Consider the following 121,896-nt stretch of genomic DNA (forward strand, 5'->3'; position numbering starts at 1 on the left):
TCTGTTATAGACGTGTCATTGCTCTGTAAAACTTGTGCAGTCTCCTCCATAAACAGATCGGTATTGTAACCACTATCCTCATTTAAAACAGTTTGTATGTCCGCAGCTAACGAAGGACCTCTCACAACAACATTGAAAATGCTACCAGTATGTGCAGCCTCAAGTGTCTCGTCAGTAACCCCAGTTAGCCTTTCACTGACCCTGGCGGGAACTTGTTCCAGATTATTCACAGCTATGTCTCTGAGGTTGACAAGCTGGCGTAATTCGAATGAATTAAAATTGGGGAACTCCCTAATCTGCACCTGACTCCTACCAGACCCACGTTGAACAGAACTTTGGATAGCTTTGGGCTAAGAAAGTGGCTCAATTTGCATATGATCATCAGACAAACAAACAGCACCATTTGCAAGACCCAAAGCACGACCACGCTGTAAATGTGACACAGACTCTGAAGAATCATCAGTTGGAACAGCAGCAGCAGCAAAGTCATGAGGTACAGAGGAAGTAGAGGAAGCAGCAGTATTAGCCATACCATCTGAGACAACACCACCAGCAGCACTCACTGATGCACAGTCTGATCCCTGCATACCCATGCAATTAGTTGCAACATCATTTTTATGCTTACGCTTACATTTAGGCATTGCCTCCAGTCTGGCAATCAACTCATCAAATTTTCTGCCTATTGCTTCGTTTTGATGCATAATTGAATCAAAGTCTATGGAAAGTAAAAAAGGACCAGCATTTGTGTGTCTATTATTCTCAACCGTTCGATCAGAGTCGTCATTGTATTTAGAAATTTTGCTTGGTGGTTCCATGTTATCGTTATGAGATTTACTATCTACTCGTCATCTGACATGACCACCCCTTTTTCTTGAGCTTTGTTGATTGCAAAGTAAATACGGTTAAAATTTCAAAGAAAACCTATTAAGGAAGAATCAATTCGATCGAATTCGGTTTGGAAAAGGGTTTTAATTTCACTAATTAATTTAGCATTAGCTTCGGCTGCTTTGTCAGATTGGATGAGTGCGTCATTAATTTGATCTAGTTTTTCACCAATTAATTTTGCATTATCTTCAGCTTTTTTCATAGAATGGCTGAGTACAGAATTAATTTTATCTTCTACTGTTTTCTCCAGCTGGATAAGTTTGGAATTGGATTGGTCTAGTCTGTCACCTATCCAGTTGAATTTATCAGTTACCAATTCAAGCAGCGTGTTTTGTTGGCAGACCTGTGTCTGTGAGGGGTTTCTGATCTGATTAGAGACAGCTATAGAGGGTTGGTCAGAATTAGAGACTAGCAAACCAGATAAATCAATGTCAGCAAACATTTGGGACTCCACCAGATCTAATAAATAATTGTTTTCCAACACACGTCTAGGACCACTGGCCTCACTGGTCAAGTCTAACACAGGCTCACAGGCAGTGGGAAAGATATTCTCTAAAGCATCTGATTCCTGCACAACATCTGGAACAACATCTGGCACAGCCGCTTCGACAGGGAAATATTCATCCAGCAACACACTATCATAAAAAGGTTTTATTGTACCATGAATGTTGAGTTGGGCCTCGTCAGCTCTCAGTATGCTTTCATTCTCGGGCGCCGCTAATAACTCCTCCAGAAAGTGTGTGGAGGCTTCTGTCTCGTCCTCCGGAAAACTTAAAGCAGGTTCTAGGTAGGGCTCATGTAAAGGTGTAGGGGCTTCTGGACTGGCCTCCTGAAAATGCAAAGGGGCTTCACCCTCGTCCTCCTGTAAAGATGTAGGGGGCTCAACCTCGTCCTCGTCCTCCTCTGCCTCTGCTTGTATAGCACGAACACCGTCACTCACAGCTCTGCACACATAAAACACACTTTTAATACGCATGTTCAAATACTTCGAATTGGATGTATTAGATCAATTGTTTTTATATTCTCTTTTAAACTTACCCTGTGTTCAGTGGGTCTCTCCGGTGTGAATTCCCTCGTTGGCTATCACCGATTGATCACGCAACCCCTCCGGACCTAAACAGAAACAGACATTATTTCAAAGGTTGCAATAAAACAAACAGTAAAACAAAAATGCAAAAAGTTAAAAAAAAAAAAAAAAAAAAAAAGATATACACACCTTCCAAACTGGTGTTTTGCAAACTTTTATCTACAGCATTGATCTCACGGGCCACTGCTGTACAGAACTCCCAGTAACAGCTCTACAAAAATTGATACAAAAAAAATGCTTTAACACGCATGCATAAAAATTTCATTTACTTTGTTTCCTCTCTACAAATTGATACATACCCTATGGCTTCAGCTGTTTGGGTTTCTCGACCGTTCCCTACAGCTTGTTTTCTTTTGGTCTCGACCACCCAGCGATGATACAGATCCTCCAAGGCTAGTATTTAAAACACTTAAATTGTATTTTCTCTCTTTTTTTTTCAGATTTCTAAATAATGTCTGTACCCTAACCTTTCTTTCTGACTTTCTATTTTTTAGGGGCTCTTGCTGGTGTAGAGACGTACTTGCAAAATAGAGGAGTTTTGCATCAGCTGAACAAAGCATCAAGTAGTGAGTAATTTAAAAAAATAGGTTGTTGCTTTATATATTTAACACTGAAATACTGATTATGCTGTTATAATTTCAGAACCAAAGAGTAGGGATCTGCTTTCACCAAAAGTGTCCAGGTAAGAGATACCAAAAATAACAAAAAATAAAAACAACAACAAAAAAAATTGTGACAAACAAGGATATATGTTAAAAAATTGCAATGTATTGGAAATGTATTTGACCGTTATATGTATGTCTTTTACACCTGTAGGCCTGTGAACAGTAGTCCAGGCCCTGTGAGAGAGAATGAGACGTCAACACAGCAACTCCTGGAGGAGCTGAACAGAATCATAGACGTGGAGACTGCAAGAGACACATCCTCACGGCCCTATTTTAAAGATCAAGGTGAAATTTCATCTTTTGTTAATGATGTGCTGGGTGAAGATGAATGTGCAAACACACAAGCATTTGAGACTGTTGTCAGGGGCTGTGATGGTTTAGCTGCTAACACTATAGATAACGGGCATGGTTTTGTACAGTCACAAACGAGTGTTCCAGTGGTAGACCTGGTTTCTGCTGATGTTGGTCAGGAAGTTGCTTGTTTCCCAACGTGTTCAGGGCAAGAGGGTAAAAGTTTTCATGGATCGAGCTACAGCCAGTTTGACAGAAATGACAATCTTCTCAAATTTGTTGATTTGCCGGTTTCTCGATGATGTGAAAAATCAACACAAACTGAAAATAGCGGGCAAGAGTCACAACACATGCTGGTGACAGATACACTATCGGCCTCTAAATCTGACCAGTTCGGGGATAGGATTACTCAACTGGAGACAGTCTGTGAAAATTTGGTTAAACTATTTGAAGAAACTAAATCACTATTAAAAAACAGTAATGCCCGTGAAGTAGATATATTGAGTCTTTATAACACTTCTTTACAACTAAGTTGTGCATTGCTCTCCCAAAATACAGAGGAAGGATCAAAGGCTGTAATAGCAGACGGTGCGCTCAGTTTTGGTCATGGAACCAGCAAATAAAGTTTTTAAACATGGTGAAGTCTCTGATCAAACATTTGTTAATAATAACAGTTCCGTAGAAGCTGGTCCTTTTGACCTCGAAAACACTCCGAAGACTCAAAGAAATGACCGAAAAATGAATTGCTTTTAACAATGATGTATTGGTTAGTCGTAAGCGTAAACTAGATAATACATCTAATGTTACTGGAGTTGGTAACCATGACTGTTTAATGGCTTCTGATGGGGCCTCTGTCACCCCAGTTGGTGTTGTTTCTGAGACTAGGGCAAACACAGCTGCTGCTGCCGCCGCCGATGCTGCTGATACAGGCACAATGGGACACGTAACTGGGGATTTTGTTGAGGGTACTGATGGGGAGTCTTACAGTGAAATGCATACTGAGTCACAGGCAGAGCCAATGAACAACCACAGTATTACACAGGGTTCTGGTGGAGGGCAGGTGCATGTTAAACACGTTCCCAATTTTAATGGCATAATATTACTTCAGCATGTTGATTTTAGAGGCATATCTGTAGATAATCCTGAGCAGGTGCCTGCTAGGGTTAGAGAGATGCTGACTGGTGTTATTGATGAAGCACTTGAGATGTCACATCCTGGCAGTGTTTTAAATGCTGTTTTGACAGGACCATCCCTTGCCAGTGATGTTCAAACTGTTTTGAGTATGAACAACAATTACGACCCAGATCTGTTTGTTGATGAAGTTGCACAGGTTTTGCAGAGTAATCACACATCTTTCACAGATGATGAATTGGAGTTTGTTGTTATGGTTACACAGAATCAAAGTGAAGGTGTGTGCCTGAGGTTGGGTAAAATACTGTATGATCAGATACTGTCAAAGAAGGCACGTCATCTGTACAATCCTAAAAACAGCTCAGAAGACAACTTGTGCTTCAGTTTATGCCTCAAAAACTCAACTACACAGTGCTGTAGGGCTTGACCACACACAGGGTATCATTCACTGATGTTACCAAATTTGAAAAGTATCTAAATGTTAAAATTGTTATCTTCCACCATGGAGCTGGTTGTAAACGATTTCAGTGCTTCAAGACACATGACGCCTTGCATGAAAAGACAGTCTGGATGTATTTACACAGTGATCATTACTACTGGATAATAAATCCCTCTGACTTCTTTGGGGTTAGTAATGTCTGCCCTTACTGTTACAGTACTTATGAAACAGCACTATTGCACAATTGTAAATTTCTTTGCAATGTCTGCTTCACACAGTGTGATCAGAAACCAGGCAAAAAAGTGGTATGTAATGATTGTAAACGTCTTTGCAAATCCCTACATTGTTACGAACAACACACGACAGTAGAGAAGTATCACAACAAGATACCCTGTGACACAGTGCACTTCTGTGAGAAATGTAAAAAATTCTATTCAAGTGTAACAAAAAAGGCACAAGTGCTGTGCACTTGTTTGCAATCGCTGTAACGAGGAAAAATTGGCTGGTGATCTTCCTCATCAATGTTTTATCCAACCTGTTAAAAAACAACAGGTAAACAACAAGTACATACTCTATGATTTTGAGACCAGATACCACAATGGAAAGCATGAAGCTACTTTTGTGTGTGCTGTGGATATGAATGGAGAGAAGTTTTGTTTCAACACTTCAAGATGTGTGCAAACATTTATTGAACACTACAGAACTTCAAATTATTCAGGATACTGCTTCCTGGCACATAATGCATCAGGTTTTGATGCTTACTTGGTCCTTGAATTTCTGGTCAAACAAGGAGTGGCACCTGTTGTGACTATGAGGGGTAGCAGAGTCATTCGAATGTATAACCCTAAATTCAAACAGCGTTGGATAGATTCATTCAGCTTTATCCCCATGCGCTTATCAAAAACCAGCAGCCCTAGGCTTTGATGACCTTGAAAAGGAGTATTTTCCCCACAGGTTCAACACAGTTGCTAATGAAAATTATGTAGGTGTGTATCCTGACCCCTCTTTCTATGGTTACGACAGCATGAGTGAAAGTAAGAAAGCAAGATTCATGGCATGTATGACACAGTCCGTGAGGACACCTTTGATTTCCAGGCAGAAATGCGATGGTACTGTGTTAATGATGTAGAGGTTTTGCGCAAAGCATGCACAATCTACCGTGACATATTTTTGCAGTGCACCCAACTGGATCCGTTTGCATCTACCACTCTGGCATCCAGCTGCATGGCAGTATTCAAGACACTCTTCCTGCCCAAAGACACGCTGGCCCTCACCTATGACGGTGCTTACCTGGGTCAGAACAAGACCTTTTCAAACGTTTTAATGCAGTGGCTTGAATATGTGGCACACACAGAAAACATCCTGATAAAACATGCGCTCAATGGTGGTGAGCAGCAAGTGGATTCATACTTTGTGGATGGATACCATGCAGACACACGCACATGCTATGAATTTGCTGGTTGTTTCCACCACGGATGTGTCAAATGTTATGCTGAGAGTGATTTGAACCCTGTCTCCAAGGTTCTATTTGGCAAGCTCTACCATCTCTTTGGAGAGAAGGTGAATGCCTTGAAGTCACGTCATGGTATGAGGGTTGTTGTGATGTGGGAGTGTGAATGGCTGTCGTTAACAAAGTCAGACCCTGCTGTCAGATCCTTTCTGTCCACATTCAAAATGCCAGAGCGCTTGGACCCTAGAAAAGCACCCCTTTGGTGGGTGCACAGACGCCATGAAATTGTACCACGTGGCAGAAGTTGAGCAGGGTGAGAAGATTCACTATTTTGATTTCACCAGTCTTTACCCAATGGTGCAGTCTAAAAAGCACTATCCAATTGGACACCCCCAAATAATTTACAAAGATTTCAACCAAATTGACAAGTACTATGGATTTGTGATGTGCACCGTGCTTCTACCGAGGGGTCTCTATCTTCCTGTCCTACCCTACAGATGTCATGGTAAGATCATGTTCCCACTCTGCCACACATGTGCTGTGGAGCAGAATCAGTTCAGCGAGTGTGCTCACTGTGATGCCGACAGACAACTGTCAGGAACGTGGGTAACATTTGAGCTCGAAAAGGCCCTTGAAAAGGGATACCAGCTCTTACGAATCGATGAGGTCTGGCACTTCCCAAACAAGACTGACATATTGTTCAAGGGGTATGTCAAAACATTTCGGAAATGTAAACAAGAGGCATCTGGGTACCCCTCACACGTTAAAAACCAGAGGATCAGCAAAATTACATTGATGACTATTATGAAAAGGAGGGCATCAGGCTTGAGCCATCAAAGATCTGTGTGAACAAGGCGGTCAGGAGTTGCAACGAACTGCTTCTGAACTCGCTGTGGGGTAGGTTCAGCATGAGGACAAACATGCAGTCTTGCAAGTTAATTACAGAACCAAGCGAGTTCACTGAGCTAATGTTTAGTGATCACTATGATGTCAGACAGTTCTGCTTCATCTCAGACGACGTGGCCATGGTTCAGTGGTGTCATGCTGACGGCAGGGGGTCCACAGTGAAGGATGTTAATGTGTTCATTGGTGCCATGACAACTGCTTATGCCAGACTCATGTTGTATGATCTGTTAGACCAACTGCAGCTGCGTGTTCTCTACTGTGACACCGGCTCTGTAATCTTCACCTCACGTCCTGGTGAGTGGGTCCCTCCTTTGGGTCCCTATCTAGGGGATCTAACCGATGAACTAAATAATGGTAGTGGATCCGGGGAGGACTACATTACAGAGTTTGTTTCAGGGGGGCTAAAGTGTTATGCATATCGCACACATCAGGGTAAAACCCAGGTTAAATGTAAAGGTGTGACACTCAATGCTGCAAACGCTCAAGTGGTCACCCATGAATCGTTGAAAGGTTTGGTTCATGCCTTTTGTAGCCAGTCAGAACACAGATGGACACCTGATAGCTGTGTCTGACACCATCAAATGTGATAAAAAGAAGTTTCATCTGAAGAATGAAACAGTTGTCAAGAAACTAAAGGTAGTGTACAATAAACGCCGTGTTTTGTCAGATTTCAAAACTTTACCATATGGGTACTAAACATGATCATGGATTTGATGTCAGACTACAGCACCCTTTTAGCCTTGTGGTCAGTGGTCCCTCTAATTGTGGGAAGACTTATTTTGTCAAGAGTGTTTTTAGAAAATGCATAGAGGGTTATTTCACACAGTTTTGACAACATTGTCCTCATTTACTCCTGGTGGCAGCCTTTGTATGATCAACTTCTTCAGATAAGAGATATCAACTTTGTTAATGGTTTGCCTGCATCTCTGTGTGACGATGTGCTATTACCCCCAGACAAGAACAATCTACTTATTATAGACGATTTAATGAATGATGCTAGCAATAATATCGAGGTACAAAATGTATTCACCAAATATGTTCACCATCGAAATTTAAGTTGTATGTATTTAGTTCAAAATTTGTTTATCCAGGGTAAATCCAGTCGAACCATTAGTTTAAACACAAGCTACCTAGTTTTGTTCAATAACCCCAGAGATAAGTATCAAATTTCACTTTTAGGCAGACAGATGTTTCCAGGTAACTCCTAATATTTTTTATAAGCATTCAATGATGCAACTGGTAATCCCTATGGGTATCTTCTGATAGATTATAAAGCCAAGACACCTGAACATTTAAGACTCAGATCTAATTTGCTGTCAGAACAGCTGGTTGTATATATTCCCAAAAAGCTGAAGGGGTGAGGATGTCATCACGTATACAGAGAAATCTGCCACTGTTGAAGTTGTTATATAAATCAGCGCCAAGTGTGCAAAGGGTTATTATTACGAACGCATCTGTCGACTTTATCAATGCTCTGTGTGAAATAGCATTCAATGTGTTGAAAGGTAACATCCCACTGTCCAACAGGTTATACGAAAAGCTAAAAATAAAAAATCTGTAATTAGACTGGTAGCTGACAAAAAAGTCAACGTTTTGAAAAAAGAAAGACCATCAATCAATCTGGTGGATTTTTGTTACCATTATTGGGAGCAGCCGTTCCTTTTATTGCCAGTCCTTTTAATCGTGGGTGATATGGAGCACACTCAAAAAATGTTTTTGATCCCCAACATCCGCAGCAGAATCATCAGAGTACAGGGTCCATCAGGCATGCAGTTCAGAATGAACTGGACAAGGAAATGGTTGAGGTGCTACAAATGCCGGATTTGAACTCCTATGAAAAGGCAAAAAAATATGCTTGTATCCTCCAGTGATACCTCTCTTTGGAGAGACAGGGTGAGCATGAAAAAAGTGTTTTGACACTGTCTCTGCCCGACACCAATGATGCAAACATCATGGGTCAGGATGTTGTGCATTCTGCCCACGACTCAAATGATCCGATTGTGGAGAATGTTTTAAGACATATACCAAAAAGAAGCAGGCAAATTGCAGAACACCTTATGGACACACTGCTTCGTGCATCAGATGTAATATCATGGACTTAACCAGGGAGAAATTATTATTAACAAAAAGCCAATCAGAGGTTCCCATGTATATGACTTGGTAAAAAGTGTCACAACATCACATAATATTTCAGATACTTCAAGGCCTATTGGCTGGACTAAGTTTTTAAAAACTCTTGCTGGTTTAAATTTACCATTATCAGCTATCCCTAATACACAGGTGTGCAAGACTATTGCACTGTATAAGGGGAGCGATGACTCGAGCCTTAAAACAAGTTTGATGATTGATTCTCCATTGCCTAACACAACAATATCAAAGCGATCCAAGTCAAACAGGGCTAACACTCGCTTGTGGTTGCATTATTAAATGTATTTGTGTTTTAAAACATGTCATTTGATGACATTTTTTGTGTATATTTCAACCCATGTGTAGACTGTGTTATAAGTATCTTGTTATTTGACACGATGATTGTATTTTCTCTATGAAAAAACTACACCAATGATATGATGAATGTATTGTAATCGTTGTGTTTTTTTTAAATAAAATATTACTGATGCACCGTATCATGTTCTCATCAGGTTTTATTCCAAATCATCATTGTTACATTATATTATTTTGAACATTGTACACATGAAAAATTATAATCACGGCATACAGCAACAGGTTGTATTTTGTTAACAAAACGACAGACCATGGCATCATTACACACAAGATTGGGTCCATACATGTTTATCACTCTTGTATAAGGTATCTCTCTTTGTATATGACACAGAAAAAATACAGTGTTGGCCGCACATTGTAGATCACTTTAATCACTTTGAACCCGTCTCCCAGAATAACATATGTTGGTACAGTTTTCTCAAGGAATGTTTTAATCTCTGATGGAAATTTGCCGCAGTTAGGAGGATTACCTAAACTATCAAAAAAAAAATCCTTGTTTGTACTTTGTAATATTAATACCTAGCCAGTGCTCACCAGGCATAGAAGAGGGATGTGTGTTTACATTCTTTTCTTCGGATTTTTAGTATAGATCAGACCATTCCCTCCCTGTTTACTTCCTGTATTTCTCACCATGTTTGATACCACATCTCCCACTATATTTGTGGCTGCTGTTTTCAGATGGGGCTTGGCTATGCTGAATCCTCTTTTTAACAATGGTACAGCCATCCTAAATAGACTGCGGAATATGCCTCCTAGCCCGTTACCATACTGTGTACTTGCACCAATAAACCCTGGTAGTTCATCCCAGCCTGGTTCATATAATATGATATATACCTGGCTTCATCGCGATGGTATGGCGAGTGCTTCATTTTGCTTAGAAATAATGCCGTACAGATCTGAAGTGTAGTTTCACAACCACTTTACCACACAAAAATGTAATGTAATGATTTTGATCGTTCTTTAACGAAATCTCGATGTTGTCAATGCCAGATTTGAAGAGCGATGAGTAGTATGGCTTGTCATAAGCCAGAGTGGGCATATTACGCGACTCAGACACATTTATACAACGCAGGAGTGGCACATAACTATCACCCACTAGTTGATAATCCACAATATCGCTATAAATGAAGATATTATATCTACCACAGTGAATGTCGGCTGGGTGGGGTGCAGCAAATTGTTTCGTAAAAACTGTTGTTGATGGGATTTCAAATGATTCCCCGGGATTAAAACCCAGTATTTCAGCTAATTGTCCTTTACATTTTAAAGAACTTCCTTCTGCCCCAGTAACATAAACACGGTTGGTAATATTGTTGTAATGCATATTAATGCGTGAGGTTGCTTGTTGAAGGATACATTTTGAATTAAATTCTTTAATTATTCTTGGCACAGAATCGTAATAACCAACAGAGAATTCAACATTCACATTCTGCTTGGTTTTAGAGTTATGAACATCCACAACAGCATCAGATACAAGAAAACTTGTCCAGATTCTGGGATACTGGACCTCAATAACTCCTACCTCATAAGGTTCATCCAGATCAATAGGCTTTGCTAGTTTTGTCCTATAGTGCCATATATTATTATTTGGATAAACATGTGATGAGGCATTACTAGGTAATGTAACATAAAACCCATTTTTCTTGTCCATCTTCATCAAGATTTAGTTCTGAAGTGACTTTACACAGATCATGTGTTTACCTTTATTTAGCATCAACGATATCTTTTGCGGGGACCCAGGAGTTAAACTTTTCTGGCCAGCCCAGCCATTTCACAAGAACTAAATTTTTACGTCCTGATTTTTTTCTATCCAATATTTTTTCTATTTTAAAAATTCTGTTTTTGTCAATGATTACCTGTTGTAGTTCTGCCTCATAAAATGTGCCTTTCACAGTTTCACCTGCAAAATTGGCAAGTCTGTACACAGGAGGGTCTCTACTAATGCACTCCACCACTTTAAAAATCTCATCTGTGAACGTTTGTTCACAACCCTTTCTAAATACACTCCGCAATTTTGATATTCTCACTGTATCGCCCACATTGAAATTGAATGTCACAGTCTTCCAGGGTTTTGCTTTGTACAAGATGGTTCTCTCATTGTCTTTATTCACATCCTTAGGAGCCATTTTTATAAAGCTATGCCGAGACTTGTTGCTGCTTATAACAAGGTCCTGAACCACATCAACATATCTACGTGAATTAACTGATGTTAGATACCTCCACATTCAAGTTATGAGAGTCCTGTTGAAACGCTCCACAACACATGCTTTAGTTTCATTTCATGTGGAGAAATGCTTGATATTAACTGTTGACAATGTTTCTTGTAAAACTCTGTGCCTTCATCAGTTTGTAGTTTTACTGGTATGTGTCCCTCTCTCAGAATATCCTCAAAAGCATTTGTAACAGTAATGCCTGACTTGGATTTCAGACATCTGACCCATGCGTATTAAGAAAATATGTCAATACACGTTAGCAAGTATCGCACGTCATCGTTGTCGGCAGAATATTCACCCATATCAACCAAATCAGCTTGGAATTATTTGTCAATACCACTTACATATACTCTGTTCCTGGGGAAATGTTTAGCAGCTTTGGCATGAAGCGTATAAGCATCCTGCCTCAGTAAAAATCGCTTGACAGCCGGCAGCTTAGGCGTCACCCCTGTAGACTCCTTGACTGCAGTGCACAACTTATTTACGCTGCTGAGACCCCCTCGGTGAGAAGGATCATAATAGATTTTACGCAACGTCTTATCCATGACTGAGAAGAAACACAAATGAGAAAGTGCTGTTTGTAGAACACCGTTTTATTCACTACCACACATGCAAATAAACAGCAATGTTTTAGACAATGAATGAACAAAAGAAATGGTCAACAGATTTTTTTCAGGCAGCCCTCCAGGACTCTGTCAACTTCATTTGGGCATTCTTAACAACATCACCGACCAGAGTGGCATACACTTTGTTTATACTGTCATCAAAATTTTCAGGGTTTCTTAGCTCATGCAAAATAGTCTCTGCAATTCCAATAACTCTGTTTTCCACACCAAATACACCTTTGAGCTCAAAAAGTGTGAGATGGTGGGGATGAAATGAACAGTCCAAAGTCTCTTCATCAAGCTGTCGAAGTGTGTTTCATAAAATACCAAGGCATCTCTGTCAGACACTCGTGGTGTTTTTGACTAGGGTGATTAATCTGACAATCGTGGCACAACTCCTCCCAGTATTCGCGCAAAACATCATTGAGCAGATGGATGACAGCCAACTCAACCCCATCCACCAGCTTTCTAGACAGCACTCCAACCGGGTGATCCAGTTCTTCAGAGTCAACAGTAATAGGTGATAGAGGAGGTGTCTCCATTGACAGTGTAGATGATGGCCGAGGTGCAGAAGGCGTGACCATCCAAAAGGGCGATGAAGAAGGTTCCAGCAGGGATGGAGATGATGGCGGTGTTGGTGATATGCAAAAACCGCTACTTTCCTCTGAAGACAAAAGACAATCAAAAGTTATGCACAGTTTTACTTAATCATGAAAACACACACATAATATGCATGATAATATCACATACCACTCTCTATCAGTAGTCCTCATGCCTGACGATTTTCGGCCTACACAAGAGACCACTTTGCACACCATTTGATACAATATCAAAAACAAGGCGTTTCCTAACATTCTTAAAAGCGCTGCTGAAAGACTGTCTCCAGTCTTTACTCACAGTAACTCACTAGCACCCCCTAGGGTTGGATATGGGGTAAAAATCCAGGACAGAGGCCAAAGATGGAGAAATGGCCCTCTGGGACCCCAAGACTCAACCCGGCATTTGGCGAGGATCGCCAAGGCCATTGTGGTAGGGGTCTGGGTTCTAACTGGAAACCCTCGCTCTGCTCCCCATCCCCAGCCATTTTTCATCCCTCCCAGCAGGATCAAAACAGGGGCAACCCTGGTCCCTCCTTGAGTCAACCCTGCTCCTTTATTTATGTTGGTGAAGCGCTCCACTGACGAGGCGGTCAGCTTGTGTTTATAACTGATCTCCCCAAAACCCACCGCCTGTGGGTGCTAACAGAGCCAAAAGGTTGCAGATCTTGTAGGCCTGTATTAGTTTAAAGTATTTCTTTTCAAGTTTGTCAGTATTTGTGGATTGTGCCAAATCCAGTTTTAGTCAAGGTTGCAAAATTTTCCAACAAAGATTATCCAAGTTTGATTTGAATTGTGAATGTCAATCATGTCTGAAATACAAGTTCAAACCATGTTCAAAAAAATTCACCAGTCTTTAAAAAGACTTTTGATTTGTCATGTGTTGAATAATTCCCCCACTAAAATCACCAAAACAAATCCCCAGGCCCTCCAAGTTGAGGCTGAGATAACAGAAAAATAATCAAAGAGCTGCCACACAGCACACTTGAGTACATGCAATCAAATCACACTTCAAGAGTGTCTTTTCTTCATACACTCACACTATGAAACAGTGATTTCAGTCTTTTTAAGAGGCAGTTTTGTCTGGATGTAGACCTGGAGTCAAAGCCTGTATTTTTGCTGAAAGACAGCTGAGAATGCAGAGGGGAGTTTGTAAGACAAATGTGTTTTTTGTGTGTTTTTTTTTTTTTTTAAACCGAAGGATTAAAAAGTTTTCACCTTATAGGACTTGATGTCCTGCTGGTGAAAAAAAGTGCAGTGGAGTTTTCTTTTTTGTCAAGGGTTAGAATCTCATTTAAAGCACAGAAAATGCTCCTGAGGTTTCACCATCATTGTGGCATCTTCAGAGGAGTCAAGAAGAATAAATGGCAAACAGACATTTTTATAGTTCCTAGCTAATGGGCACCAGGTGTGGCCTCTTCACACACCTGGCTCTGATCCCCAATTGGCTGATGAAGCCAGGTGTGGCCTCTTCCACACACCTGGCTCTGATCAGGAATTAAGTCAACATGGTTTTAAAAGCTCCCTGCTTGTCTGCCTCAGATGATCATTGAAGTTAGAAGATAGGGTATATTCCAGAACTGGCTGGTTAGGTGAGGGGAAATGGTGTTTTTGTGGTTTTTAAAACCTTCCACATGTGCATGGGCTCGCAAGACCATTTGTCCTTCAAACTTTACAGTCCCAGTGATCTGCTCAGAACTGGTTCAGGATACCATAGTAAACACCTGGTCATCCACAAGCATTTAGCCTCCAGCACAGGGCTTGGCAGTAAACCTTTGTAAACTGAGGTTTAAAATAAGACATGTCAACTGCTGAAAATTATGTGCTATAAGAAGAAGTGCTCTAAACAAAGTGAAGCACAAGCATACAAACGAGTGTGGCCGTCCCTATCCAATATTTTCAACAGGAGTTTTCAGTCATTGATGAAAAAGCAAAACTAAAACGTAGATATGTTTTACAGCAAACACATCGATGCCTTGATGTTTTGGAAGACCTGATAAAACGCTACGATCACAGCTACCACTAAAGTATAAAAATCACTCACCTCTGCTTACAGTAGCTTGCAGTAGCTTACATCTTGGGTTTGAAACCGGGAGAATGGTTTAAATGTGTTTTAAAAAACAGGCATACAATCTGGCTGACATAAAAGCCAGATTCCACCATCTGTACTGCTACAGCAATATGGTACATCCACAATTATTTGGAGGTAGCCTCTTAAGAATCGTAAATACACAAGGCACTTTTTGAGACTTTATCACAGTTTTTCAGCCCCACCTATAACCTGTCTGTGTCCAAGCAACATTGAAACTATTCAGATTGAATTAAAAGATGATCAAAATGTTCCTGTGAATTGCAGTTTTAAATAAGCCCATGTTGACGCTTCATTTCAGACCAGTGAAAGGGACGACAGCTTAAGATTCAGTGAAAATCGAATATATATAATCTGTTGTTGCCCGTGCACAGCCTCGTTTAGTATCAGTCTTTGACTGTGTGTGGACTTTGTCTATGAAAAGACAGTTAAAGAGGAAAAAAGGGAGAAAAAAACAACAAAAAAAGTAAGATTGTACACTGTGGGAGCCAAGTGAGCAAAGCTCTGCCAGGTTTTATGGCGCCCGATCATGTACAGCTGAGGAATCAGCTCTATATTTTCAAGCCTGTTTAGATTCATTTCCCCTCTGGTGGAAAAAAGGATTGGCCATAGTCTTGGGACAGATGGTTATTTGCTTTACCGACTGTTATGTAGAAACGAGAAGATTCACAGATGTCACGGACTGGTTATACAGTCATGGATGAAAGTATTGGCACCCCTGAAATTTTTCCAGAAAACCATTTCTCCCTGAACCTGTTTGCAATTACAAATGTTTTTGGTATACACGTTTATTTCCTTCATGTACATTGGAACAACACAAAAAGCAGTAGAAAAAAAGCCAAAATTGACATTATTTTACTCAAAACTCAAAATGGGCTGGACAAAATTATTGGCGCCCTTTTAAAACTGTGGGGAAATTGTTTTATTTCAAGCATGTGATGCTCATTTAAACTCACCTATGGTAGTAACAGGTGCTGGAAATCTAGAAATCACACCTGAAGCCAGTTAGAATGTCTAAAAGTTGACTCAACCTTTGTGTTGTTTGCCTATGTGTCACACCAAGCATGGAGAAGAGAAAGAGGAGCCCAGAATATTCTGAGGACTTAAGAAGCAAATTGTGGAAAAATATGAACAATCTCAAGGTTACAAGACCATCTCCAGAGATCTTGAAATTCCTTTGTCCACTGTGTGTAATATAATCAAGAAGTTTGTAGCCCATGGAACTGTGGCTGATATCCCCGGTCATGGACGGAATAGAAAAATGGACAAAAGAATGCAACACAGGATAGTTTAAATGGTGGATAAACATCCTCAGTCAACTTCCACACAAATTCAGACTGTCCTGCAGACTCAGGGTGCAAAAGTGTCAGCTCGGACCATACATTGTCATCAGAATGAGATGGAGCGCTATGGCAGGAGACCAAGGAGAACCCCGCTGCTGACAAAGACATAAAAAAGCCAGACTGGAGTTTGCAAAAATGTACCTGAGTGAGCAGTTCCACCGCAGTGATGGCGGCGTCCACAAATCAGCTGTAGGATTGGTCTATGCACGATCAGAAGGCAAAACTTTGTCTGAACTGCCGTGAATAAAGGCCCCGTGCACAAGGAGCACTTGAAAGAGATACAAATGAAAAACACTGGTCAGGTGATGGACAAAACACCAAGTCTTAATACGTGGACATACGAGGGGGAAAATTCCATTCCAGCTTCCGCGCACGGAAGCTAAGGAAAATAGAGTTAAACTATCAGACCAACTTATATCAGTCAGGAATGAAAGTTACCCGCTTAATTCAGTTAACAGTAACTTATATCACATCTCTTGATACGTAAACATGGGTGAAATAACTTAAATTTTGTTAATTCTCTTGCAGAAACTCTTAACATAAACGTCACTCCTGTACACGAACATATGAGTGGAAACAATACAGGGAGAACACGTCTTTAAATAAATATCTTCAAGACGGAAACAAATACCACACAACGCATGCGAATGTAAAAGTGGAAAATCAACCCAACTGGGGTACTCACCCAAACACCGACAGGCTATGGGGAAATGTCAACAGGTGTGTGTGTGATTACCGTACCGTCTCAGATGAAGCGAGAAAGTCAGACGAAGGGGCGCCTGCCCCGGATACACTATATGCTCTCGGCCAGCCTCCTAAGGTCAGTCATGTGACTTTGTTGATATTATGGCCTCGAAGATAGGTAAAAGGATGGCTTCATTCATGGTTAGACTGTGGTGACGGTCTGAGTGAGGTCGAAGTAGATCTCATACTAACAGATCCCCCATTTTATTTATGAATTTCTTGTACTTTTGTTTTTCTTTACTCCTATTTTATAGGTGTAACCCATCACCTCTGCATGTGTCGTGCCTTCTATGTTTCTCAAATAATTGGGCCTATTCCTGTATTTCTGCCAATTCCCTCCCCCTTTTATTCCTATGATCTATGCAAAAGTCCTGAGGCGACATGCTTTACAAAAGACCAAAAACCTCATGACTATGGTTTTTAGTTAAAAATAGTTGAGTGAGGGGAAAAGATCCCTTACGTACCACTCTCACTTGGACAAAAAGATAAGTAAACCTTCAAAAATTACTTTTAGTTGTAATTCATATCTATCCGACTAGAAGGGAAAAACCTACCCTTCTGTCCATCAGTGCAACTAAACTAAAGGAAACAAAAATAGGTGAATAAGAAAAAACACTAACAATAAATCAAACACTTCACATCTCTCAATAATCAAAACACTTCAAACTTTCCATTTTCTTTTAAACTATCAGTTATAAGTATAAAGATGAAATGAATCAAATCAATATAATCAACTTAGCTATCATTAATACATCAATTTAGCCACTGCAGAGCCTGAATAAATCAATCCCTGAAAATCACAAATTCAAGGTACTCCAGGCCAAAATAACAAACAAAGCTCTCATGATGACTAGAAAGAGAGTACATCCTACCATGTATAAAGAAAATGCAATGCTACACTCCCTAATTCCAACAAAACAGGAGAATGCAATTAAAAAGTTAGCAGAGTGTCCTCTACACTTCCATAGGATTGATGCATTTCTTCCAGCCCTCCCACTGATGATGTCCAGATACCTCAGAGATCCATCTCAGAACCGTTCAGTCCTTTGTTTGACTCCTTAGTCCACATTGTTGATATAATCTGTAGATGAACCAGAAGAGAAAAAAAAAAGAAGTTGTGTCCGAGCGTTCTGAAGCTGGTACTCTCTCTGAAGGCCTGGCACTGGCGGGACATAGGAGGCCACGTGCCTGACAGGATTGTGAACCATAGTTAAATTAGTCACCAAATTTATTGATTACAAAATCAATTCACAGAAAATAGGAAAAAAATATATATTCTAAGGTTTTGAAACTACATAACCTCCCATACCTTTAATATCTCGACTGACCTGTACAATTCCTTTTTGGATGCAACGAGTATTGTTAATAGCATTAGTCAGATTGCCTAGCCCTTCAGATTCTGCTGGTAAATCATCATCAATCAAAACATCTTCCAATCACTAGTTTTAGACTTTGCGTTGTGTGTGTGTGTTGATGAAGAAACTGCTTAAATTGTCATATTATCTGACTTCTGGTGACTCCAGACCCCACTGTGAATAACCCCATCTTATCCTGATCAAAGGACCTTCCGTGACCATAAACCCCCACTGCTATACGACACCCAGGTGTCCCCTTCCTTCCTTCCTTGGATGAGCCCTTTATATTGATCCTTTTTTTGATCTTACCAATCTGGATGTAACACCTCCTACTGATAATGTAATTACTCATCCTGTCCTTTGTTCTTTACCAACCATAATGACCACCCTTACTGTACCTTTGTTTATCCTACTCTGTTGTTTGATGTTTTGATGTACCTCCTATATAAACCATGCCTTTTGCCTGACTCCTGGTCAGCCTCACAGACTGGGACCTGCTCTCTGTCTGTCAAGCTCACCAGATCGTTGACTTTCTTCAATAAAGATCACCACCACCACCACAGCAAACCCTTCCTGAAATACTAATTTTCTTCAAGTGTTTTTTTTTTTTTAAGTCTCTTTCACTTGGTTTTACTCTGCCTTGTGTTCCTTTTCCCTTTCTATGACAGAAAAAATCTCAGATTTTCTAGTTTTTTGTTGGGATTTGCTGGGTTTTTTTTTGGTTTTTTTTTACATTGCAACATTTTTTTAATATTATTGGTACCACTACGATTGAACATGTACTATGCTTACTAGGACTGGTTTAACCTTTCTTTGATCTTCCACTGAAATACCTTTCAATTTTCCTTTCTTTAAGATCTCTCCAAACACTTTCCTTCACTTGCTCCGATCAACCGGTCACTTGCTTCCTTCCTCTCCATTTGTTTAGCGCTCATGATTGCGATTGGTCAGCTGCCTCTGAGCCCTCCCTTTATACGTGCGTGTTCACGGCTCTTGATAAGACAAACCTGGGTTGAGTTACCGTGTGGATAACCCGCGTCATGCTATCGATTATCCTGATTGCCATTGTTGCGGTTAGTCAACCCTGGATAGATGTGAGTTACCCACGGTAAGTTGACCACGCTTCGTGCTATAGGCCCCAGGTCCCAGTCTGTGAGATCAAAAGGATCAACAATCAAAAGGCTCATCCAAGGAAGGAAGGGGAAACCTGGGTGTCGTAAAGCAGTGGGGGTTTATGATCAGGAAAGGTCCTTTGATCAGGATAAGATGGGGGTTATTCACAGTGGGGTTTGGAGTCACCAGAAGTCAGATAACATAACGATTTAAGCAGTTTCTTCATCAATTTCACAATTTCTTCATCATACTTCAGGTTGAGGTGTCAGTGTAGCTTCCAGAGGCGGGGTCACAGCAATCTGAGGCAATGAGGTCTGAGGAGTAACGGGGTTAGGGACAAGTGGCAGTGAGAGGCGTCTGGTTTGTAGCGGGTGGAGGTATAATCGGAGATATTTGTATAGGAGAGCGATTGAGTGATGCCCTTGGAGGCAGAGTGATCAGAGAAATTGTTACAACGGGTTCTATGGGATGAATCATATTAGAAAATAAATTTAAATTCTTGACAAAATCTTGATGTACAACACTATCTTGCCAAAAGTATTCGCTCACCTGCCTTGACTCACATATGAACTTAAGTGACATGCCATTCTAAATTCATAGGGTTTAATATGACGTCTAGGAAGGCTTTCCACAAGGTTTAGGAGTGTGTTTATGGGAATTTTTGACCATTCTTCCAGAAGCGCATTTGTGAGGTCACACACTGATGTTGGATGAGAAGGCCTGGCTCTCAGTCTCTGCTCTGATTCATCCCAAAGGTGTTCTATCAGGTTTAGGTCAGGACTCTGTGCAGGCCAGTCAAGTTCATCCACACCAAACTCTCTCATCCATGTCTTTATGGACCTTGCTTTGTGCACTGGTGCAAAATGATGTTGGGAAGGGGCCTTCCCCAAGCTGTTCCCACAAAGTTGGGAGCATGGAATTGTCCAAAATCTCTTGGTATGCTGAAGCATTCAGAGTTCCTTTCACTGGAACTAAGGGGCCAAGCCCAGCTCCTGAAAAACAAGCCCACCAAACTTTACACTTGGCACAGTGCAGTCAGACATGTGCTGTTCAACTGGTAACCGTCAAACCCAGACTGGTCCATCAGATTGCACACTTTGAGCTTCAGCATCTGCTGACCCCGCTCCATCATTTTACATGGCCTACCACTTCATGGCTGAGTTGCTGTCATTCCTCAACTATTTGGATGGGTGAGTCAATACTTTTGGCAATATAGTGTATTTGCATTCAAACCTTTTATTGTCTAATAAAATGATAATAGTTTTTACATCCAACGTATCATTGTTTTCATAGTATATACATCCACACTAAGTTGACCAAACGATTCGGTTTATGGTCATGAATAAAATTTTAAAAAGACAAAAACATAGATGGGGGTTAGTTTTTAGAACTCTGCTCCAATGAAAGCGTCCATGTTGACCTGGCTGCTGACGTTTTTCCTTATCTGGCCGGAACCCATTGATGGTGACATCCCTCTTCTCGAGAGATTGATTCTGCGCTAGAGTCAGCGCCATCACCACCCCTGGTATCCTGTGCCACTGACCGGTACCTGTGGAGAGAGGTTCCATCGATAAAATGTTTGGATTTTTGAGGCAGAGAGACATGAAAAGACTCATGGCCTACCCACTTGTGTGCCTGAGGGTGGAATGCCCCCAGCAGGCTCAGATGACAGGAATCCCCCTCGCATATGCAGCCCTTTGAGTCAATGTCAGCAGGATTTGTCCTCAAATCTCTGACATCATGTAGAGATGCACTAGTTATACTAATATCTAAAGGTCAGATGCGTGATGACCTCGTCTGCCCCTCTTTATCAAACTTTTGTGTTGGGTAGACTATATTTGGCTGACATCATGGCACCCTTTTATGATAAAGCCTGCTTCATTGATGTATTGTTGTTGATATCCCAACGGCTTTCAAAAACACGGTGTGTTCTGAGAGAAGGTAAGCTAATTAGAAAAGGTTGTCACAGTGTTTTGTTGATCCATGATCATACATGTTTTTGCTGTAGATTATTAAATAAAGGTGCTCCTAACGCCACACACTAGCATAATTAGTGTGGGAAACACTGTTTCCTCTAAGGGGTTTTACTGTGCAATTGTGCACTACTCTCCACCTCTCTGTGCAGAGGAGAAAAATTTTGCATGCTCAAATACCCCCAGCAAATTTTCACATTTTTTTCTCATGTGCGCTGTGATCAAAGGCACAAATGCACAGGTTAGCTGGAACTGATTTACACATAAAGGGAGATTTTTTTTCCCAAAGTAACTGCCATGTGGCCACGCCTATTGGTGCGTCTGTCGTGTGTCTTTGCACAGACACTTCTGGCTTCAAGCGAGTCACACAGTGATGCAACCACGAACGCCACTCACAGACAGAAAAACGGTCTAACCTGAGGCTTCTTTCTGCAGAGGAGAAAAGGATTCAACACAGAGCTGAACATTTCTCCTGCTTTTAAGCTCCTCTCTGACCATGGCACGTACGTGCGTTAATGCCGTCTATGAATAACCCCCCATAATGGCTTGTGAATGAATGAATGGTGAAATTCATGACTTGAACAGTGATTAATCATTTGAGTTGGAGAGGTGATGAAGCGTATGTTTCAGATGTTGCCCACAGTTAATGAAGTAGGTGCTCAGGGGAGTTGAATGTCTGCTCAGTAGTTTTAAAAATTAGAGGGAACATTGGTGGGAAAGTAAGCATTTATCAAAATCAGACTAAACTATAGGCAAAGTAGTGTGGGAAAGCCCAGCCAGGCCTCCTACAACCAAAATCAAAGTTGTGAAGGAATATACTTATATACAAAAACATCATTTTTAAAGTAAAACCAATATATATTAAAACTAATATAATGTGTGTAAAATGACCATCCTTCCTCTAGGATTAGGTCAACAAACAATAGCCTGATGAATTGATGCAACGCAAGGTGAATCCTACTACTCTCTGCTCATGATGAAAAAAGTCTGAGGTCATCAGGAAACAACCCAGACAAACTCAGTGGATACTGAATAAAAACACACTCTAAACTAAAATCTTTCCCCACATCTAATCAGCCAGTGCTGGAATGTACCCTATCCTTTAACCACAGTGGTCATCTGAGGCAGACAAGCAGGGAGCTTTTTAAACCATGTTGGCTTAATTACTGATCAGGACAAGGTGTGTCGAGGAGGCCACACCTCCACACCTGGGCACCAGGGTAAGTTAACTTATGGGTAAGTTAACCAAGTATGTTATTGGGTAAACCAAAGATTCTTTGAGTTTTTAAAAAGTTGGTATCATATCCATAATTATCCTTGATTCAAGAGTTGTTTAGAGAACTGAGTTTGAGTGTCATTAATAGGGCGGTAGTCATAAATAGGTGGAACAAATAGCTGTGATATTTCTTTAACAGATTTAAAAAATGAACTGTTTAATTCAGAAGCCAGGATGGTAGGTGTGATTGATGGATTGAACTTTATTTATGTCATGCACAAAAAGTGTCCAACCCCCATGGGTTTATAAGACACCAGAAACACAATTGGTTTTGGGCCATTGAACTGCTTACTGGACTGGCATTTCTCATTTTCTTATCCAGTGCGCGGTCCAAAATGAAAAAAAGTGCCAGAATTTCCTCTCTGGAGATCAATAAAGTCTCATCATATCGTATCTTTTATTTGTAGGCACAAAAATTGATTTTCTTCACTACATTCAAGATTGACTCGATCTTAACTTGCAATATTTGGAAAGTTGGTGTTTCATTTTATAACATTCATACAAAAACTGAATAATTTATGTACATCAATAAGACCTTCAAATGTTACATCTGCTGTTTTTTTGGAAATGGGAAAGATAAAGAGCATGGAAGACAAAGTTCTTAGGAGTAAAAAAAAAAAAAAATCATTGACAAAGCAAAAAAGAAAAAGGCAACAGTTAGTGCAAACTTGGCAACGACCACTCACAAGAACAAAAATCTTAAAGGAGTCTTTAATGTTGTACCTCAGGGCTGGACAGGGCCGTGGCGCCCAACCATGGTCTGCACCATCTGAGCCAGAATGTCCAGGAAAGCCTGGTCAAAGGCAGCAGCCTGCTCCCCTCGCTGTCTTTCGTTGTCCTCATCCCACCATCTTGATTCGTGCATGTCATCAAGGACTTGCTGGATTTGCTGATTACTGTTTTCCAGCACCCTTGTGAGCATGCCATGGTCTGCTTCTTGCATCTGCGAGATGGCTGCGGGGATGTAAGGCTGCCTCTTCCTTTTGCCTGAAATCAACAACAGACAGGAGCAGATAATATCAGGTCAAGTGTTTTTGTAGACTCAAGCCAAAGTACTTGCATTCAGCTTAAACTACTTTTAAAATGTCTACTTAACCCTGCCCAAGGACAATGTGTAATGTAAAGCAAGAATCAGTTTTTATTTCAATACATTGTTTACTTTTTTCCCCACATACATATTTGTGCAGTCAGCAGGTAGTATTTACAGTCAGCTTGATCTTGTACAGTCTAGTGCACACTTCAATCCTCTTTTAATCCTCTTTTTTGTTGGTGTTGCAATAAAAAAGCTACTATGAGCATCATCAGTAGTAAAACGCCACATAAAGGCAGCATATTATAATAATAATTATATACTACTCTTACTGATTGAAAACCACTGGGGGTGGATTTACTGTCACAACAAGGAGGCACTGTTATCTGTACAAACTGCTGGGCCTGACTAAAACCCCACGGCAGACTACTGTCAGTAATTCAACTTACTCTACTTCTTTTAGGGCCTTTCAGCAGTGATTTTACAAAGTACTCCCATCTGTCCACATGCCAGTGTTGTGGACAAATATTGAGGCCTTTCTATCTAAATCTGAGCTTGACTGAATGAGGAATCCTGTGAGTGAGTTGACCTTTACATCAGGGGTTCTCAACTTTTTTGGGGCTAGGGACCCCTTACAGCGCAGAAAATGTTTCAAGGACCCCCACATAACATATGTTTTAAAAGGGTAAGGGTTAAATGCTAAGGTAGATTGTATTCTGGTTTTTACTGATCATGGACTTACTGATGAATTTTCTCTGTTGCTATCAGGACGTTGTTATGTTCGACCTGTTTGTAAAACCAACCACCGTTTAAAATCATTAATTCCCTCTGCAATCACATGATAAAATGCTCCTTAAGGCTCAGTGCCTTTCTATCTCTTACAGTCTTTACCCTCAAAGACTCTTTTAGTCGACTATTCCTCATTGTTTTTAGTGAGTTTGCTCATTTGTCAGCCTAATTTATACCAACATTAATTTGTAGGTCTATGTGTATTTTAGCTTAAACATATTGTTGCTGTCTGTGTCACTGTGTTTTATCAATGTTTATATGTACAAGCTGCTTCAAACCAATCCCACCTTAAGGGACTAAAAAGTTGTTGAATTGAAACTAAAGTGAGTGCTTAGATTTGATCCAAAGTTAGCGATTCTCCCCTCAAACCTGGTCACCATTCCCCCTGCTCATCAGAAAACTAGGTGCACCTGTGCTGGCTGCTCCCAGGTGAGGGCTGTTACTAATCTGCTGGTCTCAGAGGCTTTATAGGGAGCAGGTTCAGTGGGGTTGTGTGTGTCAGAGGGTCAACACCTTCAGATGGCACGCTTTGAGATGAGAAAGAAAATGTTTGTTTTTTTGTGTGTGAAAGAGGGAATCAAATTTGCTGTTGTTCTACCTAGCCATTAATTTAGGACTCTCACCTGGCCTTATTTTGGTTCAGATTTTGAGTTCATCAATCATTTTGACAGAATTAGTTGGTGGCAGTGTGGAAATGTAATGCTCTGCCACTTTTTTTAGAAATCAAAGACCCACGACAAAAATACGATAAGTAACAATGATTTTTTTTTTTTTTTAAACGATCAAAACAAAAAATTAAGAATTTGGAAAGCCCCCAAGTAGTTATGTTATGACCTGCGAGTAGGCTACAAATTTCTACCTTTATCTGTTATATTTCCTTACCTTATATCCACATAATACACTGGCAAACTACGGTGTTTGCAGTAAGGTTTTGGTGTGAGAGAGAGGGATGGGTTTGGCAGGGGTGAGCGAGCAAGAGAGAATAAAGCAACAGGTACTGATCTGAATCATCAATCACCCATGTGTCTGTTAGATTTCCATGGTGACATCCACTTAAAAAATAAGCAAACTTTGGTGTTTAAAGTGAGGTTTAGCACGAGAGAGGAGGGTGAGCAAGCGAGGAGGAAGAAGTGGATACTGTTTTGAATCATCAATCACCCATTTAAATGACTTGGACTGATGCGAAATTTTACATAAATCAAGCCTGCCCCCCCCCCCCAAAAAAGACGGACAAACATGATTATAACAACATGAGCTCACTTTTCTTTTTTAATGTGCGAAAAATTCATACGAAATACAGACTTGTGCAAAGGCCTTTACATTTGTTGCATGACGCTCACATTTGGGAAACATTAAAAAACTGTAGTCTGTTTAAAATTAGAAGCAAAAAAATCACAATTGAGTTTAATTTTGGCTCACAAGTAACCACTTGCCGACTTTAATCTTTCTGCCTGTTTCTCACTGCCTCAGTGAACTTATTTAGAGTTTCAGAGTTTCTATTATCTTTTATATCTGTTAGTTATCGACATACAGCAAATCTTATGGACATAAACATGCCAAAGGTTGAAATAGCATTAAAATAAAAGCATATCTGCAAAAGGTTTTTATTTACATCACCCTCAACACAAACAGTATAAAGGGTTAGGGTTAATTTAACTATAATTAGACACACTGAACACTCTGGATCACACGACAGAGACTCACAGCTTGAACACACAAACGGCGGTGTGGCTCTCTGCTCTGGTTTAACAAGAATTACAGTCCAGTGCAGAGTAAACTACAGCAGTCCTACAGCGACATCCATGCTTGCAGCTAACGCCAGACAATACGTGACAAGCCCACCACCACGATCGCAAAGCCATGCCGAAACAGACAGAACATTTTTTTTGTCATGAAAAGCTTTCAGTGTTGACTCTGCCCAGCCTGAAAGTACTGCCCCTTGTCACTGATTGATCCTGTCACTTTCTAACCGGGCCCAAAGGGTTCAGATGAGAGCCTTGCAAGATAGATTCGCCAGTGAGAAACATAGAAAGAGACCCTAGAGACCTATAGACGAGTCCCTCTGCTTTGCAAGGTTAAAAAAACATGTCATCTCTGTTGGTTTATTTTTGTTGGTTTATTTAATTGTTTATATCACTACCACACAAATTAAAACCTCACATTGTTACCTTCATTAGTAATATTGCCACTACTGCTAACAAACATAGGCGGATATACCATGTTTCGAATTTGAAATATTAAATGACTGTTCACATGGAAAGCCTTTTAAGCATTTATTTTATATCAGTCATCGTGTAACTAATTAGTACTGATTTTATTTACACCTCTTTATTAAAATCAACTACTGACTACTAGTAGACTGTTTTGCTACTACTAGATAAATCTTGCTTTACACGTACCACATGTAAGCTCCAAAACAATTGTGCTTTGAATGCATTTCCATTGAAGGTGAGGATAAGCCTCACAATTCTTGTAAAATCTCATCTCTCGTGAAATGCAAGGAAGTTGGATGGTTGGTACGGTTATGATTACATCTACAGCGGCTGACAATTTTGTTCAAAAGACCAAAGCAACAGATGTTAGTTCAGAGGCAAAGTCTGTATGTATGGCAAAGCCACGTATAAGGGTATAAGCATGATGTTTAGAAAAGTCTCATCTACACTTCTGTCCACACATAACGCGCCATGTTGTCTCAGAGTGACTGGTCATGTGACACTGTGCGTCAGCCATCCCCAAATGGCGGCCTGCGGGCCACTTCCGGCCCGCCGGCAGGTGTCATCTGGCCTGCAAGACATTTGGGGAAAAAAGATGGAAATTTTAAAAATACATTCATCGTCAATATTTACCGGCGTAGTTGTTTGAAATAAAAATTTTCACTCATTAATCATGATCTTTGTATGATCATAGCAAGGAAAGTTCATAACACCACGCAATAAATGCGTTAGAAATGGTACGTTTAACTCTTTCTAGAGCAGGGAGGAACATCATACAAAGGTGCACGGCAGAGCAACTGCTTCACCTCAGCCCCGCAAACATGCTAACAAGAGGCGGATACAGACTGCATGATTTTTAAGACTGAAAGAGAAGGATTTATTTTGTCCCGTTTATTATTCTTTTTTTGAAGATGAAGAAAAAGCCACTAAAGCCACTTTGAGTAAAAACTGGCACAACTAACCCCACTCTCCCCCACTGGTAAAGTGCATATTGTATGCTTCAGTATCAAAAACTTACATAGCTTTGGGCAGCTTCTTTTACCAGGATTGCTGATTGCTTTTTCTGTTTGCTTTCAATTGTCTGTAAAGCACATTGAGTTTACACCTATATGAAATGTGCTATATAAATAAAGTTGATTTGATAGAGATAATTCCAGAAAACTCTGTTGCCTTAAAATACTGCAAATACCAGTTGGACAGCTCATATTAATACTAGTACTTTGAAGGGAAGCGGTAAAGGAAAAGGGGGTTAAAAAGACACCTTTGCACTCCCTTGTTTGGGTCTGCAGAAGGTAAAGTGATGCTACCAATCCTCATTCAAAGAGTTTTAGACACTAGTGAAAGTGGAAGGACATCCACTAAAGCTTAAGTTTATTTAAATCTAAATACTGTGGCAGGCACTGAAAAGAGTTGCAGATGGATACTGTAAAGCTAACTACCCGAATCTGTTGGACAACAGTTGACTGGTTCCAAGATTTATGAAACTCAAATGCATTGAGGATGTGACCATTTTCATGTAAAAGGTGCTTGGACTTTGACTTGCATACAAAGTCCCACGAGGGATCAGGTAGGAGGATGACATCCTTATTGAAGGTGTCATGGAGCTCCAGCACATTGTGTCTGCAAATAACAATAAAAAAAGAGCAAAACATACTATTAAAACGCATTGAAATTTAATGCCAGTTCAGTTTGACTGTATCAAAACATTTCAGACAGTGACAAAAAACATTTCATTTTCAACTAGGGGTGCAACAACTAGTCGACCACTATTCGAGGGCAAAATTAGTCCACGACTAATTCAGTAGTCGACGGGTTGTTAGTGACATAATCCGAGTGTCCCATGGTATGCAATGCCATGCAAAAAAATGTTTCACCGTGGCCAATTGAAGTAGCTCAGAGTGACACATCTCACTATTTTTCAAATCTTTGATGCACTGACACCCAAGGGGCACCAGCGACCGGTAACAGGAGGAGAAGTAGCAGTGTGGCAGCGGCTGGAGCGCAACACAAACGGTCCAAAGTTTGGGAGCATTTAATTTGCAACACAGCCAAGAAAACTGTCACATGCAAAATCTGCAAGCTGAGCCTCGCATACCATGGGGCCACTTCAGCTATGCATGAACATTTGAAGAGGAAACACGTTTTGGAAGATTCCAACGCGCCTTGATTACACACTGTAATTGTGTAATTTCACAAAATGCATTTTTGTTTGGAAGAAAAAACTGTTATATTACTGCTTCCAATATTTGATGACTATTGAATATTTTTAACCAACATTGTTGTGCATGTTAAATGTTGTCACTAGATGGCGCCCTTGCTCAGTGTATTGTACTGTTCACTCTCAAAGGTTGCACTGTGTGTACAGATGTGACGTCATCACGCTGTATGTGTGCCATGTTAATGTTGTGTTGATGAGAGTGGAGAGCGGAGCAGGCACGATACCTGCAGTTACGTTTCGTGCCAGAGTGTCAGTAATGAAACGTTGTTTAATGGCCTCAATTAATATGCCGAAGGCTAAAGAGTAAAGACCAAGTAAAGCTTTGCTTATTCTCCATACACCTAAGACAGCAGCACACTCCAATGCTTTACAATGCACATGCAATTATTGTGCATCAAATGTTCTTGTTTAAGGAAAGAAGAGGTATTTTATTGCTGCAGTAAATTTTAAAAACTTTTTTTTTTTGCAGTCCACAATCCGACGAGTCGTTACAATTGTCAATGACTAGTCGACTGTTGAAATAGTCATTAGTTGCATCACTATTTTTAATATTCCCCTCTCTCTGTGAAAAGTCAGTCTTAACTAAGTTCTATCCCCATGCCTGTTTCTAAAATATATATTGGGCCATCACTAAATTATTTGCAAACTCAATGGATTTGTAAGACAATTGTAATTTAAAATGTATGGTATGCCATTAAAAAGTGTTCAGTTTGTGTGGCATAATAGTCTTACCTCCTCCTCCTGCTGCTATCGGCCCATGACCTGAAATTGTGCCGTAAATGTTGACGGTAGGAGAATTGCTGATTGCTAACTGCTACACTGTTTGCAGTGGAGTTAGCCGGGCAAAAAAACCTGCTAGTTCTCCATCGACTGAGGAGAATTGACTGTGAGCAGGTGTTGGCGTTTGCTGCATAGAGGTCAGAATGTCATTTATGAGGGCTGCTGTCTGAGTAAGTCGTTCGTTGTTCATCGCCATAGCACTATTCAGTTTCTGCACGTTCTCCCTCACTGACTGGGAGTAGTGGGGTCTGTTTTTTTGGATGCAGAAGTACGTTGCGCAAATTCCCGGGATATGCGCAACGTACTTCCGCATCCACAAAAACAAATTTCAAATAAATTTCTTTTGTTTATTTCTTTTTAAAGTGCTCACATTTACTGATAAAAGCACTCACATTTACTAGTGAAACCTCTCACATGTACTAGTGAAACCTCTCACATGTACTAGTGAAACCTCTCACATGTACTAGTGAAACCTCTCACATGTACTAGTGAAACCTCTCACATTTACTAGTGAACTGCCCACGTTTACTAGTGAACTGCCCACGTTTACTAGTGAAACCTCTCACTTTTACTAGTGAAACCTCTCACTTTTACTTGTGAAACCTCTCACATTTACTAGTGAAGCGCTCACATTTTCTAGTGAAACCACTCACTTTTACTTGTGAAACCTCTCACATTTACTAGTGAAAGCGCTCACATTTTCTAGTGAAACCGCTCACATTTACTAGTCAAAGCTGTCACATTTACTAGTCAAAGCTGTCACATTGATTACAACAGAGAGGAGAGCTTTGACTAGTGAATGTGAGAGCTTTGACTAGTGAATGTCAGAGCTTTGACAAGTGAATGTGAGAGCTTTGACTAGTGAATGTCAGAGCTTTGACTAGTGATTGGGAGAGGCAAGATGTCTCAATAGTGAGTGTGTGAGCTAAGTTTGAATTATGGCCTTCATGGCCCCTCATAACATTTGCTACATTTAGTCAGTAAGTGTGGACACCTGAGAGGAGAGGAGAGGAGTAGAGAATCAGTCTTCGTTTTTGGGGTGGGAATTGGGGGTAAAAGATCCTGAAAGACATCTTACCAAAAGACAAATTGTTTGTAGCTTACCTTTCAGAACACCAGTCAAAGACACAATCTGTGCTTGACTTGTGATGAGAGCTGGTGTGCCAAGAACAATGTTTCCAGGACATGCGGAGCACATAGTTTTCCAAGGAATAAGCTGCAGTCGGACACCCTTTATTTTTGACAGATAGGGCATCGTCAGGTAAAACAGGTGGGTATTTTTTTGAAGAGTAAATGTATGAGACCATTATTTGTAGTCTGTCATCTTCAGGAGGATATGTGATGCCCATATTTCCAGGTGATGGTTGTGGTTCAGTCGTCTCTGATGTCATCTCTGTGCTTCGTACCATCCTGAAGAGATGATTCTGTGTCTTGAATTAATGCCATTTGGCCATATATTTGTGAATGCATGACATTTTGGCTTTGAACATGGGCAGTGCCATGTATTCAGTCTTTTGTCATAGGTGACCACAACTCGTCCCAGCTGTAATAACTTACAGTTGGTTCAAAGACTGATATGTAACTCCTTCCTGGAGTAATGCTCCAGTAATGCCAAGTGGCTCTCTGGTGTTTACATTTGTTTTTTGTTTTGTTTTGTTTTGTTTTGTTTTTTGTTGTTGTTTGTTTGTTTTTTTGTGTGGTAAGATTGAATCAGGTGACTGGCGTCATCCTGCCAATGTCTCATTGGAGTGTTTTTTGGGGGTGTTATACTTCTTTGGACTGAATATGATAAAACTTTCTGTATCATTAAGAGTGTGTTCCTAGAGACTCTAATTTTTGTCGCTGTATCTTTGTTTTAGTTCACACATAACCTACTTGCCAAAAATCTCATCTCCATCAAGTTCCTCAGGTCTCCTGTGTTTTGGTTTTTTTTTGTTTGTTTGTTTTTTGTTTGTTTTGTTGTTTGTTTGTTTTTGTTTTTTTCCCCCCACTTTACGTGCCCTTTCAGGAGCCACAGGATTAGAATCAGTCTGTGATGTACTTGTCATGGACTCCTGTGCTGGGTGGTAGATGACAGCTGCAAAGTAGAGATGGCATTATCAGACACCTCCTGCATCACTGTACTCTGCAATGTCTGGGCTGGCACTGGCAGACTGCGTATTATCTACCTAGATGAGAGAAAACAATTGGAGATTAAAGCAGTGAAGGAATTTAAACTGTATATGTTGGCTGACAAAAAAAACTACATTTCCATTTTAGAGAAGATGAGGAATGGTTGGCAAGTTTTTACGCTAGAAATTTAAAGGTGATAGTGTGTGAAAAAAAAATCATGCTGGAGCAAAGCCTTAATCTTATTATTACTTGTTTGTAGCTACTGTACTGCTGTATGGAGATGGTGTGATAGCCAAATCATTAATTCTGAATAACTGTTAAAAAAATGTGTGTGTATATATGTACATATATGCTTTTTGTGCAGCCCAAATCCAGGCTGTGCTTGTACATGAGGTGCCCCTCAAAATCATAACTCCCGCTGAGTTAGGAGTTATGATTTTACTTAAACTTGATTTTTACTAAAAAGTCTGAAAATTTAAACAGGTCTTTGTACGATTACAAGGCTGTCTCTTCACCCAGGCTCAGCTGAAGCAATGCAAAATCAATGTGCATCTAAAATTAAAGGGTTTTGTCCATAATGGTTTCTAGACTAACATGCATGAAGAATATTTTTAAATATTAATCTTTTAAATACGTGCTGCAAATGAGTAATCAGCTAACCCTTTAAAGAAATAAAGTGTTACATTGCTTTTAATTCAAGAAAACTGAAGGAATGGAATTGAATCAACTAACTCTGGCGTCCTCTCATCACCCCAGACAGGCTAACCCATTAAAGCCTGAAGACACAAATTAGAGCCAGAAAATTCTCATTTTTGCAGCACTTTCTGCTGAAATTAAAAAAAAAAAATCCAAATTTCCATAAAATTTTACATATGTATGTTTTGTATCTCATTTGATATGTTAGGTGTTTCTGGTAACTGATAATCCACTTGAGGGTGTTTTTATCATTTATCAGATTGTTGTCAGACGTGTTGTTTAGTAATTTATTGATCATTTTGATTAGATAGAGGTATCATAAAAGTATACCAATAATGATACAACAGGCTTCAAGGGATTAATCTGTTACTCTAAATTGGTCGTTGGTGTGAGTGTGAGCATGCCTGGTTGTCTGTCTCTTTTTGTGAGCCCTGTGATTGACTGGTCCATGGTGTGCCCCGCCTCAATGACAGCTGGGATAGGCTCCAGCCCCCTGCGACCCTCAACAGGATAAGTGGTATAGTTTATGGCACTCAAGCATTACTCTGCTGAGACCACTTATAGTTTAAATATTTGCCCTTATTCTGTCTTTCCACCAAACTATAGAAAGTATCGATAGTGGTATCAATAAGGACTCAGATCAACACTTGAATGTGTTGTACATAGAATTAAAAGAAGAAAAAACAAAACACGTGACAATAACAACCTTTAAAAATCTAAAAACATAAAATGTACTTAAACTAAAAAAGGCTGTGATTAATCTTGATTGAATTTTTTTAATCGATTAACACCACTGCTTTCTACTCAAGCTGTCTTGAAGCAGTGCACTGCTGGTGTCAAGATTGACTGGATTGAATTGAAGGGTTTTTATTCAAACTTTTCACAAATGCCCACTCTAACTCGAGGATCTTAGGGATTAACAGATTTGATTTTGGAGGTCAAAGGTCAAGCCTCATGAGCCCTCATGTTCATCCTTTGCTCAAACGCATGATATCTGAAGAACATTGTGACAGAATTTATGTTAACTTTGCAAAAAAATTCCTCTCTTAATCAAGATAAAATTATTCAAATCTGGAGATTAAAGGTCAAGGTAACTAATCCCACAGCTCCTGAGCTCTATAGTTGAAGAATGCATTGAGGATTTTTATTCAAACTTGACACGGACTTGAGCTTTGGCAGTGAATCTATTAGATTTTGGAGGTCAAAGGTCACTGAGACCCTTCATTGTGAGTTTGCAGTGACTTTGATCCACTTTTGGTTTTTTAGAAGGCTTTACTTTCCTGACTCACCTCTGTATTTCCACTGTCTGCTGTATCCCTGGTGGTGGCCTATAACCACAAGGCAGTAGTTCTAGTTTCTTTTTTTGCAGCATTTTTTCCACATTCACTAATAATGATGCTGTTTTTTTTTTATCTTGTTGTTTTTATTGGCAGTACTCTTTGACTCTGCTCATATTAACACATAATTACTCAAACAGAACTGTTTCTAAGCTTTAACACCAAAGTCTCTCTCTGTGAGCCTAAACATCTGATCCTGTTGGGACAAACATCTTTTTCCACATTGTAGGAAATAAAGGGACTCATCCCTGCAGGGATCAGATCAGGTTTAAGGTTCAGGTCAGGTTAAGCCTCCAGGGACTGTCTGAATTGATGCAACGCCTCCATTAGAGATTAAATCAAATTTATGTGTGGGTGTGTATCCTCTGTAATAGTAGCAGGAAGCAGATGCAGCTCCTCCTTGTTGCCATGGCAGCATTGGCGTAAACAACACAACACTGTAGAGGCAGCTCTGTGTGCATCTGTCTGACTCTGGATCTTATCAGACCCAGATCTGCTGCCTCAGCAGAATTCAGATCAGACTTTTACAGTCCTGTAAAACAGACTCTTAAACAGACGGTCCTCCACCTGCAGAGAGATAATAGCTCTCACATTTACAGTACAACCCCACAAAGTTCGTCTTTAATGCAGGCAGCGCTCATTTTCCACACAAAGCTAAAGTATTCAACATTTCTGGTCTCAGCAGCCTCCGTGCGTAAACGCCCTCAGTGTTTTGTTGCAGCCAGTGGCGTTTCCTTCTGCAAGCTTAGAGAAGCCAGGCTTGCCCAGGTTTTTCAAACTGTGGGTGTCTTTTAATAAAACACTTTCTTGGAGTGATTTTTCCTTTCTGTTCCTCGGATTTTTAATTCCCCTGTATGTGTAAAGCGCAAATATTATGTAGTAGATGTGAAGTAGAGCTACAGTGGCTGTGATCTATTTTAGCTCTTTTTACATCTCAGGAAGAAAACAGAGGCTCCAGCGACAGGCTGATGAAGGCTGAAATGCATCAGTTTAATAAAATTGTTTTTTAAACTACAAGAGTTGCTGGAGCTTCTGTTTTCTTTAAAGACTTAATTTATCCTCAGTGCACCTGGGAGATTGAAGTTGTGCAGGAAATACCTGCTACATCTCTTGGTTGGCAATCCTTTGTAAAAACAAATAACGAAATAACTGAACACTAGCAAATCAGATGAGTCTGGTCAGGATGCTGCCAAACTGTGATTGGTCTGGACTCTGGAAGCTATCTAAAAAAAGGTTAAAAAGCCAAGAAAAGTCACAGGCAAAACAGAAAAATGAGTCTGCACACCAGGAGCTGCTCCGAAGCTTGTTTAAGAAAGATTATCAGTACATATGTGAGGTTTCGGGCCCTAGCCCACCTTCCTTAAACAAACGTCAGAGCAGCATCTGGTTTGCAGACTTAAGCTATCTGCCCACCGGCTTCACATCAATCAAATTGGCGCATAGCTGCAGCGTGACTGAAATAAATGAATGGTAGACCGTCAGATCACCGATAACATTAGCATGGAGGCAGAGGATCTTGAGTTTTAATCATAAAATATCTGCATCTGCATCTATATCTACAGCTGCAGTATAAAATTAATCCAGTGGTAGGGCAACTTCAAAATCCAGGTTAGGATTTAGAGAAAAAAAATTGGTGAGTTCAAACAAATAATGATGTCTTCAAAGTGGTGTATCGATCAACATTTCAGCTTTTATTTCCAGGGATCTGTTACACCACTTTAAAGACATCATTATTTGTTTGAACCCTCCAGTTTTTGATGGTACAGATCATGCATTTTACACGCTAAAGAGGAGACTGAAGGGAGTAAGCCCCCATAACAAGCAACAGCTGAAAGAGGTGAAAGCCTGGAAAAGCATCACAAAAGAAGAATGTAAAATTTGGTGATGTCAGTGAGTCACAGGATTGACAAAGTTACTGCAAGAAAAGGATTTGCAACTAAAATCTTACTCACTTTAATCTGTTTTACGTCTCTCTGTTCCAATACTTCTGCCCTCCTTAAAACCTGGTGTTCTGATACAAATAAAGCTATCTCCTAAGTTGGGTATCAGATCCAGACGTAAATATCTGCAAACAAAAGCTGAAATGTTTCTCTTGTCTCGTCATCTTTTGATGTCAAACCCAAATGTTTTTATTGTACAGCAGAAATGAAGGCATTGGGCCCACCGTTCCAGTATTTTTGGAGGGGACTGTATGAGTTCTACAAATACCAAAGTGACCCACCCAACCCTTTTCTTTACTCACTACTAGACTTTCACTGTCCCACAGTTGTAAACCTCATAAAACTACCAGGCAGCAGTTTTGGTTCAAACATGACCTGATAAATTTTGTTGATTTTGTGGCTGTTTTTAGAGAATTTTTTTCAGTTTTAAAACTAAATAAAGTTCTACACCTGCAGAGACCTTTACATGGCCTGTAAAAATGACAGAAGCTAAATGAAGAAAGTTTAGCGGGTAAACCTTGAGAAAAATAATCTTTCCAACCGTACATTTTCTTCTGCTTATCTGTGGGTGGGTTGTAGTGTCAGCAGGCCAAGTAAACCTGCCCAGACATCCCTCTCCCACTGACTTTGAATTAATGTTATTATAAAAAAATCAGAAATGCAGCTGTTTTCATCTAAATCTCACTCAGACAAATATCCATCAGAGAATGCTGAGGTTGTGACACTGATAAATTCCACTGGCCAATGTGGCTAGTTGAAGGCAATCTGGTACCTGCCACAGCCGAAATCCACTAGCATTTGGCTAGTTGGCCAGTGTAAATGTCAAGCCCTGCACCCTTATCTAGAAAATTCGGCCTGCTAAAGCAGTGTCTGTAGTCTAAATTAGTCCAATAAATGGCGTGTTAGAATCATATCTATTGATGTTACCTTGACTGGCTGCAGTTAGTCCATGCGTCCACAAGAGGGCAGCATTTCCCCTTGAATGTAGAATACACCTGAGGAAAAATACCCAAACAAGCTTACAGATTCTTGACTCCCAACAGCTAAAGGAGCTAACAGATTAAACAAAACACTAGCAAAAGAGTTAACATATTCATACACCCTTACAGGGCTTGGCATTTACTTTTTTGCTTACTGGCTGATGTGGCTACTTGTTTATGAAAAGTTACTAGCCACTGAGCATTTCCACTGGCCAGAGTTGTGGACCCTAGTGGAGCCATTATGGAACATTTCTGACTTTGACTTTTTGAGACAAATAAATAAAGACAACGCTTGATAAGATTTTGTGGTGTTTATTTTCATGAAGAAATGATTCAGAGGTAGATTTCGTTCCCTTTAATCTCTCAGTGTGCAGATTTTAACCGGAAATATACCGATTATAAGCTCTCAGAAAGTCAGGGTTTCACTGTGTAATCAGTTTTATGAATCCAAAGTCTTTAAAGTCCTGATCTGTGTTTAAACAGGTCCAGGTGGTTTTAGGCTCAAAATACAAACAGTTTTAGAGTCAGATTCTTTTAGTTATTGTGAGATTTGGTTTCAGATGTTAGTTCAGAAAAAAGCTCTTAAAAAAACAAGTGATTGGGAATTAATACATAAATGCTACAAAACATAGAAATAAGGATAAAAAAAATCCACCAATAATAAAACAAAATACCTGTTTTCATGCCAAATAATGACACATTTGAACATATTTCATCAGTAATAACCTCCACCCAGTTACAGCTTAGATTTCATCACTTGTTCTCTAAAAACAGAACACTGAAGTTTTCTGATTTACATGTTTTGGAGTTATAAAAAGTTTTAAAGAACTGCATCACATCAAAAATATCCTGAATCCTGTAAAAGGTTTATCTTATTTCAGAGATATTTTACAACAAGTCAATCCATTCACATAGAAAAATAGACTGTAAAAGCTGAGGTTAAACAAGGGGGGGTGGAAACAGATGTGAGGAGCTGGGACAGAAAAAGGAGCAGCTCACTTATAATGAATTTAGTCCTTTTTTTACTTTTACAATTCACATTATTAGTGAGATGAGAAGATTGCAGGTTTTTCCAGAAATAAAATATTTTCCTCTAAAACAAAGTTTAAGAATACCTGAAATGCAAAATAACAGCGTTGCTCATTATAACAGAAAGTCACTGGGACACTTTTCAAGACAACTTCACAGCATGTTAACTCCATAACTACCTTTTTGACATTTGAATCAATCTTTAGTCCTTCATCATCTTTTACAGTTCTATTACATCTTCCTCCCTTTTTAAGATTATTTTGCTCCCTTTTGGCAGTTATTTCCTGAGTCAGAGTCTCTTCAGTGCTTCAGGTTGAGCTGTCTGAGTCTTTGGACCTCGTCCTGGCCCGAACCCCGTCCCCCCCACTGCTGAACGCCGACACCAGGTCTTTGACGCTGCTGGCTGAGCGAGGCGTCTCCTCAGCATCCTTCCTCTTCGTCCTTGTCTTCTTCGGGTTGATGTTTAAACTTTTAGAGCGTAGCGTGGGGTATAACCTGTCCTCCCCTAACAGCAGCTCTTCCTCCTCTTCTTCTCTCTCACCAGGGTCAGTCTCACCCGTCTCACCCCCCTGTGCCTCACCAGGAGGCTCAGACGCTCTGTCCTCCTCCTGTTTGGTCTCATGTCCTCCCCTCCTCTCCTCTGCCCCTCTCAGAGAAGGTTTGACTCCCCCGTGAGGCATGCTCTGAGATCTGGAGGCCGGTTTGGAGCCATGTGGGGTCAGACTGCTCCCTCCCTCCTGATCCACGTTAACGGAGCTGTGACCATAACTAGATTTAGTGCTGGGTGAGGGAGAACCGATGAGTGACGGAGAGGATAGATACTGGCTGAACTTGGTCCTCTCCAAAGGAAAGGACACGGCTGCCTCCAGTCTGGATTTCTCTGCTTGTTTTTCCATGTGAGCGCCTGTGGAATCAGGTTTAGGAGAACCAAGACTGGCATGGGAGTCACAGAGGGAGATCAGGATGTCCACATTGGACAGAGACTGAGCCCTCCCTTTACGTCCAGCCACCTCCAGAGTCGGGCCGAACTCCTTCACATCACCTAAGACAGGAAAGCAGAGATGAATTAACTGATATCATTTACTTTATATGAAAAATTAGAACAGGGTGGGACGTCCCGAACTGTAATAATGGTACACAATATTCATGATGCTAACGAGACAGTAAAGGCTGGATAAAACACTCAGACATTTCCCAAAATGCCATTTAAAATCTTAGACTAAAGCTCTTTATTCTCATGGTGGTATTAGTATTACCTGATAAATTACCCCCTGATGCCATTGTTTGGTGTGGTGCATTAACACAGGACATGCAAAATATGCAATGTACTTGGATTTACTGACATTTCTGAAGGAAACATGAGGGTGCTGCATGAGAGCAGCAATGCAAACACAATGATTTTTTACTGATAAATTTCAGTCAAAGAATGCAAGGTAGTGCAGAGTGTACATTGCATTTTGCAGGTGACGATTCCTTCATGTACTCTATACATGCTGGTAACCAGAGTTACCAATAGACAGCATGTGCTAAAGTGTTAAATCTATATATTTTTTTACTTTTTTATAACCGGTTGCTAGATGTTCATGAATAATAAACTAGTGAACCATCTCCTTTGTCTCTCCCATCATGCATTAACGCTGTGTCTGTCACCTGTGCGCATCTGCAGCGGATCTGACAGAGAGGAAGAGAGAGAGTGGAGCGCTGTAACATCCCTCCCAGGTAGCGCATGTTTAGTACAAACCTCTCCTGAGATTTTTTAAGTTTATGGAGCTCGGCAAAAGATCAAGCAGGAAGACTGTTTCTGCTCATTCTTTAGTCACCACTTGTTTACATCTCTCAGTTTTCCGTTTTTTCTCCCTTCCTGCTCTTTTTATCAGCTGATTATGGGCGTTCACTCGCTGAAGTACTAAGCTAATCAGATTCTGCCACATCGTGGTTTGACCAATCATCACTTGTCAGATTTTGAATCTCTCCTTCACAGTCAGCCAGTTATTCTGTGTGGATGCTGCAACCCTCCTCCACCCCAGCCACCTCCATTCAGTTCCTTAATATCTAGTCCAGATCCTCAGAGGTCCCCTGCTTATCACATTCTGCATACTCCGGTGTCCTCCTCCACGCCACCTCATTGGTTCCTGGGCCAGCTTCTCAGAAGTCTGCTCCTCCTCTGATCCTGCATCAATGTGAACTTTGGCAGCTATTTTTAATTTTATTCTTCGTTTTAGTCTTTAAATTAAATGTATTTTAGTTTTAGTCACATTTTAGTCATTTCTATCCTTTTAGTTTTAGTCTAGTTGTAGTCTACAAAAGCTCAAAAACATGTTAGTGGTAGTGTGTTCTATGCACTCTGCCAGATCTGGGGTCAGTGCTTTATACAGCTGAGAGGAAGAATAGATATAGCTTCATTTTTTCTGACAGATTTACCTACAGTGGAGAAATATAATGGATTTTGAATGTCCGACGAAAACTACATTACATTTTAGTTTAGTTTTACTCATCTTGATGAAAATTAAACTTAGTTTTTGTTAGTTATATTCATCACAGATCTATTTTTGTTAGTTTTAGTCTAGTTTTTGACATGGAAAAAAAGGCTGTTGGTGAACATTTTTAGTCATAGTTTTAGTCGAGGAAATTAACACTGTCCTGCATCTCTCAACACCACCACCAGTGTCTAGACTCCATCTTGGGTTATCCTATTCCTGCAGTTGCCTCACTACCCCTTCAAATATATAAAGCCATCACGATGGAGTCTAATTGCCAATGACTTTGCACAATTATCTTTCTTTAACTTTGTAAAATAAATCATCAAATTCATATTAAGTCTGTCCTGATTGAACTGCAGTTGGTGCTGTTCATCTTATGCAGCAACATCTACCCTCCTCATGCAGATGAAGCCTAATCACTGAATGTTGAGTCAAAAAATTTCATAAAACAAGTTGTGTTATGGCTGTGATGTACGGCTAAATTATACTGAAACAGGCAGAAAGATAGAAAAGCTGTACAAGGCAGAGGAGAAGTGCTGTCGGTATGAAGAGAGCAGCAGTTCACACCTCTTTGGATAGAAGAATTTAACTAAATAAACTTGTGGACCTTAAATATGTATACATGGTGTGCATGGTGTGCGAAACTAGAGTTGGGGAACATTTGACCAGTGTGTGCACGTGTTTTTCTGCTGAAAGCTGCTGATTTGTTAATTAATGTAACCTATGTTCTATGTCCTGTTTTAATGTCATATATGTGAAACTTATCATGCTGCTGTCTTGGCCAGGACTCCCTTGTAAAAGAGATTTTTATATCTCAGTTGGAATAAATCCTGGTTAAATAAAGGTTAAATAATAAAATAAATTGTCACTGAATTTCTACTTTATAAATTACAGGCATAGTCAGTTCACACAGGAATAATAGCACAGATGTCTAATATGATTATTTCACATTACCAAAGGCAGCCAGGTCATACTAATCCCATGGGAATAGGGCAGAGGACATTTCAAGATCCTGAGCCTTAAAAAACAAATTTAAGATAGAGGTTTTAATGGTCCTCAGGATCCCTGCTTCTAGAAAATGAGCATTTTTTTTTTTTTTAGATTTTTATATTTGTGTTTTTTATGCCTTTATTATAAAAAGGAAAGTGGATGGCGGCAGACACAGGAATGAAAGAGCAGGGAATGACAAGTCTGGAAGGAGCCACAGGCTGGACTTAAACTGCCTGCATTAATATAATCAAAACAGATCATTCATGAAAAAATAAGCCTTTGTATCTGTAATTTCTAACATGTTTACTTCTGGGGGTTAGAATTAAAACAAGACATTTTAATCTGGGACATCTAATGGGGTTTCTGGGGCTTTAGCAGAGCGAGTCAGGTGAACATTTGGGAAATTGCAGTCTTGTGCAATTTTGCATGGGCCTAACTTTTTAACAGTGTAGGTTTCTGCTTGGCATTGTATTGCACCGTATCATATCTAAAGCGACCCCGTTTCCTTTTTTCTGTTCCTACCTGTTGTGTTCCCTCCCTCTGTGTTCCCCACTCGTCTCTCTGGACTCTGTTGGGCTTTCCTGTCGTTTCCCTCTACGTCTCCGGTCACAGACATCCTGTCTTCGTGGTCCACTTGGTACCTGTACAGGCTGTATCCGTCAGTGCTGTTGATGCTGCCATGTCTCATCAGAGCTGCCGTGTCACACACCGATGATCCTCTGGAGCGTGTGCGGATGAGCTCGGCTCGGTCTATACCGGCCAGCTTCTCCAGAGCGTTCATCATACGGCCAGAGAACTCCTCCAGCTGAGCCAGGCGCAGGTCCACTGTCTGCAGAGACGCCTTCATGGAGTGCTCCCTTTCATTCACCTCCTCCAGACGCATGAACATGTTCTCCACCCTACACAGAAAAGTACAGAGTAAAACAAAGTTTGAAGTTATTTCTTTTCAAATGAACTCTTACAAAGTTTCTATTTTGGCTGAAACGGATTTGAGTTTTTTTTTTGGTCTGACCTCTCCGATGTGACTCTGATTCTCTCGTTGTTGGACGATTGCTTTTCGTCATCTTTCTCTCTGAAATATTCCTCCACACACTGCTCCTCAAACTCGTGCAGACTCTTCAGCTCCTCTGTATTCAGCACCAGCTCTGAGGAAACAAAGAGAAGTTAACCCTGAGGAGACAAAAAGATGCAACTATTTAGAAACAAACAAAGCAGATAGGAACATGACATTGACTTTTAGATTATTTAAATGAGTGCTGCAGTGCTACACCCGTGAGGTCTGAAGCCATGACTTAGAGGTAGGAAGCCACTTCAAAGTGATTATTCTATGAAATAAACGGTTTAACACTATTATACATAGAGAAATATGCAGGAGTGCATGTACAAAATGACTGACGTCTTTGTTACTGTGACAGTATTTACATTTTTCAGTTCATATTTAATTGCTTCCTCTGGTTAAGTAACCTAGTGAAGGTAATCAATCAATTAAGTAATCAATTGAAAGTTAATCACATCCACAACTAACATATAGCTGCTTCCATGTTCCAAAGAAGACACAACCAAAATGATGCAGCATTAATGGGGTTTTGTATTAAAAGTCATATTTTATGCAAAATACATTTTTTCAGGCTTTTCTGACAAAAAAAATGTGTCCCTGGCCTGTCCACAACCCTAAAACAAGCTGTTCTTAGATTTTCCCCTCATGATGTCATGTGGGGAGTTAGCCCCGCCTTGAAGGAAAGTTCCATCCTCCTCTCCTGATCCTCCTATCAGGTGGCAGCTAAGAGGAGGATCAGGAGAGCCACATCTGTTAAGCCACATCCATTTCCTGAGAGGGGTGGAGTCAGACAGCGAATTAACATTCAAAGCTGCTGTAACAGAGGGGATTTTAGACATGCAAAAATCCAATACTGGAGTGTTTTGTCAGCAGCAACATTCACAGGCATGTTTTGGGGACCTCTGGGACTAATATAAAGTTCTTTTAAAAGGGAAAAATATGTGACCTTTAATTTCTAAGACACAAAAACAGTGCTTTCATTCTGTAAAGACATAAAATTTATGTAATCTAGAAGACAGACTGTTGCTCTCCAGAGAAGATTTCAGCCAAATGCATTCCAAACCTTGTATGAAAACAGTGCTTCATCTTTTGTTAACAGAGAGAATTAAATAGTGGGAGAACTGTTTGGAAAGAAGGGGAATTTAAACCATTAAGATCAAACATTTCATCTCCAAACAAAGACAACTTGATTTTTACGTAAATACCGTGCGTAATCTCTGATACTAACAGGATATAAAAAGTAAACAAACTACATTTATTCTCTATGGAAACAAAAATATTTAATCCTGGTGAGACAAACAGTCCTTAATCCTAGCAGACATGAGACTTTCTCAGTGAATCAAATCTTACGGAGTCGTCTCTCCCGGTCGTCGTGTTCTCCCTCCGCCCTCCTCCTGCAGCGGCAGCACAGCCTCTTCAGGACGATGTAGATGTGGGAGAAGATGATGAGAGGGGGAGGCAGGATGGGGCGGTCGTGGAAGGTCATGATCAGCTGGTACCTCTGAAACTTCCACACCTGGTTGGAGATGGACTTGACCTCGAAGAATGTGTTACTGTGGAGGGAGAGGAGGAGGCATGTTTGAGTTCCTGTTTAAGGTAATGTCGGACAGTCAATAACTTGAATATTGTTCTCTTAAATGTATGAGAAGTATTAGTAGGAGTCACAGTTGAGTTTTAAGGATTACAGCCATTTTTTGTGTGGGAATTGTGGTTCACCAGTGTCTGGCCCTGTTTTGTGAGAACATTCTGTGAGAACGTGTTTAAATAAAAGCTGTTCTGCCCGTGTGCTGTAGATTAAAGCGTCAGTGAACACTGACTTGAAGACGGCGATGAGCAGGTTGACCAGCAGGATGTTGGCGACCAGGAGGTAACAGGCCATGATGGCAGGAGTGAGCCAGGCTCCAGGGATACATGGAGGAAGCTTCTTCCCATCTTCATCATACATGTTGTCTCCACACGGAGCTGAGACACAAAAAACAAAACAACTTTATTAACTAATGAACAAACGATGTGCAGACTGCTCTGTGTAATCCTGGCCTGTTTTTACATTTCAAACCTTTCAAGGGACTACAGATAAAAAAAAAGTCAATAAATATGTTATAAGCCTTTTTTCAGCAACAGCAAATGGAAATATGTAAACCAGGGGTGTCAGACTCAGTAGCAGCAGGGGCCGGATTCTGAATTTAGGTCTAACCTTTGAGCTTAAAAGGCTCAGCATTTAACCATAAACTGTCAACATCTTTTTCACCAGTAATGAATTAGGGGGGAAAAAAAAAACTTAAAACTGATGGCGACTGATCTTGAGATTTAAAAAAAGTCAAAATGAGAAGCTGAAAAGCTTAAAATCAGAAGTAAAAAGTCAAACTTATTAGTTCAAAAGGTTAAAATAATGATATTAAAAAGGAAAATGAGATGAAATTAGAAATCATGAGTTTAAAAGTTCAAACTAGGAGATAAAATTTAAAATATTGGGTATAAAAGGTCAAAATATGAGATAAATATTAAATTGGGAATCTTAAAGGTAATAATATGAAATACAATATAAAATTGGGAATCTTAAAGTTCAAAATGTGAGATAAAAGTCTAAATGATGAGGTTTGAAAGTCAAAGTACTAAAGAATTTAATTTTGTGAATCAAAAAGGTCTAAATATGAAATCAGATTTAAAATTAGGAATCTTAAAGGTTAAAATATGAGATAAAAGTCTAAATCATGAGTTTAAAGATCAAAATATGGGATTAGAATTGAAATCATGAGTTCAAAAGGTCAAAAATTAAAAAAAAAATCCAAATCAAAAGTTAAAAAGTTCAAAATATAAGTTTATATTTAAAATGGTGAATCTAAAAGGTCACAATATGACATAAAAAGTCAATATCATGAATTTAAAAAGCCAAAATATTAGGTTTAAAGTCAAAATAATAAGTTTAAGTCATAGTTGTGAGATGCAAAATTGAAAATCTGAAATGAAAACACAAACTGATTTATTTTCTCTCATTCCTTTCTTTTTATTATTATTACTTTTTTAGATTTTATGACTTAACAAGGATATTTTGAATCATCGTGATTAAATTCACATTTTTATACTGGAGGAAATCTGCAGACCTCATACTGATGGGCCAGTAATAATAAAAATATGATCTGGTGGGCCTGGTATTATTGTACCATGGACCGGATTCAGCCCCTGAGCTTTGAGTTTGACACTGCTGATCTAGACAAAAACAGGCTATAAGGAGCTTAATACATGAGTGTAAAACAACAAAAAAAAAACTTTTTTTAATCTCTTTGAACTTGGAGTTTTGTATCAGTAGCATATCGCTGTTTTCACAGAACTAAACGTAATATTTCAAATATTTTAATTTTTATGGCTTCAGACTTTTAAAAGAGGTCTGACATTAAATGATGAGAGGGGCAGTGATGTTTTTGCGTGTTACTTGAATTTCAAACAACTCAGCATTTACAACAAGAAATTCATGATAAAATAATTTATATCATACACAAACTAGTCTGATACTTACGGTTGATTTCCATGGCATAAACTGTCAGACAAAAGAGAAAGAAAATAATCAATAATTGAAGAGAGACATAGTTGTTTGAACATTAGAAAGGGCATTCATGTGTAGATTTTAATGAGCAGATCCAAAAGAGTAAAAATTAAATTTCAGGAGGAAATAAAAACACAGAAACATTTTCTTTTATCTCTGACAAAAACCTGTTGAAAATATAAAGGTTTGACAGGTATCAACAAAGTTTATTTTACTAGTTTATGTGCATTTAAGTAGATAAATAATGGGGGTTTGGGATAAGAGTCAAAAGTAAGAGAAAGCAGCAGGTGAAGAGGGTGAAGACAGCCTGTGAGGACAGTTACTGGAGATCATGGTTAAAAAGAGTGACAACAGCTGGTTAGGTCACTGGATGAAGAAAAGGAGGGGGGCAGGATGAGGATCAGTGGTGAGGCCAAAGAATATGGACTAGAAATGTCCTAATCTTTTTTTATGGCTCATCATTGACCCCAAACAGCCAATAACCAAACTGTTCCAAGAGTGCTTTGTTTTATCAGCTAGTTTAACAGATAATCAGTTTACTTCACTTTGTAATGTACAGGGACTTCCTGCAGGTGGCAGTGTAACCTGATAAAAGGAGCATGAAAGTCATCCATATTCAGGCAACAACACTTTTACTGACTTTGTTCATTTATGTGACTGAACAGAATTATGAACAGATTGATAAAAACCTTAGTAACCCCCTTAAATAATCTAAAAGGCACTATGTCTCAGAACATTCACCGAGTTATAACATGTAACTGCTGCTTTTATTTATATTGCTGAGAAAAACTAACAAACTCACCTTCAAACATCTGCTTTTATTCAATTTGCTACACTAAACCAAGATATTATAATATTGAAGTAACATTTGAGCATGTCATGTTGATGTTCATTTATCCTCTATAATTAGACTATATTACCAACAAAGTTTTTATCTCACCTGCAGACATGCATTTGTTTGACTGGCATTCATCTCAGGTGACTTGAAACAAAAATGCTGATCCGTGATCACATATTGTAATGAAAGCTGGTTGATAATGATCGGCTCCTGATCAATTAGGGCATCTCTAGTGAGGACAATTACTGCAGAACAACTTAGACGGACCATACACGAGTATGTGGTGTTTATAACGGTGTGGGGCACTATGGCATAGCTACGGCATGGATTTTACTTCTGCGGTGTTTGTGATCTTTATTGTGATTTTGCTATGCAGCACTTTGGTAAACTTGAATGTTTTTAAAATGTGCTATATAAATAAAGTCAACTGGATTGGGTTGGGACAGAAGTACAGACCAGGCTTTAGTGATGAAGAGAAGGTTTAAGCTTTGGGTATTTCCATAAATAAGAGCAAGGAGTGAGTGGATGTATGGACAGGTGGTAAGGGCAGTGGATTAGGACACTGGGTGAGTACAGGGTGTCAACGACTACAGCTTCAGACTGAGGGAGACACAGTCACCAACTTTGAATCTCTAATTTTACAGCATGTAGAGTCAAACACCTCTAATAGGACAGAGACAGCGAAGAACTATAGAGGGAGGGATGTAGGATCAGGACTCAGGGTGAGGGCAGTAGGTGTGGACCCGGCATGACGATATAGGGAGAAACAGCTGAGGACAGAGGATGGGGACAAAGGGTTAGGGAAAAAGAAGGCTGATGTCAGGCATAAATTCACGTTAAATTGAGTCTGCTAACCAGCTCAGAAGATGAAGGAAATGACGACATGGTGTAAAGATGAGGGGAAATGGACAGAGAGAGTGGAGGTTGAGGACAGGATGTCAGAGATGGCTGACAGGAAGTCTTTCTATTAACACAAGTCTCAGCATATGGAGTCAGCAAACAGCAAAGATGAAGGACTCTGGATTAGGACAGTTGGAATCATTTTTGATGACACTTGGAGAACATGAAGATTTATCCATAAAAACATGAACTGAGGATTTTGAATCATCATGATTTAGACCCTAGTACTCGTCTTTTTTGCTACAAGCTGAAATGAGAAGATCAGGAATGGGCTGCTGGTGGCCCAAGGGTCACATGCAGCCCTTAACCACCCTCAAAGTGGCTTACAAGTAATTTTAAATAATCAATTCAATCACTTGTAAATTTGGAAGAGAGCATGACAAGATCAGCTATGAGGGTTTCAGACTGGGTCAGCATGAAATCTCCAATCACAAAGATAAAATCCATCCACCCACCCATTATGACTGATAATGAGAACTGGACTGTGTAATTCTAAATCTATATTATTCTGATATTTATATATCTAGAATAAAGGATGTTAGACTAGTATCAGTGCACTGAAGTAGGCTCTAAACATAAGAGAAACCCTAGAAACCCTAGATGTCAATCATATACAGATCACAACAAAGAAAAATGTGAAATGTTCCCACACAGGAGGATGTTTTCTTCTTCGAGGTGGGTGCAGGGAGAGCAAACATCTGTCCTAGGTTCAGGACAGGGTGAGGATGTAGAGTTAGAGGTTTAGTAAGTGTGTTAGGCCTTAGGATAAAGACACAGGATGAGGACAGAGTGTTAGAACTCACAGGCGGCTGACTGTAACTCTTACTATGAACTCTAGTCTTACGGTCTATGGAGTCTGCAAACACCTCTCCGTAGATCATCCAGTACGGCATGTAGAAGATGTTTCGGGCCAGACGCCACGTTGGCTCCTCATCCGGGTGGAGGATGGCCTGCCGTGCTACTCCGAAGCTCATCAACACCACCAACATGATGACCACGAAGTAGAGCATGTCCACCATCTGGAGACAATCAGAGACAGGTAGAATAAACAGGCTTTTAATCTATGGACATTTATCATTCCTGAAATGTTGGTTTAACTATAATACTTTAAACTATAAAGTTAAAATGGTAAAATTGCTCTCTATCTAAGGTGTCACACCATTTTGCCGATCATCATGACGTATGGCCCCAGGTACTTGTTGACTCCGAAGATGTCAAGGACTCGGATGTACCAGAAGATGATGTCCACACAGTAGATGACTCGTCCGTATCCCATGGAGGGCTCGTTCTGCAGTCGCAGCAGTAAACCCAGCAGGAAGACGGAGATGGCCACCAGGTCGGTGATGTTCCAGTAATCCTCCAACCAAACGTTGATCTTCTGCTTCAGTTTCCCCGGCTCAGACATCAGGATCTGACAACAGAGGGTGTCAACTTTACAGAACAAAAACTGATTTAAATCCTTATTTTTTACTGTGTGTTGCCATATGGACATTGAGAGTTATACGACGTTTAGTTACAAGGAGGTTCTAGAATAATTCAATAAATTTCTTTAGCCAGCTGCAGTGAAACTTGCTGTAATAGATGCAACATAGCATTTGAAGAAAACACTACGTGCACTGTTTTATGCATAAACCTTGTTGAGTGCTGATTTGACTTAGAACAAATGACAGACAGAGGAAGGCTGATGGTGAAGCCTGCTAAGTTAAAGGGTCATCAGTATTTCCTAATCCTGTTCATATGTGTTCACACACTAGTTATGGAGCAGTGTGAGCAATTAAGGATTAGTAAAGACTAGGGCTGTCAAGAGTAAATGCATTAAATGTGATTAATTAAGGTCTACAATTAGTGTGCCGATTTTTCCAATCATGATTAATCACATGATTAAGCCACCAGAGCATCTCCCTGCAGCCACAGCGAGTAAAATAAGTCCACCACTGCTCCTTTACATCTCATATCACTTTAAAAAAAATCTAACAGACAGTGGGGGGCAGATGGCCTAATGGTTAGGTCACACCCTATGTACGTGGTGGCCTGGGTTCAGGTCCAGTCTGTGGCTCCTTCCCCAAATGTCCAACCCCCTCAGCGGACATGTCAGAAGTCTACAACTTGTGTTAAACAAACAAACAGAGATTTTGGTCCATAATGTCACACTCTCCATTGTTTGACATCACTGGTGTGCAACACAATTTTGTTTGGAACAAAAAAAAAAAATTGAAAAAGATGTTACTTTTGACCACAGTGTATCACTATTTCTTCATGTTGGTCCTGGGGGAGGTGTGTAAAAATTTCTTAAATACAAGTAGGGAGTGCTCAAAGGGAAAAAGTTCGGGAACCACTGCAGTAGAGGACAAACTAGCCTTAGCACCGTGTGCTCTTTACAGCAGTGCATTTCTGAGTCCTCATGTGGACGAAGATGTTGTTTAGCAGCTGCAAGTGTGGATGGGATTATTTTTGAAGAGAGATGAGGAAAAACCTACAGTTTTATAAATACCCACCTACATGTGGACCAGGCCAGAGTGTCTTGGCCTGTTTAGTTTCCTGTCCACATGTTTCCCTCTTCCCTCATTGTGCTCACCTGTGCCTCATTAGCCCCCTCTTAGTCTGATTGTCCTGTGTATTTATACTCTGTGCTTATGTTTTTTCTTTTTCACTTGATTGTGCGTCTCCTCAGCTGTATTCCTCGTGTTTCCTTGTGTTATTCATCTTCTGGTTAGATTTATTTGTTTGTACACTAAGTTTTTTTAATTCCTTTTAGAATCTGCCCTTGGAAGTATTAACATGTGACAATAATTGTGACTCTACAGTCTGTTTCATAGCTGCTGGATGAAGCAAACTTCTGGTTTACCACCTGTCAGTCATTGAGGTGAATAAAAGTATTTAAAAACTGAACAGAGGTTAAAGAAATGACAACGTGATACAACAGATCTCTGCATCATATGAACAATGATTTCAGCCACTCTCTCTCTTCATCATGCAATCCAAGTGCAGCAATCCAGAGCTCACCTGTCGGACTTTCTCCAGTGCCAGAGTGATGATGTACGAGATGACGATCCACTCCTGTAGAGACGGCCATCGCTCCATCTTCACCAGGATGATGTAGTTATACAACATCAGGTAGACCAGGTAAGAGATCTGAAACACAGACACTTAACACTTTATGGTCAGGTCACAAGTACAGCTCTATCTCTACTTCACAATGTTGAAATACTTCTTTCTCTGTTGCCCCTCTGTCTAATAACCAAAGCTGTGTATTGTCACATATTCAGTGTGATATTTATCGTAGTAGCAGTGCTTAGACTTGAGACTAAGGTTTCCTCTGAGCTTCTGATGAATGATTGTCTTATACATCTACAAGATTTGTTTCATTTCCTTATACAAATAAAGTGGCTTAAAACTGACCGTGTTGAACCAGAACTTGGTGAAGGGGGCGTTGTAAAACTCATAGATCTTCCGTCCAATAGGAGTCCTCCTCTTTTGTTTCTTCTGCTCTTCCTCTTCATCACCTTTCTTCGACATGGCGTCAACATTTGAGACGGCGTCCTGAAACAAACCTGGGATGATTCATTCTGCTGTAAAACAATGGCGGCGCAAAGACCATGGAGGATGTCTGGTTCTCGGTACCTTGTTGGATTTGTTGTCATCATCTTTAGTCTTCCCGCTGTCGTTGTCTCTGGATGAATGAAAAGAAGCTTCATCTCCAAGACGAAAATCCAGGAGAAGGATGGTAGGAGGGAAAACAATCCCTAAAATCACCTGGAAATACAAAACCGTGTTGGTGTCACATCTGAGCAGCGTAAATGAATAAATGGTAGAGAAGGAGAACACTAAATATCATATTTTTCAATGTCTGTTGTGTTTCCTCTACTGTCATATCTTTGTTAGTGCTAATTCTAATAAAGTGTGGACTTTCTTCTACTATGTTTACACCATACAGGTGATACAGATCTGGATCACGGGTTCAAGCCCCCAGGACGCTGATCATGCTCTAGATTTGATTTCCTTCAGGAGTCGCATTTTGATGCATGTTTCTGTGAGATCTCAAGCCTGTGGAGCTCCCACAGTAAAATAAATACTCTCTATGACAGCTGTGTGCTCTCACAGCTTGACTGAATTGCCCAGTGAGGTGCATTTAGAGGATTATAATGTTAAAAATTTGACATTGTCTTTAAGGCTGTGGTCTCATGTTTTACAAGCAGTTAACCAGTTTAAAAAGTGTCATTTGTATGTGGCCAGCTTTAGTGAGATGTGAGTTCAATTAGGTCAGTTTCTTAAATTCAAACCTTGTTAATGATAGCAAAGAATGGATACATTTTTCCATATTGTATACAGTGAGGTTACATTGAGAAACCTGTAATCATAACATTTCTATTTGGTTTTCCATGCTAAATGCATTCAGAGCATCTCTCTGGGTTTGTCTGAATCCTGCACAGACCTGAGAGTCCCTCATTGCTGAGTCTTTCGTACCTTGAGGCTGTTGCTCTTGCCCATCCTCAGACAGCCCATCCACATGTCGGTCAGCAGCATCTGGCTGCAGGTGTGTGCGATGAAGTCTCTGTGTTTGGCGGCGACGGCGAGCTTCAGACAGGTGGAGTTACTCCAGTTCTTCAGCTCGTACGTCAGCAGCTTCATGGCCACCTGTTCGTCGTGTTTGTACGATTGATCAAGCAGCTCGTAGGCCAGCTGACCAAACTCCCTGCAGACAAAAACAATATTCAGTCGACTACAGCGCCCCCTCTGGAAGGGATGTGTCAGACCATCCTGCATCTAAAAATATTAGAATATCACAAAAAACTCATTTTTTCCATAATTTCATTAAAAAGGGAAAGTTTTACATATTCTAAATACAACACACAAAACTGAACTGAAAATGACTTTTTGTTTGTTTTTTTCAATCCTGATGATTATAAATAAAATAAAATACCTCTAAATATTAGAATGCAATAATAGAATCAAAAAACAGATTTTTTTTTTTTATATAGAGATGTTGAACTTAAAATAACACCATGGTAAAATCACCACCAATGATAAGCAGATTCACGTTAACTACATGTTAGCCCTAGTGTCCTCCAGTGAATCTCACACCTTCTGTAGTGAGGCTGATTTGCAGAAAGGGGCCAGGTTTCAAGACAGTCTGGCTGACACTGCAGATCTCAGACAACCCCTGTTGCAGACCAGTACAGTGAGAATGGTAGAATGGAAATACACACTAAATCCTTCAAAATAAAACCAGATTAAACTTCAGGTTATAGTGAGGGTAAGGGTTAGCATAACAAAATCTAAAAGTTGAAAACCTGACCTGCAACTACAAAACATTTCGTAAAGCCTACTAAACAGGTTGTTGTTCATGAAAGCACCCTAATGCAGATGATGTAGCTAAGGCTAACAAAGCTACATCAACTACGCAGGTAACGTAACTAAATCTCTGATGTAGCTAAAGCAACATCACTGAGTTAGCTAGTTAGATGATGCAACATTTGCTAAAGCTATACCCCTCTCAGAATAAGTAAGTTAGTTTTATTAGCTTTAGCTAAAGCTAACATAGCTACATTGGCTTAAATAGTAACGTAAACTACTTAGCTCTATTAGCTTTGCTTAAGCTAACACAGCTGCATTGCTTCACCTAGTAATGTTAACTACTTAATAATGTTAGCTTCAGCTAAAGCTAACAAAACCAAAAACTGAGCCACCATTTGCGTGACTTTGTCTAAAATGGGTCTTTACTTAATTTAACCACAGATTAGACATCATTTCTCTGTCTTATTAGTGTAATGTTGCAATCTCTATAATGTTTGCAGTCTGGTTATTTCATGAATGTAACTGTTAGACTTTATTTTTTCATAAAGTTGAAATAAAGTGGTCTGAGAGAGTGTCTGAGATCTGCAGCCTGCTGCCAGACCCCTTTCCAATTTTTACACATGACTCCTTAAGGATTCATAAGAGGGTAACAGTACACAGAGATGCTGTTTGGCACTTGAGCTTATGTTTTTGTGTTTTTCTAATTAGTGTTTTTTGACTCATTTGCACATTTTCATTTAAAAATCAAGCCATTGTGTCCTCTAAATTTGATTTCACAGCCTGGTATCGTCATGATGAAAAATCAAATAGTTCTGTTATCAGATGCTTCAGAGAAAGAACAGAAAGGATTACAACAAAACAGGCTGGTCTTTTGGACTTTTGGACACTTTTGAAAATTAAAAAAGACCTTAAAGTAAAAGTACAGGGTAAAGGCATACACATAACAGTGGTATTTTGGACTGACTTGGAGTTGTTCTCCAGGTCTTGATAGATGTCGTCCACCAGCTCGCTCTGGGACGATTCGTGGGCCATGGCTTTGTAGAGCTTACACGCCACCAGAGCTTTGGCCATGGCTTCTTCCCCTCGCTGCCACAGGAACAACGCCATCTTCTGGCGCTTCATCAGCACGGCCCACACCATCAGCTCGTGGAACGGGTACTGGAACCTGCTGACCTCAGGGTCGTCCACGTCTATGTCCACCTCCTCCTCCTTTTTCTTGTTCTTCTTTCCTTTCCCCTTCGGACGAGGCTCGTCATCCTGCAGAACGAACAGGTACATATGAGTCCACACAGCAGACATTACATCTACTGTCAACCGAAAGATTATCTCTACATCAACACAGCATGAGTTTAATAGATGTAAAACCTACCTCCATCCCCAGGAGCTTCAGAGCTTTAGGCTGTAAAAAAAAATATAACAACTTTAGTTCAATATTAATTTAGAAAAATACTAATGTTGAGATACTTTCAAAGGTCAGAGAAGCTGAAACAAAAAATGCAACCTTTATTTGGACTGATGTGTGCTTAGCTCACTTACACTATTTCTGTCCACACCACTGAAATAGACCTGGACTGATCCATAATGTCATTGTTTAACAGGGTTTACATCCTCTTTTAACTGCACATGGTTACATCCGCAAGTCTTCACTTTATATTTACCAGGCCATTGATGTTGCATTTGGTGGGGTTTTCTCCGGTATGTCAACATGACTTGTAACCTAAACACAGATTCATTTTCACATAAGAGGGTCTTTAAAGTCATACAACAGCAGGTCACGGAAAACAGGGCGTCTTGGCAAAACTCCACCCAGTGGTAAGGATTAGGAAAGAATTCCTCAAAATAAATATTTTTGGTAACATTTTGTTGACACTCAGGAGCTGAGCGGACTCATTGAAGACGTGATTTTCTTCTCTATAACATGCTGGCATGCTCAAATCATAACGTAGTTTGGGAAAGCACGCAATTTTGTCGGTTTTCAGTGTATGCATTTTGCTTATTTGATTATTATTACATGTAGATTTGTGCTCTTTAGTTCTACTAATAACACAAAAATAACATGATTTCCTTGTGAGAAGCTGCATCAGCCTGACCACTGATTATTGATTACTAAAGAGGGGACAGCTGTGAGAGACTGTGGAGTTTGGTATGCTTGAAGCCTCTCTGGGAAGATCTTAATTTCTTTGCAGAAATAAGAGAAGCCAGGGACAAATCAGATTTTTGTTGTTGAGATTTAAATAAATAACATCCTGTTCATCGAACTATGTAAAAAGTTAATTCATGTTGCACACATGGTCCTTTAAAGTGCTCTTGAGCAGAGATTAAAACACAGAGGAAATATTACTGTTGGCTTTTAAAAACAAAAGAAAAAAACAGTGACTGCATGTGTAATCCATTCTTGTAAATGAATGAATTATTTTAATGTCTCTTAAATTATTGGTGTTTGATGGCCGTCTCTGTGCTGCCATCTAGTGGACCACCTCCCTAACTGTCACATTCGGTTTAATATACTGTAGATGACTTTAATTCTGTGGCTGAATCCCAACTCCACATCTTTACTGATGTGTTTGCTTGAAGGATTAGATCATTCAGCCCCTCACTATATTAAAGTAAAAAAAAAAAAAAAAAAATCAAAGCATGAATGTTAATGGGGAAATGTTAAAGTTGCAGGTTTGTCACTTCTGTGGTTATGTGTCATGTTTGTGTTTTTCTGTCAAATATTCAAGAAATAATGAGATCTGTTTTTCTTTTAGTTTTTACAGAGTGCTGAAATACTAAAAAACAAATGCATACACGAGGCACGCCTCTTGATTATTTTTGTCTGCCTGTCTTTTTTTCAGGCTGTGTGTAATATTAACATTGTGTATCCATTCACGTAAATTTTAACCATTTTGGACTTGTAGACTGTTGTGCTGCACATCTGAAGCTATTAAGGTCCACATGGGTTCAGGTCTCAGGGCTTCAAGGTGGAGACTAGGATCAGACCATTAGGCTGCCCCCCCCCCCCGAGTGTGACTCACTCTCTTCAGGCCGTAGAGGTTGTTGTAGAGCGTCCTGAAGCTCTTCCTGGTGTATTTGCAGCGATAAGCTCCGCCCATCAGGAACTCCAACACCAAGCCAATGTCGATCAACGTGATCTGATAATCTGGAGGAAGATTGCCCTGAAACATAAAATCACTCATTTAAAATATATTTCCTTCCTCTACTGTGAAATAATGTGAACAGGATGGAAACACATGGAGTCTTTTTCATATCTAATTGTCTCAGGATAACAGGATGTTAATGTCATACTCTGTTGTTAAATAAGTAATATGTGTTTAATTGTTATGTCTTCTTACTGGGCTGTAGTTTAACTACTTTGCAACCCAACAGAAGCAGCCAGAGCTAGCTCACCAGTGTGTAAAAGCCTCTCCAGTATTTACTCTGGTCCAGCTTCTGATTTATTCTCTCTCTTTATCTCCTATAGTTTCATCTGTCACTGTTCTCTTCTGTGTCATAACCTCAGCTATTGTACCTGGACCACTCACAGGCTTGTTTTTACTGCAGGCCAGTGTATGAACCAGCGCTTAAAAGCCATAATTATTTCTCTGAAGAGAATCACGGCCTAGCACCAGTTACATAGTACTAAGAGTGGCCTGCTCTATGTCGACACCAGTGTCCTTGTTAAATGTTATTTTACTGTTCCAGATTGAATCTACTATTTTAAGGTGAGAAAGTTACATTATGAGCTTCACTAAAATCAGATTAAAGTCTAAAATCTCTATTAAATCTGTGCCATTTTTAAAACACATGACTCACTTTCTTCACGTCCCGGACCACAAAGTGCAGCGTGTTGGCTGGTCCCAGTTTCTACAGGAGCAATAGAAAGGAGAAATTGATTTGAAGATCATCCAGTCAGTATATTAAAACAGTATTGATCCCGATGCCTCATACAGATAAAAGTAAGACAATGCATGTGGTCGCAGTATCTCTGTTTTTTCCAGCGCCGTGGTTAGATGAAGGTCTTTGGGTACTCTAAATAGGCTAAGAGTTGTCGGTCTAAAATCTGTGGTTCTCTTTTGTCTGCCTGATTTGCTGCATGGCTTTAGTGGAAACGCAAAGAGAGCAGAGTTTCCAAACTTTGTGGTAGGGGTGGGCGATATGAAAAAAAAGCATATCACCATTTTTTTAAGGCCAGATCACGATCTCGATTTTATCACGATTTTTTCATTCAATATTTATGACAAATTTGTAAGTCCATAACCACATAAAGCAACCTTTTCTTTATATTTTTTTTAAAATACTGTGTCAAACAAACCAGGTTTTCCTCTTTCTCTTCTGCACCAAACTGTTGGCCAATGCATCAAAAAATTAAACATTTTTTAAATTATTTTAATTTTGAAGCAGAGGGGGAGAGGGAGAAAAGAGCTAGAAGAAAAAGAGCCGATCTTACAATAAAACAGCTTTGGCAGATCAATGATATGTTTCTATTTCTTCACAATCTGACATCATCTTATCGTGGACCCTTACTTTGTTGTTGTTTTCCCTAATTTCTCTGTGGATCAGGTGGCAGAATTAGAGATGTTCCAATACTATTTTTACCTTCCCGATACTGATTACAATACCAAGGTGTTTGGTATCAGTACCAAGTACTGATCCGATACCAGTCTGAACTTTCTGGACTGACTGTGCAGACTAGCAAATTATTTTAGACCTATATTTGACTCAGAACATGGCTCAACAAATAGAATCATAATGTACAGCATCTCTGTGACCCTAAAGTTGTTCTCCTGCTCATTATTGATTTTTGCTTCTAAATCTTAACTAGATTAAAATGGATAAAAAAGCAATCAGTATCAGTTTATTGGTGTGAATTTAATCCTTAAAGTCCCCAGAAGTCACACGAGTTCCAGTCTCGCTGAAAATGCTGCCACAAGGGAATCAAAGGCATCAATAGCGTCAATGGGAAGGAACAACAGCTAGCTTCAAGAGGAAAAACAAGTAAGAGGCAACAATTTACAGTTCAAAAGCTGATTCTGATAAACTATGTCACTTCTTGTCGTGTATGACAGCGCCGGTCTGGAAGACATTTTAACAATCACATTCAGAGGAAAACTGTCACGCAGCCACCATTCTTTGCTGCTGCAGTGGGTCCTCTGGTTCTTCTTCACTGCTCTAAAAATGGTAGCTCGTCTATGCAGTGCTCTCCAGCAATGAAGAAGAATTGATTTCTGGTTAACAGCGCTAACATTTAGCACGGCTAATTGAAGCAAATATAAAGCTAAACCAAACAGTATGAGATCGGTGCATAAACTCGTACTCACCGATACCAAACCTGCATTTTAAGTAGTATCAGACGTATTTGTGATACTGGGATTGGAATCGGAACCAATCTTGTTACAACAAGGCAACTGGCTGGTACTAATGCACATCATGATGTTATTGGCAGGCATGATCTATTCTCTGTGGATTTATCACTAAATGTTTGAGTGTAAAAGACATTGGACACTCTGATACAGAATCATGACAGCATTAATGTCAATCATGTCCCAACTACTTCACTGGTCATGTAGAAATCTAACGGCCTAGCACGCAGCTGAACATCCCTGGAGTGTCTCACGGACGGCAGCAGAGAGCTTCACTCTGATCTGAGAATAATGTGACTCACATGAGAACCACATGTCAGTTTAAGAGCCTTTTTTTGACTGATGCAGATGAAGATTAATGACAGCAGTGATATAACAAAGATGAAGGGATCACTGATGGATGTTAAGCTGCAGATCAGCCTGTCAATGAGAATATGGAGGATAAGGCAGAGAGCTTTTGTTTAATAACTCATCCTCAGAACGAGGAGAGAAATACTGTTTGAATTATTAAACCATGCTGTCAGAGCACACTTTTTCCTTCTAAATCTTAAAAATGGAAGAATATGTTTCATGAAATGTATTCAGCAAGATAAAAAACATGCAAATATAATCCTTTAATTATTACATGCAAAAATTAAGACCTTATCTCAGTAAGATTAAACTTAATCTGCTGTTTTAAGCTCATATTAGCAGATAAATGTCAAACTGAAGTGCCTTTTTTGTTGCTATCTTTGGACAGTTGTGAAAAAGCATCGCACCATGAGAAACTTATCTTTTCTTTTAACTTAAAACACAGGATTTCAGTTTCATTTGTATGTCTTTTTTATTATTTTTCAAACAGAAACAGTTTACCAGACTCCCATGTTGGCCATGTGGTTAACTCTAATGTTTCTATGATGCTAAACTTATATTAGCTGTTTGTCTTTAGCACTGGTTTGGCTCTCAGATGTTACTCACCGTGTTGTACAGCTCCTCCAGACGAGGGATAGTCAGGAAGTGATGGATGTTCACTCCGTTCTCGATCAGCAGCTTCACAAAGTCCACTCTGTCCAACACCAGAGCGTCCATCATGGCCTGTTCTAGAGAGTTCACCTGTGGAAACGTCATCATCATAATCATCATCATCATCATCATCATCTGAACTCCCATCTTTAGGTGACATTCATGCATTTTATTCCAGTGTCTTAGTCTCTGGTAACCTATCAAAGCAGATGGATACGCCCGTTTCTGTGTTTATCACTGGTAAATCCATCTTGCAAAGCTACCGTCTGAACCATTTGGGCCCAGTTAGAAAGTGACAGGACCAATCAGCGATGAGGGGCAGTACTTTCAGGTATGGCAGAGTTGTGACATAAGCAAGCAGCAACAAGAGGCTGGTGCCATTATGGCAGAAGACATTAGAGTGGATGCTGCTAAAGCGTCAGGTTTATCAGAACTTGATGACATTTCTTTGTTTAAAGAAGAACAAAGAACAGCAGTGAGTTGTTTTCTTTTCAAAAACGACAAAAGTCGTCAACTGACATGTCTACAGTCACCATGGTTGGCATTATGCAGTTCTCTACGGAGTTTACTACTTGGTTGCGGCTACGTCACATGTTCTGTTGCTCTGATTGGCCCGTAAAGATGTGACGCACAGAGTGTTCATCCAATCACCCTCTGAGTTTTGTTTTTCAAAGGCTCTGCCCTTTCCCAAATGCTGTCAATGGGAGGTTTTCCATCTGGCGTGTCAGGTTAAGTCTGTGGTGTCTTACCCAGTTCAGCAGCTCCAGCTTCCTGGGGTCGGTCTCCTCAGGTGGTTCAGGTTTGGCTTTGCCTCCTTTTCCTTTCTTCCCTCTGGGCTTCCCTTTCGCTCCTCCTCCTGCTGGCGCTCGCTGGGCGGCAGGGCTTTTAGGACGGTCGGTGGTGGCCGCAGTCACAGGCTGCAGAGAGAACATGAAACACAAAGCCAGTGAATTACACTTAAAGGTTTATTCAAAATTATTAAAAGGAAAACAAAGGATGTATTCAAATTAAGACATTCACAAAATATTTCTAACAGTAAGAGTAAAACCAAGGGTCTTGTACTTTTATGAAAGCTACAAACAGCACTGTAGCAATCTCCTCACAGACACTGAGATCTGTAGAATACCTAATGTAGTGAAAATCTGCCTGTTTTTTTATGTTGCTTATACTTTTAAGAGCAAATCCTGTGTGCCAGATGTGAGAGTCTAATGTTTTGTTGACGGCTGGCCTTCTCGCTTTGGGGCTCAACCTGAAGAAACAACATGGAGCTACCAACCTGTGGGCCCACAATATGGAGGGGGGCATGGAGGTTGGGTTCAGACATAAATCTTTCTTTTATTAAGTTTATTTGGCCCGTCTGCCCTCCTGTGTCTGCATAGACATTAGTTGGCCCTTGCACAAATGTAGTTGATGGCCCCTGTCATAAGGTAAAGGCCCTTTATCGTACATTCTGCCGATGAAATGTCTGCCAATGCTGATAATTAGCTTTTTTTTAAGGTTTATTTTGGGCATTTTTGTGCCTTTTTTTGATAGAGGATAGTGGATAGAGTCAGAAACAGGGATGAGAGCGGGGGAGAGACATGTGATGAAGGGCCTCAGGCCAGATTCGAACCCGTGCCGTCCGCGTACATGGGGTGCGTCTTAACCTCTTGGCCACCTGTGCCCCCTGATAATTAACTTTTGGTGTAATATCTCTCAGTTCCAATATTATGCCAATAATATTACCCATCCCCAACAAAGGCAGACAGCTACATGAAGCTTTGATGGGGAACTCACAGGCCAGTGGAGTCCGTACACAAAGATCTGACTGCGAGCGATGTCCACTCTATTCCACGCCAGAGCCAAACTCAGCTGATCAGACGCTGACGCATTCGTGCCTAGAAGCAGAAGGAAGCATGAGTTTTTCTCACTTACCACCTCGATTCATTTACAGTAATGAAACGGATAAAACAATAATAGAACAGCACTATGAGTAAAATGAAGGCTGAAATGTTGTCATTATTTCATTTGGCTCTTTCAGAAATGTATCATTACTTTTAAAACAATAGACATTAAACTATCACATTCTAATTACTAGAATATTTCCTGTAATATCCTCTTCATTAGCCTACAGCTCCTAAAGAAGAGAGAAAAAGATGTCTCAAAAGAATGACAATGAATTAATAGAAAAAATCTACATTATATAAACTTCCTTATCCTAGATTTCATTCTTTTTGTTCTTCCAGCACATTTTTGCACATAATTCTTTGAGTACGGAGTAAATATACCATTCATACTATTTACCTTTCAGCAGAGCTGTAAGGATAGACATCTCGATGTCCTGCTGTCCCTCTGAGCCCATCCTGAACACTGTGATCTACACACACAACAAGGAAATCAAACACACAACAGCCAAAAATGTGAGCCACACACTGAGAAGATCCAGTCTTATAATGCATTGACTTTCCCTATATTTAGATCTTTTCTCTGAATCTTAAAACCTCAACAAGGACACAGGAGGGGACAGGAAATCATGAGTGAGGGGGAAAAATGACAAAGCTGCATGATGACCTCCAGTCATCCTGTTAGAACACAAAGTACCAACCACAGTGATGAGGAATGATTATTATAAGGAGCTTGTTTGTTGTGGAGACCATGATGTTGTAGCTTTAAAATGTGTTTATTTAAGTGTGTATATTTGAATTTATTTGTAAATGCACATCCTGTATATTTTCTATATGAACATTTGAGCGATTATATACATGACATTACTAACACTACTCTCCAAAAAAGTTTGGGCGCTGTGTAAAATGTAAATATAAACAGAATGTAAAGCTTTTTAAGTCTCATCGATCTGTATTTTTTTCACTGTAGAACATAAACAACATAACAGATGTTGAAGCTGACACACTTTTACCATCTCATGAAAAATGTAAGCTCATTCTGAATTTGATAACATGAGAACATCTAAAAAAAGTCAATACTGGAAGCTTGTGATTTTCAGACCCTCAGGTTGCACTGTATTAAAAAACAGTTATGATTGTGTACTGGAAATTATTACATTTCTGGAAGTTTTCCTGAGCCCATGTAGTAATTTCCAGTACACAATCATAACTGTTTTTTAATACAGTTATGATTGTGTACTGGAAATTACTACATGGGCTCAGGAAAACTTCCAGAAATGGTTTTGTCTTAACACAGTTCACTGCACCATCCACAAATGCTAGTCAGAGCTGTATCTTACAAAGAGGAAGCCATAAGTGAACAGGATCCAGTAATTCCACTGTCTTCTCTTGGCCAAAGCTCGTTTGAAATGGACTGAAGAACACTCGAAAACCGTTCTGTGGTCCGATTAATCAGAATTTCAAATGAATTTTGGAAACCGTGGATGCCATGTCCTGATGACTGAGGAGAGGAGCGTCCAGCTTGTTATCAGTTCATCTCTGATGGTATGGGGTTGCATTAGTGCCTATGGCATGGGCAGCTTACACATCTGGAGAGACACTATCAATGCTGAAAAGTAGACAGATGTTTTAGAACAGCATATGCTCCCATTCAGACGTCTCTTTCAGGGAAGGCCTTGACTATTTCAGCACACTAAACCACATACCACATCCATCACAACAGCATGGCTTTACAATAGAGGGGTCTGGGTCCTGAACAGCCCTGCCTGCAGTCCACACTTTTTAACTATAGAAAACATTTGGAGCATCATGGGGAAAAATCAGACAAAAAAGAATTAGGCCTGTTGAGCTGATCTTATTTCAGACAAAAATGGGACAACATTCCTCTCCAAAAACTCCAGCAACTGGTCTCCCCTCTTCCAAGACGTTTACACACTGTTGTTAAAAGAAGAGGGGATCCTACACAATGGTAAACATGACCCTGTCCCTACTTTTTTGAGACATGTTGCTGCCATCAAATTCAAAATGAGATAATATATTTCATGAAATGTTTAAATGTCTCAGTTGATATGTTGTTAATGTTCTACTCTAAATAAAATACTGGTTTATGCGATTTGAAAGTCATTGCATTCTGTTTTTATTGACATTTTATAAAAACAAACAGCACCGGCCACTTTGCCAACTTAGAGGTTCTCAACATTTGTTTGTTAATTAGCGGGGGATTTCGTAGTGACTTAACACACTTCTTACACAGTCTACAGTCATGAAGTAAAGTAAGAGAAGAAAAACTTTATTGACCCCGTCGGGGGGATTTGGTAATCCAAAGTTAAACAGCAATAGGTCAATAATAATCATGTTATATATAGCTTCTCTTCACAGTGTCTTTATATACATGCATCGTTGAAGTGTCAGTAGGTCATTAAAGTGATGGGAACATGAACGTCTTGACCAAATTTAATTAAACCCAGTCCGTTTATTTAAATGCATCATTGTGAATCAATCAGAAGGTTGTAATTATTTAAATGAACCTCTGTAGAGCTGCTGTATGTTCACGACTCTGCACCAATCAGACGAAGTCTCAAAGAGAGAAACCGTCATGTGCTGTCTGAAATAAACGTACTGAGCTGCTGTGTCAGCGAAGCTCTAATCTTCCTGTTTTTATCTTATTTCGCTTCTTATCAAAAACAAATAAACCTGCATCATTTAATCAGAACACACCGTGTGAGTGAATTGATGTGATTTTATTTGAATTCATGGCCGGCCTAATGCAGCTGTTCTCAGTGAGAAGCAGAGGATTGTGGGATTAAATAAATGGTGAAGGGTCACAGAACAATCTCCATTAAGCTGTGCTGGTTTGGGTCAGAGGTAAAACCTTTATCATTATATTAATGTTTCAACTGCTGAGGTCACAGTAAGCAGGTTTTCTACTGAGCAGAGAGCTGCAAATTTCCCAGGATTCATCGTCAGTGTGGAGGGCCGCCCAGGTATATTTACAGCCATGCAAGAGTATTTCCATTTTCATCATCAGTCTGGAGGTCAGTCTGTCTGTCGTTGGGCTCTTCACACTGTTAGGTAGGTGGGTTTAACGTACCAGTTCAGGAACACGCAGTGATAGATAGATCTCTTTATCTGTCCTCATAGTGACAGATATTCTGCTTTGACACGGCTCAGACAGTCCACACATTTGAATACAGGGTGAAGGCTAAAGTTTTCAAGACCGTTCACATGGGCTTTCAAACTGAGATGCATTCTTTTAGGTTGTTTAAAGCCTGGTAGTTGGTCTGCAGGCCTTTATGACAGATATCTAATAATTTAAAAGAGATTTTGATTGTATTTCCTCCATTTTCCATTATTGCATATAGGGTTAAAGCCACTTATAGACTGTACAATTTCAGCCAATTTAGACTTGATTTTTAAATTGCATCTTTGGTTCTTAGGAAGAGTTCAAATTCTTTATCCAAACCAAAGTCCAGTCTGGCCTTTCTCCTGGAGTTGGGTGTTGCAAGGATCAGCTAAGGGGCTGAGGAACCCCCCGCTAAGGGGCGTTGAGTAGGCTATTAATATTTGTGAACATTAAATTGTTTGTGAACATCTGTTTTATCGTGTTTTGGTTCCATGTTGCACTCATTAAAATTTATCCATCCATCCATTTTCTATACCGCTTATCCTGTTCGGGGTCACGGGGGGGTGGGCCTATCCCACCTGTCATTGGGGGAGAGGCGGGGTACACCCTGGACTGGTCGTCAGTCAATCGCAGGGCAGACATGTAGAGACAGACAACCAAGCATGCTCACATTCACACCTACAGCCAATTTAAAGTCACCAGTTAACCTAAAGAGCATGTCTTTGGCGGTGGGAGGAAGCCGGAGTACTCGGAGAGAACCCATGCATGCACGGGGAGAACACACTCCACACAGAAAGGCCCTGACCAGGAAGCAAACCAGGAACCTTCTTGCTGTGAGGCAACAGCACTAACTCCTGTGCCACCGTGCAGCCCCATTAAGATTTAATAAACATATTTTGTTTATTCTAACAAATTTAAGATACATTAGATAGAATTTTTGCACTGAAATGTCTATGGTACTTTGAGAAGTGTCCATAATATCTGATATATTTCTCACAGTCTTCAAAGACAGAGAAATTCTTTCAGACCCTCACACTTGGCATCTCCAGCGAGCTGAGACCAGCACTGCTTAGCGCTGCCCTCCTCCACGGCCTCCTTCTCAGTACTACTTCTGGTTTTTACTTAGGGCTTTGTTCAGTAAAACAGCATCTAGTTAGGAGTATTTACTAAACAGAAAACTGACGTTTTGTCTCATTCAGACATTTTGGTACTGCTTCAGTCACATGTGCATTGAAGGGCAACGTGTCGAAAAAATAGTCCAAGAAAACTCCAGTGCAAAATCTGACAAGAAAACTGAAACGCCAGCATTTGGGTGCTGACCCACCAGTTGACAACTCCTGTTTTTCATGCTTTTTATGCTCTGCTTTGTGTGACCCAAAGAAATTAGAAAAAATGGGACCGGTCTGTTGGAGTGTATAGTTGCAGTCTGAAACTTTTAGGCCAAATAGATTTTTCATAATGCTGACTCCTGAAGTGTTTTTTTCTCACAAAGACAAATAATACTGTTTGATCTCAGGATGGAAAAAGTAAGTAAATATAAAATAATTAAATGCATTTTAAGACAGGGTTTTTGAATGGTGATGAATAGGAATGATTTGAATTCAGAGACAGATGAAGTATGACACATAAATGACAGGACAAGTTATGGAGGAATGATTTTATTTTGGCACTGATGAAAAAATGTGAACATGTAATGATAGACAGATGTCATCATATCAGTGATAGAGCATTCAACAACATGTCCATTCAGTTTCAGCTATGGGGGGGTGGTCTATCCAGTATCATGGTGCCATTAGAACAGAAGCTTTTATTATTTTATTTGTTTAGTTTCCCAGAAGCTCACCATGTCTACAAAGAAACTTCTAAAGTGTTGGAGAATTTTGATTAAATTAAGGATGATCCAAAACAGTGAAATCAACATTTGCTAACACTGTTTGTAGCTTTTGTATCTTTAAATCAGTAGCCTAGAGTCTCAGTAAGGTCACTGAACCTTCTGTATTATAAACAGGCATGTGGAAAATGTAGTGAGTGGAAGAATGAATAGATAAAGTCCTATCACATAATAAAGTCTCACAAAAAAAAGTTTAATGAGGTGAGTTATCTGCAGTCTTGCAAATGAAAATATGGATCAATGAAAGAAAAAAAATAAGAATTTGAGTGTCAATTGATTCAAAGCTGAACCTGAATATGTACAATAAATCCTAACTTTTGGGACTTCCCTAATTAGTGTCATTCATACCAGAGATCTCTTCTTCATACACTCCATCACCATGAGGAAGATCTGCTGCGCCTGGCTGCGGCTGTAGTTGAACGTTTTCTGGATGGTGACCAGCAGCTGGTCTTTGACGCTGTCGTTCATCAGCCTGTGCAGGAGAAACAGCAACGATCAGTCATGTGAGTCAGATAAGATCACTGCTTCATTCACCTACTTACAAATAAACAACTCAACAATTATAAATATATATTCAGCACTCGTAAGTTCAGCTTCAAGTTCAATGCTCCTATGGATATACACTTTCTCTGGAAGCTACAAATGACCAAAAACCAACCACAAAACTGCAACAACACTGGAAATCCAGGGGGTAGTGTTGATTAGTGTTAACCATAGTGTTAATTTCGTCGACTACAACTAAAACTATTCGTCGACAGCCTTTTTTATCCATGACAAAAACTACACTAAGACTTACAAAAATAGATCGGTGATGACTAAAACTGACAAAAACGAAATGTAATGTAGTTTTCATCGGGCATTCAAAATCCATGACATTTCTCTACTGGTGGTAAATCTTTCAAAAAACAATGCAGCTGTAGCTCTTCTGTCTCTCAGCTGTAGAAAGCAGGGACCCCAGGTTTGGCAGAGTGCAGAGAACACATTACCATGATTTGGTACCAGATTTAGCCAAGAAAATAAATGCTTGGACTGAAAGTAGGGACTTAAATGTGAGGACTTTTTATGGGCTAAAACTAGACAAAAATGTCTTGAGTTGTCGTTGTCTAAAACTAGACTAAAACTTAAAAGAGTAGAAATTACTAAAATGGGACTAAAACTAAAAGACATTTCATCTAAAGAATAAAACTAAGACTAAAATTATAAATAGCTGCCAAAATTAAAACTGGTTGGCCAATAGTTTAGGCTAGAGCAGCAAAACCCTTTGGAGAAGAATACTCTGGAAAACTGTGGAGCTTTTTTAATAAAACCAATCTGACTTATACGGTGTATATCTGATGTTACAGCTGATGATCTAACAGTCTGGACGGTTTTACCATTAGACAAAGATAGCAACTGCCTTTGGCCTCATGCACCAATCAACTTCAAGGCATAGGCAAAGGTGTGCCTCAAATATGATGTACTCATCAAAAATGATTTCTGTCAGTAAGATGAGTATTTCAAGTTTAAAAAAGAGGCCTGGAGTGAACAAAACAGCATTAAAAAAGTCCCTGGGGAGGACCCCAGGATCTAGCAGCAAGGTACAAGCCCCTAACAAAAAGCCATAAAAGTCCTTTTATGAACTAAATCATAATAAAAGAGATCCATGTAGATGCTGAAACAATGAATTGGGGGGTTACTGAGTGGTAAAATGACATTTATTAATTAACTAATTACTTTTAGACCTTCTCTTACCTATATATTTGGAAACCTTACAGCTGGCCAGACATGTTAGAATATAACATATAACATATATATAGATGTGGTATATTTGAGTTATGATGCTCTTCTAGGAGCTAATGAGCAAAGACAGTATAGTATTTGGGTATTTATATTTCAAATTTTCATATGCCCAAATCAAAATGTTTAGTTTGGTTCCTACGATTGCATTTAGCTAAATTATAAAGGGCCTCATATTGGTCCTTGTCTGTGGCCTCAGAATCACTGATTCACTCATCATCACCTGTGTCTATGTGGAGTGTTGTATGAGCGTTACCCACCCGTCGTCCTCGCTGTATCTGTGTGCAAAGGAAAGGATATCAGAGGCGCGGCCGCTCCCGTCACATACGACAACAGGAACCGGAGGCTCTTCTTTTAGACTCTCCAACACGATGGAGATGACGTTAGGACCCCCCTCCAGAATCAGACACACCACAGGGACGCCCTGACCCAGGCCTGACAGACAGAAAAAATAATGTGTAAACAGGAGACTCTTCTACATACAGGGGAAGGATGATTTACGTTTTTTAGCGCTTCCTGTCAGCACTCAGTGGTTCCTTTGTGGGTGAAGTGAGAGGTGACAGCTGAGCCTCCCTTTGCTGTCCCTGCCTTACAGACAGCTCCAGGCATAGGATGACAAAGGGAAACCCACAGGTCACATGAATCGCTGATTCTTATCCTGGAGTCCCACACTGCTACAGAAATTGTATGACAACAGAAATACTTTCCAAGGAAGACATACAAAACTTAACTGGTCATTCTAAAATGACTGATTAGTGGCCTCTTCAGGATGTTTCCTACCTTTTTACCTAATGATTCCCTAGCTCCCTAACACTTTTACAGGATGAACCATAGATAATGGCTGAATAAATTGACTGAAACCATCATACAGAGGACACAGGAAGTGTCTGCATCACTCACGTGTGTTGATTTTCTGAAGAGCGATGTGTTTCTCCAGCTGTCGACGGAGTCGGACCTCGGCTCCATACTTCCCGTTTGTCCCATTATCGGACAGGATGAAGTGAGAGTGGCTGCTGTTCAGGACAGACAGCTTGCTGAGGGGGTTGGACATGGTCTGATAGGGCCGGGTTACCTGAAATATATGGATGTGATGGAAAAATCACAACTCAGCCTCGGAGCAGGCGGGAAAGTATGTTTCTTTGAGTTCTGTGTCTAGATGGCAGATTGTTCTAGTTTAGACTAAATTAGGTTGGGTTTGGTCTGATCTGGTTTGGATTAGCGTGGTTGTCTGACTCAGTCTGCTTTGGTCTGGTCTCATTTAGTTCAGCCTTTATTGGTCAAAATGGTCCTAGGTCTTGCTGTGTCTGGCTTGGTCTAGTTTGGTTTATGTCTTTTCTGTCTGTTCAGTCTTTTAGTCTGGTTTGTTTAAATCAATCTGGTTTAATTTGTCTACATATATTTCGGTCTGGTTTTGGTCCAGTTAAGTCTGTTTTTTCTTCTTATGTAGCCTGGTTTTTTAGTTCTGTTTTTTTAGACTTTATTTTGTGATGTCCAATTTGGTGTGTGTCAATCTGGATCAGTCCCGCTCTGTCAGATATGGTCTGGTTTAGCTGCCACTGGCCCAGCCCAGCCAGTGTTAGCTGGGTCTGGTTTTTTGAGGTCGTTTTTGTTCATCCCAAATTCAGACTGGTTTAGCTTGAGTTTATGTTTTTTTTCTCCTGTAGTCTGTTTTAGTCTGTTGCAACCATGTTGTATCTGGTGTCATCTGGCTCTGCCTAGATTGATGTGTTTTCATCTAGTTTAGTCTGGTCTTGCTGAACTAAAGTCTTGTTTGGTCCATATTGTCTGATTTAGTTTTGGTTGCATTTTGATGTATTTTAGTGCCCCAGTCTGGATTAGTTCTAGTTTTTATTAGTTTGGTTTGGTTCAGTCTAGTTTTGTCTGGATTGGCATTGTTCAACTGGATTTGGACCGGATCAGTTGTGTTTGGTCCGGCTTTGCATGGTTAGTCCATTTAAGCCTTGTTTGATAAAAAACAATTAGTCTGCCTCAGACTGGTTTTGACTGGTATTTCTTTGTTTTTGGACTGGTCTAGTTTGCTTTGTTTGTTGACTGGTTGGTCGGATTGTTTCAGTTGTTTTTGGTCTGGTTCAGTCTGGCCTAGGTCTTTTTCTGTAACAGTTTATTTGGTTCGGTCTAATTCTGTTGGTTTGTCTTGTTTAATATGGTCTGATTGGGTTTGTTTTGACCTGACTCCAATGGTTTTGGTCAGATTTTTTTCCAGTTGTTTCCTGATTCTTTCTGGTTTGTTTCTGTCCAGTTTCCTCTGGTTCGGTCTGGTTTGATCTTTTGCTGTTTGGCTTAGTCTGGTTGATCAGATTTGTTCTGGTATTGTCTGATTAGGTCAGCTTTCTTCATATACGTTTTGTTAAGGCTTATCAAATCAGTTCTTATCCACTTTGGTTCTGGCTCACTCTGCTTTAACTTACGTCTCTTCCAATGAGGTCCTCCTTGTTCTCTACGATGCCCCATGGTGCGATGCCGATAGCACAGACTTTCCCTCTGGACTTTGAAGAATGGTCTTTTAGAGCATCTCCAACATGGCGGATCACTCCTGAAACGTAGAAGTAATTTGGTCATGAAGTTCTTAGTGGTCCAGGTCTAGATATGATTACCAGAGAACATTTCAAATGTAACATCTACTATCTTAGTTAAAAACATACACCACTGAGGTGCCTGACTTCTGTACCAGTGCTGACTCCTCCAGTGAAGATCCAGGCTCCAGTCGTCACGGCTGCTTTGATCAGTCCTTTACCAAAAACTTGCTTCAGTTTGGGCTGCAGGTCGAAGTTCTGCAGGCCCCCATGGACAGATATGAGCAGTGTGGGAAGCTCCAGCTGCCAGTCCTTTATCATTAGGTGGAGCAGATTGTCTGGTTTAGAGTCATAGGAGACCCTAATATACTGCAGGAGGAGAAGAGGAGCTGTTACTGAGCCGCTCTTTCTGCAGGACAAACATTTGACTTTATTTAAATTAAAGCGCATGAAGCACCATGGACTTGTTGACGAGTCCTCCTCCCTGAAACTCGATGACCCCGTAGGCGTCGGTGGGGGACGTCTGGGTGTGTTTGAGGGGACTCCATCTCTCTGTAGGTTGGGTATCCAGCTGAACCAAAGGAGCCCCTTCCTCTTTGGCCACCTGGGGAATGGCTGTGTGCTGCGTCACCAGCTGACCACAGCTGCACCTAAAGACCAATAACAGTTTGATTGGTTAGGGACCAAAAACTTAGAGATTTATTTTAAAGGACTCAAACAGCCTAAAGCATTTCATGCGTAATTCCAACAAGGAAAAAATTATAAGCTTCAAATTCTGACGCGGACCACTGAAGTTGGTTTGATTCCACTCTTGCAAACCTACAGACAAATACTTAAAAAACTAACTCACTGACCCTGGAAAAAAGCTCAATTTAACTTTTTGATTCAGACGACTGAAGCCTTTAAACCTTCAAATAAATGATGGAAATGGTAGACCTTTTTGGAGTAGACGTTAACATTTCTTTCTGCAGCTGCCTGCTTTACATAAAGTGGAGAAACAAGGAGCAGCAAGCCAGATCCCAGCTATAAGGGAGAATATGTCCCGTGGTGCAGTTGGATGTAATTATTTGTTTCTATTTATTTATTTAAAATATATATGTGATATGATTGTATTGTAATGATCTATAGGCTGGTGATGCAGGACAAATTTCCAAGTAATCAGACAATAAAGTGTTCTCTTATCTTAATAGGAACACGAAAAGACACAACCCGCATTTCTATGGAATACCATCGTACTCAGGATTTGTATACCCTGAGTTTTTCTTTGCTGTAGACATATGGTTTCTCACAAGATATATGAAGTATATTCACTATATCTTTGGTTGACCTGCTGAGCTTACAGTGAGTTCTGCTCAGAAAACCTTGGCCCATTTCTAAGGGTTAGCTCGCAATCTAAAGCCTGCCTCACACACTGCAACAAACAATCTCTGACTTTGCTGTTTTGTCCGTATAGTGTTTTAGTGTAGAACGAGAGAATCACCTCAGGCACATTAACGGATTCTGTTCACTGACTACCAGATTGCCTGGTCTAGTCTCTCAAAATACCAAATCTCCTGCAGTCAGACGTGATCTTAGAGTGAACGTTTACTATCGTTGCTGTGGGTATGTTTAGGTTTTACTTCCACCTTTAGTCAGCTTGCTTCCTGATTGGCTATTGCTCTGTTTGATGCCCGTGTCTGTTCAGCCGCTCTTGGTGCTCACCACACTCAACAGGATTTTTGGTTGTAAATATTGAACACGTTTATCATATATCAAGTGGGAGCACCTTCAATCAGGTCAGAGAGGGAAAATCGCTCATAACACAGCACACACTACAGGATAATCTGGCAACATCATTTAAAGAACCAACAGAGAATCGGGCCATCCCTGCCTTTGGTCTCAAAGGAGGGTTCAGCCGGACTATCTGCTGTTCTTATGGCAATTTATGACGTTGTCTGATTGTTTAAAAAGGAAAAATGCCCCAAAGTTGAGGATTCTGCTCGTGGTTCTGCTCTCATCATAGTAGTGTATGCAGTCTTACCACCAAAATATCAAGCATGTCAGAAATCCATCTGAACAGCTGGGAGCAGCTGATTGGGTCATAGTCGGGTCACAGCCTGCTGTTGTTTCTCCCTCTATACTGTGTCATTGTGTCCCCCTGTGCCCCCTACTCATGTGACTCAAAATTTGTGTCTGAATGAAATTTGCACAGTGTACGCCCAGATTTACTTTCTTAACTCCCTCCTGCACACTGTAAACAGAAATCAGCTGTCATAAACATTTTGTCAGGAAACACAGCGTGAACAATATGAAATGATCTACTCTCAACACAATGAAAAGGGTGATGCCACAGTATCTAAATGATGGCCATATTTAATTTTTTTAAGTTCTGGGTCAAAAACGTCCCACATATGAAAGTTTTTGGAACTGTTCCAGCAGATTTCATCAGTTTACATCCTCAGTAAAATCAGGCTTTAATAGCTGCAGCATAATTCCTGCAGGCAAATGTACCTGATCAAAGAAAGGGATTTTTATTTGCTACATATCAGGCTTTGACTGATATTTCACAGAGATAAATCTTTTTTAAAAGAGTAAGAAGCTTTTTGTAAAATCCAGAAATCACTGCTACATCCCTCCCTTTAAACTCACCAAACCAAAGCAAGAATTTAATGTTGAAAAATAGAACTAGAGCAAAACATGCACCAGGAGAAGCTGTTCTGAGCTGCCAAGGTTCAGTGTATGCTACAAAACCAGATCATGGAGGCTGACATGAGCAATCTTTAGAACCACCAGAACTTTTTATTTACTATGTCTTTGCCATCTTAGCCCTTTGTTTTGTTTTAATACCACTAAGTGTAAAGCATCTCTATGTATTTGCTACAAAAATGGTTGTTTACCTGCTGGCGTCTTTGCTGGGAATGATCTGGATGCATTCTCTCTTCTGGAAAGTTTTCTCGATCCACACCCGCTGAGTCTAAGAAGAAATAAAAGAGTTTATCATCAACAACAGAAAAATCATTCATCATATTTTCACTGAGCACTACTAACTCCAAACTCCACTGGCAGAATACATTATTTTAACCTTTCAGAACAGGGGAGTTACTCTTCTGCCTCCACCTTCATCAGCTTACAGGGATAACCTGACACGCCAGATAGATTTGTTTCACTCATCCATCTGGTAAACCTTCCATAGAAGGAGTTTGGGAAAGGACAGAGCCTTTGAAATAAAACAGTCGGAGGGTGATTTGATGAACGCTCTGTGTCACAAGTTGATTCTCAACTTTCAAAACATTAATATGCTGGAGAATGTGTGGAAATATCTGTATATAGGCAGGCGGACTACAGCTCTTGTTGTTACAGAGCGATTGCTGGCTTAGAGTCAGTAGAAACACAGAACGGTCCAACATTTGACCACTAAAATCCTCTCTAATTTCAGCCCAAAAACACAGAGCTCTTATTTTACTTTCCCTTGTCATTTAAGAATAAAAAAAAACATTGATACAATCTTAAATTTGGAGCATTTTTTCCAGTTAGAATTTGATTTAGGTTAGCTGAGATGAAATTTTCCTCTAAAAAGGCTCTAAAATCACCAATGCTCAAACTTTGTCCACTCTTAGTGAGCGGCTGTCACAGCAAACATCAACGATAAATGTCAAAATACTATAATCAAATCCCGGATGTTAAAAAAGCTGCAGCTGAACATCCATAAACAGCTGAAGCATCAAACTGTTCATGTCTGAATGAATCCGGCTAATTACTGGGAGAATAGAGCTTTCCATTTCTTTATGCATCAAATCCTCTTAATGTTCTCGTCCTAATCTGCTGCAGCACACAGAACACACAGAAGTGCCCTTTAAATCTGTGTTTAAATCCATACAGCACTAATGACGCTGTGTACAACTGTGTGTGACTGTTAGTGTGTGTTATTTGGTCTGTGAGTCGTTGAAGCACTCTGTGAAATTTGTGCACTCTGGTTGATGGAGGATTAGAGTTTAAGTGTCACATGAGCTGCAGTTTTTATTGTCTCTTTCACGTGCGTGATGAACAACCACCACCACCATCATCATCACTGTCATCATCAACATTATTTTAGTCGTCATCATCATGCATGACTCTTCCTCCCATCAGGAAATGAATGAATGAAAGCCTGGCTGATCATTCGTTACCTCAGATGGTTGTTTAATCATGACAGGGTGACACTTTTACTCGAGAAGAGAGAGAACCAGAAGGTTTGAGGTGAAGTGAGGATTCTCTAGAACCAACAGCCTGCAGACAGGGGCTTGGAGAAGAAGGGAAACATGACAGAAGATTTCCTTTGGTCCTGATTCATCTGCAGGCAGAACAAGTAGTGCAGGAAAAAAAAGAGCAAAAATAAAGCAGCAGGAACACTGCAGCTGTGACCATACTTCAGCTTTAGAAGTAACGCTTAAGAACTAGAAATAATGCAGGAGAATACAAATATTAAAAGCAGTTTCCTATAATGTCCACAAGTAACAAGGAAATGACAAGAAGTAACTGCTACTTATATTACACCAGACCGGCTTAGTCAGGGTTGGTTTAGTAATTTAGAGACCCCAGGCAAAGACCAATAAGAGGCCCCTCAGCATGCAGCAGGGGTGGAAAGTAACTAACTACTTTTACCCAAGTCCCTGTAACTGAGTATTTTTGTGTACTTGCACTTTTTGAGTACATTTTAAAATCAGTACTTTTATTTCTACTTAAATAACCAGAGTAGCTGTACTTTTACTTGATGACTGTTCTCTTGTAATTGCCCTGCCTCTGTTATTTATAGCAGCAGTTTTCAAAGTGTGAGGCGGGCCTCCCCTGGGGGACGCCACAGAACTTCAGGGGAGGCGTGGAACCATAAACCAGGAAAAAAAGTAATTGGCTTTGCTAACTTCTGCTGTGCATGGAGCAAAATGAATAGACTTAGAGTTACTTTAGGGCAGCGATACTCAACATGTGATTTGTGATTATTAGTGGCTCTTTGATTACTTAATTTTAAACATTATTCCCCCCAGAAAACTTTAAAATGGAAAACTTTTTTGCCCCTTTATACCATTTTTGACACCTTTCATCGATTTAGGCTACCTTGGTCATTAAATACCAATTTTTTCCTACTTTTTGCCCGTTTTTGCCTCTTTTGTTGCTACTTTTTTCCAATTCTTGCCCTTTTTCATGAGTTTTTTTTGCCACTTTTCACCATTTAAGCATCCTTTTGTCATCAAATATCACTTTTTCCTACTTTTTGCCCATTTTTGCCACTCCTGACTGCTTTTTACCCCTTTTTTTGCTTTTTTTTTTTTTACTTGGTTTTGCTACCTATTACTCTTTTTTGTCACTTTTCCCCCATCTTTTTCACTTTTATCCCAATTTTTGCCAATTTTCACCCATTTTTTTGCCATCTTTAATGTATTTTTATTGCTTCTCAAAGCTGTTATTGCCACTTTTCACCTCTAAGATTGAGGCTCTTGCAAAGGTATTTTTTAACAGTTAGGGTCTTTGGTTGAGTAACGCTGCTTTAAGGTTTATCAGAGCAGAATAATCAGGTAGTACTGGCAATAAATTCATTACTGACACCAAATAACTGAATACCTGGTAAAGACAGATGTTTAAGAACATTTGCAGACCAAAATATCAAAGATACAAAAATGTTAAAAATATCTAAAACTAGACATAAATGGTTGAAAATATGGTTAAGGTTTTTTTTTTTTTTTTTATCAATCTGCGTTGGGGTCCACTAAATGAATAATTTTCTCTTGGGGGAGACTCACTCTCACACACTTTGAAAACTGATCTATAGCACATAGCAAGAAAAGGTTTCCATGGCTTTCCCATCAAGCCCCTGGACTGAGTGTCGGGTTGTGCTTGTGTTTTTGAGGTGAGGTGAATTTGAAGTTTGACTGAAGTTATCCACTGAGTTAGAGTTCATGTCTGTGACTTTAGGTGTCCCTGAATCTGTGTTTCCAAACCATTTTTCCTTGAGCCGCCTCTATATGTACCTAAAATAAGAGAACCCCAGAACCCAATAAGGAAGAAAAGGTGACACGCTGCCATCAAAATTCCACATAGATTTTCATTGTTTCACTGATAAAACCCTAAAGAAAGACAATGCATGCTTTTTCTTATCAAAACACCTTTGCATAAACTACTTAATAACTGCTTTATCATGGTTTTAGTCAATATTTGCAAATCTGTTTTTGGCCGCAAAGTCTTGCATCCCCCCAAAGATCTTTGGTGTCCCCCCTGGGGGTCCCAGACCCCAGGTTGGGAATCAACACTCTAATGGATGCATAGCTAATATTTTTCATCAGTATGCATGGCCTTGCTATGAGGTTGACTCTCTGCTTTGTTTTGCACTTTGCCACAGATTTTCAAGAGTTCCCACAACTCTGCTGTAAAATAAAATACTGAACACTTTCAAAATTTGGTTCAGCTGTTTGTTGTGTGGACCAGTACAGTCACTCTAAAAGTGTTAAATTTAACTCTCTGTGAGGTAAATTAAAACTATCAGTTTAGTTTTGAATTTGTCTTTGTTATAGAGGTGTGATTTTTCCTGAACAACCTGGTTGGAGATCTATTCTCTTGTTGTTCTTGCTAATAAGGAAAGATCAGATTTCACAGTACAACTCCTCAGTAGCTACTCAGCCTTAAAGTAAACGCCAAATTAGATACTTCTTACCTTTACTTGAGTACATTTATAGACCAGTACTTCAACTTTTGATTAAGTAAATTCAAGTAAATTTTAACCAGAGTAACTGTATTTTTATTTCACTCTTCAACCACCGTGCATCTCTACATACCTAAAACAGCCAACAGGTCAAATTTACTGTCATTAAAGTGCCTTGATTTTCATAGATAACACTGATAAAGGACTGTTAGTTAACCACTAACATTTAATGGCTTATTAACCACAGATAGCAAACTAGATTATGTTGGAAGATGATCAGTCACCTAGAAAACCGTCTTTGGACTGAATGCAAGTCCTGAAACTTCCTCATCATCGTATTCTTCTTCATTAAAACACTTAACTTACATTTAACAGTGGTAAATGACTTTTTTTCCCTGTTGTATCCATGTTGAAGGTAGATCTATCGACTTCTGGTTAGGCATTACTGCAGCAGAGAGAAGGTATTTCCATTGTGCCATCATTTATTGTTGGTGTGAAATGAAACAGTGGGACAATCAAGGCTTTCTTATGGGGTAAATTTGACCTGCATGGTGGTTCTAGATATAAATGTCCATTAAAAAAAATTGGGCTTAGGCAAACTTTTTTTTTATGACACCAGGTGCTATAAAACAAACTTTTAGGAAAAAACAAAGAAGTTGTCTTTAAAACTCTATACACATTAAGTAAGATACGATTAAAGAACAGCCTTGGGTAACTTTTACCCATTGGCGGTTCTAGTGTTAAGTACAATAGCATGTATTTTTTCCACCACTACTTTTTTTGAAGCATTTATTTTCAGGTAACGAAGCTGGAGAACTACAGAACATCTGGAATATAAATACTCAAACACCTGAAACACCTGGCTCATCAGCTCTTATAGCAACTCACCACATCTGAATATCTAACACTGCTGCAGGCCAGGAGGAGCTTCTAAAAACTAAAACATATATGCTCATTACTTTGGGAATATCCATTCTTCTACCATGTATTTTTTTCTATTTATTGTATAGCGTCTTACCACACATTCATCCTCTGATTCCTTGTTTCAGTATGTCTGTAGGGCTCTACCTAACTGTGTTAGCTTAATATGAAGACACTTTGGAGGAGAAACTCTCTCAGTGGACCTCAGACCTCAGCAGACCCCTCAGACCCTCACACATCACCCTCAGACTCCATGTATCACTGTCCCCCTCTGATGAGAAGGTGATGTGTCCTCTAGAAGGACTGATGATGCTGACATAAAGCTGCGTCGGTTTAGAGTGGAGAGCTGTGGATGTATTTTGATGTTTCAGTTTCAGTGCTATACTGAAGTCATCGTCCCAGTGACAATAACACATGATGTCCGTGATGTCCACTTAAAACTGCTCATTGATGGGCAGTAAAATAGCAATCAGTAGAAATAGCAATGTGAGTTGATAATTAACATTTCTGTAGTTTTGTGGTAGTGTAGCTGTTTTTCTGAATCACATGACTTTTCAGCTGCTCTTTCATTGATCAAATGTGGAAGCACACAACCGGGTTACACTGCCTCCTTTAACAAATGATAAAAGCAGCCCAGCCCGCTGTTATGGTCCAGACATCAGCTGATATATGAGCGTTTATTTAGAATGAATGAACTATTCACTTCAGCATGACGGTGACTTTACCGTCTAATTCTGCTGCAGGCAAGAAGAGGTCAAGTACAGGGGATCACAGCTGATAACCCTAAACCTGAATAAACTAACAGGACAGACCTTTAAAGCTAGAAATATCCTTTTTAAGAGTGTCCTGGCTGAGATTTACCTCTGAATTTACAAATGAAAAGTCATTTTTCTAATACAGAGCATTTCAGCTGAAACACAGTAAACATTGACAAAACACAAAATAGTTTCACATAATATAAAGACAAACTGATGACAGTTAAAATTATGTTGAGAAAATGGCTTAGTTACGGAACTGTGCAAAAGCCTAAGGCCTTTCTGTTTTAACAGTTCAAATAAACTTTTTTATCACTTATTTATCATATACATACGTATGCTACATTTCAAAACAAAAGACTTTGTCAGGGAAAAGTCAACACTGAGCATGAGCTCCCTTTAGTTGAAACATCTTGATTTTTTGGCAGATAATCTTTTAGATTTCGTGAGTAAACGCTGGTGTATTATAGCAGGCTTCTTCACACAAAGATGTTGAAATTATTTATTTATGCCACTTTCAAACGCTTTTGTCCACCCATTTTTGCCACTTTAAACACATTATTGCAACTTTTAACCAATTTGACTGCTAATACAAAAAAAAAATCTCCACCTCTTCCACTTATTTTTGCCACTTTTCAACTCTTTCTACCTCTTTCTCTGCCTGCTTTTGCCATTTTCTGCCTTTTGTTTACTCTGTTGACGAATTTCCTCACTACTGACCACTATTAAATCCTCTTCACCCATCTTTGCCCAGTTTAACCTCATTTAGGTGTCAAGTTTTGCCACTTTAAACTTTTTTTCAAAATTCTTTTGCCACTTTTACCCCTTTTTGCAACTGTCTGCCATTTTTTCCTCTGTTACACACATTTTTGGCACTTTTTAAAAATAATAATAAGTTTATTTATATAGCACCTTTCAAGAACAGCAAGGTCACAAAGTGCTTCACAAAGAGATAATAAATTTTCACCACCTTTTCAACCCATTTCGACCCATTTTTTAGCTATTGTTGCCACTGTTAAACTCATTCCATCACTTAAAATCCAATTTCCCCTTTTTTTCTTCTGGTTTTTGCTTTTATTAGCCCATTTATGCCCTTTTCTGCCTTTCCCCCCTCTGTTTACACATTTTTGCCACTTTTTTAAACCCAATTTCACCTCCTTTTTCAACCATTTTTGAAACTTTTAGCCCATTTGAACTCTGTTTTAAGAAAATTGGTTTACATTGTAAAAGAATGCAATATACAACTGCATAAATAGATTAAAATATTCTTTGCTTTAATAAGAGTGGCGATTATTGAAGTTTGAAAATAGAATATGGTTTTCACAGCCTGGCTTTATAATGGTTCATGATTTTCCTGACTTCCATGGTCCCCCTGGACCCCTGAAGGCTGTCCCTCCCCACCCCCCTCTTCTGTACAGCCTTGAATGTCCCTCATCTCTTCCTATTTCATCAAATCTCCTGATATTATTTATGTTTACACACCCTCATTCTAACAGTAGAGACATTCACAGCTACACCTGACTGAAATAAACTACAATAACTATCTTGTTCCATCAGTTTCTCATCTTTTTGTCCTGCTTTCAGACAGATTTTAAATTCAGACATACTGGAGGTAAAATGTGGAAATCTTCCAAACCTCTGAGAAGCTTCTGTTCAGGTTGGTGGATCTGCGTGGATGGTTGGTCCTGCAGCTTTATGGCTCATCTCTTCGTGAACTTCCAGAGGTCTCATTTCTTCCCAAACTGCTAAACTGGATCAAGACCTACAGGCTCCAGACAGGCAGAGGACCTTCTCCAGTGACTAGTGAGTCTTGGTGGGGACCTCTCTGCGAGGTGTGGAGCTCTGCCTGGAGGTCTGGTTCTCCAGCTGGGTCTGCAGCCTCAGTGCGGCTCAGGAGATAAGTCAGGAGTTGATTTTATGCAGCTGAGTGGGTTCATATGACGAGCATGTGAGGCAGCAGGGCTCTTTGTTGGAGCCGGTCTCATGACTCGGGTCCGAGGTAATCCTTCTGGGAGTCTCATGACCCGTCGAGCTTCAACACAAGAGCATTTTCTTCCAACGCTCAACAAATCTGCTTTGAGAAATCCGCACAAACATCCAAACAGCTGAACGCTTCCTCCATGAGCAGAAAGCTGAGCAGCTCCTTCAAACTCTGTTTCCTTCATGTTGATCATTAATTTTCCTTTAGAACAATCCAAAGAAAAATCCAGAACTTCACGATGATCAGATGTTTAGAAAATCTGATGGTCAGTCCACATTCCCTCAGCAGGATGTCACAGACTTTTTCATCTAACATTCAAACAGTTGGCTGTAAAGCTCAGGATTTATATTCATTTTCTGGTGAAGGCCTTTAGGAAATTATGAATCTCTTTGGGTCTATAAATGGGGAATAATATTTTTTTTTAATTTATTTTTGTTAAATCACAGCAAATGACTCACCCAGTTAGTGTGTAACCATTAACACTTTTTGTCTGGAGTTCAGGTTCACTGTTTTCTCTGGTAAGAGATTTTTTCTGACTTATATTTTGACCTTTATCATGCATGATTTTGAATTTTCCCCTTTTAAACTCATGATCTGGAATTCTATCTGATATTTTGAACTTTAAGATAGACAATTTTAGATTTCAATTCATATTTTGGCCTTTTAAAGTCATGATTTTTAATTTAATCTCATATTTTAACATTTAAAACTCTCAATTTCAAAGCTTATCCCATGTTTTGACCTTTAAACTCATGATTTTGACCTTCTCTCTCATATATTGGCCTTTTAAAAACATTATTTGGACTTTTAATTTTGTTTCTTGATCTTTGAACTAAAAAGCTTTAATTTTTCATTTTCAGATTTTGAGTCTTTAACCCCTTTAAGACTATTGTATCATATTTGATGCATACTTTTGTGATGCCTCTATCTTATCAATATGGTAAATGAACTACTTTAAAACCTTTTGAATATAATCTAATGATAAAAATGCTATCTAGTGGATTATCAGTTGCCAAAAAAATGATTTTTTTTTTCAGGAGAAGGTTACATAAACATTTCTGTTCATAAAAAAAAAAAAAAAAAAAAAAAAATTATAGAATTTTCTGACAATTCTGTGTTTTCAGGCTTTCATTCTGACCTTTTTTTTTTTTTTTTTAATCTCAAAATCATTCCTCATTCGTGATTATCCCCCCCCCCCCATAATTCATGAAAATGATGAAAATGGTGAAAATGATGTTGACAGTTTACGGTTTAATGTTGAGGCTCTCAGGTTAGGCCTAAATTCAGAATCCAGCCCCTGCTGTGACTGAGTTTGACATCCCTGATCTTCACTCTTTCTTTCCTTCCTGTTTGCGTGTTGGCACATAGCAGCGTGCCAGCAGAAGGTAAAGACAGCTGGTCCAGTGAGGGCATGTTTGTAGATTACTGAGCTGGTGAGATGGCATAGAGGACAAGAACAGCAGTATGGTGAAACATTAACGAAACGATTTAAAGCTCCTGTTGTATTGTTATTGAATTAGCTGTAATATTGATGCAATACACAAACATAGACACGCTACTGGCTACATGCAGTTTTTATAACTCACAAGTGTCCATGTTTTTTCCCCAGTCAGTAAGTCAGTCAGGTAATGAGTTTTTTCTCAGTATGTAACAATAATCTAAAGAGTTAGTTTGAAAAGTAACACTACCCAACACTGGTGAAGAGATTAGCGCGGATGCAACGATCATATCAGAACTGGACGACATTTGTCTGTCAAAATAAGAGCAAAGAGCAGAACTGAAAGCTTCTCTTGGTAGAAAAATGTTGCTCTTCAGCAAGAGGTTAGATTACCAGCTGATAGTGAGGAATTGTTTATTGGCAACAGAATGGCTGCTTGTGTCATATGTTTATCCCAAATACCATCCATGAGGTGTTGTCTGAATGGATGTTAAAAATATCCCATGCCAGAAGTTGCCAAAGGTATTCGCTCAATTGCCTTGACTCACATATGACCTTAAGTGGCATCCCATTCTTAATCCATAGGGTTTAATATGACGTCATTCCCCCCTTTGCAGCTATAACAGCTTCAACTCTTCTGGGAAGCCTTTCCACAAGGTTTAGGAGTGTGTTTTTGGGAATTTTTGACCAATCTTCCAGAAGCGCATTTGTGAGGTCACACACTGATGTTGGATGAGAGGACCTGGCTCTCAGTCTCCGCTCTAATTTATCCCAAAGGTGTTCTGTCGGGTTGAGGTCATGACTCTGTGCAGGCCCATCAAGTTCATCCACACCAAACTCTCTCATCCATGTCTTTAGGGACCTTGCTTTGTGCACTGGTGCACAATCATGTTGGAACAGGAAGGGGCCATCCCCAAACTGTTCTCACAAAGTTGGGAGCGTGGAATTGTCCGAAATCTCTTGGTATGCTGAAACATTCAGAGTTCCTTTCACTGGAACTAAGGGGCCAAGCCCAGCTCCTAAAAAACAAGCCCACACCATAATCCCCCCTCCACCAAACTTTACACTTGGCACAGTGCAGTCAGACTGGCAACTGCCGAACCCAGACTCGTCCATCAGATTGCCAGATGGAGAAGCATAATTCATCACTCCAGAGAACACATCTCCACTGCTCTAGAGTCCAGTGGCGGCGTGCTTTACACCACTGCATCCCACACTTTGCATTGCACTTGCTGATGTATGGCTTGGATGCAGCTGCTCAGCCATGGAAACCCATTCCATGAAGCTCTCTACCACTGTTCTTGAGCTAATCTGAAGGCCACATGAAGTTTGGAGGTCTGTAGAGATTGACTGTAGAAAGTTGGCGACCTCTGCGCACTATGTGCCTCAGCATCTGCTGACCCGGTGCCGTCATTTACGTGGCTGAGTTGCTGTCGTTCCCAATCGCTTCCACTTTGTTATAATACCACCGACAGTTGACTGTGGAATATTTAGGAGCCAGGAAATTTCACCACTGGACTTGTTGCACAGGTGGCATCCTATCACAGTACCACACTGGAATTCACTGAGCTCCTGAGAGCGAGCCATTCTTTCACAAATGTTTGTAGAAACAGTCTGCATGCCTCCGTGCTTGATTTTATACACCTGTGACCATGGAAGTGATTGGAACACCTGATTTCAATGATTTGGATGGGTGAGTGAATACTTTTGGCAATTAAGTGTATGTCTAAGTGTAAGGTTAGGAAAAGTTAACATAAGGAAAACACTGACTTTAATTAGCATAACACTTCTTAAATATCTATATAAAAAAAAACAATCTTGGATGGGTTCCTGTACATTTGTTGTTGTTGTTTTTTTGTCTTCATGTGTGTCTAAACCTTTGTTTGTGTGTTTGCTGTCCTGAAAAGCACACTTAGTTTTATTCAGATAAAAAGTACTCTCATGTCCTCCTGGTGTGTGATCATGCTCTAAATGAGTGAACAGAGTTTGTCCTGCTGTCAGTCTTCACTCTAACACCTCCGCTGTGTGTTACTGAGGAGCTGAATGTGTTTGACCTAGCGAGCAGCAGAGTGAAAAGTGTGTGACGGATTAACAGCAGCTGAGACTCACAACAATGAACAGAGAGTGTGAGTGAGGCCAGCAGGATCTGGATTATCAGGCTTTAAATGAGATTAATGATGTTCACAGCAGCAACTTGTTTGCATAATGAGCTCTTTATTCACACGCTTTTATTTTTTATACAGACAGGAAGTGGACCTGCAGGTCCCAACCAGTCAGGGTTTTTCCCCTTCTTAAAGAATCTCTCATTATCCCACCCTGCTGTGCTGTGATTGGCTCCTTAAAGTTTGCCTTCATGGAAAGTGTTTTCACCAGAGATTAGAGGAGATTGTTGTTCTGCTGGGTTTCAAAGTCCACCAACAGTCACCCTAACAGATTTTGTTTTTCCTAAACACAACCAACTAAAACACAATCAAACTTCTGTTCTGCATTAACCAAACCTCTGGTAAGGTTTATGGAAAATAATGGCTGGATTAAATCACAACCAGCTAAGAGCTGGTGTAACCTCATCGCCATGTTGACTGGCCTCTGTCTGACATCACTCTCAGGGTCAGAAACTCTGACGTCAGTATAAATTTTTAAAGCTTTTTTTTCTGGATTTCAAATGAACAAAGAAAATCTGATTAATTATTATTTCCCTGAACTCTGATCAGCCAACAACAGACAATTCATTTAAGGGACTAACAGTCTGATTTGGCCTTTTGTATACTAAGAAACTGTTCTTTGGTACGGGCATCCATAATATGGATTACTAATATGTCTTCATTTACAACACACTCGCCCAACTCTCATTCAAACAAAGGGCCATGCATCATTTGATTGGCTCTCCCTAGTGGTGTGGCATCCATGCATGCTGAGCAGTGAGGCCACTGGCATTGAGAATGAACCAGCTCCACGTTAAAGTCCAGGTCAGACCAAGACTTTGTGATGAAATACCCCCATTTAAGAATGTTGTTAGGGACAGAACCAGCTGAGCCAATGTGGCTAGAATCATGATGTTGCTGTTTTGTGGATGTTTAAAGCAATAAATGATAGATAGGAAATGACAATCTTGTTTTTGTGGACTACAAACACCTCCAAATATCGGTTCAGAGTAAATGTGCTGTAAAATCTAGCGGCCATATTTGGATTGTGATAACAGAGGACAGAGAGAAAAATAGCTGTTTCTCAAAGCTAAGGAAGGATCCTCAAACAGCTGTTTTCGGAGGATACTACGTCATGGACTGCCATCAGAGGACTATTCCAGTCTCGAGGATGCTTGAAATTTTTCTAAGGACTGAGTCCTTCAAACAGAGAATTTCACAGGATACACATGTGTATCCCCTGTGCACAGGAATCACCCACAATCCAATGCACATTGTTTTCCTTCTATTTAAAAATAAATAAACAGCTTAATATCAAGTTGAAGCCGGGTCCTAGCGCACTCAATACACTTTTAAATGTCCAGTTTCCACTGTAAATATGTTTTCATCATTACTTCATATCATCAAAGTAAAGCTGGACAGGTGAAAGTAGTGCCATATAATATGATTATGTATTATATAAAATATTTAGTATGCTTAAACATCATATTATCATTTATATTATGATTATATGATGATGTGATAGCTTTTTAGACAGCTCAGGGTAAAACTTGTAAAAGTTCATTCGCCTGCTCCAAATGTGTGTTCCAGAGATGCCAGGGAGGACTCTGGCCTCCAGTGTTAATTTTGGCAGATATTTTTAATTTTAGTTTTAGTTTTAGTCTTTAAATGAAATGCATTTAAGTTTTAGTCACATTTTAGTTATTTTTATCCTTTTTAGTTTTAGTCTAGTTTTTGTTGATGAAAACTCAAAACATTTTAGTCTAGTTTTAGTCCATAAAAAGTCCTCACATTTTAGTCTTTACTTTTAGGCCAAGCATTTATTCTCTTGACTAAATCTGTTACCAAGTGATGGTAGTGTGTTCTCTGCACTCTGCCAAACCTGGGGTCCCTGCTTTCTACAGCTGAGAGGTAGAAGAGCTACAGCTCCATTGTTTTTTGACAGATTTACCCACAGTGGAGAAATATCACAGAATTTGAATGTCAGATGAAAACTGCATCATATTTTAGTCTAGTTTTAGTCATCTTGACGTAAACTGAACTTAGTTTCTGTCAGTTTTAGTCATCACAGATCTATCTTTGTTAGTTTTAGTCTAGTTTTTGTCATGGAAAAAAAGGCTGTCGACGAACATTTTTAGTCATAGTTTTTGTCGAGGAAATTAACACTACTGGCCTCGCCTCCAAGGGTCCTGACTTGGGAGGATCCCTCTCACAGAGGAAGGATCCTGGACTTTGAGAAACAGCTAACATGAACACGTTAGGCGGGAATCATAGCAACACATCATGCCACAATTCTCACATGCTGTCAGTAAACCACAGTAGGAATCAGTGTAGGAATCCAGCAGACGTTGTCTCTGATGCTCATTCACATCCTTTCTAGTTTGGACTCAGTGTTACTCTAAAATAAACTGTCCTTCATTGTTTTACTCCATGTAACAGCTGATTTAAATCCTATTTCATAACATATGCATACATCCTTATTTATCCTATTTTAATGTCTATCAGTATTTACTTTCTTCTTTGTCCTGGTGCTGCTGCAATGGTTGAATTTCTCTTTTAACAACTTAAATGGAGCGATGCCTGCAGGCGGTCACCCTGGAGAGCACTGATTTCACAGCTGACATGCATCATAATCAAGACACATGACACATCCTCCTATTCTGCGGTCTATTTAAGCTGCTAGAGTTCCGGTCTCTTCCTCTGCTCTGCCCTGAATCAGTACTGCACTCTGGCTTCAACCCTCCTCCACCCAGCATCATGACTTAACTTAGCAGTTCCTAAAGTGGGTTATGACACCCCCGTTGGAGTCAGTAGTGATAACGGGGGCTTGGAAAGGCTGAATGAAAAAAACATGTGCACTGTTTTCATCAGCTAGCAGGGCTGAGTTTGTGAGAGCTCTTCGAGGTAAATGTAGGACTAATAATAAATATATAACAGAAATCACAACTAGAAAAACAAAGAGAGGAAAATAAAACAAGACCTGTTTAGCCACTGGTTTCATCTGATGAGTACTGAAGAAAGAGCGACGTCTCATGACAGGAGAGAGGGTATGAATCATATTTGTTTTTATGCTGATGTAGTTGGTGTGGGGTATGGGGAAACGTTTTCATCCAGGAGTTTGGGAATCACCAATCTAAGATCTAGATGAGATGAAGCTTCAACTACAACAGTTTTATGAATCGTTTTACCTCTAAACGCAGGTGTTATGTTAGACAAACAGTGGTGAGGCCATGTTTCAGGGCTGAGATGCAGAAATGCTGTGAGAAGCAGCCTGGCATGTTTTCTACATCTCCTCCCTTCAGTTCTTTAGAGAGTAAAATGTTATGATCAAAAAGATCACCGCCAGTCCTCCATGCTGACTAAACTAACTCACATCTACAGTCAGTTCCACCTTTAATAGTTATGAAATAACGGCTCAAAGCATAAAGTGTCACGTCTTCTGTAGTAACATCTTCTATTAAATCTCCTGTTTAAGTAAATTTCCTCAGGGCTGAAAATCTTGGCAGACAGTGGGGGTTGAACGTGTCTAATTTCAGTCACATGTCAGCCTGAGAGAAGAAACAGCTGATTGTGTTTGTGGAGAAAAATCACATGAAGTCAATTAAGCACAAACTTATCAGGTCACATGACAAACGGGGTCATGTTTGCTCCACATACATGGTTCTGTTAGATCTGCTCTAACTTTACTGATAGGCTGAAGCTCTTACTAATGCTTTGGCTGAACATCTCTGTGTTTCACTTTCATGATTTTATCTGCAGCTTTTCTCTTATATTAACTCTGGGGTGAATGGTGTGTGCTAGGTTTGGAAAGCAGGTCACTCAGTTTTAATGCCAGGGCGTTTATTTTAGTTTTTTTTTTTTTTTTTTAAATTTAATGTGATTGTTTTGTCTTTTTGCAGCACATTTGAGTTTGAAGTTTGATTTTGCTCATGTTTATCACTTTGTCTGTTGCTGGTTGGTTGCTTTTGTTGGCCAAAGTACAGTTACCTGCACTTTACTGTACTTTACTGTCTGCAGTATGTAACATATTAATTTAAAACCTTAACAAAATGTACTGGTGTTACTGTGGACATATTTAAATATTCATGTCAGACATTCTGACATCACACTCAGGCTGGGAGAGTAAAAATGTTAAATATTTTTTACAGATGTGCTGCACATGGCAATCATGTAAAAAGAGAGAATATGAGAGATTCTAAAAAAAACCTGGGAGTTTTTGGAAAAAATTAACAAAACAGAATACAGTGATTTGAAAATCATTTGAATACAGCCCAGACGCCAGATATTTGATGTTCAAACTGTTAAAGTTTATATATATACAGTGCTTAACAAATTTATTAGACCACCTGTCACATTTGTCTCAGAGACCATCCAGCATCATGAAGTGCTTTCATGCGGACTCTTTCATTTTCAGTGAGCTCTCCACGTTTTACCATTTTGAACAGGAATGAGGAATTTCAAACTGAATTCACCTTTTTAAACCCAAATTTGAGCCGGCTCATTGGGCCTCTCTGAGCAGTCAGAAATGAATCAAGCATAACATTCAAGCACTAAAACTCATTTTTCTGTTCAGGAATGCAAGTAAATAACTATAATTTGACATATTAATCAAGAAATATTAATGTGCTTTACTATTTTTCCAGTTTTTTGTAAATCAGCAACTTTGAAAATTCATGGATAACAATAATAATTATATTTTAGCATTAAAAATATCATTTGGGTTAAAGAGCTTCTACATGTTGGTGTAAAAAATGATTTTGGTAATTACCAATGCTGTTGATTAAGGGCAGCTGTGGCATAAACCTTACTTTGGGTGGTGGTCTAATACATTTGTTAAGCACTGTATATGTGCATGTTCTGAACTAGATGCAGCACTCCTGAAAGGCTCAGTTTCTCATCATTGAAGGCTTGTGGTGAAAGACTGCATGGACAAATAGTCTTACAGTTTACAAACGTTCATCAACATGCAATTGCTAGAACATGAGAGATTTCCCATCTGGAGTCCATAATGTCATCAATATATTCAGAGAAACCGGATAAAATTCTCTGCATGTAAGGGGCAAGACTGATAACCAACATCCCATGACCTTTGACCCCTTAGGCATGCATTGAAAGCAGCATCATTATGTGATGTAAATCACAACATGGGCTTAACAACACTCCAGAAAAAAAACACTGTCAGTCAACCCAGAACATCACTGCATCTACTAATGTAGGACTCTACCATGCTAAGACAAGGCCAATTATCAACAACATCCAGAAGCCCCGCCCACTTCTCTGGACCCAGTTTCATCTGCAATAAACTAACCTAATAATTAACCTATATTAACCTGAAATGGTTGTTCACTTTTACAGTTTTTCTCAGTCGCTTTGGTACATTTCTCGAATCATCCTCAACATTTGCAAAACAGTAAGTACATTTCTCAAACAATTCGTACAAATAGCAAAACACCATGGATTCCTGCAAAAGCCAGTCTCTTGCTCAAAATCCTTTGTTCATCTTTCAAAAGTAAATATCTGTGTCAATGAACACGTCAGTGCCATCAGAATGGCAAGTCCTCGTGTCATTGTGTACGGATAAGACAGTCTTCCTACACCTCCTGATGTTCCTGTCTGTTGGGCCACAAATTCTCATCAACATCACAACAAATTTCTTCTCTTCAGCATGGAAAGAATCTTTTAGAGTGTCTTATCCAGCCTCTGCAGCTATGTGCTGTGATGTCACCACACGCTGCATCCATGGCATCCAGAAGGGTCATCTGTGTACGTGGCTGGCGATCATATACTTTCCATCACCATGCTGAGAAAATTCCTCAACCATCAAATTCTCCTCAATCAAATTCCTTGATCATTGGTTGATCTAATGCTTCATACATTTCCCTTCGTTAGAGAAAGTCAAGATTCATCTGGGAGCAATTTACCAATTCAGGACAGATTTAGGAAAAAAAGTATAATGGAAATGCATAGAAATATGCTTGACATATTATGACAAGATGTTCAACCATTTTGCATGTGAAGACTTATGTGATGAACTAATGCCTAAATGTTGTGGGAGGTGAGACTATTCAGCAGGGACCCATTATAATATGTTTTGATCAACATGACATAAGCAAGTGATAATGTAGGAAACTGCAGAGAATTGTACATAATCATTTGCATGGATGTACCAAAGCATTTGCAACTTGATCAAAGAAATGAGAAACTGCTTTTTTGATGTGCACAAGTGACACAATGATGTGAAGACTGAGCAAGTAGTTTTGAGAATTTCAATTCTGATCTGAGAAATGTACCAAAGTGACTGAGAAAAACTGTAATATTTATAAGTTGGCCTCTTATGTTGCAAAAGCCTGAAGGAAGCGTCAGGATGGTTTGTTGAACTAGTCCACTATATTATTCAGTGTCTACCTTTGGTTTCTGGTTTCTCTGTAAAAATAATGGTGTCTTGTAAGCCTATCTGGGCTGGGCATATTGTTTATGTATGACACAATAATAAAATTAAATCCATCATTAATGTAAACAGGAAAAGTGTACTGGGTCTGACAAGTCTACATGTAAAATTCTTTAGGAAAACAATCATTCTGAAGTGCTCCAAGCTAAAGAAGTAAAGGAAAGTCCAGATTGATATCAACACAAAGTTTGAAAGCCTGCATCTGCGATGATGCAAGGGGTGTGTTAGTACCCATGGCATGGTTCACTTGTACATCTGTGAAGACACCTTTAATTCCAGAGGCATATACAAGTTTTAGAGCAACACATTTGGAAGTACACTAGAATTTTAAATAAATTATATTTGTAATTATTTAACTTTCTCTATCGAAATTTTATGATTCCATTAAAAAATGAAACTCTTTTGACAGCCTTATCTACCAATTTCTTGCACATAGAATAAAATCTAAACCAGCAATCAAAGCTCAATATAAGAATTTTTCTATTGTTTTTAAGTTCTGCTGTATGTGATCAGCTCTGTGATTGGCTGGTGACCAGTCCTAGGTGTACGCCTCCTGCCTATTGACAGCTGGGGTTGCTTCAGACCTCTGTGACCCCAAACAGGATAAGCAGAGTGGATGGATGGATGGATGGATGGATGGATGGATGGATGGATGGATGGATGGATGGATGGATGGATGGATAGATAGATAGATAGATAGATAGATAGATAGATAGATAGATAGATAGATAGATAGATAGAAAGAAAGAAAGAAAGAAAGAAAGAAAGAAAGAAAGAAAGAAAGAAAGATGGATGGATGGATGGATGGATGGATGGATGGATGGATGCATGCATTTGATTGTTGTGGTGGGAGATTTCATGAGAATTCAGTCCAACAACCCTCATATTTGATCTTATCATGTTGTCTTCCAAGTTTACAAGTGATTGAATTGATTATATAAAATCCACTTGTAAGCCACTTCAAGGGAGGCTGCAGGCTACATGTGGCCCCCCGGCCACCAGCAGCCCACTCCTGATGTACTCATTTCAGCTTAAAACAAAAAAAGACAATCATAGGATCTCAAGTCCTGATTCAGAATAAAGGTTCATATTGAATAGAAGCCCCATTTGCAGCTTAATAAAGCTGTTTGAACATAAAGAAGGATCAGCCTTACCCTCTGTGATCCAGAAGACGCGCTTCGTTTGATGGATGATCGTTTGAGTGATCCGTTCGTCCCTCTCCTTCCTCTGTTGTCCATCTTGTCCGGTTTAGCTGTCCCTCATGTTCATGCTCGTGTCTTTTCTCCCTCCCTGATCCACAAGTATCTTCTTTTTTTGAGCCTTGTATCTCCCCTGATCTCCTCTTTGCTGTCCTATCTTCAGTGTCTCTTGTCTCCTCTTGTCTTTATCTACCTAGTCTGCTGATTTTCTCATGTCTTTCTCATCTCTTGTCCCTCCCATTTTTCTCGTTTCTTTTGTACCTTTCTGACTTTTCCTGTCTCCCCTTGTGCCCTCTTTCTGTCTCTTGTCTCCTTGTGTTCTCTTGTCCTTGTTTACTCTCCTCTTTTTCTTTTCTACTTTTGTCCTTAAACTCCCCTCATCTTTTGCCCTGCCCTCCTATCTTTTCTCCCCAGTCTCTCCCCTGTCTCCTCTTGTCTCACCTGTCCTCTTTTCTGATTTGAGTCCTCAATTGTCTCCTCATTCTTTCCTTGTTGTGTCTACTTTTTCTGTCTGGTGCCCTGATGGACTCCTAAACCACTTGTCCCCTTATCTTTTTCGTCTGTCTCTTTTCTCCTTGTGTCTCATTTTGTCTTTCACCCATTATCTTCTCATTTCTCATCTATCATTGTCTGCTCTTATCCACTTTTGTCTCTTATCTCTACAGCTATTGTCCTGCTGTCTCCTGTGTCTCATGTCTGTCCATGTCTCCTCTTTCTGTCTGGACTGTCTCGTCTCCACTTGTCACCTCCCTCCTCTAGTCGTCTCCTTTATCTCTTGTCTCCTGTTGTTTCCATTCTTCTTCTCTTGTCTTCTGTCCTCGTCTCTTCAGTTTCATCTCTGTTGTCCTGCTCCAGCCGTCAGCTCGTGATGCGTCCAGGCGTCCGTGGTGGGATGTGACCGGCAGAGACCCTATCCTTTCTCTCTCCCTGCCTCTGTAATCAGGATTAGTGGATGCTACTGAGGACGGAGGAGGGTGGTGCTCTTTAATGGATGGAGATTTAATAAATGGTGATTGAAGGTAAATCTACTTTAGGACAACTCTGCCTCCCAAACCACTCTAAACGTGCAGCAGAGAGATTTTTATTTATGATTTTCTGCAGCTCCAGGGGTCAGATGTCCTCAAATACTCAGTGAAACTGCACTGCATCAAGTTTTATACAAAATAAAGTGTATTCTTCTATAACATGCACATCTCAGAGGGGATGTCTAAGAGAGAAAATCCTCAACTGTGACTTTTTTTGATCAGTATTTTTATTTGTTTTTGCTAAAGAAATGGAAAGTGATAGCTAAAAGTGAATCAACATAATAATAATCACATAAGCAATAGGACAACAAATGCAACTTTCAATGAGTGCACATTAAATACAACTAGTTCTCCTAGGTCAAAGCCTCTTACTCGTGTTCACAGTGTGTGATAAGGGTCTGATGTCCAACTAGATCCAGAACTGAGCAGAGATCAGTCTATTAATGTTCCTTCCACAGTTCCAGCAAGTTAAAAATCTTGTGGCATCAAGATTCAGCTTCGGGACAAGAGCAGGGCTCATCTCATCTTTGTGAGGGAGGACAGTTGTGTGCCCTTTTTTTCGGATAACAGTGGGCTTTCTGCAGCACTCCTGTCGTGATGATGATGAAGGAAAGAAACTATGGTACTTGACCGGCTAATTGCTGATCGTGCAAAAAATTCAGTAAAGCTGGGAACACAAAGCAGCAATGGAAAACAACTGGTCTGCTGCTTGGATGGCATTGGAGTGGTGGTGGAATGGCACGGGAAGGGGGCTTCTATTACCTGTGGACTCCCTGCAGAGTCTTTTGTTGAGTCTTTGCTGATGATATCCCAACATGGTGCACTCAGGTTCTGATTCACAAGGAGCAGATTACAGTGGATAAAAGCTCCAGATATTATGAATTTTTTGCTGACGTTGTCTACTTTGTCTTAAACAGACAGTATGTAAAATTCTGCCACCAGGGGGCTCCCAACCAACACAAAAATTATGACGGCTCAGACAAGTTCCGGCCAGCTCCATTTGCTTCTTATTTGATTTGAGGACTCTATTCTCTAAAAGCAGCACGTCATAAGGCATATTTATAAAATTAAATACTGACATTCTGTTTTCATCCATTAATTTCACATAATGATGGAGAAACACACAGAAATAGGTGCTTCCAATAGACCAGGAAGCACCCAGCATGCACACATGCATGCACACATTCTGGTCATGACTTAATGGGCCAGTAAGATAGCGATAGTGTCCTACAGACACAACCAGAGAACTAAGAACAATGACCTCTGGAATGTTTGAGGACCATAAGAAATCACTGCGTCAGCGTCTTTCAGGACATCAGGATGACCCGGTGTTAGCAGCACTCAGTAGATGTGAGAAAAGAGAGTCTGGTTTTTGTCTCAGCACGTCTGGAGGATCAAACTCAACCACCTGAGGAACAAACATATTCTCGGTCTCACAGAAAACATGGTACATGAGCTCTAAGTAATTATTTATGAGGGTCTCTGTGAGTTACCTCTCCATTGTCGAGAACGAGGATGCGGTCAGCCTGTAGGACTCTGTTGATGCGGTGAGTGATGGTGAGAACAGTGCAGTCCTTGAACGCCTCACTGATGGTGACCTGGATCAGAGCATCCGTCTCTGCATCAACAGATGCCGTCGCATCATCTAATAGGACGATCTGATGAAGAAGACGGACATTTAAACAGGCAGAGAGTAAGACGGATGGACAGACAGTCAGGAGACGCTCACAGTGAGACAGGTAGACACAAAGACTGTCAGGCAGATAGAGAGGCAGTCAGAAGGTTGAACTGAGACTTGGACAGACAGACCTTAGAGTCCCGTAGCAGCGCTCTGCTCAAACACATCAGCTGTCTCTGTCCCACAGACAGCTGTCCTCCATTGTCCGTCAGCTCTGCCTCCAACTTCCTGTCCAAACCACAAATCTGACCAAATATGCAGAGTAGAAGAAGAAGAAAAACATCCAATCAGATTGAGGCATCTTTAATGCCCGGTAACAGTGACCCTCTTTAAGAGAGTCTTAAAACTTAAAGGAAAGTTACTGTGTCTTTCATGTAAGTCTTCTCCAGCGCTGACCAGATCTCCTCATCACTGTGTCTGCTGTAAGGATCTAGGTTGTACCTACAAACACAGAAGAGTTTGAAGAGGACAGGATGTGGATGGTAACCTGAAGTGGACATTAACAAGAAAAGGACAAGTTTACCTGACAGTCCCTGTGAACAGCACAGGGTCCTGAGGGATGATGGACAGTTTTGTGCGCAGGTCAGACAGGTGGACTGACGTTATGTCCACTCCGTCTATCAGGATGCTTCCTGAAGTCGGTTCAACCAGCCTGAACAGAGCCATCGCCAGAGAAGATTTACCTGGAAACACAAAGGACCAAAATGAAGAACTTCTTCTTATTTAATCCCTCAAAGTTTTTAGCCATCGACTTCAGGGAGGAGACTTCAGGGAAGACTCAGAATGCACTGCAGGGATTATATATCCTGTCTGGTCTGAGAACGCCTCGGGATCCCCCAGGAGGAGTTGGAAAGTGTTGCTGGGGAGAGGGATGTCTGGGTTGACTTGCTTAACCTGCTGCCACCACGCCCACCCAGGTAAGCAGAAGAAGATGGATGGATGGATGGATGGATGGATGGATGGACAAACCATCCTAAAGAATTAAAAGTCCAACTATACTTCAACCATTAGTTAATAAATGTCTGTTTTGAAGCCTCAAGTTCAGCAATGAAACATCTAAAATCCTTAGGCCATCTTTCAATAACAGAATACATGAGCCATGTTACATATCTAACAAAATCAACAGATGGTAGTGGTAGCAAACTGCCAACCACAGGAAGCCACAAACTTAAAGCATAATCTGCTCTATTGTTGGGTGTCCTCTCATTTGGATGGTTACGAGAAGTAACGTAGTATTGATGGAGACTTGACAGTATCATTATAAAAACGAGTTAGTATTACTGCTGATAACAGAGACAAAAGCTGGCTGATCTTCTGGCTTCTTGAAATAAGATTTCATTTTGCAGTGCAAGTTTTTCTTACCTGACCCGGCTCTTCCCACAATGCCGAGCTTCTCCCCAGCTCTGATGTGAAGCTGTAGATCGTTGAGAATGACAGGTGAGTTCTTCCTGTACCTCATTTTATAATCCAGGAAAGTGATGGCTCCATGCTGAGGCCAGTCCTCTGATACCTGATCCACACAGAGCTGTCCAGAGGCCTCAGACTCACAGCTCTGAAACAAAACCAGCATCCAAGTCAATAGAACTGTTACTACTGTTTGTTTTCAAGCAAAGACACAAAGTTACACAAGAAAACACTCACAAATGCAAAATCCACTTAAGTGATTCCCAGTGTGTGGGCTTTGCATGAATGGAGAAAAACTAGAGATGCACTGGTTGTGAAACTCGGACCCAAATATTAAACTGAGGTTCAGATTAAAAAATTAGTCGCTGTTACTGTTACCCATGTTTTCCATCCTTTCTATTGGTGTTAAGACTTGTAGAATGCCAAATTTTCTCTTAATTTGAGCATGAAAACAGATCAAAGTTTGTCCTACAGATGATGTTCTCTTCCTAGTAAAAAATCTCTTTGCTATATCAGCAGATCACATTAAACTGATCTGATATGACAGAATAACACTGGCCACTGGTTACAGGTCAAGACAAATTTTAGACTAGATTAAAAAAAAAAAAAAGTGAAAAAATCCCAACTAATAGGCTATAGAGTAGGGCTGTCACGATATCAGATTTTCACTTCATGATTATTGTGGGCAAAAAATGTCACGATAACGATATTATCATGATATCGATAAAAATATAAATAATAATGGGGCAATTAATCAAATTTGTCTTTAACTTTATTTATGTTGTGTTCCCTCTTTTGGCAGATGAATTACTCTCAAAATACCTGACTAAGGAGGTACTGCAGCTGTTGCGTCATTGCGGAGGGTCATTTTTCTTAAAAAATGCAGAAATATTAATGTAAGGTTTTTATTTATTCTGTAGCATGTGCTTTTAAGCTTTTCAAAGTAAAAAACAAAAACATCTGATTTGGTTTTTTTCAGTTTGGCAACAAGAATGAAATTTCCATGTTGTGATCAGCAGGGTCAATCTGTTATCAAAATCCAAGATAGTTCTTTCTACATTCATCCGTTATCAGAGATAACGCACTTTCACCAGAGGTAAAGATTCAGGGCTTCTGAGTTAACATTAGGGGCACTAAAACTGTTTAAGTTAGTAAACAAGGCACAGTCTAATTTCTTTAAATGCGCACAGAAGCTTTAACGTTCCTCATAGCACTGCAGACAGTATCAGCGTCTCCACTGCTCTGATGTGCGTCATGACGCACAGGAAGAGACACTGACACAGAGATTCTGAGCCAACATTCTGTTATTTGAGGGGAAATTCCTTCTATCCATAAAATTTGGCCTCTTTCATAAAGCGTTTAATTTACGGACAAGGACAGGAACAGAGAGGGGCAAACAGAGTAAAAACGAACTCTCAGAGAGAGCTGACGGAGCGCTGCGCTCTTTGGCTCTCGCGAACAATGATCAGGAACATAATTCTACCTACGGCTTAAAAAACAAAGGATGTAGGGAGGGGCGCAGAGGTTAGAGGAGAGCAGGAGTTGAAGATCTGTTACATTGACGGGCTTATTAAAAATGTTCAGGGCTCGTGATGGCGCTGGAGTGGCACTGGATCATTTAGACGATATTATCATATGCACATTTTTAACACGATATTGAAATTTTATTTTTTAACACCATGGTTATCGTCAATACCAGTATACTGTGACAGCCCTACTATAGAGTGGTCAAAAATAAAGCTTAAAGTCACTTTTAAATACTTTGCCATCACCCTATGTCTGTAGCTTCATATAAAAACATGTCTATACTGTGTGTTTACTGTGAAATACATAATTACAGATGTATTCAAAGACTAACCTTAATGTAGTGGAGCTGCCGTTCAACAGAGATGAACCTGATCTCCACCTCCAGCAGAGACTGGATCATCCTCTGAGAATTACTCGTCAGCTATTAAAAAAAAATCACAGTCACAGTCAACTTCATTGATTTTCCAAAAAAAAAATAAGTCACTCACTTTCTCTGCAGAGAAATTTGCATGAAGGTTGTTGTTAATCCTGGTCCTAAAGAGTTTTTATTGTACTTCAGTGCGTGTGTGTTGTAGGAGGCGTGAGTTTCACCTGTATGATGAAGCACAAAGCTAGTGCTTTAACAGCCGGGCTGCTAACGTCGTTGGAGACAAAAACAACGAGCAGAGCGACCGGCAGAGTCATAACGGCACACAAAGAGTCCGCCAGGAAGGCGAGCCATCTTATCCCATAGAGGAACAGCAAGATGTGGTTAGAAGTGTTGTCCAACAGCTTTTTAAACCTAAAAACAATCAGGATGAGCTGGTTATCTCTGGTGGATCATCGTTGTTATAAAGTCTAAAGTTTGACAAAGTTTAAGAGTGAAACTACCAAAGCAAAAGATTGGCTTCCTGCTAGAGTTATCAAGGCAGCATGAAAAAAACTCAATAATTAATGTTCACATATCCAAGATGTTAAATTTCAGGTAAACAATAAAAGTTTAAATAAGCAAAAAAAGGTGATGTCCTGTGGTCTCACATATCCTTTTTTAAAAAGTCATTACTGTATCGAATAAAATTTTCCAGAGACAACGTTAGCATCATGCATTGCTAATTTTGTCGACTAAAACTAAGACTAAAAACATTCAACAGCCTTTTTTCATGACAAAAACTAGACTAAGACTAACAGAAATAGATCTGTGATGACTAAAACTAACAAAAACTATGTTTAGTTTTCATCAAGATGACTAAAGAATAGACTAAAATGTAATGTAGTTTTCACCGGACATTCAAAATCTGTGATATTTCTCCACTGTGGGTAAATCTGTCAAAAACAATGCAGCAGTAGCTATTCTACCTCTCAGCTGTAGAAAGCAGGGGTTTGGCAGAGTGCAGAGAACACACTTACATGATTTGGTACCAGATTTAAGCAAGGAAATAAATGCTTGGACTGAAAGTAAAGACTAAAATGTGAGAGGACTTTTTATGGACTAAAGCTAGACTAAAATGTTTTGAGTTTTCGTCCACTTAAACTAGACTAAAACTAAAAAAGGGTAGAAATGACTCAAATGTGACAAAAACTAAAATGCATTTCATTTAAAGACTAAAACTAAAACTAAAATCAAAAATACCTGCCAAAATTAACACTGGCATGATGTATAATTTAGAGTGACCCTCATCTGGTCTAGTCTCAGGACTTACCACTGAATGAGCAAATGTAGCCAACATTTCTGGAGATTTTCAAATTTAAATTGATTAAACAAAAAAAGGGAAGTTTGTACCTCATTCAGAACAAAACGAGACTGAACAAGGAGGACAAGCACATCGTTACAAAAACTCTAACTCTGATATTTGAAGTTAACTTGAGAAGGGTGAGGAAGAGGAGGGCAGCACGTGGCTCCCAGGTCACCAGTTGCCCACAACTGAGTAATACGTTAAAAAGTGTGTACATTAAACTGGGATGTTTATCAACTATGGATTTATCCTGTTTTCATTTAGAGGCGATCTTCATCAGTGCTCTCTTACCGCTCAGTGAAGTTGTGCGTCTTGTTGTAGGTCTGGATGGTGCTCAGGCCCAGAGCGATGGAGGAGCTCAGAGAGATGCAGGGGGAGTGACTGATGCTCTCCATCTTCTTTAACTGAATGATGTTTCCCCGGAACATCCTGCAGACAGATGTAGTGTTTACTATAAAAATAAATAACTTTTAAACAAAAATCAGGGCACAAATCATTAAAGACTAACTTTAATCAACACCCTGGTAAAGCTTTAAATAAGTTAACGTACAATATGATGTACAAATGACACTGGTATATATGTGAACTTTCACCTTAAGTGGAAACATGCTTAAACTGATTTTCATTGTGTTCAGCTAAGTCCACATATAAACAGTTTCTGTGCAGCTCTGTAGGTCTTATAGTACTCTCTTTTTTTCACTTTCTTTGTAATCCTGCTAGCTAACAGTATGATATTTGAGTTTTCAGCCTACAGGAACGTTGATAGTTGTAGAGACCAAAAACACGCATCCAGTTTGCCTAATATCATTATAGTATGGTACTATAATTAAAATATGGCAGCGCCTCGTTTGCCTCCCAGCCAGGGCCTTTCTGTGCAGAGTTTGCATGTTCTCCCCGTGGTTTCTCTCCAATTCTCCGGCTTCCTCCCACCACCAAAAACATGCTCATTAGGTTAATTGGTAACTCTAAATTGGCTGTAGGTGTGAATGTGAGCATGCCTGGTTGTTTTCTCTACATGTCAGCCCTGTGACTGGCTGGCGACCAGTCCAGGGTGTACCCCGCCTCTTGCCCAGTGACAGCTGGGATAGGCCCCCAGCAGGATAAGCGGTGGATGGATGGATGGAATAATACAATATAATGAAAAAAGAAAACAATTATACAAAAATAATACAAAAAGATGATATAATGTCAATATAATATATGCTCCTTAGGTTTAATGTCTTTGTATCTCTAACAGTCTATTGTCTTTTTCCCTCAAATATCCTTTAATCCTTTCAGTAGACATTCTTTCATCATTCTTCATTAGTTTATTTTATCATTTGTCAGTCAAATTTATACCAGCATTTGTTTTAAGGTCTTGTTCTGTATTTTAGCTTACACATATTGTTGCGGTCTTTTCTCTGTGCTTTATCTATGTTTTTATGTACAAGCTGCTCCAAACCAATTGACCCTTGAGGGATTAATAAAGTCGTTCAGTTGAATTAAAGTGAAACCAGTCAAAGACTGGTAAATACTGGCCGATAGAAACTCTGGATGGTGGCAGTTCAGATTACCAGCCGTAGTCTGTTTTTTTGTCTCTCTGGTGTACTTGATGTACCCTTAACATATGAGAATGATTACTGTAGAAATAGATGAGCGCTGACCCACCAGAGGAGGAAACTCAGGACTGTCACCAGGATGAACACTGGCAGCAACATGACAGGGAAGATGAGGGAGTTGATGACACAGATGCAGAGTGTGATCAGACACAAGGAGAGCAGGACGTTGAGATGGTGAGGCATTAAAGAGTCGATCTCTTCCTGACACCTGGAGAAACAGCTGAGGATGCTGCCGGTCGGAGTCATGTCAAAGAAACTCATGGGACTCGCTATGACCTGAACAGAACAAGAACCAATCAGATGAGATGATTGATTAATGACATCTGTTTGCAGTCTAACAATAAAGACGATGGTTTCTACAGTCTCAGAGTTACAACTTTCACTCATACTGCGTTTCTGAATCCTTGAGGAAACTAAAACATAGTACAAAACAATTTCCCATTTTAACAGTACCAAAACATAACTCAAATAGATGCATGTTAGCAAAAACATGTTTTAGTTGTTAAAAAAAAAAAAAAAAAGTTATTAACAAGCTACAACTGCCTGCTCTTCAACACAGAGTTGATGCTGAAGAGCCAAAAAAATGCACTTCCTCTACTGGCCACTAGAGGCTAGTTCCAAATGCTAATCAATTCCAATATATGCCTATGTTAAAATATACTTACAGCTGAACTAGACAGGATGTCTGGTTTAGGACTGGGTGGGTGTCTGTTTCTAGTTTCCATGGTGCGTGGTAACGACATTAACACTACCTTGGGCTTGAATGTACTGAGTGTGGGTCTGTGGAGGGTGATGCTGTTTGCACCATGATGGGAAAGGTAAGATAAAGAACATGTTTGTGCTGGTGTGGTGGGTGGTGGGAGCTAGCATGGCGGGGGGTGGCTTTAAGGTCCTGGAGTTCACTGACAGGCCTCCCCAAGGTGTCATAGAACAAACAGGATGAAACACCGGTGAAGGGAGGTTTGCATTTGACAGCCCTTGGTGCCCAAGTCCATTAAGTTGTGTGAAGTGGTCCATGAGGGGCCATGTAGTAAAGTAATATCAGCACTGCCAGTGCATAGATCTTGCATGAGTAGAGCCTGGGTCTGTTGAAGGTGGTGATGCTGTTTGGGCTAAGGGCCATGTGATGGGTTATGGTGCATGGGGGGCATAACTGAATCATGCATCTCTTAGCCGTGCTTATCCTTTCATTAAACACAAGTATCTAGTTTTAATTTCAGAAGATAAACATGAAACACATCATATGAGGAAAGTATTTTCTGATTTTCTGACTATTGAGATATTTTATCTGTATCTGAACAATGACTTAAACTAAAAATGTATTTGATACAGCTAATGCGGAGGCTCTCACTGGTCAGTTCAAAGAGACTGAGTCTTACCTTCCTCAGTAACCTGTTGTGCAGCGTGGTGGAGGCGTGTAATGTGACCTTGATGTAGCAGAAACATTTGATCATGCAGACAGTCAGCAGGATGGCGATCATCACGCCAAACCACAGCTGATAGAAGGGGAGGTCGGGGTTCAGAGAGAGGTTCCCGTCATCTGCGGACGAAACGTTGGCCGTCTGAGGAATCAAACAATCAGACAGGTTTACAAAAACAGAGCTGTTCTGACATCAGAATTTAAACTTTGATATCACTTTAAAACTCACCACAATTCAAACAATATCAAGGCACAGAATATTGGTGAATTTCCTGTTTTTAATAACTAAAAATCACAGGTAAAGTTATGTTTCCTTCTGTACAGAAGTTTGTACAGTAAGTTTATGAATATTATTATTTGATAAGAAAGAGAACGTTTAAAGACACGGTAAGAAACTGTGGTAGGTGTTGTAATTTTGACAACTTTAATTTGAAACTTTCATGTTTTATGTTGGTAGAAATGGGGAAAACAAAGCAGAGACTGTTTATTACTGAGCTTTAATAAAGCTTTTAGGAATTTGAGGACTTATTTTTCTAATACCTTTATGTACTTTAACCCCAAGACTTCAAAACAAATATCTTACTTTGACCACTTCAATTAACAAAACCAGCATGTTAGCTTATGATAGTTCAGGAAAATTACTGCTGAATATGTGTAGGATTTTGTACAGTCTTCTAGTGGACCAACCAAAATAAAAACACTTAAAGAAAACTTAACAGCTAAACAAACTGAACGTTATGAATAGGGACAATGAGCCTCATTCACCAGCATCTTAAAAGAAACGTGTTCTTAAAACCCTCTTGTGCATTTTTAAGAAGGTTCTTATATTCATATATTTAGTTATATTTATTATTATTATTATGATTAAATTTATTATTAATTGTATATCATATAATAATATTATACATAAATTATTATTATATTTCCATTTTTATATTATATTATAATTAAATGTATATTTATATCAGATTTTTTCTTAGCTAAGAACAAAATCTAAGCAATCATCAGCACTCAAATGTGCTAGATTAAGAATGACAGTAAAATAGGATTGCATTTATCAATTTAAAAAAAATGTTAATGTAATTTAGATGTTAATTTAGTAATTTTTATAATCATAATTATTTTTTTACTTATCTAAAACTATTACAAAAACCTTCATAACACAGAGGCATTACAATCGTTCAAATGATGATGTTTCACCAATTTAAAGCATCTGATTTTAGAACTAATGTTTGTTTTAATCAAGAAAAAAAAAGAAAATTAAAAATATAATATCCAATACTGATGTTAAAAATATAATAAAATCTTCCCCTTTCGTGCCATTTGGAGTAGGTCTGCTTACGAACTGTTACATGTTTTAATGATTTCTTTAATTGTTATGTTATTGATATCATTCTTCTGTGTGCCTTCTGTCTTTGCACTTCCATGTCCTTATAAGGGCATAAAACAGGTGTTTCTCTATGTTAATTAGGAGCTTAACGAGCACCTGGCATTCATTAACTAAAGAACACAGCTGTGAACAATTCAGCTAATTAAAACATGTCCTGAATACCACATAGAAACTTTCAGAACAAATTTAAGGAAAATGTTATGAAGACAGCAGTGAATTAGCTCAGTTGTTTTCTGTCAGTCTTTTATTTATTTATTTGTTTTTTCATTTTAATAAAAGTGCATATCAGCACATTTCAGATGACTTCACCCACTCACTTTTTCCAGGTAGTTGCTAATACTGTACTTTATTCAACGAAGTGCATTGATTCTGTAACTTTTTGATGCTTTTGTAGCTTTAATCAAACATTTCTCAATATTTTTCCCTTAAAAGCAAAATAAACAGCGACAGAAGCTTCTGTCAACAAACAGAAAAAAATAGACTCAGTCTAATTACACAGCATATCTATCTGAAAAGGAACTTTGGACTAGTCATACATTCACCAGGATGGGATCAGTCATGAAACGGCAAAGTTCTGACACTCCCTTATTCTGAAATAATTTAAAATCACTCCAGTCAACTCCATAATCTTCTCCTAACACCTGACCTGAAAATGTGTGAGTGTTTAAGATCGCGCTCAGCTGTCTTTACATTTCAACTCTCCACTGGCTTGCAGCCTGTGAAGGTCTTTCAGCCCCAGAGTGGCAGTTAAACAGGTGACCAAGAGAAAAAAAAAAGAGTCATTAAATGTGATTTCTTATTATGTTTAACCCTACTTTTTAAGAAGTTAACACATTATCAAAATTAAGAGCACGTGTCTCACCCCGTGTCCATGCCGTAGCCAGATGCTGAGCCACCAGTAACACATGGCTGTATTAGTCATCAACAGGATGAAGATGAGGAGGATGAAGAGGCTCACACAGTATCCTGTAAGAAGAGGGGAGCATAAAACAGCAACTTTAATGAGGCTGGGACTTTGGTTCAAAGATAAAAGAGGCTTAGATGTTCTTTAATGTTTCTTTTGTGTATCAATATTTCTAACAAGAGAAAAAAAAAAGATTTAGCTCAATTTTCATTTCTTCCTTTCATTCTTTTGTTGCCTTTGGGTGGATAAATACTCCAAATATAAAATGTAATAAGCTTGAGATCTTGAATTAATATTAAGTGACAAATACAATCAATTAGAGTACAAGTGTAACTTTAATAAACCACATTTATTCCTTTAATTGTAAACTGTGTCTTTGTTTCTACCTCCAGCTGCTTGGCAGTATTGTTGAAAAGTTCTCCAGGTGACTGAAGTTTTCCTGCTGCTCTTCTGATCCATCAGCTGATCAGCAGCTTCACAGAGAACAGAAATCTGTTACTGATCCACAATCACTTTGAAAGAATTCACTCCCACCAAGTTACCGTCATCAGTGAGGGTTTTCTGTGACATTATCATTTTCAGACAGCACATGTTTACAAAATGATACCATGTCTCTTATTCTGATAATCAACCAATAAAAAGGACTTTAACTGATAAAGAATATGTAATCTTTTTTTTTTTTTTTTAAATAAAAGACATACACAAAAAAAGGAACGCATCAAAAATGACATGTTTAAAATGCATCACATTACGAAAATGTTTGCCTGCAATTTTTGTCACAATTCAGTGAGTGGATTTAAGTTTACTGCAGGACTGGAGCATATTTCAGTTTTCTGTTTTGTTTCAGTGTAAAAGAATCAAATGTGTTAGAATGCATTTCAACATTTTACTTTCAGAGGGTTTTAAGCCTTTATTTGAGAGGAGGGTGGTGTGTGTGTGTGTGTACATACTACCTTCATTGTCTCCTCTTAAACCTTCACTGATCACTCTGGCTGGTGTAAAGACACTGGTGGCCTTTTATTCATCTACTGAGTCTATCAGTGTACATCATGTCTGCATACATAGACTTACATGTGCAGTAAGCTGAGGATGTGCCTGTGCTCTCAGCTGAGATGTGAAAAGCTGCAAGAGAACAGATGTTCAATTATCTCTTGAAGAGTTCTTTAAACATCAAAACCAATGTATTTATGGGTCTTTAGTTTCCTTAAATCAAATTAACAAAGAACATTAAAATCCTACTGCTGACCTGTAAACACACAAGGATTTGGAATTTTATTTCTCATAAAAATTCATCTTTTAAAAACATGAAACTCTTGCATTAAATAGGCTGGATACTGTCATAATTATTACAAAAAATTGTAATTATAATAACTTAGGCTAAAAGTTCACATTATTTTATCAAATTATTTTCCTGTTGTCTCAAGCAATGTTTTTCAAAATGTTTTCAGCCATTACTTTATAAAAAGCAGGAATATCTGTCAATAACTGAAGCATAAATAATGCAGTTATCAAGAAAGTCTGATGATTCTTTTATTAAAAAGTTATAGAATTAAAAATCCAGCTGAAAATTTAGGTAACAAATACGTTAGTTGTACAAAGATACAACACATCTTAATAAGCAGCTAAAAATGCTTGTTAAAGCTTAATGATAATGAGTTAGCCATTCCTCCTGCTCTGTTTTATTCCTTTAATTCAAACTCTAAAAGTAAACTGTACCTGGATTGATCATTTCTCCATTAATGTATTTATTCAGCTCCACATTTTTCTTCTCTTCTCTGTGAGGCTGAAACAGCAAAACACAGGACAGTAAGTAAATAACATGAAATGCAATTTTGAAAAAAAAAAAAAAAAAACATGAAAATTTTAGGAAGTTTCAAGTCTTCTTTAACATATGAGTGAATGAATGACTATGTGAGAAGAGATCACAACAGTCCTCATCATATTTTCATGCATATGTCTGCATGCTGGAGGGTCATCAACTACATTTGTACAAGGGCCAGCTTTTTTCTTGAAAGGACTTCACCTGGACTTGACAAAAAACTGTTTCACTAACATATTTTTTTTTATCATTATTGATTGTTCTTCAAAAATAAAAATAATCTTTTGCATTTGGCAGTGAGATCAGTCCCAGTTGCCTAAACTGCAACTGCCACTAGGGGGCAGTTGAGCTATTTTGGCTACACATATCTGGGGCTGGCCTGTTGACCATCATGGGGTTTGAAGCTAAAATGCTGTGTTGTGATTGGTTGGAAAATGGGAAGGAAAGTGGTTTATTGTTGTGAGTTTCTGGCAGAAAAATTAAACACTTTTAAACACACTTTAATCAAGAACAGACAAATGAATGTGTTTATCATGCATTATATTTACTACTGATGACTGAAAGATGGATTTCTGTAAGATGGATCAAACATTAAGCCAGTATTTTAGAGTCTACGGGGGTTTTTTCAAACAAAATATCCTAAATACTACAACATATTTTCCTCTGCACATTTTCTGATTTCGATCATCTTGATGGTCACTAGCATACAGGTATCACTGCTATACTTTTGTCTGGTGTTTCTGAGTCATTGTGTTGCTTATAGTGTTCCTTATTTGAGATCGTTGTGTTTCCTGAATTGTCATTTTTACCCACCTTGTGTTTCAGCGTTCCTAAATCCCCTAGTTTAGTCTCATTTTTCCTGCTCAGTGTCCCTTATGTATGTTTGTTCATAGTATTCCTATGTTGGGTTTAATGTTCCCTGTTCTGTCTTCTTGCCACCAGAGTTTCTTGTCTGGTGTTACTTCTTTGAGATTCCCTCCACTGTGATTATGTCTCACTTGTGTCTAATACCCTGTTTCTATTTAGTCTGTCTTTTTTTTTTAAATGTTGGCAATTTTGTTCTTTAAACTCCATTAATAGTCAGCCATGCTTTCATCCATCTTCTTCTACTTATCCAAGGTTGGGACAGTCCCAACGGGGGAAGTAAATTAACTTCCCTCCTCCCAGCAGTTTCCCAGTCCCTCCTGAGGAATTCCAAGGTGGCCAGATTGGTTATGTAATTCCCTTAGTAAGTTCTAGATCTGTCCGAGGGTATCCTGCCAGTTGGACGTGTGTGGCGACCAGTAGAAATCCCGAAAAAACTCAACTGGCTCCTGCCTATGTGAAGGAGCAGCGGCTCTACTCTGAGATCCCTCCGGTCATCTGAACTCCTCACCCTTTCTCGTAAAGCCTGGTATACACCGTGTGATTTTGGGCTGTCCTGGATAGAAGATGACTGATTGTGGCGATATCTTTGGTCGTGACTCTAAAATGAATTTAGCCTGGGATAAAATTCTGACAGTGTCAGAAATTTAGGATGACCATCTATCAATGTGACTGCTGCTATGATCTACATAGACTAACCAACCAATAGGAATATGAAATGATGGGACAATAAACATGACACTGGTGCTGACAAACAAACAAGTTAGCATTAGAATGGAGACAATGCCAAAAAGCAGAAATTTGTGGGAATCCAACAAGGAGGAAAACCTTGATCTCAGATGTATTGCTAAGCAATTACAACGGCATTGCTGTTGCTTTGCTTCATTATTTACCATGGCATTGGCGGCATAGATGGATGATGCACACTGATTTGGCAAATATATTGGTGTACAGCGTACCTACAATTCAGCAGCATTAAGTGGTAGCTGTCATTGTACAGTCTGCACACATGAAACTTGATGTTGTATGAGATTGCACGCCAGAAGCTTATAAGATTGTTCAAAATGCAATCTGTAGGAGGCTGAACCCAGACACATCCCTGAGGAATCTCATTTTGAACGCTCAAACTCACAATCTCATTCGGTCAATACCCAGAATTCATAACCATAGGTGAAGGCTGGAACACACATCAGGCTCAGCTCCCTCTTAACCTCAACAGTAAGGTACAGCGTCTGCAAAAATGCTGATCCGCCTGTCCATTTCATGGCTCATTCTACCCTCACTCATGAACAAGACTCTGACTCACTTGAACTCCTTTAACCTAAATCGTGAAGCATTATCTCTTATGCTCATCTAGAATTAATGTCCATAAAGCAGGAGTAATTATACATTCTCAACTTTATTTGACATCAAATATCCAGTTGTAGCTGTCCACGAGTAATTGATAAGCAGCAGTTTGAATAGTTACCTGCTCTTTCAGGTGTTTGTTGATGAGCTCAGCATAGTGTCCCTCTGCCTTCATCAGATCCTGGTGACTTCCTGTTTCCAGGACCATCCCATCCTTCAGAACCAGGGCCTCATCACAGAACTCCATGTACTGACAGACACAGAGGAATTCACTACTTTACAAACAGCTCAGGCAGACAAACATGAGGTTAGAACCAGCGGAGACAACCAGGTCTGGAGAAAAGTGGTAAAATACAAACCTGGAGCTGATGAGTTACTAATATGATGGATTTCCCCTCCAGCTGCTTCCTGATGCACTCCTCAAAGACATGTTTCCCTACGTGAGCATCAACAGCAGACAGCGGGTCGTCCAGCAGGTACAGGTCTTTGTTTGAGTAGATGGCTCGGGCCAGACTGATCCTCTGTTTCTGTCCTTCTGAAAGGTTCAGGCCATGTTCACCTAACTGTGACAAACACAGACACCAGACACTGTATCGATGATGAAGATCAGTCACCAGCGAAGACGGATTAGAGTTTGAGTTATTGGATATTAATGAAGGTTTCCTACCATTTAACTTAATTTTTCTGGTATGAAAATGTTTGCAGAACAAAATTAGGCATATTGGTCTGTTTGTAAGATTTGTGATGAAATTTTTTTTCTTTTTTTCTCTATGGACACTTTAAAGACCAGAATCAAGAGCTTTTATCATCAGTTTCATAAATGAAGATAACTGCAGAATTTGTATGGCTAGGGTTTTCTTGCCAAACACACAGATTCACACAAATTCAATATAAATGTATTTTTAAGGGTATAACATATCCATCTACTATCCATCAATTTTCTCTCTCTTATTTATCTTGGTCACGTTGGAAGCTAACTTGGCACGCCAGATGAATTTGTTTCACACATCCATCTGGAAAACCACTCACAGACAGCGTTTGGGAAAGGGCAGAGCCTTTGAAAAAAAAACATCACAGCAAGACATCCCTCTACTGAGTGGTGTCTTCCTGCTCCTCTTCCAGGATTCTGCTGTGTTCCCAGCCCAGATGGGCTGTACAAACCTCCAGTAATTACTGCGTCTGCTCTGGGTCTCCTCACAGCTGGACATGTCTGGAAGACCTCAACAGGGAGGTGGTTAGGAAGTATCCTGATCAGATGCCTAAATAAGAGGCTCTTCTCTCAACACCCCCTGGATTACCAAGCTCCACACACTTAATCCCTAAAATGAGCCCAGCCACCCTCCAGTCTCATTTCGTCCATTTGTATCTGCAGTCTTATTCTTCTGGTCTCTACCAAAAGCCCATGTGTGAAGTCCATTTAAAACACCCTCAGGTCTCAGAGACAGGTGTCAGATCTCGGATTGAAAAAAAACATCAGGCCTCAGGAAAACCTCTGTCATGTGTAAGACTTCAGATAAAAAGGTCTCTAGAAAAAGAGCATCAGGACTCAGAAGGTTTTAGGTCCAGGAAAAAAAAGTCCCAGGCTTTTTCTCTTGAGACCTGATGCCTGTTTCTCTAAACCTTACTTCTTTCCCTGATACTTGAGGGCCTACTCCCTGAGACCTTTCCCTGAGATGTTTTCGTCTGAATTCTGAAGCCTTTTTTCATTTAGAGTCTGACTTTTTTTCAGAGCCCTGAAACCTTTTCCTCTGAAGTCTGACACTTCACAAGAGGTTTTCCTTAGATCTGACCCTTATTTTCCTCAGACCTTTTAGTCTGAAGTCTGACGGCATTTTTTGCGAAGACTTGAAGCCTTTTTTGTCACACTTTTTTCCTGAGACCTTTCATCTGAAGTCTGACACGTGACAAAGGTTTTCCTGAGACCTGATGCCTTTTCATCTGAGGTCTCAGGATGTCCTAAAATGGTCACTGAACCCATGACAATGGCTAAGGGTTGGAGCTAAGATTGACTGGTATATTGAAAGCTTAACCTTCAAGCTCAGCTCCCTTTTCACCATGACAATTTGGTCCAAGACCTGGAATGCAGCTGATGCTGCACCAATCTGACAGTCAATCTTACGGCCCATTCGACCCACATTCATGATCAAGATCCTGAGATACTTGAACTCTTTCACTTGGGGCAAAAACCACTGCCTTGGACTTGGAGATGCATCCAAGCTGCTTCACAATCAGCAAATTACCTCAAAGCCTGATGAAGGCCTCAGCAAAAAGCAGAGGTGCAAATCTGAGGTTAGGAAACTAGAAACCCTCATCCCCTGGCTCTACTTTGAGATCTTTTCTGTGAAAATCACAGACTGACTGAAAAGGAGAACCGCTGGGGCAGGGACAAGTTGGCTGTAGCAACACCCCCAGTACACCAAATAACCATCAGCCTTTTTTAGATCCACAAAACATGTAGACTGGATGAGCACACCCCCATGCTTCCTCAAGAAGACCTGCCGGGGTAAAGAGCTGCTCCTCTGTCCTCGCCTCCATCAAAGAGTGTAATTTCTCACCATGGTCTGATCCCCATGAGGCAGGAGGCTGAGGTCCTTCTCCAGACTGCAGCAGCTGATGACTCTGTTGTACCTGCAGAAGATCCACATGTCACTCTCTACATCAGCTGACAGCTTTAATCAGCAGGACAGTTTGTTTACCTGGACCAGTTCAAAGGCTCCCCCATCAGGATATTGTCCTGCACTGTCCCGTAGAAAATCCAGGCCTGCTGGGAGACATACGCTATGGATCCATCCACTGAGACTGATCCCTGCTGTAGGTGCATCTGAACCACATGGAAAAACAACAGAGATATTTAGCTGATCATCTGTACAACCAAGAACACTTTACTAGAGTTATGCTTAAACTTTTAACACTTTTAAGAGTCCTTCAAGAGACAGGCAAAGATTAGCCATTGTGGTTCCTTGTAGTGGTTTGTGAACCCTCTTTCTGAAACCTTGAAATGGGCACAAGGACTATTATACCATGATGTAGTCTCAGTACCATCAGCTGGTTTATTAAGCAGAGATTTGACACCCAACAACTGTCAGACATGGGGGGAAGTAGGCCTCAACTTCCTGGCAAACAGAACAACTAGTGTTAGCTAGGATGGCTAAGCCTCACCCCTTTTTGAGCAAATTTTGTAATAACTCTAGTCAGTTTGGAGGATTGTTAAAAAACTTAACCATCCCTTTAGAGCTTACTCCAACACTATGTTTCATATCACTATATAAATATTGTTTTGTAGACAGCCTGCAGTTTCTCAGAGACTTTGATTTTGTTAAGTACAGAGACATGTTTTAATATTTGTCTTATACATTACAGTCTCTTTTTGTTATTAGTGGGTTCACTCCATTAGAAGAATTTTGGATATAGAGGCTACATCTTCTAGTTAAACATTCCTTACATGAGTTGATCAGCATGCAGACGGACTTACCTGATCTAACAGACTGCAGATCAGTGATGTTTTCCCGCTTCCAACATTCCCACACACACCCAGCAGTCTACCCTGCAGGAGCAACACACAGACAGTTTGCTATTCTGATATTCCTCAGTTACCTGTGTATACAGCTTTTTACATTTGCTTAAAATAGGCAACTCCATATGCTATTAAAGCAACACATTTTGTAAAGCATAATTTTAAAATTCTGGACACAACCTATTCTAAGAGGAGGACTGCATGGTTGAAATTTCACTTTTTTCTAACATGCTTTTCCTTCCACTATTTGGTTTAAAAAAAATGTCTCCAAGTGGGTGAGTATTTTTAGCCCTATGTGGCACAACTATTAATAAGCATTATTACAAATAAAAAAGAACACATTAATATGCATTTTAATACATAGGAACTACAATCCCCTTCTCCCCCCAAACATGTGATAGCATACTGAACTCTGAGGTGTGATCAAATAAACAAAATAACAACGAAGAATGAAGAATCTGTCAGAAATAGCATCTCTGTCACTGACTAACCCTAACCCTGCTGGCTATCATGTTTTCAGCTGCATCTCCAACCTTGTTTAATGCCACAGCATGCTTCTTTTCATCATGGACATAAAACAAGTGAGTCATCTGTTAAAACACCTGTAAACCATTTATTTTAGCTGTTATCAGATAAATCCAACAGTTTAGGCTTCAGAAATGTAACTGGCTTACGGTGTTTAATTGATCGACTGAGTACAGAGGCCTCTAATTTCATCAGTCTGACCTTTGTGAGGGTGAAAGAGATGTTCCTCAGGGTGGGCAGCACATCGGTGTGTCTTGTTTTGGACACCAGGTCATCCCTGTCCTCTGAGGCTGCGGGTGGGAGAGGTTTGGTCCAGGACAGTGTGGCCTTTTCCATGATGACAGCTGCAGACCTGTCGTCTGTTTTCTGGAGGACGTACTGCTCTGGATTCTGGATCAGCAATAATTTCTGCAACAAAAATAAACAGTGCATACATGTGTACATATACACAGCTGTACGAAGCTGTAACGAAGACGATCATAATCTTCATTCAAAAGACAGGGAGTTAAATGTCTTCACTGAAGAGTTTATTTGGCTTCCTGTTGGAAAAGCAATCGTGAGTAAATGTGTCATTTACCTTGAGGCGTTTCACAGACACTGCAGCTTCAGCCAGGAGCTTGTTGGCAACGGGAAACATAGCCAGAATAAATCTCATGCAGTTGAAGATTGTGAGGACAGGATAAGCCTGGTGAGGAAACAGAAACCTTTACACTGCTGCTGCTGCAGGTGGTGCTTGAACATCATCCTGGGCCTGCTTTTAGTAAGACTGAGAGGTTAAAACTGTTAAGACTGACCTTAAACATGTGCTCGTGAAAGTCTAAATATGTATCTGAATGTGTCATGTTATGGTTACTTAATACTACTGTGTTCCTTCTTTAAATATTTAAATATACTTTTTTATGCAATATGCATCTGCTACCGCTCTGTGTTATAATACCGATCCTGCTGCTGTTGAAGTAGTTTTGTTGTTGTTGTACTCACTGTGCAGACGTTGATTGGTAAACCCAGCCAGGTGTGAACTACAAAAGTACACATGACAGCAATGATAGGAGCGAGAGGACTGATGGTCACACTGAGGTTCTGGATGAAAGCGGCTTTCTCCAACATCTTCCTCTCTGAGGTCCTAGTTTCTGACACAGACAAACAAATTCTGCTGTGACTTAGTTGTTTCTTTGCTGTACAGTCATCTGTCTTCATTTCAGAGGGCTGTAATTGTGTGCAGAAAAACAGTCTGTGTTGTCAGTATCAGGTTCAAAAGTAATGACAATAAACAAGGAAAAACATCATTTAACAAAACAGAGAAAAAGTTTCTTTAAAAAAATATTAAAAGCAAGAATGTGCAAAGAGTGTCTAGCCAGTGCTTCAGCTGTTGGGTGAGTGTATGATGTGTGGAGCATCTCTTATGGAATATAAACTACAGAGCTAAACCACTAGACAAAGACATGACGCCACAAGGAGCAACAAGGAGAGGATTACAGGGTGGGGGTTGACTTTTGGATGAAAATTTCATAAGAGGGCTGGTAGAGAAAATCTTGATAAAGTCAGGGTCCAAAAATGTCCTGTTTGCACTCATATGTTCTGCTCACCCAGACAATTTCAGAAAGTATTCGGGATTTCTTAATATGTTTGAAAGCATTGTTAGACCATGCCTCTCTGTGCCTGTTTTGCCACCTTATTCATATCTACCTGTTATCTTGCTGCTGAAGGCCTGCTCCCACACGTACATCTTGATGAGTTTGATGTAGATGAGGAGCTCTTTCACAGCACGAACTCGGCTGCCTGTGATGATCACCGCTCTCTGCTGGAAGTGATTCACGAGCCTGGCAAACACCAACTAAGACACAAAGAGAAAAAAACAAAACATTTTTTTTATATGATAATGGCTTGTTTTGCCCAGTTACAGCTGGCAAAACACTTTAAATTCATTTGACATTCTATTATAAATGCAAAAAGAGACAGAAATTCAAAAATACAAAAAAATAATAATAATACAAAAGAAATGATCAATTCTGTGTATTACTGTTGTCATATCTGAATAGGAGAGGGATGATGTGTATATCAATTTAATCCCATCCGTCCTTGACTAAACCCCGATTGGCAGATGTCAAACGTCCTTTATTTAAAAACAAAAACTGAGTACATTCCTCACAATTAGGTAAAAATTATTGTAACATTTAAATTTGTCATAAAAACATACATTAAATTAGTTATATTTATCTTGATCAGAAATATAATATATATATGTATGTATATATATATATATATATATATATATTTAATCCAAAATAAGAATGATGAATTTTTTTCCATTTTATTTTTGACTACTTAGTTTAAGTTTAAAACTAGCTTGAGTTTATTCCAGCATCAGCTCTTGTTTCAACAGTTGTACCATAATCTTCTTTTTTCCTCAGAGAAAAGCAGAGACTACAGATGGGTTGAAAATTAATATAGGGAGTTTTCATGATGATACATAATACTTGTTTAAAATCTTTACCTTTATTATTTATCATGACAACACACTTTCACCACGAGGAAAGCATTGGTAAAGTATTAGTGAGTATTTAACTTATAAAGCATTGTGAATTTGTGTATGTAATTTTAAATTAAGCTAAGGAGGGATGTGTTGGTTTAACATTGGTATAGGAGATTAAAAATATTGGCATCAATTTGGCCAGTTGGTAAAATTGTTATTTAAACATTGATATTGACTTTTTTTTTTTTTTGACAATCAGTGCATCTTTACCATAATGTTTTTTTTATACATTAAGAATGCATTAGTGACCCTTAACCCAACTGTACTTGCTTTACTAATGCATTAACAAGCAGTTATGACATTGTTCATAAAGACCTATAAATGAGTTTATTCTGCATCAACACTAATAAATTCTTGGCCAGAAAGTGACACAGAGTCCTGCAGCACTGCTGCCTCAGAGTGATCTAATAAGATGGAGGATTTTTCCCCTCCAGAGTCCCCTGAAGCAGGCTGTCGATTGGTGGTGGACCGTGGTGGTCCTAAGCACTACCTGTTTGGGCCGTTGGCTCCAGCACCGGCGTTACTAAAGCCGGAGCTCTCGGAGCCAAAGCAGTGCAGGAGAGGATGGGAGTGGTCTCCGAATGGGAACGTCAGTTAGAGGCGGTAACGTTCTACCTTTTTTATCAAGTTTTAATGTAGAAATCTACCGACCGTAAGATTCTACCTCACATAAGCAATGACTTTCAGAAAAGATTTTTCAAAGCAGATGTCCATTTGAGCTCATTTAAAGCCTTTAAATGATGATTTTTTTTTATCAGTTTGGTGCAAATGTAAGAAATAACACCAGCATTGAAGTGTTTTATCGTAGTTCAGTCAAATACCTCAGTATACAGCTGAAAAAAAAAAAGTTAAAGTGTTCACCACCTCTTCAACATCACAGACATGATGGAACCAACACTGGAACAGTTCAGAAAGCGTATTTGTTCAGAAACCTTAGTCAGACCAGTTTGCTAAGTCCAGTTAGTTTAATTATTACCTGTCCTTGAACAACATCCTTCTTTTCCTCCTCAAGGTACTTAGTCCCCTAGTACTAAGTCCTAACCTGACACGCCAGATGGATTTGTTTCACAAAAAAGTTTGATTGGATGAACGTTCTGTCACATCTTTATGGGCCAATCGGAGCAACAAAACACTTGCCCCTACTGCTACTAAAGGAGTAAACTCCACAGAGAACTGCATAACGCGAACCATGGCCACTGTGCACATGTCAGTACACAACTTTTGTCATTTCTGAAAAGAAAACAACTCACTGTTGTTCTTTGTTCTTGTAACAAAGAAATGTCATCAAGTTCTGATAAAACTTATGCTTTAGCAGCATCCATGCTAAGCTCTTCCGCCATATCTGCACCGGCCTCTTCTTGCTGCTTGCATATGTCACGACTCCACCGTGCCTAAAAGCACTGCCCCTCAATGCTGATTGGTCCTGTCACTTTCTAACCTGGCCCAAACTGTTCAGATGGGAGCTTTGCAAGATAAATTTGCTAGTAAGAAACACTGCAACTGGCGAATCCATCTGGTTTGCAAGGTTAATTGAGTCCATGACTAGATGACAGTTTCTAACTTTAGTTTGGTTATTTAGTAATTAGCTTCCTTGTCGTAGCTTCCTTCTAACCTGGAGGACTGAAGCCCATGATATATTCCTTGTACTTCTCATGTACAGATGCTGTTAAATAATACAAGATCTTTAGATAACAGTTGCCAAAGCTCATTTCAGTTTTCAGTTTTCACTGACAAGTTTTACCCTGGATATAAAAATTATTATGTAAATAAATGCAGGAATTAAAAATGAAAGAAAAGGCCTAGGTTTGTAATAAACTTATGCATAATTACCTTGAAGGGTTACGTTAAATAAATAACCAATAAATAAAAAAGTTAACAGTATAATCACATAAAAAGGCATTGGCTACATTATCATTTAAAAACCCTCAGTTACTTTAAGTTCTATTCAAACATTTCAAACTGGGTTTTAAGTAGTTTATAAAAATCAAGACTGAAGGTCCAAAAACATTGAATTCACAATTTCTAGATCTAACTAAATAAATAAGAGGAAAAAAGGACTATCCAAGTCTTACTAAAATGATCCTAAAGTTTGATCTCTTTTAAATATTCATATTCATGTTTTTTATTGTAGCATGTTTTTCTCAGCTGGTCTCTTGGAAAGATTAGTGACCTCAGCCTCTGATAGTGAATGTTAATGGCTCCCTCTGCTGGACCAAGAGCTAAAGTAGTCGAAATGCTCTGCTGTGGTTATGAACAAGATGTTTTCTGTAACACTTTGTCCTTTATGGTTTTATATTATATACATTGCATGATTTACTATGTAAAACATAATGTATTTCAAGAGTTTCAAGAGGAAAACTCTAGATGAAAATTTGAGCCAAATCAGACGTGTAGATCAGTGTAGAGGAACAGGAAAGGGCCAAGCATGTTGTCTGCACATGCTCACAGGCCTTACGGCTAAGTTAAGCATGCATTTACTCTACTCCCTCAGAATCTATCTTTATTTTCTCCTCTGTAGGTGTTATTTTTGTGTGTTCACACACCTGCAGAATGATGAAGATGATGAAGATGAAGAAGCCGATGAGAGCGGTGTAGTTGAGGATGTAGCAGGTGTACACAGAACAGATGATGAGCAGAATGGGGAAGGGCAGCACCAGAGGGCCCAGCAGGACGGCACTGAACACCTTGTTACTGTCGCTAGTTAAAGCATTCATCATCTGACACACAGAGAGGCAGAGTGTCATCATAGAAGCACGTCAAAGCAACACAAGACAGTAGGCTTTCCGGAGCTTTAAAACAACAAGCAAGATAAAGTAACCACACAGTATGAGGTCGACAGTTCACTTGAAGGAATCTATCAGAAGCATTTTGTTGATTACAAGCAACTTTGATTTTGTCTTTGTAAAATCTCCTACTAATGTACATTTTACACAGCGCCCCAATGTTTTTGGAATTGGTGCTTTGAACTCTCAACATGTGAACTCTGGGGGAGAGGAGAAAATGTATTGAATAACAAACTATTTCTTTCTTTACCTGTCTTTTTCCTGCTCACCTGCAGCACAGACACTCTGCTGTACGTCCGCAGAGAGAGGATCTTGTTGAAGCCCAGCATGCAGAAACCTGTTTTCATTCTGATTCCTGTTCTCAGGTTGATGGACCAGCTCAGAGTAAGACAGCAAACCCTGAAGAGCTCCACAGAAACCAGACCAAAACACAGAGCCATGCCCCCCCAGAATGAGGCTGATTCTATGTGGATGATGTGGCTGAGGATCTCAAAGACCAGGACGCCCTAACAGGAGATACAGTGGGAACATAATGAGGTACAGGGAGAGATCACTTTGTTTTCCCATTCCGCCTCCAGGTTGACTTTTCTTTTCTATATTTATGTCCTGGTAGTTTGTCTTTAGTAGATGAAGAAGGTAGTACTGTAAAAAGAAAGTGAGACTCACTGAGCCGACAAATACAGACAGCATGAAGAGGACGTTGATGCTGAGGACCAGCAGAAGTCTGTCTCTCTGAAAACGGAGCAGCACTCGAGTCAGAGACGCTCTCTGTGGGCCGATGGCACACACTTCCTCCTCCCACAGGGTCCGCAGCCTTCAAACACATGAACAAAGCATCAAAACACAAGACACTTCAAAGATTAATCTATGAAGTCTTTTTACTAAAGCTCTGTATAAATAAACTTGAATGATGGTTATCATCCTATACAGTGTGGTCTGACCGCTGTCCGTTGGCGTCAGCTCCATCCAGAGGAGACAGACGGAGCGAGCTGAAGTCCAGCTGTTTTCTGGACATGGACCACATCACAGGAGTCATCCAAGACATGGTGCTGAGGGACAGGAAGCTGGCTTCACCTAGAGGGTTTAACCTAAAAACCATACAACAGACACAGAGTTTAGGGTCTTATTTACTAGAGTTCAAGCTCACACAATCTCGAACTCTGACTTGGACCATTTACAGCCCAGACCAATTTGTAAAGCTCTATGATGGCCAGCTTCTGTCATCAGTGTGTGAATGAGGAGTGAATGGTGTGAAAGGGTATGAATGGGTAGGTGAGACCTGCAGTGGAAAAGTGCTTTAAGTAGTCAGATGACTAGAAATGCACAATGCAAGCTAAAGTCTGTTAACTATTTAATATTACTTTTCTCTACAGTGATCCTGTTGGACTTTTAGCTCCTAAGTATTTCATTTAATACTCTGGCATGCACATAAACACTCTCTAACATCACTTGGATAAAAAGCCTCTATTTGGCTGACACTCAGACACTTAGGACATCTTTAAAACTAAATGTACTATTTCAATAGACCTTTTACCTTACCTCTTCTCTGTCTCTGATTGACTGGATGGGGTGGTGGGAGGGGTTTGAGGTTTCCCCCAGTCGGCTGCCCGGCCTCCTTTACAGTCCATCCTGCTGTGGCAGAACAGATCACAGGTCAGTCTGTGGTCAGACTTTCAAATGAGATTTATGAACGTATTTCTGCAGAATGGCATGACTCAAATCACAAAGTGATAAAACTAGAGCAACATTTAAAAATATGTAAACTATTTTTACAATCATCATCTGCAACTGATTCAAAGGAAATAGCCTTTAAGCTAGTTAGCTGCTTGTTAACTAAGCTAGTACTTTTCATATACGGCATTAGTCGGTGGTTGCCTTGCAAACCCTCAATGACCCATTGGCAAAATAAAAAAATTTACACTTGCACATACTGGTTGCCAATGTTTGTCAAACATGGAAAATATACAAATCTGAAGTGCATGCTGCTGTGAGAGAAAAATGCTAAGGTATGATAAAAGCAATGGTGGGCAGCGGTCTGACAAGTTTTTGCTGTTTGCACCCTCCCGCTGTCTGTCCAGATCAGCTGAGTTTGCAGCATGCTGCATCTCTGATGTGGTTTAAATTAGCTGAAAAATATCTGAAACTTTGAAGATTCTCCTGTTCTCTACTCCCACAAGCAGGCTGTGAATGAGGCTGTTGACGTGATCCTCTCGGTAAGAGCCCTGAAACTACTTTTTATGGATAGAGGTAGACTCACAGTGTAAAACTAACTAAACTACATCTAAAGACAACTTTATTAGAGTCTGTCTTCAAAAGATACGGACAAAAAGAGTATGATTAATTTTTCTGCACCACTACCTTATCAGATCCTAATACACGGACCGGTCTACTTATGGTTGGATTTGTCCCCTCTAAAGTGGAAAAAAAAGGCAAGAATTATACAGTTTTTCAACAAAATAGTTAATTTTGGTCCCTGGCCTAGATGAGAAAGTTAACCATCACAAATATTAAACAAATAACAGTTAATGAAAAAAACATTGCTGCATCGGTCACAGCCAAATTGTTCTTTCAAACATCAGTGTTGGCATCAGCCATGATTTTCACAATCAGAGCATCACAATATACTGCCAAAAAAAGCAAACCACTTTCAGTTAAAATGAAGACAACAAAGATCATGCTTTAACTATTTTAGGCTCAACTTAGATGCATGCTTTCTGTATTGAAATACATTTAAGATTTTTCTAAACCAATGTTCAACTCATATCAAGACCAAGATTGCTAAACAAGGCCTGAATTCCGGTGTGAGACTGCAGGAATCATACATGAAAAAATACTTCTAGAAGTCTGACAGTCAAAATGGAGGAAAATGCCGTTAAACATTTAACTTAATTGCTTGTTTTTTTACTTGAATATTATAGGACTTGATTATTGTGTCATATCTCATAACATTATATTGACTGTTAAAAAAAAGTAGCTGGTAAAAAAAGTGAGTGGTAGACTTTTTAATCCACCAGCCACTGTGGCAGGTGAGCAAAAACGTTACTTTCCAACCCTGTACCTCAGAGATAAATTTGATTACAGGTCCATCACCAAAAAAAAAAAAAAAAAAAAAAACAATAAAAAAGATTCAAGCGAAACTGCCAATTTAGAGGGAAAAAAACGCAGCTTTTCAAAGCCCTATATGTCTGCAGGTATTCCTCACTCTCCCAGCAATCTCCAGCAGAGGACAGAGTAGTCTGATAATAGAGCATGTCTTCATTAAAACCAGGAAAAAAGACAAGAAAGCTTGATGTTCAGAGCTTGTCTTCATTACTTCAATGTATTCTTAACAAAATAGCTTTTTTAGAGTACTTAAGACAAACACAAAAAACTGCACACACTGCTCAGAGGGTGTTTTTTTAAAATGTGAGGTTAGGTAGGCTACATGGACTTACCTGAGGTTCAGCTCCACCTGGACTCTTCTCTCTGGCTTTAACTTTTCCACACATCACATGAGGAGAAGATAATTTAAACTGGAAGTGAACTGGATCCACCAGCTTCTATTACCCGGAAACTCACCAAACAACAAACATGTCAGTTAGCTCACCTGCCTGAGGCTGCACCCTCACAAACCTCCTCCATGGCCTGAGCCAGCCCCCTTCTCATCATCTCATCACATGACTGGGCACGGATATGTCAGAGTTTGTCCTACGGGTGCCTTTCTCTGCAAAATAAAACTTTTCTTTGAATCAATAGTTTGAATTTAAATTTGGACATAACATAAAAGTCAGCCTCTGGCATCTGATCATGACACATTATTTGCTAAAGGTTGATGTTTGTGAAGAGGTTCGGCCCTGGCCAATAGCAATGTTGATAACTGGTACATGGTTATTTTCTATTTT

At 39.6% G+C, this 121,896-nt stretch overlaps 2 protein-coding genes across 2 annotated transcripts; both read right to left on the minus strand.

Annotated features, from left to right (window-relative positions):
* Positions 1 to 37,076: 37,076 nt before the first annotated feature.
* Positions 37,077 to 92,011, minus strand: LOC121511434 (transient receptor potential cation channel subfamily M member 1-like). Its single transcript, XM_041790124.1, has 28 exons — positions 91,928 to 92,011; positions 73,317 to 73,393; positions 70,898 to 71,090; positions 70,596 to 70,809; positions 70,336 to 70,460; positions 68,807 to 68,978; positions 68,167 to 68,341; positions 66,479 to 66,602; positions 61,516 to 61,588; positions 61,009 to 61,109; positions 59,982 to 60,149; positions 59,188 to 59,322; positions 56,684 to 56,734; positions 55,906 to 56,046; positions 54,258 to 54,287; positions 53,853 to 54,145; positions 52,058 to 52,286; positions 51,215 to 51,346; positions 50,993 to 51,133; positions 50,597 to 50,725; positions 48,753 to 49,004; positions 48,438 to 48,612; positions 45,829 to 45,849; positions 44,132 to 44,276; positions 43,665 to 43,867; positions 42,270 to 42,402; positions 41,780 to 42,156; positions 37,077 to 38,829 (listed from the first exon to the last, which is right to left on the minus strand). The coding sequence occupies exons 1-28, from the start codon at positions 92,009 to 92,011 to the stop codon at positions 38,096 to 38,098; spliced, it is 4,827 nt and encodes a 1,608-aa protein (XP_041646058.1). The 3' UTR covers positions 37,077 to 38,095.
* Positions 92,012 to 94,312: 2,301 nt separating this feature from the next.
* LOC121511443 (ATP-binding cassette sub-family C member 12-like) lies at positions 94,313 to 121,663 on the minus strand. Its single transcript, XM_041790136.1, has 30 exons — positions 121,602 to 121,663; positions 120,128 to 120,179; positions 118,957 to 119,096; positions 118,682 to 118,829; positions 118,285 to 118,521; positions 117,776 to 117,949; positions 114,386 to 114,533; positions 113,681 to 113,829; positions 113,277 to 113,384; positions 112,901 to 113,107; positions 112,133 to 112,204; positions 111,357 to 111,481; positions 111,216 to 111,288; positions 109,020 to 109,223; positions 108,782 to 108,910; positions 106,347 to 106,413; positions 105,702 to 105,752; positions 105,017 to 105,103; positions 104,589 to 104,692; positions 102,296 to 102,478; positions 100,966 to 101,192; positions 99,610 to 99,747; positions 98,198 to 98,387; positions 97,938 to 98,027; positions 96,038 to 96,227; positions 95,199 to 95,358; positions 95,038 to 95,116; positions 94,807 to 94,920; positions 94,491 to 94,655; positions 94,313 to 94,405 (listed from the first exon to the last, which is right to left on the minus strand). Exons 1-30 carry the CDS (start codon positions 121,661 to 121,663, stop codon positions 94,313 to 94,315), a joined length of 3,966 nt encoding a protein of 1,321 aa, XP_041646070.1.
* Positions 121,664 to 121,896: the final 233 nt, after the last annotated feature.

Source organism: Cheilinus undulatus, linkage group 1, assembly GCF_018320785.1.
Source record: "Cheilinus undulatus linkage group 1, ASM1832078v1, whole genome shotgun sequence".
Classification (NCBI taxonomy): Eukaryota; Metazoa; Chordata; class Actinopteri; order Labriformes; family Labridae; genus Cheilinus; species Cheilinus undulatus.

What these genes read in the sequence shown, in the direction of transcription:
- LOC121511443 (XM_041790136.1), bottom strand. Translation starts at nt 121,663, where the DNA reads ATGATGAGAAGGGGGCTGGCTCAGGCCATGGAGGAGGTTTGTGAGGGT. An exon ending in GAGGGTGCAGCCTCAGGCAG is followed by an intron (nt 120,180 to 121,601) that starts GTGAGCTAACTG and finishes TTGTGGGAGTAG; the next exon opens with AGAACAGGAGAATCTTCAAA. An exon ending in TTTCAGCTAATTTAAACCAC is followed by an intron (nt 119,097 to 120,127) that starts ATCAGAGATGCA and finishes TTTAGGTTAAAC; the next exon opens with CCTCTAGGTGAAGCCAGCTT.
- LOC121511434 (XM_041790124.1), bottom strand. Translation starts at nt 92,011, where the DNA reads ATGGACAACAGAGGAAGGAGAGGGACGAACGGATCACTCAAACGATCA. An exon ending in CCTTACAGCTCTGCTGAAAG is followed by an intron (nt 61,110 to 61,515) that starts GTAAATAGTATG and finishes TTCTGCTTCTAG; the next exon opens with GCACGAATGCGTCAGCGTCT. An exon ending in TTATGCCATGGAAATCAACC is followed by an intron (nt 44,277 to 45,828) that starts GTAAGTATCAGA and finishes TTTGTGTCTCAG; the next exon opens with CTCCGTGTGGAGACAACATG.